General features: G+C 50.4%; 7 protein-coding genes and 1 non-coding gene across 17 annotated transcripts; 3 read left to right on the forward strand and 5 right to left on the reverse strand.

Moving 5' to 3' along the window:
• Positions 1-203: 203 nt before the first annotated feature.
• On the forward strand, positions 204-5,282 carry CTSF (cathepsin F). The gene is made up of 14 exons (XM_027045076.2): positions 204-532; positions 749-847; positions 1,142-1,226; positions 1,319-1,380; positions 1,507-1,582; positions 2,182-2,295; positions 2,424-2,569; positions 2,658-2,754; positions 2,834-2,914; positions 3,703-3,822; positions 3,902-3,966; positions 4,077-4,167; positions 4,573-4,631; positions 4,714-5,282. Exons 1-14 carry the CDS (start codon positions 323-325, stop codon positions 4,786-4,788), a joined length of 1,380 nt encoding a protein of 459 aa, XP_026900877.1. The 5' UTR covers positions 204-322; the 3' UTR covers positions 4,789-5,282.
• A 135-nt stretch (positions 5,283-5,417) lies between these two features.
• Positions 5,418-18,649, reverse strand: ACTN3 (actinin alpha 3). The gene is made up of 21 exons (XM_015067966.3): positions 18,463-18,649; positions 14,700-14,814; positions 14,405-14,524; positions 14,003-14,089; positions 13,833-13,920; positions 13,297-13,375; positions 13,132-13,213; positions 12,275-12,360; positions 11,900-11,992; positions 11,217-11,447; positions 10,945-11,092; positions 9,631-9,781; positions 8,915-9,023; positions 8,679-8,819; positions 8,233-8,415; positions 7,654-7,788; positions 7,386-7,565; positions 6,814-6,960; positions 6,656-6,721; positions 5,795-5,953; positions 5,418-5,711 (listed from the first exon to the last, which is right to left on the reverse strand). The coding sequence occupies exons 1-21, from the start codon at positions 18,607-18,609 to the stop codon at positions 5,553-5,555; spliced, it is 2,706 nt and encodes a 901-aa protein (XP_014923452.1). The 5' UTR covers positions 18,610-18,649; the 3' UTR covers positions 5,418-5,552.
• An 802-nt stretch (positions 18,650-19,451) lies between these two features.
• On the forward strand, positions 19,452-26,300 carry ZDHHC24 (zinc finger DHHC-type containing 24). The gene is made up of 3 exons (XM_015067967.3): positions 19,452-19,806; positions 20,903-21,180; positions 24,765-26,300. The coding sequence occupies exons 1-3, from the start codon at positions 19,526-19,528 to the stop codon at positions 25,058-25,060; spliced, it is 855 nt and encodes a 284-aa protein (XP_014923453.2). The 5' UTR covers positions 19,452-19,525; the 3' UTR covers positions 25,061-26,300.
• A 321-nt stretch (positions 26,301-26,621) lies between these two features.
• BBS1 (Bardet-Biedl syndrome 1) lies at positions 26,622-50,791 on the reverse strand. 4 transcript variants are annotated; one of them, XM_027045845.2, is made up of 17 exons: positions 50,653-50,791; positions 50,243-50,319; positions 50,074-50,108; positions 46,491-46,763; positions 46,329-46,375; positions 46,148-46,186; positions 45,956-46,028; positions 42,904-43,035; positions 42,061-42,167; positions 40,587-40,707; positions 40,262-40,420; positions 38,761-38,830; positions 38,117-38,275; positions 35,363-35,496; positions 34,226-34,360; positions 33,518-33,604; positions 26,622-33,289 (listed from the first exon to the last, which is right to left on the reverse strand). In XM_027045845.2, exons 1-17 carry the CDS (start codon positions 50,697-50,699, stop codon positions 33,203-33,205), a joined length of 1,782 nt encoding a protein of 593 aa, XP_026901646.1. In that variant the 5' UTR covers positions 50,700-50,791; the 3' UTR covers positions 26,622-33,202. The 4 variants fall into 4 exon arrangements, with proteins under 4 accessions (XP_026901646.1, XP_053058869.1, XP_026901645.1 ...); XM_053202894.1 differs by having other exon boundaries at positions 50,614-50,733; XM_027045844.2 differs by having other exon boundaries at positions 50,243-50,346; positions 50,653-50,731.
• Positions 50,792-51,634: 843 nt separating this feature from the next.
• DPP3 (dipeptidyl peptidase 3) lies at positions 51,635-88,053 on the reverse strand. 5 transcript variants are annotated; one of them, XM_015067970.3, is made up of 18 exons: positions 86,361-88,053; positions 84,982-85,256; positions 76,143-76,232; positions 75,414-75,551; positions 74,508-74,582; positions 73,785-73,878; positions 70,060-70,190; positions 69,819-69,949; positions 69,685-69,743; positions 66,546-66,740; positions 66,237-66,349; positions 65,811-65,903; positions 64,375-64,437; positions 64,155-64,279; positions 63,912-64,032; positions 62,664-62,843; positions 55,103-55,265; positions 51,635-52,158 (listed from the first exon to the last, which is right to left on the reverse strand). In XM_015067970.3, exons 1-18 carry the CDS (start codon positions 86,410-86,412, stop codon positions 51,986-51,988), a joined length of 2,271 nt encoding a protein of 756 aa, XP_014923456.3. In that variant the 5' UTR covers positions 86,413-88,053; the 3' UTR covers positions 51,635-51,985. The 5 variants fall into 5 exon arrangements, with proteins under 5 accessions (XP_014923456.3, XP_014923454.3, XP_026901680.2 ...); XM_015067968.3 differs by having other exon boundaries at positions 84,982-85,259; XM_027045879.2 differs by lacking the exon at positions 86,361-88,053 and adding an exon at positions 86,112-86,136.
• Positions 77,251-77,357, reverse strand: LOC113595532 (U6 spliceosomal RNA). Its single transcript, XR_003416060.1, has one exon. It is a non-coding gene; the product is annotated as a U6 spliceosomal RNA (small nuclear RNA).
• Positions 88,054-89,945: 1,892 nt separating the features above from the next.
• On the reverse strand, positions 89,946-99,001 carry PELI3 (pellino E3 ubiquitin protein ligase family member 3). 2 transcript variants are annotated; one of them, XM_027045881.2, is made up of 8 exons: positions 98,830-99,001; positions 97,518-97,670; positions 96,915-96,986; positions 94,414-94,543; positions 93,678-93,779; positions 92,690-92,884; positions 92,179-92,367; positions 89,946-90,895 (listed from the first exon to the last, which is right to left on the reverse strand). In XM_027045881.2, the coding sequence occupies exons 2-8, from the start codon at positions 97,667-97,669 to the stop codon at positions 90,326-90,328; spliced, it is 1,410 nt and encodes a 469-aa protein (XP_026901682.1). In that variant the 5' UTR covers position 97,670; positions 98,830-99,001; the 3' UTR covers positions 89,946-90,325. The 2 variants fall into 2 exon arrangements, with proteins under 2 accessions (XP_026901682.1, XP_026901683.1); XM_027045882.2 differs by lacking the exon at positions 96,915-96,986.
• A 9,233-nt stretch (positions 99,002-108,234) lies between these two features.
• On the forward strand, positions 108,235-111,735 carry MRPL11 (mitochondrial ribosomal protein L11). Of its 2 annotated transcripts, none has more exons than XM_015067976.3 (6): positions 108,235-108,345; positions 108,462-108,653; positions 109,027-109,122; positions 109,933-110,026; positions 110,113-110,289; positions 111,440-111,735. In XM_015067976.3, the coding sequence occupies exons 2-6, from the start codon at positions 108,531-108,533 to the stop codon at positions 111,634-111,636; spliced, it is 687 nt and encodes a 228-aa protein (XP_014923462.1). In that variant the 5' UTR covers positions 108,235-108,345; positions 108,462-108,530; the 3' UTR covers positions 111,637-111,735. The 2 variants fall into 2 exon arrangements, with proteins under 2 accessions (XP_014923462.1, XP_014923463.1); XM_015067977.3 differs by having other exon boundaries at positions 108,240-108,345; positions 110,113-110,272.
• Positions 111,736-120,483: the final 8,748 nt, after the last annotated feature.

Here is a 120,483-nt window from a genome sequence, read left to right on the forward strand (position 1 = left end):
CGTACAGAACTGCTGCCAGGCCGCGTTGTACCCCCTCCTCCCGCCCCCCACCCTACGTCTCCCCTCCCCCTCCCCATCTCCTCCCCGTTCCCTTTCCCCTCCCCGCTGTGGCTCCAATCCGCCTTGCGGCCAGCGCGCCCCACGTGCCTCACGTAAATAACCGAGTGCGCAGGCGCCCGGGACCCGCGGCCGTTGGCCGGCTCCCCGCCGCCCCGGGATCAGGGGGAGGGACGCCGGACCCTCTGGCCGCGGGCCGCTCCGCCCCGTCGGTTGGTCCCGGTCTGTCCGTCGGTGCGCCCGGGCCTCCGGCTTCGCCCTCGCCATGGCGCCCTGGCTGCTGCTGCTGTCGCTGCTGGGGTTGCTCCCCGGCGCCTCTCCCGCCCCGCCCCACCGAGCAGCCGACGCTCGGGCCCGGGAGGCGGCGTACCCGGAGCTACTGGGGCCCGCCCGCTTCGCCCTGGAGATGTACAACCGTGGCCGGGCTGCCGGGACGCGGGCGGCGCTGGGGGCCGTGCGCGGTCGCGTCCGCCGGGTGAGGACGCGCCGGGGGCGGGGCCTCCCCAGTGCGGGTGCGCGGGGCCCCGGTCAGTGGGTTGGCAACTTTAGTCTGGACCAGGGGTGTGGGCGCTGGACGCCCGAGAGACGAACCTCTGGTAATCGGGGAAAGGGAAGGGGGTACGGCGGGGTCGTGGGAAGGACGGGCTGAGGAGGGAATGGATGTGCCTACTTCACCCGCCCCTCCATCCAGGCGGGCGAGGGGTCCCTGTACTCCCTGAAGGCGACCCTGGAGGAGCCTCCCTGCAACGACCCCACGGTGTGCCAGCTCCCGGCGTCCAAGAAAACCCTGGTGAGTGACGGGGCTCCTGTAATTCCCCGCCCCCACAGTGCGTCTGGGTCAAGTCAAGGGGAAGGGATGAGAGGCACCAACTATCCAGCGTTGAGTCACTTCACAGGCCCTGAGGGCTAGAGACTGAAATGCTCTAAAAGGGGGTGGTGGTGACAGGGTGCTGGGTGTGCCTCACTCTACACTGTGGGGGTGGTTGCCTTGGAGGCGGTCTTCACCTGAGGACCTTCCAGCTGCATCTTGCCAAGGCCTTGTTCCCATACCAGCCCCCAGACTCGCTTCCTCCTCTCCCTCCAGCTCTGCAGCTTTGAAGTCCTGGATGAGCTGGGAAAACACATGCTGCTGAGGCGGGACTGTGGCCAAGTGGATACCAAGGTTACAGGTGCTGGGATAGCCCAAGGATACTGGCATAGGTCAGATAAGACTTCACTCAGGGTTCAGCCTTGATTTCTCCTCTGTTCCAACCCCATTCAGATGACAGAAATGAGACTTTAAGTTCAGTCCTTCCACTGTTGAACAAGGACCCCCTACCCCAGGTGAGGAACCGATTTCCATGTAGGAAGTTGGCTGCTGCTTTATTTACCCCCCCTTTCCCTCACCCTGGCCTGGGCTCCCTGGTCAACTGAGAAGGACTCCTTGTGAAGACCCCTGTGCCTTTCCAGGATTTTTCTGTGAAGATGGCTTCAGTCTTCAAGGAGTTTGTTACCACCTATAATCGGACATATGGGACACAGGAAGGTGAGGACCCAGCCTTGGCTGTACCTGTCCCAATCAGATCAGGACATTCCCCTCCCCCCACTTGGTATCTTGGTGTTGGGAAGGGGAAGGACACAAGAGGCAGTGCCTCCTTTCAGAGACCCCTAAGTCCCCAAGTTCTTGCCCACCCTTCCAGGACTGGACAGCTACCTCAGGTACCTGGTCCCTTCTCCCATCTAATTTTCCTGGTCAGAAAGCATGGGCCTTTATCATTCTGGATAGAGTGGAATGGGGCAAAGACCAGATTTTCTCTGCTGGTGCCCCCGCTTCCCTGGCATGGTAGCTGTTCCCCATGACCTCCTATCTAAGGATGCCCTTAGGAGACCATTTTGGTTCTGCCTTCACTCCTAAGATGCCACCCGCGTTGCCCCCAAAGTTGATCACACCTCCTGCTCATCGCTTGTGGGTCTGTGCCTCCCCTCACCTCCAGCCCTCCCCAGGGTCTGTCCTTAAAAAGAGCTTCAGGCGTGATCCTGAGCCCACCTCCTCCCAAGGGCGACAAGTGCCAGTTAGTCCTAGTGCCCTCCTTTTATGATCTGCCTGGGGTCTGAGACTTTCCTCTCCTGCTCCTTGGTTCTCAGAAGCCCAGTGGCGCATGTCTGTCTTTTCCAACAACATGGTCCGAGCGCAGAAGATCCAGGCACTGGACCGTGGCACAGCTCAGTATGGGATCACCAAGTTCAGTGACCTTACAGGTAGAAGTGGTGGCCAGAGCTCTCGTGGAGCCTGAAAGAGTCAGGGCCTACTCCCACAGCCCCGGATCAGGGCTGCCTAATACTTTTCCCCGCCATCCCCACCATCCCCTGCCCACCTTTGCCCACAGAGGAGGAGTTCCGCACCATCTATCTGAATCCTCTCCTAAAAGAGAACCACAACAAGATGATGCATCTAGCCAAATCCGTTGGTGACCATGCCCCACCTGAGTGGGACTGGAGGACCAAGGGGGCTGTCACCAACGTCAAGAATCAGGTTGGACCCCTAAGAAGCAATGGTGGGACACGAAGGCTGCCTTGGGGTTAGGAAGGGACGCAGCCCTGACTTTGTCCGTATCTTGCAGGGCATGTGTGGCTCCTGCTGGGCCTTCTCAGTCACCGGCAATGTGGAGGGCCAGTGGTTCCTAAAACAGGGGGACCTGCTCTCCCTCTCTGAGCAGGGTGAGCATCCCACTCTACATTCCTGTCCCCAGCCCAGCCCCTCCAGAGGGCTCCTCAGGACCAGCCTTCTGTCTCCTAGAGCTCTTGGACTGTGACAAGGTGGACAAGGCCTGCCTGGGCGGCTTGCCCTCCAACGCCTACTTGGCCATAAAGAATCTGGGTATGCATTCATGGGATCAGGATGGGCAGTGGGAGCCACTTTTCCCTCCAAAAGAAGTCACTTTGTGAGGGGGAGATATATGAGCATGGAAGTCATGTGAACTGGGTTCAGGTCTTAATGCTGGCCCTTAACAAAGACCTTGAGCAAGTCAGCTCTTTGAGAGCCTCGGTTGCCTCATCTGTGAAATGGGGATGATCTTGTTCACTTCATAGGATTGCCTTGAGTATCAAGTGAGGAAATATACATAAAGTTTCTGGTGCATAGCAGGGGTTCTTGGTGTTTTTGCTGCTTGGAGGTCTGTATTTCCGTAATACCACTAAACCAAGTAGCACACACCTCACTCTTTAGAAGAGGTATTAAACTGGCAATTCAGTTCGGGGGTGGGCTGCAGTGGCACGAGGATGAGGGGCTGAGGGACTGAGGTGGCTGTACAGAGACTGGGGACCTGGCAGGTGTCTGGACCAAATTGGGAACAGACTGTCTGAGCAGGACAAGCAAGCCATGGTGAAGAGTCCCAGGAATGCCAGGATGAATAAAGATCAGAAGTTGGGAATTGAGTTCCATCTTAGCCACATTTCTCGCTGGTTACTCCCCCATCCTGCTTAGTCTCTGTTTTGTCATCTCTAGAGAGAGGCTGTTGTTCAGAGGGCATGGCCTTGGTCTGGGATGGACGAGGACCTTGAGACCTCACATATAAGGGGCTAATTATAGCTCCTGGCCAGAAGACAAGTGTATGGTAAACGGGGGTCCACCTTTTCTCTCCCCTCCCCACCCCCACCATTCCCTAGGAGGGCTGGAGACAGAGGATGACTACAGCTACAGTGGCCACTTGCAGACCTGCAGTTTCTCTGCAAAGAAGGCCAAGGTCTACATCAACGACTCAGTAGAGCTGAGCCAGAATGAGCAGAGTGAGTAAGGGACAGGGTAGGGACAGGCCAGGTGGGGCTGGGGCCTGTGTGTCCCTGATGCTGTCCCTCCCCGTCTCAGAGCTGGCGGCCTGGCTGGCCAAGAAGGGCCCCATCTCCGTTGCCATCAATGCCTTTGGCATGCAGGTAAGGTCCCTGTCTCTTGCCTGTCTCTTGCTGACTCCTTTCCCACTTCTCCTTGGAGTTGGCTCCCTACTCCTTATTCTCACCTACCCCCCCCCCCCCCCCCGCCCCAGTTCTACCGCCGCGGGATCTCCCACCCACTGCGGCCCCTCTGCAGCCCCTGGCTCATCGACCATGCAGTGCTGCTCGTGGGCTACGGCAACCGTGAGTTCCACTGACACCCTCTCTGCCCATCCGCCCCAGCTACAAGCAGAGATTGGACCACAGCAGCTCAGGGCCTTTGGAGGGGGAAATTGAGGAAATGCCTAGGAACCCTGTCCTACTCTTGCTTTGGGCCACGGGCCAGGCAGGAGCCCTCCGTCCCTTCTGTGGATGGCAAAGCTGAGGTAGTGGAAGGTTGAACTGAACGGTTACAGATGAATAATCTGCCAGAGGAAGACGGCCGGGTGCCCTCCCCAAACCCCTGAGCCGTACCAGGAGGGTGGCAGGTGTGGGCCTGTCTTGTTTTCTGCTCTTTTCCTACTGTCTGTCACAGTAGGCTACAGCAGATACTGGGAGAGGGCCAAGTGCTGGGGGCCCTGACTCCTTGCCCTCTGCCCTGCTCCTCAGGCTCTGGCATCCCCTTCTGGGCCATCAAGAACAGTTGGGGCACTGACTGGGGTGAGGAGGTGAGTCTTGTCCCCTTGGCCGTGGCTCTCCAGCTCCCATCCTGCCCTAATGCCCTTACCAGCTCCCCTGCCTCTCTGCCAGGGTTACTACTACTTGTATCGTGGGTCTGGGGCCTGTGGCGTGAACGCCATGGCCAGCTCGGCCGTGGTGAACTGAGGAGCGTCGGCACAGGACCTGGTGCTGACCAGAGCAGCCCCTTCCTCAGCCTGACCTGCGTGTCCAGGCCCCTCCCCAGGAGGCACAGCTGGCTGAGTGACGGCCACCGGGTTACCTCAGGGTGAGAAGGCACTGGCCTAGGGCAAAACCCCTATCCCTCCCACTCCACCCCACTCCTACCCTGAAGTTCCCCAGCTGCACCTTTGTAGACTTGTGGTAGCTAGGAGGCTCTTGAGCTGAAGGATGATGCCGCCGCAGTTGATGCTGGGGCAAGAACCTTGGGCTTGGATAAGGAACAGGTGGGAAGAAAATATTCTGGTCTTAAACCCAGCTCTGTCTTCAGCTGGCTCTGGCTTCCTCTCCTGGCTTTCCTCTGTCTGATGCTATAAATTTTCTGGTTCCCCTGGATTTAGGGACAGTGTTTCCTTCCACATCTAGAGAAACTATTGTAACTACCTTTTTCTAACAGCAATAAAGAGGTGTCCTAGGCCCCAGTGTGGTGTGATTGTTTAGTACCTTTGGGCAAAGAGGGATGGTAGGGATCCCTGGAGGGTTAAGGTTGGGCAGCTGATCCTGCTCAGGAGCATGAGGGCCCAATGTCTGCTTCAGGAACCAAAAGGAGATGGAGAGAGGCTCACGGATGGCTCTTTATTCAGAAATACGTGGCTGGCCGTTCTCTGAGGCCTTTGCTCCAAGAGATGGATGGAATCAGCCAGAGGGAGTCTCCTCTCTCTGACTCATGTAGAGAACTTTAGGGATTGAGGTCAGAGGTCACTCTCCCCATAGAGGGCACTGGAGAAGGCCACATAGTCCAGAGCACCAGCTGGAGCCCCAGAGCCTTTGTAGGGTGCCATACGGCGGATGCAATACTCGGCCTGCTCAGCTGGGAGCTCCCGCCGCAGCTCCTCAGGGGTGATGTAGTTCTGGGGGAGAAAAGGTTATTGAGGACCCCCAGATCCTGTTCCTTGTCCCAGCCCGCCAGCCCTCTCCACCACCCAGGACTCACCTTATCTCCTGCCAGGATCTTGAAGGAGGCCACAACTTGCTCAGCTGTGTCGGTCTCGGCTGTCTCTCGTGTCATGAAGTCAATGAATGCCTGGAAGGTCACAACTCCGGCTGCGTTGGGGTCCACCATGGTCATAATGCGAGCAAACTCCACTTCTCCCTGCAGGGATAGAGGCCAGGCACCATGCGCATGGGTGCTGAAGCCAGAGGACTCCTGATGTCCCTTTCTGGGGACTGTCCAGCTTTGGCTTGATGACCCCAGTTACAAAGTGCTCTCTTCCCTCCATAGACAGTGCCGCAGCTTAGCTCTGGCTTTATGGGAAGTCCTTTCTACTAAGCTAAAAACTGCTTCCTGTTCCTGGCAATGTCCCCTATTGCCCTTTGGTCCTGATCTTTTTTTCTGGAGCTCTCTGTAGTGCTGTTTCTCGGGGGGGAAATGTTGCAAGCTAAGGCGCTTTTGTTTTTTTCTTTTAAAACTTATTTTTATTTTTGAGAGAGAATCTTAAGCAGGCTCCATGCTCAGCACAGAGCCCAACGCAGGGCTCAGTCCCAGGACCCTGGGATCGTGACAGCCAAAATCAAGAGTTAGACACTCAAACAACTGAGGCACCCAGGGGTACCACAAGCTCAGGCTTTTGAGTCACATAGAACCAGATCCAAATGCTAGCTGTGTCCTTGAGCAAGTTAATTCACCTCTCTGAGCCTTTGATGGCCCTGCGTGAAAGGAGGTAATTTTGCCCAGCCCCGGTGGGTGTGATGAGGAAATGAAGTGCACGAGGAGGGGGGAGGGGTGCAGTAGGTGATCGGTATGCAGGAGAGAGGCACTGATGGGGCTCCTGCGATGCGGTCTGGGGGCACTCACCAGGTCATAGCCCATGGAGATGAGGCAAGCTCGGAAGTCATCAGGCTCCATCATCCCATTCCGCTTCTGTAGCGCATGAGTGGATGTCAGACTTGGTCTGCCAACCCCCCGCCCTGGCCCCCAGGTCCACCACCCCACAGGGCTGGGCCCCTGCTGACCCGGTCAAAGTGGTTGAAGGACGCCCGGAACTCGTTGAGCTGCTCCTGGCTCAGGCCCTTGGCGTCTCGGGTCAGTACCTGGTTCTCCACCTCATTGATAGTGCGGGCGATGGAGGTGAGCAGCTGCTCCCAGCCTACGCGGATGTGCTGCAGGGTCGGTGGTGGGCCAAGTCAGTGGGCGGCCAGTGCCTGGCCGCTGGTGCTAGCTTCACTTCCAATCTGCTGTGTGCCCCTGGGAGAGTCTTCCACCTTATTGGGGCTGTGTCCCTATCTGGAGGTTCCACTGAGTGGCCTCCAGCGGCCCTTCCTGCCTTGCAGTCTGGCGACTTGTTACGTATTAAGTGTTGATCAACTGGTCATGGCAAGACCTGGCCTGGCTTTAGACTCCTGTGTGACTCTGGACTGGTCACTTCCCCTCTCCAGATCTCAGTATCCCCATGGATACACTGGGGGACCTGGACAAGCTGAACTGGGGACCCTCCTGGGGCAGACGTGCTATGTCCGGCCACGGCTGCCCCCAGGCTTCCCTGGCCAGTGCCACCTCCCCTCTCTCCTCAGCAAGTGGATCCCACCTCCATGCTGTAGACGGTGTGCTTGTTGTCGAACACCAGGCTCTCCTGCAGAAGCTGGTGGTCGCCCTCCAGGCGGTCAATGTTGCTCTTGTAGTTGATGATGTTCTGCTCCTGTTGCCGCAGCCCGGCCATCTGTTCCTCCAGAGACCCGGCCATCCCTGCTGCTAGGCGCCCCACCTCCTGTAGGGGGACCCAGGCGGGATGTGAGCTCCCTGTGGCCTGGCCCTGGCCCCACTCCCCCAGCTCGACCGCACCATCCAAGCCTTACCTCCACTTTCGCCTGGATCCAGGGCCCAACAGCATTGGCTTGAGCTGCAAACTGTCTCCGGAGCCTCTCATTCACCTGCTGCCGGGCCAGCTCCTCCTGCAGCGTCTGGTCACGGCTGGGCACCAGCTTTCGGACCTAGGAAGGAGGGTGCTTGTGCATGGGTCAGCTCTGGGAGCGAGAATATGGCTTTGAGGGGAGGTGGGCTCCGACCCCTAAAACAGGCCCTGCAGCTCTGAGCCAAGATGTCTGGGCTATATGGACAAGCTCTTGGACAAGTCATTTGACCTCTTGTTTCCTCATCTGTGAAATGGTGCTGATGATATAACTGATAGCTAACCTAGGTTGTTTTATAAAGATGTCCACACCCAGGCTCAATACAGGAAAATGCTGCTGTTACAGCCATTTTACAGATGGGGCCATGACAGGAAGGGTGACTTATCCAGGGCTACATGAAGTCTGAGAGACCCCAGATCCCAAGGCGGACTTGGTTCTCCATATCTTGGGACATCTGAGGTTTCAGGGCAGTTAGAATGCACAGGAGTGGGTGGGAGGCAGGGAGAGGTCACAGGCAGTACTGACCATATCCCACTTAGCGTTGATGTCCTGCGGTGTGAGGTTGATGTAGGGGTTGGTGAGGCTGGGCCGCAGCCCGTACGTTTGGCAGATCTTCTGGATCTCACCCTGGATACCCAGGATGGCCCCTCTTTCTCGGTCAGCCTCGGGCAACGTAGCCTTGAATTGGTCGTGTGCAGTCAGCAGGCTCTGGGAACGACAGGAAGGAAGCATCAGCCAGCACCCTTCACTTCCCACAGGCAACAGGGCAGCAGCGTGCTCCAGGCCACCCAGCAGGTCCCTGGCAGGGCTGGCTCAACCCAGGCCTCTAGTCTCCCAGCCTAACACTTGGGAACTGGGGTTTTTCTCCCACCCCCATTCCCCAGGAACCCAAAAGAATGGCTGACCGTATTCTAGGCCAGCTTCCCCATCATCCCATCCAGCACCCCCGCACCCAGAACCCCCGCGTCCACCTGGGTCTCCTCCACTGAGTGCACCAGCCACACATCCTGCAGGTCCTCCACGGCACCATCCAGCCAGTTGTTGAAGGGTGCCGCTCGCCGGGCAAACTCCAGCTGCAGCTGGTCAATGGTCTCCAGGAGCTTCTCCATCCGCTAGGAGCCATGGGGATGGAGAGTCAGCAGCCTGCCCACAGGCCCCTCACCAGCCTCCGGTCTCCAGCCCCCAGTTCTCTGGCCCCCAAGCCCACCTCCAGCGCGTCCCTCCTCTTCTGGGTCAGTGTGCCCAGGTTGTCCCACTGGTCACAGATGGCCTGGCAACGGCTGTTCACCGAGGCCGCATCATGGTAGTCCAGCTCACTGGGGGCGAGAAAAGGGATGATTGTGGGGTCAGACCACAGCCCAGATTTCCACCTGACTGTCTTCCTGGGACTGGAACCTGTGCCCCCAGATGAAGGCGGGGGTGTCAGGGGAGGTGTGGGGGAAGCAGGGCAGTCCTGGGGGTGGAGATGGGGGTTCCAGTGTGATCTCTGGGTAGGGGCTGCCGGCAGATCCTCAGCTCCAGTCCCTCGGGGAGCTCGGAGCTGGGATGTGGGAGGTGGGTCGTGTTTCAAGGGTGGGATTGCTCGAGAAGGGGCGGGTGTACAGGAGGTGGGGGGCGTGGTCAAGGCTGATGGGGAGGTTTTGGGAGAACCGGCCACGGAGCTGAAGGGGGCTGAAGGGGGCGGCCAGGTTAGGGGTGGCCCAGGAGGGTGAGGCAGGCCAAGCACGGGTAGGAAGTGCGGGTCCCAGGTGGGGACAGGACAGGATTACGGGAGGAGGGGAGGAGCAAGTGGTGACGGGGAGAGACGTGAGCACCAAGGCAGGGCTGCTGACTTGAGGGCAGCGGGGAGCCCGGGTGGGCGGAGGGACGAAGCCAGGTAGGGGCGTTGTCACCGGGGCGAGCCGGGAGGCGGGCCACGCCTACTTGAGCTCCTGGGCCAGAGCGGCGATGTGCTCCACGCGGTCCTGGTGCGCCGCCAGGTCGCTCTCAAAGGCCTCGTGGCGCCGCAGCAACGCCCGCACCTCCTGCAGCGAGGCCGTCTCGTAGTCGCGCTGGCTCAGCATGTCCTCCTTCCCTACTCAGAGAAAGGACCGGCTCGGGTCACCCAGCGGTGGCCACGGCGGGAGAGGGGGTTCGAGCGAGGCTGCGTGACCTTGGAGATTCCTCATCTGTGAAATGCAGGTGATCACACCTGCCCGGCCTATCGGCCTATCGTAGGGGTTTGTTCTGCGGCGCTAGGGTGATAAAGTGAAGTGAAGCTCCTGTTCCAGGGCATGACCTGTAAATCACGTCAGTGTCCCCGGATCCTGCACGTTTCAGGGTGGCCCTTGGTACAGTTCGGGTATTATTGCATATCGAACTACCTCCCAACGACTAATGAGCCCCTGACCTTTGCTCACCAGTTTCCCCAGTGCCTGCCACAGTGCCTGACCCTTGGTAGACCTTCTAGGAATATTTGTTGGATGAATGAATGATGAATATAAAAGTGCTTTCAGAGTGAATTACCATAATTACACAGATAAAACTACAATAATAATAATTGCAGCAGCGACAATTTATTGAGTACCTTCGCATCTTGCAGAGCTGGTAACAGGCTTAAAGATTCAGAAACCCCTTAAGAGTCACAAAATGGCTGTATATTTAGGGAGTTTTTATATCAAAGCATTGTTATTCTTTGTGCCCATAATCCATTATCAGATGTTTGTTCGTTATTTTATTTATTTATTTATTTATTTATTTGTTTGTTTGTTTATGTATTTATTTATTTACTTATTTTGTTCATTATTTTTGACAGAATTCATTTATTTGTAGGATTAAAATCCCTGGTAGAGTACGGAATGAATGTTTTCGTACAGAGTGTTATATTTGACTCATGCGGTATTTTGCCACCAATATGCTTTGAGTATAACGTAATTGCTGTTAGCATTGAGGACTCACCTGCTACATGTACAAATAAAATGCTAAATGACAGATTAATCAGAGCAGACCTACAGAAGGCCAGAGCTGGGAGACAGGGGTTGAAGTTCACAGATGAAGAAACCGTGGCACAAAGAGGAGAAGTCACTTGGTCGCACAGCAAGTCAGGGTAGGACTAGAAAACAGGTCCCCACCCCCACCCCACCTCCCTAGTTCCTGGCAGAACAAGTGCTCCTGACCTGTGCATTTTGCCAGGACCCCCCTCCCCCACATACCAGTTTTCACCCCAGGACAGACCCAAGCCCCATGAGGTGTACCTACCCCGGGTCCAGGTTTCGTGCAAGGAGGCCTTCTGCTGGAATTTCTCAGCCAGGTGCTGGAGCCGCTGCAGGCGACGGATCTCCGAGAGCAGCCAGTCCTCGTAGCCTTTCTCCACCTGCTCCAGCCCACGCCATGCGTTGGCGATGTCCTGTGGGACAGGCAGAGGTGTCTTCCGTCACGGTATGCCCATTGTACAGATGGGGACACAGAGCCCAATGTCGCCCAGAGGATGTGGGCAGAACGGGGGTCACCCCATCCCCGGCCTGGCTCACCGAGACGAGCTTGCCCTCCGAGGGCATGAAGGCGGGCCGGTGGCTCAGCCGCAGCTTGGTCTGCAGCGTATTGAAGTTGATTTCCAGCTGGCACTTCTCCTGCACTCGGGGCGGCTTGTGCAGGCGCCGGTAGTCCCGGAAGTCCTCCAGCTTGCGCTGCATGGCACTCATGCTGGGCTCGCCCACACGGTTCTCCAGCCACGGTATGGTGCGGCGGATCCATTCCAGCAGCTGCCAGGGCCAGGCAGGTGCAGCACAGAGCGCTCTGAGCCAGTCTGCTCACCCCTTCCACCCCTGTCCACCCACACCCCGGGCTGTGGCCGGAAGGAGGGGCCTCCAGCAGAATGGGGGTCCCTGCTAATCAGGGAAGGAGTGGGATGGTAAATGTCTGAGTCCAGGGACCAGCATAGGCTAGCACAGAGCGAAGGGTCATGAGACTGCCTACATATGAGTGAACAGATAAATGAATGAGTAAAGCAATGAATGATGAGGGAATCAGTGAATGACCAGGAGCTTGGACAGGCAGCAGAGGGCAGGAGATGAGTGAAGATGGCAGGAAGAGGCTGGAGGAGGCCAAGGCCAAGGCCCTGGGGTGAGGGAGGCTCTGTGGGCCCGGGCTTGGGCCAGGGTTGGCGGAGCACAGGTAGGGGAAGGGGAAGGGCCCTCTCTGGCCTCAGTCTCACCTCACTGGCAAGCTTCTCGTACTCCTCCATCAGCTTCTCGTTCTCCTGGTTCACAGCCAGCACCTTACAGATCCTGTTGGCAGCCGTCTCTGCCTGTCGCGGGAGGCCGAAAAGGTGGGCACTAGAATGAGCTACTGCTTTCCCTGACACAGCTTTCCTCCATAAAGCCCTTACAATTTGGATCCATGCAGATAGGGGAGCACATCTTTTAGGATGAGGAGGGAGCTCCCAGACCAGATGCCTCTGCTTCTGAGTTCCCCAGAGACTGAGTATATGTGGCTGGGACAGTGGCACTCCCACCCACATGGGGCCCAGCACCTCCAAATGTCGGACCACAAGCCCAGCCCAGGCAGCAGTAGCAGGGGGCCCCCTTACCTGCTCAGCCCCGGCGAAGGCGTGGTAGAAGCAGGAAACATAGGTCATGATGGCCTTCTCATCAGGCTTTGGGGTGTTCACGATGTCTAGGGGACAGCAGTGAGATACAGGTATTTATTGCCCAAAGCCAGGCTTGAGGAATGGGCTCACGCCCCTAACAAGGCAGAGAGCTCCCTCAAGACGGTAAGGGTGGAGACATCTAGTCACAGTTACCAACCGCCAGCTACCCCAAACCTAACGTCTGCCTCTTCCCTGGAGCCCTCCCCAATCACCCCAGTGTCCAGCAACCTGTCCCTCTGTGGGGTGAGAAAAGCGTAAGGGAGCAGGTGAGTGAGCAGACATGCAGCCCTCAAGAAGCACCAGCCCACACTGCCCGGTGTCTCTAACCATCCCATCCCTCTGTGGGTCCACCTGTCTTCTGTCTTTTCCCCAAGTCCTCATCCATTGGTGCCCACAGACCCAGGGCACCAGGCACAGTAGGTGCTCAGAAAATGTTTGCTGCTTCAATTGACTGAAGACTTGACTGGGCACAGGGACAAGAGGCAGGGCTTGCCCTTAAGGAGCTCCATGCTCCCAGGTACCCAGGTAACAGATCTGAGACAGAAGGTGGCACCATGAGGGAAGAAGAGGAGAGGCTGCTTCCACTGGCTGGTGAGGGGTAGGCAGGCATGATAGAGGGCTCCTGGAGAAGGGGGCCTTGGGCAGGAAGGATTCTGATGGAGGCGGGGGGGGGGGGGGAGAGGAGGGGGAGGGGAGAGAATTCCAGGAGGAGGGAAGAGCAGGGGCAAAGGTGAGAGGGTGGGACCACGCCATTGGTCAGTAAGTGGAGTCCTCGCCCAGGCTAGACTTCCTCTCACCTTCGGCATCCAACATCCTGGGGATGTCCAAGTATTTCTCCGCCACCTCAAAGGCAGTGTTTAGGTTGCCAATGGGGTCATCCTAGATGGGCAGGAGCAGAGACAGGTGAAATGGCAGCTGAGGGCAGAGGTGGGGAGTCGGGGCTGGGAGTGACAGAGGCCTACCTTGCGCAGCTTGGCATAGTCGATGAGGTCAGGGCGGTGTCGGTGGATGAGAGCACAGAGAGCCAGGCCATCCTTCCAGCTGGACAGACAGAAGTGGGGGTCAGTCCCGGATTCGAGCCGAGGCTCTGTGCTTCCCTCACTCCAGGAGCATCCCCATCAGGACAGCCTCATCAGTAAAATGGAGTTGTCTAAACTCCTTGGCTTGGCATTTGAAGCCTTTCATTACCAGAGTTGGACCATCTCCTCCAAGCTTATCATGATTCCTTCACATACCCTGTCCTTGGGCCACACCAATATCTAGATGTTTTTGCTTACAAGGTCCCCTCTGGCTGGAATGCGGTTCCAGGGATGCCTCCAATGCACCCTCCCTCACCCTCCTGGATTCCATCGCAACATCGACTGAGTCCTCCTATTTTCAGACACTGTGCCAGGAACTTGGCTGTGACCTCTCCTCTCCTGGGGCTTGTGATAGGGGCCAGCTCTGTGCCCCAGAGCCCAGCAGAGGTCCGTGTGCATGTGCTGATCGGCTGACAGACCTGGTGTGGAAGTTCTGCACGTTGACGTTGCGGTACGGCGCTGTCTTCCGCTGGCACCACAGGAGCAAGCCTTCCTTGGCCGAGGTTTCTGGGTGGGGGTGGGGAGAGCTATTAGCTGGGGAGAGGGGTCTGGGCCAGCCCTCCCACTGTATCGCTTCCCCACCACTCACCCTCCACAGAGATGTCCTGGATGGCGAAGCGAAGGATGATGGTCCAGATCATGCCCAGGGTCATCTTCAGGTTCCCGTCAACAATCTCTGCAGGGTGGGGAGTGGGGACGGATTCCAGCCGACATTCAAGGCCTGTACCACCTCAGCTGCCTTCCCTCCTGCTCCGCTCTCCAGCCCTTGTCCCCCATCCCAGAGCCGGTACCTAGTAAGTGTTCAATCCCGGAACACCTACCAGCGCCAGGTCCTGTGCCAGCACTTTGGGCACGTTTGCCCCTTAACAGCCCCTCCCAAGAGGCCTGGATGGTCGACTCCGTGGGTGAAGAGACTGAGGCTCACAGAAGCGACTTGACGCGGGGACCGCCCTCCAACCCCCTCCCAGGTCTTCTCCTGCCGCCTCCCTACCTTCGGCACCAATGGACACCAGCTTAACCCCCTTGCTGGCAATGAAGTCCAGGGCCTTGTTGACGTTGGCGATCTTGTGGAAGCGCATCTTGCCTTTGTCTGGCCTGGGTAGCCTCTCTCCTGGGTGTAAGAGGAGAGGTCAAGGGTCAGAGGTCACAAGAAAAAGCTGAAGACCCTGTCCTCAAACTTCCCCCTCCCCCACTTCATCCCCTCCAGCACTCTGCTGCCGCGTTCCCCCAGCTCTCCGGATTCTCCTAGGTCCCAGGGTCCCGGTGCATTGATTCGTGCCCCTCACCTGAAATGACCTCCAAGAGTAACATGAGTTTGAGGCCATTGCGGAAATCCTCCTCGATGTTTTCAATCTGGGTGCCGGCCTTGCGCAGGTGTGAGTTGCACCAGGCAGTGAAGGTCTGGGGGGCAGAGGACAGCACTTAGACCCTAGCGCCGGCTCTGGGGGACATCAGGGTAGATCTGAGAGCCCGGGCCCCCGATTCAAGTCCTGGCCCAGCCACTGACTTGCCATGCAAGTCCTTTTCTCTCTCTGAGCTTTAATTCTCCTGGGAAAGGAAAAGTGGGCGCTGGGGCCCACACAGGTCCCAGTTTGGACCTGGGACACACCAGTTCCGGTCAGTCTCAAGCACCTGAGGGCGATTGAGAAAAATTGTAAAGCATACACTCCGAAGTGTGGGGCCCTCCCACACACAAGGGCCAATGCAGGGTGATACCGCCCTTCAAAGGCCTGAAAAATTCTGGACTGAAGCATGTCCGGCTCTGAGGGTTGTGCCTGAGGAACTGTGCACCCGTGTTACTATTATCTCAGCCCCACTGCCCTCCCGGGGCTGTTGTGAATGGGCCTCCAAGTAGAACGTGAGGGTGCGAGAGCTTTGCAGGTCGCAGAGGATCATCTGGGCACAAGCGCAGCCTAACACGGCTCCTGGAGGTGACTGCCCTTCCCCTCTCCCTAGAGTCATCCTCAGCCTCAGCCTCTGTCTGGGATGGGAGGGGGGGGGCTGCTGTGCAGTTGGGTGTATATTGGGGATGGGCGTGACCTGGTGCAGCCTGGTGCACAAGTTTCCACCAACCTATCAAGCCTTCAAGCCCTGGATTCTGCCATTAGCCACAGAGTCCTTGGTAGAATCTATCCTTGGGCTCCAACTCACTCACTGTGGCCCAGGGTGCACCCCTTGCCCTTTCTTGGGCTCAGTCTCCCCATTTGTACAATTAATCGCCCAGACTTCACGATGTCCCAGGTCTTTCTTCCTCCAATCTGGCAGGATTCTAGAATTCAGAGCATTCCCCCACCACAGAGCAATGAATTCTGGGAGGTGGCCCTGGAAGTCAATTGGAATTATTTCCCTCAGATAGCTTCCCTTCCCCAGACCAGCTTTTCAGCTGTCCTTAGCGCTGGACGTGAAAGATGATGCTTTAAATACTTGAAGGACTGTCGTTGCTAAGGAAAGAAAGTGAGCTTCCCGTTACTGGAGGTATACAAGGGAGTCTGAGCACTACTGGTTGGGGCCCCAAGCACAGGAGAAGGCAGTCGGATTCTCTGTAGTTCCCTCCAAACTCAGAGTCTGAGATGCTCTGGGTCTAGATAAGGCAGGGAGGAGAGGCAGGACTGGGTGGGGGTTCCATGGCAGGGGAAGGGGCATTCTTTCCTTTGACAAACATGACTCTTAATGAGATGTGGTCCCTGCCGTAAAGGAGCTCACGGTCAATTAAAGAGTCACGTTGGTCTGAGAAGTGCTGGGAGAGACTAGTGTCAGGGAGAGGAGGGAAAGAACTCTTCTAATCAGATGGGGGGCCTCCTGGAGGAGGCTACTATCTGATCTGAGCTGCAATGGAAGGGCAGGAATTATTCAGACAGAGAAGGGCAGGCAAGGGCACGCCAGGCAGGGCCAGCGCCACAGGCAAATGCTCAGCAGGGAGAAACAGCTGTGAGGTCTGTGGGGCTATAGCTATCTGGGTGCCGCTGGAATGAAGCTGGGGGTGTTGGGGTATAAGTGGTGAGAAGCAGGCCGGAGGGGCGGCAGGGGCCAGGTCATGCACGATCTTGGGTGCTAAGCCAGGGACTTTCAACTCAATCCTGAGGGCAACAGGGAAGAGAGGGAAGCTTTCAGGCAGAGGGAGGTGGGCAGAAAAGTGTCTTAGAAAGCTCTTCCTGGTTACAGAGTGGAGGCAAATGGCTTGGCAGAGCAGAAGGGAGAGGTGAGGAGGTGGTGCCCAGGACCAGGGTGAGAGAGGAAGGGTGTCAGTGAGGCGGCATAGGGCAGAATCAGACAGATGGGGTAGAAACTCTTTTCCTTGCTGAACTGTAAGCTCCCTGAGGCAGAGGCTTTGTTTTGTTTCCTGCTGAATTCCTGACACCTAAAACAGCACCTGGCCCAGAGTAGGATCTCCCTAAGAAATACTGAATGAATGTTTTTGAATGAGGTTGAACGAAGAGGACTCAGGCATCGAGTGCTCCAAGACCCAGAGGAAGTGCAGGGGTGGAGTGGGGCTGAGGATGAGCACAGAGATGCTCAAGTTGGAGGAGAAAGGAGGAATGGCCAACTCCCAGAGATGCTGATTAATTTCCGGAGCGTCTACGTTGTGCAGCTGTTGAATGAATGGATGAGGCGGGTGGCTCTAGGTTGAGTTAGAAGGATATCCCTGATATTTTGTTAAGTGATGAAGGCAAGTTACAGACTAGCACGTGTCTTATGAAGGGCGGGCGGACCCGGACCTGAGAGAAACATGGTGGGTGGGGTAGGGATAGGGGTTGTGGCGGAACAGATGGCAGCTGGAGCCAGGGGCAGGGATGACATCACTGGGAGATGGCCAGACCCAAGGACCGCAGCCTTGCTCGGAGACAGGTGCAGGAGGAGCTTGAGGGGAAACGTGTCACCGGGGGCACCCCAGCCTAGTCAGCTGAGCCTCCCAGACTCTGGGGTCATCTCCTGTCATCTAACCCAGCAGGAGTGCTCTGATTCTAAACCCTAGGATTCTCAGATCCTGCAAATTCCACTGAGCACTCCTGTTCCCTGCCCTTTCCTGGAGTCGCACACTGTTGGCAAATGCTGAGCGGGGTCCGATGACTTCATGGTGTCCTCCCTACCCCTGGCCTGCCACTCCCCAAAGTTTCCTCACTCCAGCCCGGATCATTTTCTCTTTTGGGAACCCAGGTGTTCTGCCCCCTCCACTTGGGAAAGTCTGGGAGTGAAAATAGATCAGGGAGGGGGCCCGAGTGCCCTACAAGGCTGGGCCTGGGCAGCAGCTGCCCGTGTGCCCACTCCAGCTCCCTCAAGGCGCTGCCTCAGCACAAAGTGTCCATCTGGCCGGAGCGTCAGGTTACTGTGTAAGGGGACCCAGGCTCCCCTCCTCCTTGACCCTGTGGCCTTTTCAGCGGACTTAGGGCCTCTGGGGTGGGAAGGGGTATCTTGAGAAGGAGTGGGGGTGGGGCAGACAAGGGGCAAGGACTCTCAGGTTGGGAGGGGGGTCCTGCTTTCTGACAGCATATGATTTGGGTTCTCTCTCTGCCCCTTTCGGGGCTTCAGGTTCCTCATTTGACAATTGGGATGGAGTCGAAATGAACCCCAGGGTGGAGAGAATAGAGAGAAGAGAGTGGGGAGGGGTCTGGGATGGTTCCCTCCTCCCGTACACTCCCAGGTCCACCAGTTGCCCAGCTGCAAGTCCTCTGGGTGGGATCTAGGATATTTAACTAGAGGGTTGGTGGTGTGGGGAGAAAGATTATTCTCCCCACGCTCCCCAAACTTGGATCTCCTGGGCTTCACCCAATCCCTTTTCGCCAACAGAAGTGGGGCAGTGGGCACTGGGTAATGAACCCTGAGGGGTGGGGACCCCAGAAACTCTACTGGTTATCCTAAACCCCTCATGAGCGTTCCCAGCCCTCTCTTCCAGACCTAGGGGACGGCAGAGGACTGATGGGCAGAGCCTGGGCTAGGGAGTGGCTCTCCGGGTTAAGACAGGCCCTGCCCCAGACCTGCTGAGATGCCAAGGACAAACCGCCCGTCTTCTCAGGCCTCAGTTTTGCCATGTGGAAATGGGTGAGCACTCACTTTCCGCTGCTGCTTCTCCCAGGCCGGGTCCAGCAGTAGGTCGCGGTCCCAGTCCTCCTCCTGTTCCATGTACTCGCCGCCCCCGCCGCCGCCCGCGAAGGGCCCCTCCCTGACCCCCAGACCCTCGGGCTGCATAACCATCATCATCTTGCTCGGGCTCCTGGCTCCGCTGCGCTCGGCGCTCTCCAGAACACCGGGGCCGCGTTAAGTAGCTCCCCGCCCAGCCCCGGATCGGATTCGCGCTAAATATGGGGGAGGAGGGAGGGGCCGGATGGGGGCGAGGGCGCTCGGGTCGGGACCTGGCGAGAGGTTGCCCTGGGGCCAGGGGACTGCAGGATTTGGGGGTACTGGGGGGATCCCATGGCGGAGATTCGGGGTTCCCGTCCCGGCTCCGCCTCTTGGGTGCTGTGTGGCCGTAGGAAAGCCACGGCCCTCTCTGTTTCCTCATGTGTACAGTGGAGATGACGATAATAACAGTGACTGTAGACCGCTCTAGAAGCTGCCCCTTAGGCCTCCTCCTGACCCTCTCCCTGCGCGGCGCTGGTGGGAAACATAGAGCCCTATCCCCATTTCACAGTCAGAAACAGCGAGGCGCTGAGCTGTTTGAATGTTTTCTGGGGTGATGGAGACACTCGGGCATGGGAAGGGGTTCCAGGCCAGCTGGATGAGCCGATGCAGGGCTATTAATATCGGGGCGGCTGGGGGTTGAGGGGGAATGAATGTGCTGAGCCGGGAAACCCCGATGCCACCGAGTCTGCAACTCAATCCTTCAAACCAGCCAGTGAGAGCAGAGGGCGTAGCTTCGCTGGAGGGGCGTGGCCTCCGCTGGCGGGCGGAGCTATAACGTGCTGTCCTTCCCTGCTCCAGCGCCAACGGGATTCCAAGCTTCTCGCCGGCTCATTCGCCCGTCCAATCACATGTCTGCATCTTCGGGCCGCTCCCTGTGACTCTAAGCCCCCTTCGAGCTTCTATTGGTCGTAGAGGGCGTCCGTCTGCCACTATCCCCGCCCCAATACGGAAGCGGTGGTGTACTAAGGACCCGATAGCCGGTGGGGTCCAGGCCATGGGGCAGCCCTGGGCGGCGGGGAGCGCGGAGGGGGCGCCCGCGCGGCTGCCCCTCGTGCTCACTGCGCTGTGGGCCACGGCTGTGGGCTTGGAGCTGGCCTATGTGCTAGTTCTGGGTCCCGGGCCACCCCCGCTGGGACCCCTGGCTCGGGCCTTGCAGCTAGTGCTGGCCGCCTTCCAGCTGCTCAACCTGCTGGGCAACGTGGGGCTCTTCCTGCGCTCCGATCCCAGCATCCGGGGCGTGATGCTGGCCGGCCGCGGTCTGGGCCAGGGCTGGGCGTGAGTGGGGCGCGGGATCTGGCGAGGGGGGAAAGCAGGAGGAGCCTTGGACTGGGGGAGGCGCCCTAGGACCTGAAGATGTTAGAACCAGATTATAATAGGATCCGCTTGTTAGAGCCGGAACACTCTTTTAGAACCTGGATGGTAGATCCTGAAGACGTTATCATTCATTCACTTGCAAATATTTAATGAGCACCTGCTATGTGCAAGGTACTGTTCCGGCCACTGGAGGTACCATAAAATAGATTCCTGACACCCTGGAGCTGATTTCAGTGGGGGAGGGGGCAGATGATTAGTTACAGGCATAATAAATTAGCAAATTGTATAGAACGTTAGAAGATGTTGGTGGTATGGAAACAAAAAGAGCAGAGTAAATGGTGTGCCCGTTGCGGTTTGAAATAGGGTAGTCAAGGTAGGTATTTGCACAGACTTGAAGGAGGTGGGGGAGTTAGCCATGTGGGGATCTGGGGGAAGAGCATTCCAGGCAGAGGGAATAGACAGTGGGAAGACTCTGAGGCAGTTATGTGCGTTGCATGTTCCTGGAACAGCAAGAAGGCCATTGTGGCTGGTGTGGAGTGAGAGGGGGAGGAGAGAGGTTAGAGATGGAAAGACCTTGCAGGACACTGAAGGCTTTGCTTTTACTGGCAGTGAGATGGATAGCCACTGAAGGGTTTTGAGCAGAGGAGAAGGGCACGACTTAGACTTCTAAGGATCAGTCTGGGTGCTGGCGTGAGACTAGACTAGGAGGAAACAAAGCTGGAATCAGGGAGAATAATTAAGAGTCTGTTGCAGTAATCCAGTAATCTTTTGGTGACTTGGACCAACGTGGTGAGCACAGAGGAAGTGAGAAGTTTGCTCCTGGGTGTTAGAGGCCTTAGGACTGGATGTCTGAGCTGCAGGAGCCCTCGGACCTGCAGGGCTAGAACTGGAAGGGCCCAGGAAGTGGTGTTCAGCCTGCATTTATGTATGATGAACTTGAGGCTTAGTGAGGACAGGGGCTGTGCCTGCTTCCCCAGGATGGGCTCAGAGGCTGACCGGGCCTGACGAGGTGCTCAGAGCTGCTGGGGGAACTGACTCTGTGGCTCCTTCTCTGCAGTTACTGCTACCAGTGCCAAAGCCAGGTGCCACCACGCAGTGGGCATTGCTCCGCCTGCCGCGTCTGCATCCTTCGTCGGGATCACCACTGTCGCCTGCTGGGCCGCTGCGTGGGATTCCGCAACTACCGGCCCTTCCTGTGCCTGTTGCTTCATGCTGCGGGCGTCCTGCTCCATGTCTCTGTGCTGCTGGGTCCCGCCCTGTCGGCCCTCCTGCGAGCCCATGCACCCCTCCACATCGCGGCCCTCCTCCTGCTGCCCTGGCTCATGCTGCTCACAGGTGGGGAGCTTTGCAGTGGGCCATTCTGGTGGGGGATGGGATTTCTGGCTGGTTCTCCTGGTAGTGCCCTGGGGACCCAGTCCCAGTGTCATTTATGGGGGGTGAGGGCAGCCTGGGATTCAGCTGGGTGTGCGGTACAGTAAAATACAGGGCCTTGACACAGGTACAGAGTTCTGGCTGGGAGAATCGGGGAAGGGTTCTAGGTGTGGGCACAGAAGGAAAGACTAGTGGGGATTCAGGACATAGGTTGGGATGGGGAGGGAGCATTCTAAGTGGGGGTGCATTCTGAGTGAGGGGAGCAGCCTGAGCAAAGGCATAGAGGTTGGACAGGGAGTAGGTTCAGACTGGATGGTGGAGGTCCTGAATGCTGGTGTGAGGAGATAGCCAGCCCTGACTTGACTCGACAGTAGGGACCCAGTGAAAGTTATAGTCAGGGGAAGCTCCAGGCTTTGGAAGTTGGGAGGAGAGGACATGGATCAGGAGGTTGGTTGAGAGGCCATGTTCTGGATGACAGACTTATTCCTCTTTCTTCTGACAACCCCCCGCCTCCCTGAGATAAAATCCACCCCCCCCTATTTTTTTTTATACTATTTGTTGTCTCCCCCTGAAATGCTTTGGGATTTCTCTCCCTTGACTCCTTCCTCCCGACTCCTCCGTGGTCCCCTTTGTAACCTTGTCCTGCGGTTACTAAACTCCATGACCATTCAGTGGTCACTGTGTCTCCTTATCCTCTCCAAACCCCAGTCTGTCCCAAGGGCCCCTCCCTGCAGCCTGGGGGGAGGCCTTGGAAGGCCCAGTGGGGATGGCAGTGTCTTCCTCTGCCCACTGGCTCCCTGAGCAGCCTCCTTGATGACCCCCTGCCTCCGCTGAGACCCAAGCCCTCCAGCTGCACCTCCCTGTGGCCATTGCCCTCTGAGCCCTGGGCCCTGGTGAAATCCTGGGTGTCTGCAAGTCTGGGTGAATGGCCCAATCAGTGTCCCCGTTGCTCAGCCTCTTGCCCTTCTCCTCCATTTGACTCCCTCCCTCTACTCCCACGTCCACCCTAGACCTTGTCAGAGGCCAAACTGTGTCAGAGCCAACACCTCCCAAATCACGCTATGAGCCTGTCACCCCTTTCTCTGCTCCCCACCTCCTCTCCTCGCCAGCTCTCACTCTGACACTCCAGGACACCTGCTTCGTGAGCGCCTGGCCCTCACCTTTCTGTCCATCAACCCTCCCCACGTCACTGCCCCCACATCCAGCTTAGAATCCTCATTCCCACCATTCCTCTGCCAACATCTCCATCCTCTTGCTCTGTCTGCCTCCCGCTGTGCCTTCCTGGCTTCTCTGTGTCTGCCCCTGGCTGCTGCCAGCTTCCAGAGATGCTTGGTACTTCGTGGCAGTCGGTACCATGCCGTGTTCATGGCTGCGGACCCCAGCAGATCCAACCTGACTGCCTCCGGCTTCTCCTGATGTCTGGCCCGTCCTCCCTGCTCAGAAGCCTCGCTGTGGGCCTGCTCTCCTCCTGCCAACCCAGGCTCTCTCTGCATGCTTCCTCTGGGTTTTCCCATCGGTACAAAGCCTCTCTTCACCCCACATCCTCCTCCTCCCTAGCTCTTGCCTCCAGGCTCTTCTCCTGTCAGCAGCCAAGCTGCTGCTACTGCTGCTTTTTTTTTTTCTTCTTTTAATGTTTACTTATTTATTTTTTAGAGAGAAAGGGAGAGAGAGAGAGAGAGAGCAAGCAGGGGAGAGGGCAGAGAGGGAGACAGAGAATCCCAAGCAGTTTTGAGCTGTCAGTGCAGAACCTGACGCGGGGCTCAAACTCAAACCATGAGATCATGACCTGAGCTGAAGTCAAGATTCAGACAGATGCTTAAAAGTCAGACGCTTAACCGACTGAGCCACCCAGGCACCCCTAGCAGCCAAGCTTCTTGAAGGACTTGCCCGGGTACAAGACCTTTCTGCCTCAAGACTGCTGACCTCCAACCTCCTGGATGGCCCGTATCCTGGATTCTCCAACAGCCCTTCCTGCATCCTGTTTCCTTCTTTCTTTCTGGTTTCCCTCTCTCTTCTTTTTTTGTTTTTTTTTTTTTAATTTATTTATTTTGAGAGAGAGAGAGAAAAAGAGGGAGTGGGGGAGGGGCAGAAAGAATCCCAAGCAGGCTGCACACCAGTAGTCGCCGAGCCTGACTCAGGGCTCAGACTCACGAACTGTGAGATCATGACCTGAGCCGAGATCAAGAGTCGGACGCTTAACTGACTGAGCCACCCAGGCGTCTCTTCCCTCTCTCTTCTTGGTTGGGTCCCAGAGGACCTGCCGCTGAGGTCATGGTGTTGACTCCATCTTACTCTACACTCTGGTGGGTCTTGGAACTGCCTGTGCTCCAACCGCCTGCAGATCTGCATGTCCAGCCTGGGCTTCTCTCCTGAGCTTCCAGAACCATCCATGCATGGGTCTCCCAGACGCCCCTCCATCCTGCCTCAGGACCTTCAAACAGAATGTTTTCTCCCCTCTTCACCTAGCAGATACCTCCTTCAGGCACCACCCAAGATGTCACTTTATTAAAACAGATGAAACCTACTTCCTTTAGCCTAATACATCTGCTTGGCATTTCCCCACACAGCCTCTTTTTTATTGAAGTAGAATTCCTATAACATGAAATTCATCCTTTTAACCGCTTTCTAGTATACAATTCAGTGGCATTCAGTACATTCACAATGTTGTGCAACCATCACCATTGTCTAATTCCAGAACATTTTCATCACCCCCAAAGGAAACCCTGTGCCGTTAAACAGTCCCTCCCCATTCCTCCCTTGAATCCCCCAGGCCCTGGTAACCACTAATCTACGGTCTTGTCTCTTTGGATTTGCCCGTTTGGGACGTTTCACGTGAATGGCATCATAGAATATGTGACTTTGGCGTCTGGCTGCTTTCAGTGAGCACAGTGTTTCATGACTTCCTGTAGTTCATTTGTTCAGCGGATAAATTTTTTTTTTCAACGTTTTTTATTTATTTTTGGGACAGAGAGAGACAGAGCATGAACGGGGGAGGGGCAGAGAGAGAGAGGGAGACACAGAATCGGAAACAGGCTCCAGGCTCCGAGCCATCAGCCCAGAGCCCGACGCGGGGCTCGAACTCACGGACCGCGAGATCGTGACCTGGCTGAAGTCGGACGCTTAACCGACTGCGCCACCCAGGCGCCCCGCAGCGGATACTTAGTACCTACCGTGGGCCGGGAGGTGCTGTGCTTTTCCATCGTAACACACATCACTGCTGTGATTAAGTAACTGAGAAGCGATCTCTTAAACGTCTGTCCGTGAACTCCCGGAGGTTAGGGGTCCTGTCTACTGTTCATCTTGGTGCCTGGTACCGTGTCTAGCACCCGGGAGGTGCTCACAAGTTTATGGTGAATGGAAGTCAGATCTTGGGTAAGGAGCTGTGTCTGCCCAGGTCACCAATGGGGGCTGGCTAAGGAATAGCCAGTGAGTGTTTGCTGAGCAGAGGAACGAGCCCCTGCTTCGCAGTGGAGGGTGAGGGCAGGAGCTGGGCTTTGGGGGGACTGGGCCCGCTGCTGCTCCCTGACCCTCTTGCTTTCTCCTTGCAGGCAGAGTGTCTCTGGCGCAGTTTGCCTTGGCCTTTGTGACCGACACGTGTGTGGCAGGTGCACTGTTGTGCGGGGCTGGGCTGCTCTTCCATGGGATGCTGTTGCTGCGGGGCCAGACCACGTGGGAGTGGGCTCGGGGCCAGCACTCTTATGATCTGGGCCCTTGCCACAACCTGCAGGCGGCCCTGGGGCCCCGCTGGGTCCTCGTCTGGCTCTGGCCCTTCCTGGCCTCCCCCTTGCCCGGAGACGGGATCACCTTCCAGACTGCAGCTGATGTGGGCCTCACAGCCTCCTGACTCCAGGAAGAGCCAGAGCTGCTCGGGGAGAGGGGAGCAGGAGAGGGGGCTCCTAACTCATCTCCGGCCCATCCCTAACCTCAGGAGGGGAGGTGCACTGGTGCTTAAAAATGCCTTTCGGCAACTCCAGTCCCATCCTTGGCCTTGCCCCTGCCCGGCTTGGACTCCAGTGTCCAGGGCTTGGGCCCTGCAGCTCTGCCTCATTGGCCCTCTAGCAGAGTGGCAGGTTTGGCAAGGGGCTGCTTGGCCAGCCTAATCACCCCTTTGCCAAGTTAATAAAGCACCCACTTGGTTCTTGGACTCCCTCCATCTTTCTAAGTTTCTGGTTCCTCTCACTGTCAGGCCTGGGACCCACAGAATGCCTGAGGGCATGAGGGGCCAGGGCTCTGCCTCCTGTGGCCTTGGTGGGGGCCAGAGCTGGGGCACAGCAGGCCAGGGCTGCATGTAGGGATCCAGGGAAAGAGAATGCAACATTCTTTCCCTGGTTCAGGACTTTATAATTAGAAGCATCTCCACAACACTCACTGTGCCTCTTGGGCTAATCTGGTACCAGAGGCAGCAATTATGAGAGTTGATGGGATGAGATCATGGGGCAGTGAATGGAGGAGTCAGGATTTGAACCCAGATATTTGTGCTTTCTCCTTCGTCCTTACACGGCTGAGGAAAGTGTGTAGGCAGAACTGAGGCAGAGAAATCAGGTGGAGATGTTAAAGCATCTGAAGGATGATGCTCAGAAGGCCAAGCTCTTCCTCTCTGGACTCTCTGGAGCTACCTGTTAAACATTTTTATTTAAATATAGTAAATAGACTTCCTGTTAAATGTGGCAGGTTTAAACACATGGGTTTACCTCTGTTTCCTCTTAAAATCTAAAATGAGAGTAAAGAAATAAAACAGGTATAAATTTACAAGGAAAGAGAAAGTAGGAGGGAGACAGTACTAGACCAAAGGACCTGATGATGTTTTGAAACATGGGAAATGGATGGAGGCTCATTAACTCTCTTAGCAGAGAATTAGAAATTAAATGTTCCTAGAGGGAGGGGCCAAGAAGCAGCCAAATTGTCCCCCAGAGCCCTGGAGGCTCAGGAACTCTCCTGGCACCATGAAAGGCAAGGTTTGGGACGGACAGTAGGGGGACTGATCCAAAGGGCAGCTGGGTTGCCCTCCTCCCAGGGCACTCCCTACCCCTGGCAGCCAAGCAGCTATCCTTCTAAGGTAGAGATGGGTGCTATTCGAAGAAGCTTTGGGGGAGGGTGGGGGGAGGGGTTGGACCCAAAACGGGGTTAAGTGAAAAAGTCTACAGATGCTGCCAAGGGTGGGGGGTTATCCCGTGACACGGCAGGCTTGTCACCCAGGAACCCTCAGAGAAGTCCATCCTTCTGATAGGTCCTGCCCATACCCACAGAGGTTTGAGCTGCTAGGACTTCGTTTTTTCCAAATGGCATGTTCAAGAACTATTTTGTAACTGTTAGGAATGTGGTGTGCCTGGCACTCTGTGCTACTTTACCCCTCCAGAATACTTTTCTTTTCTTTTTTTTTCTTTCTTTCTTTCTTTCTTTCTTTCTTCCTTTCTTCTTTCTTTCTTTTTCTTCTTTCTTTTTTTTAATTAAATAGTAAGGAGAGGCAAGAAGATATTTATAAAATAAAGAGGAACTCCCTCCCCAGCCCCATTTAAGAAGAGATGGAACCCACTTCTTTGAAGTCCCTGCTGTGCCCTCCCTGGTCGAGAAAACACTGTGCTGTCTTCACCATTCCCTTGCTTTGCCTTGTAATTGCATTACCTAGGTTTGTATCGGTTTTGCATGTTTTTGAATTTTATATAAATGGAATCATGCCGTTTATTCAGTCACTCAATATTATGTTTCTGAGATGTATCCCAATCAATGTGTATAGCTGTGGGGCATTCCTTTTCCTTGCTGGATAGTGAGCCACTGAATCTACCGCAATTTATTTGTCCCATTTTGTCTCACGGGTCATTTTATCTGCCCCTATTGTGTGACTCCCTAAGATCCATCCATGGTCCTTGCTCTTCCACATAAATTTTAGAATCCATTTGATAAGTTCCACCAATAAAAATCCCTTTGAGATTGTGAATGGAACCCAACTGAATTTACAGATCGGTTTGGGGAAAATCAGCATCTATATGAAATTGCATTTTTCAGTCATGAACATGGTGTATCTATTAGATGTTTTCAATAAAATTATATACTTTTTCTCATAAAGATCATGCCTCTTTTGGTTAGATTTCTTCTTTTTTTAATGTTTATTTATTTTTGAGAGAGAGACAGTGTGAGCAGGGGACAGGCAAGAGAGGGAGACACAGAATCCGCAGCAGGCTCCAGGCTCTGTCTGAGCTGGCAGCACACAGACTGACATGGGGCTCGAACCCACGAACTGTGAGATCATGGCCTGAGCTGAGGTCAGACGCTTAACCTACTGAGCCACTTGGGCGCCGCACATTTCTTCCTTTTTTATTCATTTTTGAGAGGCAGCAAGAGCGCATGAGTGGGGGAGGGGCAGAGACAGAGGGAGAGAGAATCCCAAGCTGGCTTTGCACTGTCAGTGCAGAACCTGACTCGGGGCTCGAACTCACATACCGCGAGACCATGCCCTGAGCCGAAACCAAGAGCCAGACGCTTAACCGACTTAGCCACCCAGGCGCCCCATGGTTAGATTTATTCTTAAGTATTTGATAATGTTTTGTTATTGTACATGGTTTATGCAAATAGATTGTGTACAGCAAACCAAAAACTTACCATTACCTTATAAACTCTTCTGAGTTTTCTATGTTTACAATAAAATAATCTGTGAGAAGACAGTTTTGTTTTTCCTTTAAAATTTTTATACCTCTTAATCTTCTTGCCCCTCCTGTATGGGTAGAGGAAAAGTAGTGGGCACCCTGACTTGTTTCTGGCCTTTGAAGAAATCATTTCAATATTTCACTATAAAATATGTTCACGGTGGGTTTCTTTTAAAACAGATGCCCCTTCCTGTTGGGATGAGCACTGGGTGTTGTATGGAAACCAATTTGACAAATTTCATTAAATAAATAAATAATAAAACAGATGCCCCTTAAGTTCCCTTCTAGTCCAAATACATTAAAATAATCTGTATTCTTTTACTTTCAATTGTCTTGTAAAATCAGCCTACAGATGGGGCGCCTGGCTGGCTTAGTCAGTGGAGCGTGTGACTCAATCTCAGGATTGTGGGTTTGAGCCCCAACATTGGGTGTAGAGGTTATTAAAAAAAAAATCTTAGAAAGAAGAGATCAGCCTATAAATGGATTTTTAAATCTAGACAACACTGTCTTCCAGTTGAAACAGTCATTTATATTTATTGTAATTGATGTACCTGGAAAGATTTCTACTTTGTTATTTGTCCCACCTTTTCTTAGCTTTTAGTTTATCACCCTTCTTACTTAAAGTTACTTTTTACTGGGTACAGAATTCTAGGTTAATAGTTATTTCCTCTCATATGTTGAAAATAATATTCTGTCTTTTGGTGTCCATTGTTGCTATTAATAACATCAGCTGTTATCTATTTGTTGTTACCCCTTTGAAGACACTTTTGTCTCCAACACTTTTAAGACTTTTTTGTCTTTGACATTCTGCAATTTACTGTGATGTGCCCAAGTGTTGTTGTCTTTGTATCTACCCTAATGGTATTCCTTGGGTTTCCTGATTCTATGAATTGTCTTTCATCTGTTCTAGAAAATTCTTAGCCACACCTTCACCTATTTTCTCTGCCTCTACTGAAACTCTGATTGGACCTCTCTACTCCATCCTCCTTGTCTCTTAATAACTCATATTTTCTGTTTTTTGCATTCTGGATTATTTCCACACATCTTTAGGTCTTTCTTCAGCTCTGAAACCAATCTATTTAGTTTTTTTTTTTTTCTTTTTTAAGTGGTTGTGCCGACTCTTCCATTGAGTTTTACATGTCAAATATCTTATTTCTCCTTCTAGTTGTTTGCTTTTCAGATTTGCTTGGTCATTTTATATGCTACTTCTATTTTAGGATCTTTTTCTTTAAATATATCAAAAACACACATCTTATATTGTTTGGTAATTCCAGTACTTTTTTTTTTTTAATTTTTAATGTTTATTTTTGAGAGAGAGAGAAAGAGAGAACATGAGCGGGGAAGGGGCAGAGAGAGGGAGACACAGAATCCGAAACAGGCTCCAGGCTCCGAGCCGTCAGCGCAGAGCCCGACGCGGGGCTCGAACTCACAGACCCCGAGATCATGACCTGAACCGAAGTCGGATGCTCAACCGACAGAGCCACCAAGTCACTCCTTAAATTGCCCTTCTTTTTCTTGTTTCCCAGAGTGGAAACTTCTAAATTACTGATTTCAGATCAATGCTACAAGTTTCCCTTTAAGCACTGCTTTTGCTGTATCCCACAAATTTGGTAAGTGTGTTTTCATTTTCATTTAGTTTAAAATATTTTTAAACTTCCCTTGAGATTTCTTTTTGACCCACATGCTATTTAGAAGGGTGTTGTTTCATCTCCATGTATTTGGGGGAAATGATGAAAATTTAGGGGATTTTCCAGTTACCCTTCTGTTAGTGATTTCTAGTTTAATCCCATTTTGACCTGAGAACAGACACTGTATTATTTCCAGTCTTTTAAATTTGTGAAGGCCTACGTTATGGACCAGAATGTGGTCTGTCTTGGTGAATGTTCCACGTGAGCTTGAGAAAAATGTGTATTCTACTGATGTTGAAATAAGTCTATAGAAGTCACTTGTTGATGATGGTTTGGTGACCTCTATATCTTTTCAAAGACATTATAGTTAAAGATTGACCACAGAACAGAAAGAGCTGAGAATTAAAATAGTGGAATTTTAAAAAACAGGTCCAGAGAAGAGCTGAAAGAAAAATTTCTCAGAACATAGGACAGAAAGACAATATGAGAGAAGAGAGAAGAAAAACAGACAATCAATCCTGTTCTCTCTGGAATTCCCATTTATCAGGTGCTCGGTTAATGAGAATTCCAGAGAGAAGAGAGAAAATGGGAGGAAATCGCTTAAGAAACAAAATTTTGTAGAAGTGAGGGATATACATTTCCACCTCACAGCACAACAAATAACGACACACATGTAAGTCATGTCCTGACATTTCAGAACAAGAAGGCCAGGAGCAAAAATGGCACGCAACTTCTCAACAGCATTACCAAAAATCAGAGCACAAGGGAATACCGCCGTAAAAATGATTTTCTTGCATGAAAACTATTTTCAACTTCAAATTTTATGACCTGCTATCACACATGTATGTGAATGGGATAAAGAAATTTTTAGACAGTGTACTAAAATTTTTTAACTCTAGTGACTTTTTAAAGGCAGTACTGTGGATACACTCCACCCAATGAGGGGTAAAAGAACTGTAAGGATGAAGAGAAGGGGCCCAGGAGTCAGAGGCTCTAGTCAGGAGAAACAGTCTGCAGTAGTTCTAGAGAGCAAACAGTCCTCACTGAGGCAGGGGATGATGGAAAGTATCCAGAAAAACAAAGTAACTGTCAGAATGGATGAGGGAAGAATGAACAATTGCTACATACAGAAAACTAACCAAATGAAAAAAAAAAAGGCAATTATTAACTCCATGAAAAATTAAAAGGTAATTTAATTATATCCCAATTTTGGCTCTGCAGGGAACAACTTTCATACAGTAAGATAAACAGCCATCTAAACAGTAAGTATTGATTTACCTAAAAAGTGGGGAGAAAAGGCGCAAAGTACTCCACAAGAGAGCTAAAGCCTCGCCTTTTACAATAGGGACCCAAGAGATAGTGTCTAGAATGATAAATCAAGCAAGAGTAGTATAAGCATATTTTTAAGATAAATAGCTAATGAATACCTGGCTGGCTCAGTCAGTGGAGTATGCGACTCGTGATCTGGGGGGTTGAGTTCAAGCCCCACCACTGGATGCAGAGATTACTTAAAAAAATAGCTAAGAGAACTGAAAATGATTGTAGCAAGGGAGCAGTAGTGGGGAATGGGGAGAATTTTCTCGTTATAAACTAATTCCATAGTACTAAGTAGGTATGTGGTTTTAGATAAATACTTTTTTAAAAGATAATAACTTCCCTCATCCCTAATGTACACAATCTCCTGGAGCTCCAACTAGTGAGTGCACTGGGTACCATGCACTGTTCCTGGTTTCATGTTGCTTTATGTATACTTGTCCACATCAGTGCAGTTCATGTATTTTTAATAATAGATACATAGTATTACATCACACAAACTCTCTTTAGGTGCTGGGCATAGGAAGCTTCTCCACTTCCATCATCATGAATAGCTACAAACTAGACTTGGTGTTCCGAGCTCACACAGTCATCACATGATTGGGGAAGAAGAGATTGTATGGTCATACGGCCCAGTGAAGAGCTAGCCCAGCCCCAGTGACAGAGCTCTAGCGATAAGGGGCTTACTACCTTCTAGAGCAGGCCTTTCCATCTCTGCCAAGCTCTCTTAGGAAGCTCTGCAGGTTAAACCTCCTGCTTCGTCCAACTGTGACTCACTTGGCTTGATCTAGAGACCCTTCACCACCCTGACCCAATTAATCTATGTCTACAAGCGGCCAGGCTCTGCACAGAGGAGGGGGATGGGCTCTTTCTTTGGTCCATACCCCATTCTTTCTTAACCTGGCCCCAGAATGCATTCCTTGGGAGGGTTTGGGGTGAGCTGAGAGCTGTGTCACCCCAATCCCTTGCTGGGGTCCTGGACAAGAGGTTATTGCCTGGCCATGGCAGTTAGTGTGGGGCCCTTGGTCTCAAGGGCAAAAGCCCTGCAGTTACTCCTGTCAAATCCCCCCTTTCTGGAGTGGAGTCCTCATTTCCTCTAGAGCGGCTGCCAAGCTCACAGGATGCTAGAGCTCAATTTGGTCACAAACTGCCTCATTTTATATGTGGGGAAACTACAGCCTAGAAGGATTTGGTTACTTCCCACAAGGCTGAGGTACCATATGCTAGGCTGCACCTGGTCATACAGAGGAAAAGACAGGTGCTCGGAGCAGGGTTCCTGGCTCCTAAGTGGTTCAAGGTGGCCCTGGTAGCACCAGCCTAACACTGGCCAGGGCTCAGGAGGCACTGAGGTCCAGGACTGTGGGTCTAGGGCCCTTGTGGTCTGAACATGTGCTTTCCCTCAGTCTTTAGCCTCACTCAACACCTCTGGTCCATGCCTTTCCAGCTAATGCCACTGCCCAGTAAACTTTCCACTTACGTGATTGATCTGGGCTCCAGGGCACAGAAGAGCAGTTCTGGGCTTCTGCCTCCTGTGCCACCTCCCCAGGGCCCGGAAACGCCTCTCCTGCGCACCCCAGTCCCACTTGTGCTCTAACTGAGCCTTCCTCTCCTGGGACGCTCTTTCTGGACACGAGCGACCAAGTCAGGAGCGGCAGTTGTGTGGTGTTCAGAAGCCCGGTGGGGGCTGGGGCCACTAGCTCCTGGCACGGGCGCCCTATGCTTTCCTGGCACCACCTCCTCCCTTGGCGATCTTCATGGAGCATCACAGGCCTGAGACTTTGGCTGAGCCCAAGATTTCAGGAAAGGCCCCTGTGGGGAGGCAACTACTCCCTAGGCTCCCTTGTTTGGCTCACAAGGAGAAATCAGAGAATGTGTTTTGCCTGTAATCTGACCAGCATCAGACAAGCCTCTGGAACCCCAGGGAGCAACAGGGGGCTCGGTCTCACCCAAGAAAAGCCTCTGATTACCCCAGGCCAGGCCGTGGCCAATTCTGGCCTGGGCCTGCAGCAACCCAGGAGTAACGTGCCTACAGAAAGCAGCAAAGGAGAAGGCTGGGCCCGAGCCCCTCATCTCACCTTGACCACTTCAGAGATCTTCCTTCGGCCCTGGGGGTGATTTCTGGACAAAAGTGGGAGGATGAAGGACAGCAGTAGTCCAGTGGGCAAATGGCTGGGTTTTCCTGAGGGGGAAGGAGCTGAACCTCCTGGGTACTCACTGACCTGCTGCTATCGGTCACCCAGCAGTCAGGGTGGTGAGAACGGGGACACTTAGGAGAGGAGAAGGAAACCGTGGCCCCAACACACTGCTGCTCGGGGACTGGGCCATTGACTCTGCCCAGCTGAGTGGAAGCGGCTGAATCTTCCTGGTCCCGATTCTACAGGGGCTTTAACACCAGTCCAGGGGTCAGGCGGCTGCCAGCCCCTCGCTCACGGGCATGTTGATGTGGGCACTCAGGAGGGGTGCACTCTGGCCTTCACGAAGCACCAGCACCTACGGAGGAAGTGCCGTGGCAGTAGGAGCGTGCCCCCTTTACTTCCTGCTCCCTGCAAAGGCCAAGCCCAGCCTGGTCTGCACTGGTCCCAGTGACAGGCCACCAGGGCTCTGTCAAAGGGGATGGGGAGGCTGCAGACACCCACCCGGACCTGGCAGCCATGTGGGGGCCTTGTCCACCTCACTCTCACTGTCTCCCCGACGTGGTACCAACAGTGGGCGACCTACCTTGATAATGTCCGAGATGCCCTTGTCACTGAGACTCTCCACAAAGGTCTCTAGTGGGTAGCTGAGCCCTGGCACCAGCAAGGGGACCTGGGTTTGGGGACAGACAGGTAAGGAAATCAGCTCTCATGCCTGGACAGTGTTTGGCAGATTCCAAAGCACTCTCACACCTGCTGTAGCAGCTGAATTCAGCATAGGCCTGGCAGGGCGGGTGGGGCTGATGGGCCCATTCACAGGGCATATGGGTTCAGTGAGGGGAGTGGACGCTCGAGGACCACATGTATGTCCAGGATTAAACTCAGACCAATCCCAGAGTCTTTCTCAGCCTCTGGTCCTCCCAACTTAGGATCAAATTGGATCTGGGGGGGAAATTAGGCCCTTCACTCTGTGGAAAATTTTCCTTGGGGCAGAAAGAGGCTCCCATTCCCACTGCAGGCATGGCTGCGAGGCAGGATGAGCTCTGGGTTCTGGCTCTTCTCCTAGAACCTTCCGTGTGGCTCCTTGAGACCTCTCTCAGGCCGGGAGAAAAGCAGCCAAGGCAGGTCTTGGGCATTCTCCCCAGGGGAGGACCCTGCCATACCCCAGCCTGGTCTGTGGCTGTGGCCACCTGCCAGCTCCCTCACCACTGACCTGTTAGGGCTCTGTGGGCACCTAATCAGGCCCCAGCCTGGTCTTACCCTCAATCCATGTCTCAGTGGGGCAGCCCAGTACCTTGAAGAAGGCCCGGGGCAGGGCGTAGAGCACCTCGTTGTACAGGAAGCAGACCAGCAGCCCCAGGATGGGTCGGGCTGCTGAGGTGTTCTGCAGGTGAAGTGTGAGCTTAAAGGTGGGACCCAGGCCCTGAACCTGCGGAGAAGGTGGGGTGGGTGGAGGAAGCCCTTAGGAACAGTGGCCTTGGGCACTGAATCCCATGTGCCCTGGCCCTGTCCTCCTGCTTTGTCATCAATGTTCTCGAGTTACTCTCTTCCAACTGCTCTAATGTATCGTCCTGCCCCTCAAAAGGCCCCTCAGAAGCCCAGAGGCTAGTTCCTGTTTGTACAGGGATCAGCAAAGGCCAAGTGGGGGAAGGGGCTTGATGCAGACTGCACAGGAAGCTGGTCAGAGGCAGAGCTGGCCCAGAGATGAAAGCCCAGCTCCCACCTATGGCCTCACCACTGTCCCTGCTGCTCTCTTCCCAGGATCTGACTTCCTCCCACTCTCACCCTAGGGTAGGCACAGGGATTTCATGTTCCTCCCTTTCATTCTCAGTTGCTTTGTAGCCTCTCCCTCTCTCTATCTACTTCCTTTAGGGAAAGAGAAATTGGAAACCCATTTGGGTCAGACAGCACGCCTCTGGGACCCATTTAGCCCAGATGACCTTGAGCTTTCTTGTGTCTGAGTGCAGGATCTCCTCCTCCCGTGCACGTCTCAGGACTTCCCTTCCCTGTAGCAGGCAGTCCTAGCCCCCAGGCTGCCCACAGTTACTGAAACAAACAGTTTTCTTCCTTGTACCATAGCCGTCAGAGTCCCTCCAGTCCTGGGAAGAAATGTCCCAAGGTGACTACTTGTGTGCCCTGCCCCAAATGCGGGGGCTTGTTTTGAGGCACGGCATGGGCCGAAGGAGCTGGAGAGTGTGGCCTGCTCCACGGCCCGCTGAGGGGAAGAGGCAGCACAGCAGAGGGGAGGAGAGAGAGCACCCTCCTACAGGAAGACAGACACTTGGTCTCTGGGCCTCTGGGAGGGGAGAAGGGGGCACAAGGCCTAGTGGGCTCAGAACTGGCTCTGGGGCTGAGGGATTCCTACCCACCCTTGCCCTCTGCCCCTCTGGCCCTGAGGTGGCCTGACTGCCCCCTAGCCCTGGGTGCTCACCACAGCGTGCAGCTTGAGGGGCTCCCGGGCTGTCACAGACACAGGATTCAGGCTGGACTCCAGGGCCTGCACGTAGGCGCGGGCAGTCCGGAGGCGCAGCAGGTAGAGGTCGGTCTGGAAGGTCCGGTGCATGGCTGAGGAGAGGCGCACAAAGGGCTGGTGCCGGAGGGAAGGAGGGAAGGAGGGGGCAGAGGCAGGGGAGAGAGTGTCTTGCGCGGGCTGCTGTTCAGACAGCACAAGAGGAAGGCAGGGGCCACAGGAGCTGGGAACGTGGGAAAGGGAGGACCAAGGTGCAATAGCCTGGCCTCGGTCCGGTGACACTGGACGCGTGGGCCACACGCTGGCTGCCTCCTGCTTTCTGGTTTCCTACCACCGCACAATCCCACTCTCCGGGATGGCTCCTTCGATTTCGCCCTAAGGGCTAGTGTTCCCTTAAGTCTTGTCCTTGGTCCTCTTCCTCTATGCCCTGCCCCGGCTGTGAGCACTCCACTGAGGAACAGCTTCGAGCTCCTGAGGGTGGGGACTTGTCACTACCGAGGCTGCAGTGCCCCGCTCAGGACCGGGCCCACGTCCACTCTCAGTCCTGCTTCCAGCTGCCTGATGGTCACCACCCGGACGTCCCATCGACATCTCAAACTCAACACCGCGGACACGCACGTCATTCCCCCGACTCCGTCACTGCGTCCCCATCCACCAACGTGCCCAGGCCCACCTCTCACGGTTACTCATTTGCCAAGGTCTGAGGACTCTTCCTCAAAGCCGCCTCCAGAGCCCATGCCCTCTTCGTTCCCCCCGGGACCCTCTTCCAGGCTTAGCACGCTGGCTTGCCAGTTGGTCCTCGCCCTTCCACGCGTGTCAGGCGCCTCCCACCCCCTCAGAGGTCTCATGTCTGGACATTAGCCTGTTAGCCCGTCTATTAGTCTTTCCTTTTTCCACTAGTACTTTTACGACTTATTTTTAATTTACTCAGAATTCATTTTTGTGTCTGGTATGAAGTAGAGTTCTAACTTTTTTTTTCTAGAAGCATGCAGTCCCAATTATGTTTTTTGGACAGGCTTTCCTTTCCCCACTAATTTGAAACAACACCTTTAACATAAACTGACTTTTCCCATACACGAGGGTTTCTGGACTTTCTAAATGTGCCCTGGATCGATACCAATCTCCGTATCACACCACAGCTGCTAATTCCTACAGCTTTCTAGTTCATATAGTTCCTTCTGCTGAGAGGCTATGTCCCCTCATTTTTTTTTTTTTTTTTTAATGTTTATTTATTTGCGGGGGGCGGCGGGGTGGTAGAGGGAGGGGCAGGGAGAGAATCCCAAGCAGGCTCTGCACCATCAGCCCAGAGCCTGATGAGGGGCTCAAACCCACGATGATGAGATCGTGACCTGAGCCAAAATCAAGAGTTGGATGCTTAACTGACAGAACCACCCAGGCACCCCAAAGGTCCCCTCCTTCTTAAATTCCATCCCCCAATTTCTTAGATTTACCGAAAATCAACTGGCAAGTCCTCAAAATAAACCCTATAGGGATTTTCACTGTAACGTTGCTATGTTCCTAGATTAATTTTAGAAGCTGTTAATTACTCAGCATCTTTAAAGCATTAGGTCGTGCTACCCTGAGAGTCTCATCATTGAAATATTCAGATGGTCTTTTACGTTCTTGAGAGCAGTTTTATAACTTTCTTTCTTAGACTGACATTTTCTAGGGATTTTGTTGCCACTGTGAATGGAAACTTTGGATTTTCCAACTTGGTATATACCAAATTATTGAATTTTGCATATTTTACATTTGGTCACTTTAGAGAACTTCCTAATTATTTCTTGAATGTTTCAATTGTTTCTCTTGGATTCTCTCAGCTACAACAGCCTGCTAGCTCTTTTATCCTCTAATTTACCCTTTAAAACTATCAGCAAGGTCCCTTTATAAGACAGAGCTGGTCGAGTCACTGTGTTTTTCGGCTTAACATCTTTCCCAGCCCCCACTACCTAGAATCAACCAAACATCTTAGCTTTGCACTCCAGGCCCTTTCGGAGCCAGCTCTGCCCTGCCTTTCCAGCCCCTGCTCTGGCCCCCCTGGCCTTCCTGCACTACTCCCGCGACCACGTGCAAGATGCCACTTAAATCCAGGTAGGATCCTGTGACTCTACTCACGCCTCTGCCTGAATCTCCCTTCCCTGTCCTTCTCTGGCTGGTGGACTTATAATCATTTTAGGGTGAAGTCCAGTGTCACCTCTCTCTGAAGCCTCTCCCAGGCGCCCAGGCAAACTTCCTCACTCTTGTGAGTCTCAACAGCCCTTTGCAGAGACTTCTTCTACATCTGTCACGCATGTGAAATTAGCAAGGTAGACTGAGTTCCTAAGGTAGGGGTCTAAACCTATTTCAAGGCATTTGGCACAAGGCCTGGCATAATCCTGGGTACCGAATGAAGGGAAGAATGAATGAAAGAGCAAGAAAAACTGAATAGGAAAAGGAAGAACCCTGGTCAAATTCAGCTTCTCTCATGAGAATTCCTGCATCTAGAAGCAACTGTTCTGCCCTCTGCATTCGAAGGGCGTGCGCCCTCACCCACAGGATCTCCCACCTTGAGGCAGTTATTGGAGGTAGGGGACACCTCCTAGGCTGTCTCTGGACTTCCAGAGGCAGGAAAGCTGCCTGGTTGCCCAGTGCTTGGGGCACCCAGGCGGGTTCACCCAGTTCTTGCTGCTTTAGAGCAATGGAGAAGGAAGAGGCAGGACCTGGCCTGAGACTCACCGGTGCCAGCCTCCCGCTCTCGCAGCGTCTGATCCACGTAAAGCCGGGTCTTTCGGGGCACGTTGAGTTTCAAGGCCTGGGCTGGTGGGGGGCCCGCCTCACCTCCCCCTTCCACAAACACTGCCGTACGCTTCAGGATCTTGATAATCAGGCCACCGCCTAGGGAAGTGGACAGACAGAAACAGATCTGTCCTCCCCAGTTCTACCCTACATTCCCATTCCTTCCTCCCCAAACAATCTGCCTCATATAGACCCAATTCTGTCCATGTGTGTCTTCCTGCTGAGATTCTGGGTATCTAGAAGGAATAAAGGATGTTTTAATAATGTCCTACTATCCATCTGTTCATTCAGTAGTTACTTATTAACTATTGTGATGTTAATAGTTAATTAACATAATAAATGTTAATTAAATATTGTGATGTCTCCTCAGACACTGAGGAGACTGGGGTGAACTGGAAACACTGGCGCCTGGGAAGTGAAACCAAACTGCTGATGAGCTGGCCTCAGACAGGACATGTGCCTACAAGCCTTGCTTCCCAAACCCAGGCCTGCCTATGCTTCACATCCACATCTTCTTTCCTAGGATCTAGCCTGTCACCTTTGCGTCTAACTCTAAAACTCTTGCCAGATCTAAGTCTGCTCACCTCGTGTGGTCATGATGAGGGTGTTATCTTCCCGCCCATACCGGCCAAAACAAAGGCTGGTCACTGCATCCTGTGGTGGAGACACCAGGACTTAGTTGGGAAAATACCATGGAGAGGAGAGCAAGACTGAGGTGGAGTGATAAGGCTGGGAGACCCCAGATATGATAGAATAAAGAGATGTGAGGTAAGGCCTGGGGCAATGCTGCCTCTGAAATATTTCCTCTATTTCTCATCTCCCATCCAATCTCACTGCCGCAGTCACAGTTCCAGAGTGAATGTCATTGGGCTTCTGGGGTCACCTTTCTAACAGGTCCCCAGCCTGGTCTTTTTCCTTAATCTGTCCTTCACACTGATGCCTTTCAAAAATATAAACAGGATCGTGTCTATTTTCTGCCAAAAAAATTCCCATGGCTTTTGTCCTCCTGGTTAGAACAACTTAAGGCCTTCCACATCAGACTCCAACCTCCCTTTACTGTCCCTCTCCTCTTTACCCTCCTCCCACCCCTACAGCAGGCCTATAGTTCAAACCAACTGCTCTCAAACTTTACACATACACACACACACACGTTTCACATGTGATATAACCTGAGCTTTCTTTCCTTTTTAATGCTTATTTATTTTCGAGAGAGAGAGAGAGAGAGAGACAGACAGACAGACAGAGTATGAGCAGGCAAGGGGTAGAGAGAGAGGGAGACGCAGAATCCGAAGCAGACTCCAGGCTCAGAGCTGTCAGCACGGAGCGTGATGGGGGGCTCGAACCCACGAACTGTGAGATCATGACCTGAGCTGAAGTTGGACGCTTAACTGACTGAGCTATCCTGGTGCCCCTCTTTTTCTTTTCTTAGGTAGGCTCCACGCCCAATGTGGGGCTTAAATTTCTGACCCTGAGATCAAGTGTCACGTGCTCTACCCAGCCAGCCAGGTGCCCCCTCTGAGCTTTCTTTTTTATGTTGCTGGTTGTGGCCCGTTAAATTAATTTAATGACCCACAACTCCCACAACTTAAGTGTTTGAAAAACTCTAATCCAAATTCCTCAAGCCACCTGTATTCCTTAATCAAGAACATTCATGCCTCTCAGCCTTTGTTCATGCTGTTTTCAGTCTGGAATATTCTTTATGTATTCACTTGGCAAATTGTTTCAAGGCCCAGAGGAACTGTCACTTGCTATGAAATGGCTTGTGAGTTCCACCCCCATTTATCCTTCACCACCCCCACCCCCCCCAGTTGCTAGGCCCCTCTGTGCTTTTTCAGTACTTTGTTCCGCTTTAGACTTGCTTGTATTTGAATTAGTGGTGTCTCTGGCTAGCTGTCATCTTAAATTATAAATTCCCTGAAGGCAGGATTTAGACATTGTTTTATCCCCCACATGGGCTGTGCACATGAGATGCTCAACAAATGTTTCTGAGATACATCAAAAGTCAAGGGCATCAGGTGGGGATCAGGAGAGGCAGCTAAGAAGCCCCAGAGGTGGGACCAGAACAAAGCGGAGTCAGCAGCTCACCGGGGTGCGGATGACATTGAGCAGGGTCTTATCACGGTAAATGCGGACTTCTCCATTGGCCAGCCCAGCCATGACAGCCTGCAGGCCCCGGGAGTGCTGCTCCAGGAGATTCATGGTCAAGATGGCTGCTGGCATTTGCACTGTCCACAGCTTTTTACCCTGGGAGAGAAGAGCTTCTTACCCTGGGAGCGTTCAGGACACAGTGTGGAAAGAAGGGGTGGCTGGAGTTACAGGGAAAGAGACACCAGAAGGAATCGCTTGCTAAGGGGGACCAGAGACACATACATGGAGGGGCTGGGGGGTGATGCTTGCCCAAAGGCCACACCTTGTGGGTGAAGCCATGCAGGCTGTCTTGGGTGCTGCCCACCACCAGGACCTTGTGTACCCGGACAAGCCCCACAGGCTGGGCGCTCAGCTCGATGCAGTACTTGGGGCGCTTGGAGTCTCTGTGGAATAAAGACACACTCTCCAAGCTCCAGAGCCTCTCTAAGCCTCGCCTTCCCTGGCTGACACTCCTCTTTCTAAGCCCCACAGACTATCCCTGAAGGAACCTGGGCCCCAAAGTAGATGACCATAGTATTGTTTCCACGTTTACCACTTAGCAGCTGTGTGACCTTGGATAACATGAAGTGTGTTTTCTTTCCCAGTCTCCCTGCTGCCTTTACTACAGTGATTTGTGTGATGACCTGGCATTTAATGGTTTACAGTGAGTGTACTTAGGCTAGGTGAAGTGCCACTGGACTTAGGCAGTGTAGCAATTTATCAGAAATGCATGAGAAGTCTGCTGTGTGTAGATGCACTGTTTTCAGTTTCCCAGCTTCTAAATCTTAGTTTCTCTTATCAAGAAAGTAGGGGTAATTCCTGCCTACTAATCACAGGCTATGGCTCCCCTTTCTTCATATGATGGCCATCAGATGATCATATCCCATCTGATGACCCATCCGAGAGCCTCCCTCTGGTCTCTGGTCCTCCTTCCAATCTACTCTCCACCCAGCAGAGTAATCTCTTAAAAATATAAATGGCTCATAATATTCTTCTGATTAAACCCCATGAGAGTTTTCAAACTCAAAATCTTTATCATGTCCTAACAGGCCATGCCTGGTCTGCACACATCTCTTTCCACCCTCCCCCCTGACCATCAAGCTTGAGGAGCACATGGCAATGTCTTTTCTATCTTGAATTTGCTTAAGTTTTCTCTGCTTACAACACTTCTTCCCCACTTTTGGAATAACTGGCTCCTTCTTAACCTTCCAAATTATCTCCATAGACAGGTGTTCACTGATCACCTTGGCCCTATTATTTTTGCCCACTGAGCTTGCATTTTTCCTCCAAAGCATGCATCCAATTTGAAATACATCTTGCTTTGTTGACTTTAACATCTGTCTTCCCCTGAGGGCAGGGCCTATGCTTAGTTTATATCATTTAGCAATACATCCTCTATGCTTTACATAATGCTTAAAACATGGTACGTGCTCCAAAATATTTCTTTAATTAGAAAATGATTATCAGCCTAAAACATAAAGAAGTGTCACATACCTATAAAGCAATACAGCAAATGGGAGGCTGCTTTTGTTTCTTCCCATCACTGACTGCACTGCTCACGTGCTACAGCCACCTTACCCAGTCTCTCACTTTGCCTGCTCATCACACAAGCCTGCAGGTGGCCCCCTATGCACGTGAGCTCACCTTCCCAGCCAAGTTCCCAGCTCTTTCCACTCCCAAATACCAGCCCCAAAGCCCCTGAAACCAGCCGGTTTCGGAGATGTTCCTTCTGGCCCCACAGACCACGATGCAGTTACCTTCTCAGGATATAGATGTTCCCATTGCGGCAGGCAGCAGCAAGCCGGAACTCCACATCAAACTGGCCGGAAACATCCAGGAAGACGGGGACGCTGGGTAGGCTCATCTGCAAAGGAGAGGCTCAAACATCCCAATTTTTCTGGTGCCCATCCTTCCCTACCTTGAAATAACGCCTGTGAGTTGGTTCCTTGTCCAAAGTCCCAATCTCCTCATTGTCACCCTGCTGGTCACAGTTTTTGTATACTTTTCCCGGAGGGAAACTCGGCAACAGTTTTGTCTATACCTTTGACAAAACTATGCCACTTCTAGGAATGTACCCTAAAGACGTATTTAGATAAACATGCACAGGGGTTTGGGCAAGGAGGCCTACTGCACTGGTGCTGACAGTAGTGAAAACTGAAAACAATGTAAACATACAGTGAGTGATAAGGTAAATAAATTATGGTCCATTTGTATAATGGATGTTGTATGGCCTTTAAAGAAGCTAATGTCGTTTTATTCAGATATAGAAAGACACTGATGAGTTCCTAGTATGTGAAAAGAGCAGGTTACGTGATCCTTACCACAAAGCCGTTTTTGTAAAAAAAAATTTATTTATGAGTTATATATCTGTGTCTCAATATAAAAATGTCCAGAAAGACATGGCAAAACTTTAATAGTAGATATTGTGGGTGGTGGTATTTTTGGACATATACTTTTTTCTTTATGCTCATCTACATTTTATAATTTTTCTACAATGTGTATCACCAAGAACTAGGGGCAGGAGATGGGGGAGGGAGTAGAAGGAGGGAATGCAGCCTGGGCCTCAGCTGTGCCGAGGGCCTGGCCCCATACTGACTGACCTTGGCCAAAATGATGAAGGCCTCCGGGTCCAACACCAGGAGCTCCTTGTTCTCAGTGCCCAGCACCAGGCAGGAAACAGCATCCTCGTCAGCCAGGTTCTTCTTCAAGGTGGTCATGGTGGTGATGACTGTCTGTAGAAGAACTCCAGGAGTCAGCCAGGGGGTCCCCACCCACCATCCCCACAGATACCCGAAGGACACCACAGGAGGGAAGAAAAGAGAGCAAAGGAGGAGGAAGAGTATCAGAGATGTGATGTAAGTTTTACGTACAAAAGTATTTATGGCAACAAACCTAACTTTTTTTTTTTTTTCAAAAAATTTTTTTTGAGGGGCGCCTGGGTGGCACAGTTGGTTAAGCGTCCGACTTCAGCCAGGTCACGATCTCGCGGTCTGTGAGTTCGAGCCCCGCGTCAGGCTCTGGGCTGATGGCTCAGAGCCTGGAGCCTGTTTCCGATTCTGTGTCTCCCTCTCTCTCTGCCCCTCCCCCGTTCATGCTCTGTCTCTCTCTGTCCCCAAAATAAATAAACGTTGAAAAAAAAAATTAAAAAAAAATAAAAAATAAAATAAAAAAATAAAAATTTTTTTTGATATTTATTTATTTTAGAGACAGAGCACAAGCCGGGGAGGGACGGAGAGAGCCAGAGACAGAATCCGAAGCAGGCTGCAGGCTCTGAGCTGTCAGCACAGAGCCCAATGTGGGGCTTGAACCCACGAACCATGAGCCTGAGCCGAAGGCAGACACTCAACCGACTGAGCCACTCAGGTGCCCCAGCAACAAACTTAACTTTCTAACAACAGAGAACTGTTTAAGTCAATTACAAATTTCCATCTGATCAAAAACCACAGTCATTAAAGAAAAATCACACTTTTAAAAGAAGATTCAATGATAGAGAAAACACTTCTAATGTATTCAGAGAAAAAATGGGTAAAATGTTATGTTAGTATAATCCTCGTTTAAAAACATATGAATAAAAAAGCACATGCTGGCAGGTGAAACTCATATTTACTCAAATTGGTTCTATCTGGACAATGAAATCACAGGTAATGTTTAATTTCTTCATTGTGCTTTTGTAGAATTTCTACAGTGGGCACATGTTCCTTTTATAATTGTGATTGGAGAGAAAACTTTTATTTTTTATTTATTTTTAATGTTTATTTATTTTTGAGAGAGAGACAGAGTGTGAGCGGGGGAGGAGCAGAGAGAGAGGGAGACACAGAATCTGAAGCAGGCTCTGGGCTCTGAGCTGTCAGCACAGAGCTTACACTGACATGGGGCTCGAACTCATGAACTACAAGACCATGACCTGAGGACGCTTAACCGACTGGGCCACCCAGGCTCCCCTAGAGAGAAAACTTTTAAAAGAGAAGAGGATGATCTCTTTTTTAGAAATTTGTCCTATGAAAATAATTTAGCAGGACCAAAATTTTCTCTGGATAAAACTGCTCATTGTGTCTTTTTTTTTAATGTTTATTTTTATTTATTTTGAGAGAGAGAGAGAGTATGCATGAGCAGTGGAGGGGCAGAGAGAGAGGGAGGGAATCCTAAGCAGGCTCTGTGCTGTCAGCACAAAGCCTGACTCAGGGCTTGATCTCACAAACGGTGAGATCATAACCTGAGCCAAAATGAAGAATCAGACACTCAACCAACTGAGCCACCTACGCAACCCATGTGATTATCTTTAAGATTAAAAAGAGGAATCATTCTCAATGCCTAGTGGAAAGAAAAAGGTTACAGAAATGTGGATGTTAATGGTTCCCAATTATATAGCCATGACATATATCTTGGAAAGATTGCCTCACTCCCCTAAACTGCATCTTTGAAGCAATAATTAATTCATTTCATGATTTTATATGTACTCAAAGATACTGACACCAGTGGATTTAAGCTGCTGATCAGCAGGAGACAACAATATTTCCTACAGAATTGGTCTAAGGCTAGCCAAAAGCTGAGGCATGCGTTGGCCAATGTGTTGGCTCAAGTGGCTTCTACAGGAAGTGGAAGGTTCCCATGAGGCTTTCAAAAATGCAGAGAACAGCTCTGGGATGGGACTGAAGGTCAGCCCCTAGGTCAGGAATCACTAGAGTTTACTGAACAGGTTCATCAATAAAACCATTAAAATGATAATTAAGAAAAATATGAAGTGAACAAAAGGGATACATTTCTTAGCTAATGACCTGCATGTGAACAGTTACATAAACTAAGAATGAAATAATTGACAATTAAGGAAATAATCAAGGGGCCATTAAGAATGGAGTTCTTTTCTTTAAATTTAAACCTTTTTTAAAAATTTATTTGAGAGAGAGAGAGAGAGAACAAATGGGGGTGAGGGGCAAAGGGAGAGAGGGGGAGAGGGGGAGAAGGGAAGAAGGGGAGAGGGGGAGAGGGGGAGAGGGGGAGAAAGGGAGAGAGGGACAGGGGGAGGGAGAGAGGGGGGGGAGAGAGAGAGAGAGAGAGAGAGAGAGAGAGAGAGAGAGAGAGAGAATGAATCTCAAGCAGGCTCCACACTCAGTGCAGAGCCCAACATGGGGCTTGATCCCACAACCCTGGGATCGTGACCAGAGCTGAAATCAAGAGTCAGATGCTCAACTGACTAAGCCACCCAGGTGCCCCAAGAATGGAGTTCTTAAATACTGTTTAAATGCTCAAGATATAATGTTACATACTCAAGGAAAACAAATTATAAAGCATATTTGTAAGAAAATGTACCAAAATGGTAAGAATGAGTACCACTGGGTAGTAAGATTATAGTCATTTCTCCTTTATACTTCTCTTTATTCTCTAATGAAAATATGTTATCTTTACTCTTAAGAGAAGAAAAGGTATGTAAAGTTCTATAACTACATGTGTTAATTCAAAGCTGCCACTGTTGACTGGAAACGTAAGGCCCTGCAGCTTTGTGACCATTACGTGTGGCAGGGGCTGGAAAGGAAACTATAAAGTGACACTAGTGGGGGTTGGTTGTAGAATTTACCACTGATCTTTAAAAAAATGAGGTCTTTAAAAAAATTGCCGACCTTTTTTATAGGGAAATAAAGAGCGAAGGGGCATTACCTGCCGCTTGATGGACTTGGATTTGTGCTGGCTCACAAATGCCTCCATTTCTCTCAGCTCCAGCTGTAGAAACCTGCACACACAGAGAACTGGCACCTGCATGCCCTGGGCTTACTTCCCTCCACAGGCCATTCCACAGCCACTCCCTCCCCCTGGAGCTTCTGGAGCCCCGGTCCTCCACAGGCCCCTTACCTGAGTGACTGTACCGACAAAGGCACCTCTGCCTTCTCCCTGAAAGGAGAGGGGCAATCGTGGCAGATTCAGTTGAGGAACAGGGCCCTGGGGTTCAGACCAAGCACGGGAGGGATGAAGGAGAAGGGATGGGGGTTAAGGGAGGGGTGGGAGGCATATGAAGGGGAAAGTGGGCTCTCACCGGATGCCTTCCAGCATCTCCTTCAGCGTCAAGGGGTCAATCCGGTCCTGTGACAGCAAGGGAATAAGGTTAAGTCTGTGAGCTCCAGAGGCAGGCAGGGAATGAGGATGACTCAGTGGCGGCCATCTTTGCCTTCTCATTCCCATTCCCGACATCACTTACCTCCTTGGCCTGGTTCCAAAGATCTTGTTCCAGGGGGTTTGGTGGCAACTGGGGCAGGCTGAACTTGAAGTAGGGCCTAAGATTTTTATACACATACACACAAGGGCCTGAAGCGAGTGCCAGAGCTGGTGTCCGGGGTTCATGTTGCTCCATAAGGAAGGTGGCGGCCGCAGCTGGCAGTGCAGGTAATGGGCTTTCAGTCAGCACTGTGGGTCCTTTGAGCACCTTCAGGCGGGGATGCTGCCCACCTGGGCCAAGATCCCCCACCACCAGCTGTAGAAAGAGGCTGGCTTATTCCAGGCTCAGGGTCTAAAGACCTCTCCACTGACCCCCTTCTTGGGCTTAGCCTTTTTGCCAGTGCACATTCATTCACTCCTATATCAATGCACCAAAGGTGTGGGGCAAGGAGACTCTGCAAAAAGGCTTGCAAGTTGTATGACCTTGGGAGAGTTGATTAAACTTCCTGAGCCTCAGTTTTCCTACCCACAAAATGGGAATATCTATCTCATGACACTTGTAGTGAAAATCAAATGAGGTAATGAATTAAGCAACCTGGTGAAGGCTAGTGAGGAGTAGGTGGCAGATGATGTTTTCGTTACTCATTTGGGAATCACTTCTTCAGAGCCTGCTCCATGCCAGGCACTATTCTAGACAGTGGACAGTGGCTAAAGTCAGTGAGGTGCTGGAAACTCATTATCTGGGCCTCTGAAGCCTGGCTTCCAAGTGGGAAGAGAGCACAAGCATGCATGCAGACAGGATGTGCTCTGTGGACAGAGAGAAGAACCAAGCTCCCCAGTCTCTCTTTTCCACCGTCCAAACTATCCTCCAAGCTACTGTGTCTGCCAAGCAAGCCCATTCTCCCAAGTGAGGCCTTCAAGGCCTCTCTGATCTGGTTTCCAACCTGTTTTCCATCACCTTCCAATCCATGCTATTCTCCAGCCAGGATGGGGGCTGCCACAGAGCGTCTGGATTCTGAGAATGTACGGTGTGCCAGGAGCCACAGCAGGCACTACATGCATCCTTGCATTTAGTCCTTTCAACAACTCCTGGGATAGGTACTATTTATTAGCCCCATTGCACAGATGGGGAAGCTGTGACTTAGAGATGTTAGGTAAGAGTCACTCAAGCAAGTGGCGGAGCTCGGACTGGAATCTAGGTCTGTCTGAGTCTAAACCAGTGGTATTGACTACTATTTTACTTACTTACTTACTTATTTATAGAGTTTGAGTGTGCGTGAGCAGGGGAGGGGCAGAGAGAGATGGAAAGAGAAAGGATCCCAAGCAGACAGCACTGAGCCCGACTCGGGGCTTGAACTCACAAACTATGAGATCCTGACCTTAGCCGAAATCAAGAGTTGGACACTTAACCTAATGAACCACCCAGGTGCCCAACTACTACTTTTATTGACTTTCCCTTTCTAACTTCAAATTTACTCTTTCAAAATGTGCTATAAACTTCCAAGTCTCTGTGCCTCTACTTGTGCTGTTCCCTCTGACTGGAATGCTTCCCCCCTCCCCTCTTCCATACCTTCTTGATACATTTCTTTCATCCTTCAACACCCAGTTCACATGTTACTGCCTCCTGGTGCCTCCACATAGATTTCACTATTCTCTCCCTGCTGCTCCCATAATACTTTCCATATATTCAGTTTTAACATCCTTTTGTTTACTCCATAAAAATTTACTGAGTACCCAATTTGGGCCAGGCACTGGGCTAGATTCTGGGAATCAACAAACTAGCTCTTAAAAGTTATTTCACAAAAGCATCGAATATTTCATATTAGTTATTGGAGCTGTGATTTCTATACCTTTCACTGCTATAAATCCAATGCCAAGCACACACTAGGTATTCAGTCCATATCGATGGATAAATTAAGGGCAGTGTCTGTATCTCTTCCCGACTGTATACTGATTCATTTCTTTTTTTTTTTAAGCATAGTTTGTTTTTTTTTTTAATTTTTTAAGTCTTTATTTATTTTTGAGAGAGAGAGACCAAGTGTGAACAGGGGAAGGGCAAGGAGAGGGAGACACAGAATCTGAAGCAGGCTCCAGGCTCTGAGCTGTCAACACAGAGCCCAATGTGGGGCCTGAACTCACAAACTGTGAGACCATGACCTGAGCCGCTCAGATGCCGAACCGACTGAGCTACCCAGGCCCCCCGATTCATTTCTGACTTTAGTGTCTGCATAATGCCTGACACACAGTAGAGGTTCACTGCACACTTGCCAAATTGCAGAATGCTTTAAGGACAGGAATTGGGGGCATATGTCCACCGAATTCTCCTGTACTCTCCATGAAGGGTAGGGTTCCAGACCTATCTTTTAACTGCCCAAATAACATGCCCACTGCGGGTTCAGTGCCCATGGTTGAGCCATAGTGGAACAAACACATGACTGGGAATGCAACCAGACCCAGGTCTGCCACTTTTTACAAACTCACTAAGCTTATTCAGTCTGAATCTATTTTCCCATTAACAAATTGGGAATAAATATGTATGTATGTATGTATGTGAAAATGCTCAAAGAGGGTCTACTCCAGAAATGGACACTCAATATATGTTAACCCACTTTAAGCCCCAAATATTTCTCAATCTTTTAAAAACCTGTACCTTTAATTTTAAAATTTATTTATTTATATTTTATTTATCTTTATGTTTTTATTAAATTTATAATTTAACCTTTTTATTATTTAAAGTTTTCAGTCATATACAAAAGCAGAGAGATTAATATAATGAACCCCCAAATACCATCCAGTTTCAATAATTAGTAACTCATGGCTAATCTTAAAATCTACGCTCATTATTTATTTTTAATTTTTAATGTTTACTTATTTTTGAGAGACAGAGACAGAGCATGAGTAGGGAAGGGGCAGACAGAGAGGGAGACACAGAATCCAAACCAAAGCAGGCTCTAGGCTCTGAGGTGTTAGCACAGAGCCTGACGTGAGGCTCAAACCCATGAACTATGAGATCATGACCTGAGCTGAAGTCGGATGTTTAACCAACTGAGCCACCCAGGCGCCCCTATTTATTTATTATTTTAGAGAGAGGGAGAGCATGCAAGCAGTGGAGGGAGCAGAAAAAGAGAGAGCCAGAATCCCAAGTAGGCTAGACTCCGTGCAGAGCCCTAGGTGGGACTCCATCCCATGACCCTGGGATCACTACCTGAGCCAAAAACAACAGTCGGACATCAACGACTGAGCCAATCAGATGCCCCTTGCCCTTTTAGTAAACATAAAGCTCTCTCTTCCTTCCCTTCTACTTGCTCTCCAGATTCCAATGCCCCACTCCCAACCAACGGATGTGCCCTTCCAGCAAGGAATTATGTCAAGTTAACAAAATTAAGAGGCTTTGTCTTGGTAGAATCCCCAGCAGCATTTTGTTCTGCTTTGCTTTCTGCAGTCTGTATTCTGAAATCAACAAGTTCTCTTCACTATCCACATAAAAATAAAAATTAACACTAAATGTACTTTTTCAGGGTACATGAGCTCCAGATTATGCTGAACTCCTTTGGAGCCATCAGGAGACCTCATTTCTGATATCTCCCCACCCCCCAATTCTCTTTCAGCTGAGGGGATATGCTTACCTTGTACTCCCCATCCCCATGCAAATCTGCCAGCGCTGGAAAACACAAAAGGGCCATAAACCGGGGTTTCAGAAGCTTTGAGGCTCCACTACAGAACCATTATTTGACCCCTCCACCCCACCCCACTCCCCCCACCCAGAAGCAGGGGTTCCTGGTCCCAGAGACTCACCCAGGCAGCTGGAAAAGGTGTGGATGTTGGCCACGGGGTCGTAGTGTGCGTCCAGCCATTTCGAACTGGCCTCGTTGCTGGGAGAGGAGGGAAAGAGTTGGGCGCTGAGTCCCAAGGGAGAGTAAGAAAACTTTGAGGGGGCTAGTCTCAGAGTGAAGTGTGTAGGGCGCTCTGAAATGGGGATACAGAACCTCTGGGTCCAAGTCCAGGCTCCACCACAGGCTCCCTGAGTGACCCCGAGTCACACACACGCATATTCACTCCTTGGGCCTCAGTTTCCCTACTTGATCCCTAAAATCCGTTCAAGGACACCCGGTGCCTTCCGAGAACCGCAGGTGCCCAGATCCCAGGGCCCAAGACCCCCTCTTTACATTTATAGGAAAGGAGGCCTCGAAGACCCCGGCCTTCACCTCTCAGCTCGGCCGCAGTCGGAATCAGACGAAGACGCAGCAGCCATGTTCGCAGACGTCGCCTTGGCAACCGGCTTCGGCCAGCCGCCGCGCAACGCCCAATAACGCCCGGGCTCGGGGAAGCGCGCGTACAAAGGTTCCGGGCACTCAGCTTTCCGGCCCAGGGCAGGGAGGTCACCGTGCAGCAGACGCTGCACTCGGTTGAGCTTCTGCCTGCTGAGGCGGTCTCTCGTCCCAGTTCATAGGTTTTACCTTTGCTCCTTCCCAGCCTGAACTTGGGGGCCCTGGAATCTCTGGGTTATTGACAGGACCCTCTGGCCTCAAGGCCTGGAGGGAAGCCCTTCTAGTGTTTATGAGCAGTGAGAGTAACTGCTTACCCTCTTCATCCTCATGGTTAACCGGGCTGGAAAGGTTCTATGTCCTTTCTTCCCATCTTGCTCTAGCGGTCTGGGCTCGGAGAAACAAAACACGGGGTTAAGAGATTAAATCCTAGGATTGACTGACGTTGAGAGTTTCTGTAGTTTTTAGTCTCCTGTAATATTTTATTTTTAATTTTTTTAACGTTTATTTATTTTGAGAGAGAGACAGAGCATAAACGGGGGGAGGGTCAGAGAGAGAGGGAGACACAGAATCGGAAACAGGCTCCAGGCACTGAACCATCAGCACAGAGCCCGACGCGGGGCTCGAACTCACGGATGGCGAGATCATGACCCGAGCTGAAGTCAGATGCTTAACCGACTGAGCCACCCAGGCGCCCCTCCTGTAATATTTTAAAATACAGGAAATGCCACAAAGGAGGACTGCAAAAATGGCTCTATGTTCCTTTTTGTGTTTGTCTTGTACCATCTAGAGGTGATATCAAAATCCTATTGTAGAGGGGAGCCTAAAACTGACCTCCCTTCCCTTCCCCAGGGCTCCCGTTACCCTCCTGGGAACAAGTGAGAAGTGAGGCAAACGCAAGGATTCACACAGATCACAAAGATGGTGGTTGTTTCTAATATTTATTTTTCTGGTTATAAAAGTAATACATGAAGAGCACTGGATTGGGAGAGGTTTTGAGTCCTGCAGGATCTAGACAGGTCACTTCTCACAACTTCCATTCCCTCACTTGGCAAGCAGAATAAGGAGCCTGGCCTTGCCCACTCTACCAAGGGCAGTGCAGATCAAATGAGATAACACAGGAGAAGCACTTGGTAAACTGGAAAGTGCTGACAAATGGAAGAGGTTAGTGTCACCACCCTCGGCTGAGGTAGCACCAAGGTCTGAGCTCCTGCTCCTCCCCTAGCATACACGTGGTTTGATGGAGTTGAGGGAGGAGCTGCATAAATCGGTCTCAAGCCTGGCCAGATGGGGCCTCACTGGGGCACTTCCAGAACCGGGCATCAGCTGTGGCCAGTTGGGTGAGGGTCTCCTCCAACTCGGGCCCGTCCTCTGGGAAGCGCTCAGAGAAGGATTGGATGAGACCAGCAGCCGAGGCCTCATACTCAAGGAGCTGCACTTCTGAGCCTGGGGAGGAGGATAAAAAAAAAAAAAAAACAGCAACAGGGAAAGGTCTTAATAGGGAAGCAGATAATCATAATCACAGAAGCAGGTAGTTACCAGGTGCCAAGAATCGTGCTCGGTGTTTTATTATCTAATTTAATCCTTATAATAACTCTATGAAGAAGGAAGTGTTAAAGGGGGAGTAGTCAATAAATTGCTGCACTCATTCACTCATTCATTCATTCATTCATTCATTCACTTAATGAGTATATACTCTAGTGCCATGTTAGGTTAAACAGATAGTCCTTGACCTCCAAAAGCTTACAGTCCAGCAACTGCTTCATCTCTGACTACTGTGGGACCTTGGGAAAATTTCACAAGCTCTCTAAGCCTCACTTTCCTCATCTATAAAATGGGAATGAGCATAGTACCTCCTCTCTCAAGAAGCTATGGTGACTAAATACAGCAATGCACAGGAGTACCTGGGTGGCTCAGTCGGTTGAGCATCTGACTCTGCTCAGGTCATGATCCCAGGGTCATGGGATTGCGCCCCATGTCAGGCTCCATGCTAAGCATGGAGCCTGCTTAAGATTCTCTCTCTCTCCCTCTGCCCCTCTCCCCCACTTGTGCACTCTCTCTCTAAAATGAAAAGATAAATATGATAATGCATGGAGTAAATGCCCAAAAAGTGCAAGGTATCACTAGCATCGTTATCTCTGAACCCATCAGAGTTAAAAGGGCACCCATTTAACTCACGGGCTGTTCTGGGGGTCCCCTGAGTACTCATGGGAAGAATGTCCCTCCAACATACTTCCAATGCTTTACCACTCATAGAACCTTGTTGTGCTCTTGTGGCATTGCGGGGTGTATGTAGCTAATACCACAGGCTTTGGGTTCAGACAGCCCATGTTCAAATCCTGGTTCTGCCACCCACTAACTGTTGACCTCAGACAAATACACAGCTCCTCTGTGTCTCAATAGGGGTAATAACTTCCTCAGTGGGTTGCTGGGAGTTAATCACAGGAAGTTTTTACCCAGTGACTACCACATAAAAGTCCTCAAAAGTTAGTCACCACCACCACCACCACCACCACATCTTTGAAAATCCAACCTGCTCTTCAGGCTTAGTTTAACCACTTCCTCCCCAGAAGCTTCACTGATTCCCCTGAAGGTGAATGTGACCTTCTCTAAGTGTTCAGATCACCGTTTGGGCCTCTTGGGTGCTTATTAACACTCCCTGGGTGTGATCATTTCTCTCTAGGCCTTATTCCTAATGGACTGTGAACTCTTGAGGCAAGGGCCTGGGTCTGATTCATTGCTCCATCCCCAAGGGCCCACATAGGGCTGGACAAGCAGAGCAATGCTGTTGTAATGAGCATTTATTATGTGTCTGGCACGATTACTCATTTGACATGCATTGAGCAGCTCCTGTGTGCCAGGCCCTATACTAGCTACTTGCGGGGGATGTGCCATTTTCGCTGACATGGAGGCAAGGCATGCAAGGAAAATAGCAAAGAGTGACAGTGCATGAAGGAATCACTTTAGGTTGAGGGGTCAAGGACAGCCTCTCCCAGGAGGTGCCATTTTAACAGAGACCAAAATGACAAGAAGGACCAACCAAAGATCGGGGGAGGACTGTACCCAGCAGAGGAAACATTGAGTGCAAAGGCTATGGCAGCCTCAGGGGGCAAGCTCAGGGGGCTGGAGAAATGGAAAGGCCATGAACCTGAAGGCCAGTGAGTCAGGGAAGAGGGGTCCCAGAGGCCTGCTAGGGGTCCGGGCCAAATCCCCTGGAGCCTCTGGAGTGCAGCGTGAAGAGTTGGAAATAAGCCTCTTAAATGTGTTTTCCTTGCCAGTCGGAGGTAATTATTTCATTTAGCCTTCACGACTGCCCATGACTCTGGTAGTGAGGAGCACTCTTAATTCAGCTCTTGGTTCTTCCAGTAAAGAGCTGTAAGCCTTGAACAACTTAGTCTCTGTGCTTGTTTTCTTAACTGTAAAGTGGGGATAATACCTACCTCATTGGGTTATGGTGTGAGGATTTATTTTTATTTTATTTTTTAAGTAAGCGCTATGCCCAAAGTGGGACTTGAACTCATGACCTCAAGAGCCAGCCAGGCACTGCTATGGTGAGGATTTAAAGGGTTAATCCAAGGAAAGCACTAAGAGCTTGAAGAGAGTACTTAATTTAGGTTTACTACAGTGTCAGCACACAACCAACACTGGCTCTATGACTGAAGACACCCAAGCCAAGAGAGGTTAAATGATTAGGCCAAGGTCACAGAACAGCTCTGAAGCCCATGTGGTAACCACTGTATGGCACTAACTCATGTGACAGGAGTCAGGAACGATGGGTCAGGAGGGGAGCGGAAAGTGAATGCAGCAGCAGGCTGGGACCCCAGGGGCCTCTAATACAACAGGTACAAGTGCAGTGCAGACAGGGTAAGGCTTCTGGAAACGGGATTATCATTTGAGGAGGGAGAGGGACCATGAGGCTGCTGATCTCTCTGCTGGGCTCTACAGAGTCACATTGTCCCCAGAGTTCCACCGGCCTGCAGGGTTCCAACTCACTGCCTGCCCTGACCTCTCCTCATTCCCAGGCCCCGAGAGACCTGATTCTCCAGGACTATTCCTGGCCTCCCATAAGCTTGAAGTCTGTCTGTTCCACTAGCCCCTGCTCTGCTGGCCTTCCTCAAACCTCCAGTCACTGTCTTATAAGCAGCACAACCGTGTGTGTAGCAGGGAGGTGGTAGATGCTGAGGTTTTGGCCTGGGGTTTGGTCTGGGGTTTGGCCTGGGGTTTTGGCCTGGGGTTTTGGCCTGAGGTTTGGCCTGGGGTTTGACTGTGGCAGGGAGGGAGAGAGGCAGGAGTCACTTCAGGTAGCCTGAGCCCAGGGATTGGTTCCAGGCCTCGTCTCTCATGGGGCCCTGAATGGCCCCCCATCAAAGGAGGCTCAGCAGTCTGTTACCTTCAAGACGAGTGTTGGGCTGAACGATGAGCTTCCGAGATTCCTTGCGGAGCAGCACGGTATCCCTGAGGGTGAGGAAGCACTCAGGGGGTGCATCAGTGACCGCTGCGTACCCCTCATACAGGGCCCGGCCTCCGGCCACATCTCCCGTGGACTTCAACACCTGTGGGAAGGCAGGAAGAGTCAGTGCCTATGACAGGCACCTCCCCTGCATCCATGGGGCTTTGCCAGGGGCTGCAGCCAACTGTGCCCAGCCCTGGACAGTATCTGCTCTCTCGTGGTGTTACTGTGCTGAATATGTGAGAAATGTAGATCAAGGGCTTAGCTCATAGTAAGTGCCCAGTAAAGTGAAGCGAGTATTTCTCATTTGGTTGTCTCATTTGAGCTATGGACAGAGAAAGCATTACCATCGCTTTTTTTTTTTTTATTTCACATACACAAAATATATAGTATATATATTAGGTTATAACATATGGGTCATAAACAATGTAATACATAGGTTATAAAAAATAATAAGACACCCATGCAACCAGCACCCAGCTTGACTTAGCTCCTTCCTTTTTTTAAAAAATTAAATTTTTAAAAAAGTATTTATTTATTTTTGAGAGAGAGAGAGAGAGAGAGAGAGAGAGAGAGAGAGCATGCACATGAGCAGGGGAGGGACAGAGAGAGAGAGAGAGAAAGAGAGAATCCCAAGCAGGCTCTGCACCATCAGCATGGAACCTGATGTGAGGCTCAAACCCATGAACCATAAGATCATGACCTGAGCTGAAATCAAGAGTCAGACGTTTAACTGACGCAGGTGCCCCCACACCAAGAAAAAAAATTTTTTTATGTTTATTTATTTTGAGAGAGAGAAGAGACAGGGCATGAGCAGGGGAGGGTCAGAGAAAGAGGGAGACACAGAATCTGAAGCAGGCTCCAGGCTCTAAGCTGTCAGCATGGAGCCTGATGCAGGGCTCGAACCCATAAACCACAAGATCATGACCTAAGCTGAAGTTGGACACCCAACTGACTAAGCCACTCAGATGCCCCCAATTTTTAAAAATTAAGTAGGCTCTATGCCCAACATGGGGCTAACTTATGCCATCCAGAGTCACATGCTCTACCTGACTGAGCCAGCCAGGCACCCCAAGTTAGCTCCCTTCTTGACTGCATCCTGGGGCTTCCTGTCTGAGGATATAGTCCCCGATTCTGTGCTTTCCCTGTGTTCCCTAAATTCTGCTCTCAACCCTGTTATTTTAACTTTGGCTTATGTCCTATGATTTGCTTTTTCTGCTCAATTTATGTCTGAGATTCATCTGTAGCTATAGTTCACCCATCTCGCTGCTGTCCAGTATTCCACTTATAAACACAAACAATTTAATCTCTTCCCATGCTGATGGGCAGCTTGTGCTGTTTGCCATTTGGCACCGCTGTTGACACTCTTTGTATCTCCTGCTGAACAGAATGAACAGATGCAGGTTTCTCTAGGGGAATCATTTGTCTAGAGGTCAGGGGAATGCTCAATCTTAGATGAGCCCACCTTGTTCTCCAAAGTTGTTGGACCAGGCGATGCTCCCAGAAACAGTGGCTGGCAGTCCTGACCACCTGGTATACCCGGCTGGTGTTGGCAGTTCTTCATTTTTGCCAAGCTAGTGGTATAAACCTCATGTGGTTTAAGCTGTGCTTTCCTGATTGCTCAAGAGGTTGATCGTCGTCCCATAAGTTGATGTATCATTCATTTTCCTCTCCAGTTCATGAGTTTTGCTTATTTTTGTGTTGGGTTGTCCTTTCCTCACCTTTTTTTTTTTTTTTTAAGTTCTTTATTTATTTAAATACTAACCTTTTGTTAATACATATGTGGTAAATACCCTATCTTAGTTTAAGATTCATCTTCTCACAGTATTTATGGTAACTTTTGATGAGTAAAAGCTATTTTTGTTTTTTTTTTTTTAAATTTTTTAATGTTTATTTATTTTTGAGAGAGAGAGATAGAATGTGAGCAGGGAAGAGGCAGAGAGAGAGAGGGAGACACAGAATCCAAAGCAGGCTCCAAGCCCTGTGCTGTTGGAACAGAGCCCGACACAGGGTTTGAACCCACAAATTGCGAGATTGACCTGAGCCAAAATTGGACACTCAACCGGCTAAGCCATCCAGGTGTCCCTTTTATTTGTATTTTTAGTTTAATCTTAAAGATTTAATTTTAATTTATCTTATTTTTTAACTTTTAAATGTTTATTCATTTATTTTGAGAGAGAGACAGAGCGCATGCATGCAGTGGAAGGGCATAGAGAGGGAGACAGAGAATCCTAAGCAGGCTCTGTGTAGACAGTGGGACTTGACCCCATGAACTGTGAGATCATGACCTGAGCTGAAATCAAAAGTCAGATTTTTAACATACTGAGCCACCCAGGAGCCCCTAGAGGTTTTATTTTTTAAAATAATCTCTACACCCAACATGGTGCTTGAATTTACAATACTGAGATCAACAGCCTCACCCTCCACTGACTTAGCCAGCCAGGTTCTCCAATGAAAGCCAATTACTTTTTAAAGTTTTTATTTATTTATTTTCAGGTGGGGAGGGGCAGAGAGAGAGGGAGAGAGAGAATCCCAAGCAGGCTCTGCACTATCTGTGTGGAGCCTGACCCACTAACTGTGAGATCACGACTTGAGCCGAAACCAAGAGTCAGATGCTTAACCAACTGAGCCACCCAGGCATCCCAAAGCTATTTTGAATGTAGTTAAAGGGACTGATCTTTTCCCTGATAGCTGGTGCTTCTTGTGCTTAGAGAAATTCTCCTTCACTATGAGGTCATAAAGATATTCTTCTCCCAGTTTAAAATTTTGCCTTTCCTATGTAAGACTTTAATCTCGTGGTGTTGACTATGTATTACACAAGGTAGAAATCCAGTTTGGCTCTCCATAAGGAGAACCTGTCGTCTCAGCATGACTTATTAAATGATCCCTCCCTTCTCCAGTGGCCTACCATGTCCCTTCTATCATATACGAGAGTCAATGCCTGGTTCTTGGTTCATTCCACTGGTCAGTTTGTCTATTCCTGCCCCAGGGCTATACTGACCTTAATAATCTTAGAATAAATTTTGGTATCTGATGGAATGAGTCCCCCAACCGGTTTTGCTTCAGGACTGCCTTGGCTCTTCATCATGATCATTTATGCTTCCATCTAAGTTTTGCAATCAGCTTGTCAAGTTCCATGAAAAACCCTCTTGGGACTTTATTCAACCCTGTGAAACTCTTTATTAATTTCAACAATTTGTAGATTTGTTTGCCTTGCCTAGTCATATCATTTGCAACACGAAGAGTTTTGTTTCTTCCTTTTGAATGCCTAAACTTTACATTTTTCTTCTCGTTTCCTTCCAAAACCTAAGACCTTCAGTAAATTGTTGATCAGAGGTGGAAATAGGGAGCATTTTTGTCTTCTTTCTAATTTTTATTTTATTTTATTTTGGTCTTCTTTCTGATTTTAAAAGGAGTATTGTAGTGTTTCAACGGTTGACAGCTATTTTCATTTTTTGAAATATTCTTTATCAGTTAAGAAAATTCTTTTCAACTCTTGAGTTTTTGGGTTTTTAAATTTTTTTTTCTTAAATGTTTATTCATTTTTGAGAGACAGAGAGAGACAGAGCATGAGCGGGGAAGGGGCAGAGAGAGGGAGACATGGAATCTGAAGCAGGCTCCAGGCTCTGAGCTGTCAGCACAGAGCCCAATGCGGGGCTTGAACTCACAAACTGTGAGATCATGACCTGAGCCAAAGTCGGACACTCAACCGAGCCATCCAGACGCCCCTAAACTCTTGAGTTTTTAAAGAGTTTTTTTTTTATCATAAATGGATATAAAGGGTCTTTAAGAGCTTTTTCTAAATTTATTGAGATGATTGTGGTTTTTCTCTTTTAATCTGTTAATATGCAATTTTCATAAATGTATTTTCTAATGCTAAATAAACCTTGCATTTCTGGGATAAATCCAAGTTGGTATTTTCTAGATTTGGTATGCTAGGATCTTGTTTAGAATTTTGGTATTTACATTTTCCTTTTTGGAACTATCTTTGACTTTGGTATCCAGGTCAAACTAGCATTATAAAATGAGGTGGAGAACATTCTCTCTTTTTCCATTATCCGGAAGAGTTTATCTAAGATTGATACCACCTGTTACTTGAATATTCTGAAGGATTCACCTATAAAACTCTTAGTATTTTTTGTATGAAGACTTTAGATCACTGATTTAATTTTTATAATGGCTGAAGGACCATTCGAGTCATCTACTCATGAGCGGACTTCAGTATGTTTTATTTGTCTAAGAATTTGTCCACTTCAACAAAGTTGTGAATTTTATTGACGTAAGTTTCTGATATATTTGTACTTATGTGCCCTTTAAGTTTCTACTTTTATTTGTGTCTTCGCTCTTTTTCTTGACAAACCTTGTCAAATGTTTGTCGATTTTATTATCTTTTCAAATAATCAACTTTGGACTTGTTGGTCTTCTCCATAGTTGTATTTCAGCTCCTTTGTGTCTGCTCTTATATTTGTGATTTTTCCCCTTCTATTTTCTATGTATTTCCTTCTCCTCCCTGAATTCTAAAACTTGATGGACTTATGAATTGGGTCTTTACTCAGTTCTAGGAAATTCTCAGCCAGTATCTCTTCTAATATGTCTTCCCCCTCCCTCTCTCTCTCCTTTCCTCTTAAAGTTTCAGTTTACTTCCTTAGACCTTTTCACATTGTCTCCCACAAAGTTTTTTTCCTTTTTAAGTTTTGTGTGTGTGTGTGTGTGTGTGTGTGTGTGTGTGTGTGTGTGTTTAGAAAGAGAGCAGAGCAGGAGAGAGAGACAGGGGGGAAGAGAGAGAGAATCTCAAGCAGGCGCCATGCTCAGTGCAGAGCCCAAAAACGAACTGTGAGATGACCTGAACTGAAGCCAAGAGCTGGATGCTCAACTAGTTGAGCCACCAAGACGCCCCTCTTTTAAAATTTCTATCTTTGTCTCTGTGCTACCTGCTGTATATTTTCTTTTATCTTTAGCTGAATCTAAAACTTGTTTAACCTGCCTATTTTTAGTTTCATTGGCTGGATAGTTTATTTCTGGGAGTTCCATGTGACTTTTTTCCAAGTATCTGATATATTGTGGGTCTGATCCTTACTTCTGCCGATCTGCAGGTGGCAAAGTAGGACTCCTGCTAGGGCTCCCACCAGGTAAGCCTCTTCCTCTTAGACCCAGAGTTACAAGGTTATTAGCTCTAGTAAAGAAAACCACGGGGACCTCTGAGGGATCAGTTAAAGAGAACATCTTGTCTTTCTGTCTTCCCAACAGTACTGAGCACACGGAAATACTGAACACACATTCACCGAGCTGACATGTCAGACCCCATGAGCTTAAACCAGAGAGCTGGTAACACGGATGCCAGTGGGAGGCAGATGGTTTCATAAACCTAAGGCAGGTATAGGTAGTAGGGAGTAGACCTGGCAAACTGGAGAGTCCTGCCATGCCCAGATGTCCAAATATGGTGGCTCCTGCTTAGTTTCAGCCTCTTGTTCACATGGGACTTGAGCCTATTGATGCCAGTCCTTCCAAGAAGACAGAAATACAGATTTATACCCAACCTTGCCAATTTTCACAATACACGGTGGGCCCAAATGGACTGTGTGTGTGACCCCGGCTGAAGCCTCTCCTTACGGAAATGCCTTCATCTTCCCTGCTTGCGGTCTCCTTGCTGTGTTCTTGGCTTTTACTAAGGGGCTAATAAAACAAAGAGCCACACCAGAAATGCTTCCATATTCTGTTTCTTCTGTAAAACTATTGCTGAGGTCACTGTCCATCCTGCTGAATGATTCCTCTTATACAGAGACTGAACTGGTTCAGTCCCTAGAACGGAACACTTTGTGCTTGTTCAATACTCAGTCACAGTTCAATATTGGCCTAGGATTTGGGAGATTTGACTCCTTCACCTAGTGACTTGTTGTTGTTATTACTATTAACAAACTATTTTGGAATAATTCAGATATGCAGAAAAGCTGCAAAGATAAAACAAAGAGTTCTCATATGACCCATGCCCAGCGTCTCCTGTTGTTAACATTGTACAAAATTGGTACATTACTAACAACTAAACTCTAGACCTAATTTAGATTTCACTAGTTGTCCCATTAATGGCCTTCTTCTATTCCAGAATCTAAGACATCATATTGCATTTTGCATCTACTGACGTTTAATTTCTAATTTTACTTTAACGGCCAAATATCTTTTATTTAAAAAAATGCCTTTCTTGGGGCGCTTGGGTGGCTCAGTTGGTTGGGCGGCCGACTTCGGCTCAGGTCATGATCTCGCGGTCCGTGAGTTCGAGCCCCGCGTCGGGCTCTGTGCTGACAGCTCAGAGCCTGGAGCCTGTTTCGGATTCTGTGTCTCCCTCACTCTGACCCTCCCCCGTTCATGCTCTGTCTGTCTCAAAAATAAATAAACGTTAAAAAAAAAAAATTAAAAAAAAAATAATACATCATTGTTCTTTAAAAAAAAAAAAGAAAAAAAAGTGCCTTTCTGGAAATAGGCAGGAGTATAAACACAGAGGTATTTGCTGAATTGAAAAGCTGGGCCTTCTACTGGTTGAAAAAGCTGGCAGGACCCCGCTCCAATGGAAGTCGCTGCACCATGAAGAGCGAGCCTTCAGTGGCTCTTAAACTTTGCTGAGTGTCAGACTCACCTAGCAGGCAGGTAAACATGCATATTCCTGGACCCTGCTCTCACAACTTCTGAATCAGGTCTGGGGTGGTGCCCAAGAATCTGCATTTGTAGCCTGCTCCTGGGTGATGCTGATGCTGGTGATCCATGGACCACACCTAACGTCACGCTGGCTTGGAGAACACGACATTTTATCTCAGTATGTCGTTTCATGTGATTCCTGCCAGGTGAGGCAGGGAATGTATCCCATTTAACACATGAGAAAAGTGGTGCCCAGCAAGGCAGAGTATGTTGCCCCAATCACACAGCTGGTTAATACTGACACCAGAACCCCTAAAGGTCCCGGCTCTAAGCATCCCGACATGGGAGAGCAGCCAGGGCCACGTTGACCACTGTCCTTTACCTACTAAGCTCCAGGCCTCCTCCTGTCCCTCAACCCACGAAGCTCATTCCAATCCCAAAACCAGACGTTGTGCTTCCTGTTTCTTCTGCTCTCACATCTTCTCGCAGCCAAGGTTCCTCCTTGCCACTCAAGTTCCAGCTTAAATACCATCTCCTCCAAGAAGCCTTCTTTGACCACCCAGGCTAAGGGGGCTCTGCATCCCTTTCCCCTCCAATCTCGCTTGCTATCACATCACCAAGTTTTACTGCCTGTACAGGTCTTTTCGTGATTTGAAATGATCTCATTCACTAATTGTTCACATGTTTATTGTTTCCCTTCTCGGTAGTAAGCCTTCCCTTCATCTCAGTGCCTGGCACGTGGTAACACTCGGTATACAGACTTGTCGAATGACTGAATAAATAAATAAAAATAAATTAATAAATAAACGGATGATCAGAAGGCTACAAGGTGGTGCTGGAGAGCAAGTCTGGAGGGCAAGAGGCCCCTGCTTACCTGAAGTCTCCTGAGGAACCGCTCCAGGGCAGGCTTGCCCACAGACCGGATCTTGTTGCGGTCAAGGCGGACCCGGGCATCTGGCCGCCCATCAGTGCCTGTGGTGGGAGTGACAGTAACGAGTCCCTCGCCAGCCTCCAGCAAGACCCTCAGGATCACAAACCGGGCCTGCATGTGGGCCTGCCAGAGCCAAGAAGAAAGGAATCATTTGCAACCCTGATGGAAGACATATCAAGAGCTTGGGCCTAACATACAGTATGTGCTCATTAACTGTCAATTAATTCTTACCATTGTATTCTCCCTCATTCCGTGGGCCTTTTTCTGCCTTAAGTGCTTCCTCCCTTCTCTGCTCACAAGGGAAGACAGGCTTTCCTGGGAAATAGGAAGGCCATTCCCAGGCAGAACCGTGAGCCCTGTGCTCCCCTTTACCAACCCCTATGCCTTTCTCTGCTCCAAACCCCACCCTGATGATAGGAGACGGCTCCGGGGGTCCCGCGCAGTCCAGGTCACCAAGCACCTTCTCCTCCACATCTTGTTTGCATTCAACAGTGGGACCAAGTGAGCATCAGGATCCCCAGTTTACAGATGACAAAACAGAGGCCCAGAGAGGTGAACTGACTTGCTGAGGATCACACAGCTGTTACAGAGAGCAAGGACTAAGTTTCCTGACTCTAAAACGTGTGCTCTTTTGATGACATAAGATCGCCTGCTTAGAACATACTTGTATAACTTTCAAAAACATCCCTACTGCTTACCTTATTTCCGAAACACATCTCATAACTGACCAGTCTAGCCTAAAGCTCTGGAGGCAGACCGCTTGGATTTGAATCCTGGCTCTGCTACTTACCAACAAGTTACTTAATCTCTTTGTGCCTCCACTGCCTCATGTCTACAATGAGAGTAATAACACACCTACCTCCTGGGGTTGACACTGGGAACAAATAAGTCAATTCAGGTAAAGTGCTTAGAAACGTGTGTGGCACGGAGTAAGTCCTACACAAGTCAACTATTAGCAGTCATAGCAAAATCACCTCATCTGATTTGCCATCAGAAGGGGGCAGGGGGATTATTACTCCCATTGCACAGACAGGGACACTGAGGCTCACAGCAGTGTGACTTACCCTCCCCACCCCCCTCCCCACCCCCGACCATAGGCAGTAGAGTCTGGGATTAAACCCAGTTCATGTACCTTGTAGGTAGATATGGTTGTCCAATCCCTACACCTAGAATCCTGACCTTGGTCCTTACCTGTCTCCAGCTAGACACCTCAGGGGTATAGAACTCCAGAGCGAGCAGCCCGGCCCGAACCATGTTGAGCCAGTTCACATAGATCACATCTTCCGCATCAGCCCCCTCAAAGCCAAAGATCCTGGTGGAGGGACAGGGTGGTGGCAGGGCCAGTCAGAGGCTGCCTGGGTTTTGACCCACCCCTCGGCCAGCACACCCTCCGTCTACACAGCAGGCCCACCCCCCCATGCCTGGTGCTCATACTCTAGCACTTGGGGGTTGAGGCAGAGGTAGAGGCCCACGCTTTCAGCCCGGCATTCTTCATAGCTAGAGGCGATGGTGCTGAACTTGCTGTCCCAGGTCTCCCCGCTCCGGTACCAGCTCTGAATCTGGGAGAGGAGGCCCAGGAAGCAGGCTTAGGGGCAGCTGCTCCCCCAGCCATGCCCAGCCCAGCACCCTGGGGCTCCACCGAGGCCGCCCTCACCTGCTCCCCCGTCTCTGGGTTGATCACTGTTTCCTGGTCAAAGTTAAATGCTCCTTTTTCATCCTGCAGAAGGGTCATGACAGGAGGCAATGAGGGAAAGCTGCCTCTGCCCCAGCCCAGGACTTCAGCCCGGGGATTCAAGGGCCATCCGCACGCTGCTGCCTCCAAACCTGAGTCCTGTGACACTGGCTGCCCTCTCAGAACCCCCAGTCACTTGAAAACCCAGACCCAGGATCTCCAGACCCCAGATATGTATCAGTGGGTGGGCCAGAAAGCTTGGCTGCTGCCCCCGTATGTGTTTCCCAGCCCCTTGCCACGCTGGAAGAGCCCACAGCCTGTGATTCTCTGCCTCAAATAAGCTATCCACTCCGTGTGCCAAGTGTCTTTTATGCACCTGCCGTTTATTCCTCATAACTGCCACCCCCCCCCCGAGGGAGGTCCTATCACCCTCATCCACAGAGGAGGAAACTGAGGCTCAGAGACTCTCAGCCCCAAAGTGGAATCAGAGCACATAACCTTCGTGCACACTATCTCAACAATAACACCTATTTTCAGAGGGCCTACTGCATCAGGCAAGCCCGAGGGCTTTGCTTTTATTCCTCACAATAGCCCATGTGGTAGGAGTCAGGGTCCCTGTTTTGCAGATGGGCCAAATGAGGCTCACTAAGGAGAACTGACTTATCCAAGGACATAGTGTGGCCACATGTATCCACATCTCCCTGTGACTTCAAAGCCTGGACAGGGCCCAATGCCAGGCTGCTGTCCCCACTAGCCGCTCTCTGGATCCTCCTGACCCCCAGCCCCTCCCCACTCAGTGAGGTGCCCCAACTCACAGGGCACAGGCCCAACCCAGAACCCCGCTCCCTCCAATGTCCTGGCCCCAGCCGCCTCTGGTCATCTCATTTGTGCGTTCCACGCTAGCAGTCCAGGATGGGCTCTTCTCAGCCTGGCATAAAGGCTGTCTGTCTTCTCCATACTCCCTGAGTGGTTGTCAAAGGGGCTCCAGCCATTCTGGCCGGCTGGCAGGAAGGGGCTGCCCTGGGGAGAAGTGACCCCCTGTAATACCTGGAGAGGTACAGGCTCCAGGGAACAGTAAGTACAACAGACAGACCATGCTGCAGCCTCAGGACTGGGCGCATCCAGAGACTGCCCCTCGGAGCCTCCCTGTCCCTGGGGCTATCTGAGTCACACCCCCAGGGCAGGCTTCCCTGGCCTGAGCCTCGCAAGTCTTCCTGTTCAGACCGCAGCTGGACTGTCCTGCAGGCCCTGCACCCTTGAGGCTCCTGGGACGTCTTAGGGGAGAGAGAGATAGGAACTCCCCTCATTAAGGGGCCATTTTCCCCAGCTAACCCAGAACCTCTGAGCGCAAAGACTGAAGCAGACTCATCCAGGGTGGAGTTGATCCCGGGGGAGGGGAGCTGCAGGCGCGCTGTCACCTGCACAAAGAGCTTGCCGCTGCCGTGTCCCAGCAGCTCGTGCAGTCCCACCTGCACATCAAAGGAGGGCCCCTTCCAGCGGATGTACAGGTCCTGCCAAGACAAGTAGAGACCCACGCTGTCTGCCGCCCCACCACAGCCGCAAAGCCACTAATGCCCCTGCTGCCAGGCAGAGGGCCCGCCGTCTACTTTATGCCAGGCTCTGCGCAGGGCACCGCATGGCCCACCTCACCCTTGCAACAACCCAGGAGGAAGGAATTGCCTCCACTGTTTGACAGGTGAGCAAACAGGCCAAGTCACGGGGCCACCAGGCTGGGAAGTGGTTGGCCCTGCTCTTTCCTCTCCCTGCCCAGGACCCCTCTGCCTTCCCGTGTCAGCTGAGGTCAGGCCAGGCCCAACCCAGACCCTCGGGCTGCCAGTGCCCACCTTGTCATCCTCCTCCAGGAAGGTAAGCTTCTCCCGCTGTGTAGCGTAGGCCACAGCCAGCACGTTCCCCAGTGACACGTTCTTAAAGCCTTCCGTCTGCCTTAGGTCGTCATCTGGAGAAGGCGGGGAGGGAACCGGGAGAGGGGCAAAAATCAAGGCCACAGACAAGGAGTCGAGACAAGGGGACCAGGCTGCGATGGAGAACTGATTAGGGCAGCATGTGACCAGGGTGAGTGTGTGAGGGGGAGGGGTGACCCTGGAGGCTCAGGGGGGATATCGTGATGGCTTCAGGGGCCTGAGGAAGCTCACAGTTGGGGATGTTGATGCCAGCAGGGATGCCAGAGCCAGAGAAGGTGAGAACATCCAGGGAGGTGAAGTCGGGGCTGAGGAACTTGTCCTTCTCGAAGGCCGGGGGCCAGGGCAGCTCCTTCAGCAGCTGTTCTGCGCTTGCCACCAGACACTCAAACTTGGCACTCATGGCCTTGTTCACCATGGCCACAAAGCCTGCAGGGAAGGAGGGGGGCTGTGGGCTGGCAGGGCTTGGGAGGGATCCTATACCCCACTTCCAGCCATCACGCATGTATTGAATGCCTGCTGTGTGCAATACCCTTTGCCGGCCAGTGGGGAGAACAGTGACCCAGGCCTGGCCCTGCCTTCGTGGAGGTCACTGGGGTGGGTGGGCTGTAAGGAGAAGGCTTCAGTGGGTAACACCTGAGATGGATCTTAAAGGAGATCGCGGGGAGCACATAGGGGGCGGTGGGTAAAGGATCGGATTCCCAGTGGAAGGGACTGCATGAACAAAAAGATGCTCTTCTTTTTGGAGAAACTGAGCTGTCCTGCATGGCTACAGCATCTGACTTGCACAGTGAGGCTGCTATGCAGGAGGGCTGGGGCTGATCCTTTTAGATTTAAAAAGGAGTTTTTAAGCTAGGAGTTCCCAGCTTAAAGCACAGTTTCTAAAGTTGTACTCCATAAAATGCTGTTTCTATAAAGGCCTTCATAAAGAAAGAGCTTCCTGGTTAAATAAGTTTGGATACCACTATGTGCTCTATCACTAACTTCTTAGAGATTCCTAATGTACGTTTGCATATTAGAGGTCCTGAAGAGTCCTGTAGGCAAGACCCCTTGCTGCTTAGCACTGAACCCTTCATGGTGTAATTCGTGTTAACCCTGCATGACCTATACCTTGGAAAGGACTGGCCTAGACTACTGCCTGGTCAGGCTCTTGCAAAGAATGGATTAACTTGGCCAAGGGTTAGACTGGACGAAGCCTCCCTGTCTGGAGCCACTCTGTCAGGTGGAACTGACACCAGGCCAGAAAGCTGGGATGATTAAAATAACAAAGAGGGGCACCTGGGTGGCTCAGTCAGTGAGGCGTCTGACTTCAGCTTGGGTCATGATCTCACGGGTTCGTGGGTTCAAGCCCCGCATCGGGGTCTGTGCTGACAGCTCAGAGCCTGGAGCCTGCTTCGGATTCTGTGTCTCCTTCTCTCTCTGCTCCTCCCCCATTCATGCTCTGTCTCTCAAAAATAAATAAAAGCTAAAAAAAATTTAAAAAAATATAATAAAATAGCAAAGAAGAAAAAGCAATCTCAGGGACTGGTTAAATAAATTAGGGGGCGGCTATATGATGGCACACCATGTAACTGTTAGACGTGTAGCACAATATTGAATGTCATGGGAAATTATAATATTATGCAGCTACTGAAAAGAACATGGGGGGAGCCTGGCTGGCTCAGTTGGTAGAGCATGTGACTCTTGATCTTTGGGTCGTGAGTTCAAGATCCACGTTGGGTGTGGAGCCTACTTAAAAAAATAAATAAGTAAAAGTGAAAAGAATATTGGGGCGCCTGAGTGGCTCAGTCAGTTGAGCATCCGACTTTGGCTCAGGTCATGACATCACGGTTCGTGAGTTTGAGCCCCGAGTCAGGCTCTGCGCTGACAGCTTGGAGCCTGGAGCCTGCTTTGGATTCTGTGTCTCCCTCTCTCTCTCTGTCTCTCTCTCTCTGCCCCTCCCCTGCTTGCACTCTGTCTTTCTCTCTCTCAAAAAGAAATAAACATTAAAAAAATGTTTTTAATAATAAAAAATAAAAATAAAAAAGATAAAAAGAACATGGTAGGTCGATACATACTGATTTGAAAAGATATCCAAAACATTCAGTAAAAAAAGCAAGTGGCAGAACAATATATACAGCATGACCTCATTTACCTGGACGAATTAAAAGTTGCGTGTGTGTGTGTGTGTGTGTGTGTGTGTGTGTGTGTGTGTGCGCGCTTAAACAAAGCTCTGGAAAGACCTATAGTGAACTGTGAACAGTGGTGACCTCTGGAGAGGAGTGTCACAGGGGGGAAATTTCACATTGTATCCTACATACTTAGGTATTGTTCCAATTACTTACAACAAACATGGATTTTTAAATCCCCCCCCACACATTTTGAAACATTTACAGCTCTATATAAAAATGAAAATCACAATGTACATTCCCAATTTTAACCTTGAGGTGGGTGTAATCACAGATGATTTCTTTTCCTCTGCTTTCAAAATTTGTGACCACGAACATGGACTAGTTTTCTAATAATCACAATGAACTGGGGTAAAAAGGGGAGCCTCTGAGATCAAGGCTGCTTAGGAGATTCTGGGGTCTTGACCCTGAGAGAGGCCTGGAGAATCAGGACCCAGGCACAGAAGCTGCAGGTGCACACACCTGTCCTCCCCTCTGGTACCTGCATCACCTGCCCCCTCGGCCTGCATCTATGAGCTCAGATCTAAGCTGCCCCCAGGGGCTGTTGGGGCTTTTCTCTCTCCTCCCAGGCTAATCTCTCTGGCTTCTAGCAGCTGGATGCTTCAGACTCTATCTCCAGGGGCTGGGGAGGATAAGGCTTGGCACAGAAGTCTAAATCCTCAGGCTGGATGCCTGGGGATATGGGCATAAACATGGAGGCTAAGGCAGCTTCCCACCTGCCCTGGGATGACAGCAGCCAAGTCAAGTTCACAATCATGATGTTAATTATGCTCCCACTCACCCAGCACCTTTCATGTGCCTGGCATTGCGTTGACAGCCTACATAGAATACCTCACTTCCCACGACACCTGAAAGGGAGTGAGGGATGCTCATCTCTGGGTTTACACAGCTGGGGAGGTCACACAGCCGGTGAGTGGCAAAGCTGGGCTCTGGACCAGACAGCAAAGGCAGAACAGCAAAGTGGCTCAGAGCCGAGGTTCCAGGCTTAGCCACTCACCAACCTCTGTAACCACCTCTGTACAGTGAGGATAGCAATTCTCATGGGACGATGATGTCCAAAGGAGCTAATACAGTTAAGGGCTACGTGGTAAATCATCAACACTGGTTCTGATTATTGTTGTTATTACTGCCAAGGGGGGAGGGGAGAACTCTCAGGAGACATGGGATAAGGGTTTGTAAGCTGACCCCCTTCTCCCAGAAGTTACCTTCAAACTCTCCACGGGAACCAAAGGGGTCTCGGTAGCTCTCGATGAACCCGATGTAACTGGGGGAGAAAAGGGCAGAGATAGAAAAGGGGCAGGCAGGAGGGGGGCAGCCGGGGTGAAGGCTCGTGCCTCACCTCTCTACGATGGGGCCTTTGTCCTGTATCCAGAAGCGGGAGCCCCTCTTGTGGGCCTCGATGGAGCCCTGGGTGAAACTCTCTATGTACTGAGCCAGCATCTGTTCCTGCCGGCTGTTGGCTGCATATGCCTGGGGGGGAGCAAGGGTCGGTCAGTCTCAGGCCACCCACTTGTCCTGACTTGTCTCTGATGCCCAGAGGGATCTGGAGCTGGCACGCCTCAGCCCCCAGCCAGCCCTACCTTGGCTCTCTCCAGGTGCTCCACCACCTTCTGGAGGATAGGTGCATAGTCCCCCCGCGTCACCTGAAAATGGTTCCCACGGAATTCGTAGCTCTTCAGCCTAGACGTCATTTCAGAATGCAGAGCAGACTCTGAGGGAAGAAGGATTGCTAGTGTAAAACACCCCAGCAGGCTTCGCACCGTGACACTCTTTTATTCTAAGATCTTCCACAACTCCCCACTGCCTACGGAAACTAGTATAAACTTTCATTTTCAAATATACATATATTACCTAATATGAAATGTTCTTTTTCTCTTTTTAGAGAGAGAGAGAGTGCATGAGCGCGGGAGAGGTGCAGAGGGTGGGGGAAGAGAGACAGAGAGAGAGAGAGAGAGAGAGAGAGAGAGAGAGAGAATGAATCCTAAGCAGACTTCACACTCAGCGAGGAGCCCGACACAGGACTTGATCCCACAACCCTACGATCATGACCTGAGCCGAAATCCAGAATCAAACACTCAACCAACTGAGCCACCCAGGCACCCCCATAATATGAAATGTTCTTGGGGCGCCTGGGTGGCTCAGTCAGTTGAGCGTCCAACTTCAGCTCAGGTCATGATCTCATGGTCTCTGAGTTCAAGCCCTGCATCGGGCTCTGTGCTGACAGCTCAGAGCCTGGAGCCTGCTTCGGATTCTGTGTCTCCCTCTCTCTCTGCCCCTCCCCTGCTCACGCTCTGTCTCTCCCTCTCAAAAATAAATAAACATTAAAAAAATTTTTTTGAAATGTTCTAAGTATTGCACACATGTTAACTCATTTAAGCCTCACGTCAGCTCTAGGGGGAGTGATCTCCATTTTACAGGTGGGGAAACAAAGGCACCGAGAGGTAAAGTAAGTTTCCGAAGGTCACACGGGCAGCAAATGGCAGAGCAGGATTCAAACCTAGGGTGGCAAACTGTATTTGAAAAGACAGCTATCCCCTAAATGTAATCACAGCGGGTCTTACAAGGAGACAAGAGGGTGAACAGGAAGTAGGAGACGTGATGAGAGAAGGAGGTTGGAGAGAGGGGAGGAAGGGGACATGAGCCAACGAGAGCAGGCAGCCTCTAGAAGGTGAAGCTGAAACAGTATTTCCCTGGAGGCTCCAGTTCCTTCTGGAACTTGTTTTTGACTTTGGACCTCCAAACAGCGGCCAAATAAATGTGTGTTGTTTTATGCCACCGAATTTGTGATTTGTTGTGTTTTGCTTGTTGTTCCTGAGCAGTACGATGTACTTCTAGATTATGTTTAAGAAAAAAAGATAACCATGGTGCTTCCCATGACCCAATGTGACATTTCCCATGTCCCAAATGTGACATCCCCCATTAGGATGCGGGGGCTCTTTTCCGTCCTCTTGACGCTGGGCAGACTTGCGACTATAGCAAAAGTGATGCTGAGACCAGGTCCTAGATGGTGACACAGCTCCTGCCCGGCTCTCTGGGAACCCTAGCCACCATGACTGATGCAAAGAAACCACATGGGGTGCTTTGGCCCCTGCTGAGGTCCCGGCCAGTAGCTAGCATCTTCCACCAGATGTGTGAGTGACAGCCTGCGGGTGATTCCAAACCCCTGGCTATTGATGACCCCCCCAGCCTCTGAGTTTTCGCAGCTGAGGCCTCGGACATCGTCACCAGGGACCAGCTGTTCCTACCGTGCCGCAGCCAAATTACCGACCCAGAGACTCTGTGAGCATGAAAAGGTGGGTTTCCATCACTAAATTTGGGGGGCATCTGTACAGAGCAATAGATAACACCACAGGTACACCCAGGCAGCCTGGCTCCGAGCGGTGTTCTCAGGCACTGTCCTGTACGCAGTAGAGTATATGTAAGTACAGGTCCAGCTTCTCCTCCCCCGAACCCAATATCCCTTTCCTTAGTCAAATCAAACTACTCGCCAATCCTTAAACTCCCCTTCCACTGTGCTCTGGGGCTCACGCTGTTCGCTCCACCAGCAGCGTGGGTCTCCAGCCATCTTCACCTCTTCACACAACCAATATCTGAGTTTCTGCCATGTGCTGGCCAGTGGGGAGACACTGGTGAATGAAACCTACAATTCCTCCCCTTGAGGAGCCTGTAGTCAACAGCAACTGCAAGAAACCTGGGGAATTACTGGGTGTTGCTGGTGGGAAAAGAGAAGGAAAGTCATCGAAAGGCAGGGAAAGGTCCTGGAGGTGATGTTCAAGCGCAGTCTTAAGGATGAGTAGATATTCATCACATGAGCCAAGGGAGGGAAGCATTTGAGGTGGGAAAGGGATCAGATTGTGCCAAGTCCTGGACAGCATACATGAGAACAAGGGGTTTTCAGAGAACTGGAAGCTGCTGAGTGTGGCTGGGGCAGAGTCTAAGTGGGAGGCTTGCAGGAATATGAGGCTGGGGGCTGGGAGGAGGCAAGTGAGTGGAAAAGGGAGGGCCAGGTTGCAAAGGCCCTCACAGGGGCCTGGATATTTCTGTCCATACCGAATACATTTCCTTCTCACCTGGGAACAGACCCCAACTTTCCTCTGAGAATCCTCCACCAGGACCACCTCCGGTTCAGGTGAGTGGGAGGGGCTGACCTCATCACCTGGCTCTGAGGTAGGCTTGGGATCAGGGTCTAGACAATGAGATATCTGTCCCTGACCACAGGGATTGGTTCACAGATAAATATGGTATGCAGGATAGGGAAACTGGAGCCACTCCCAGACCTTATGAAGAAACTTCTGGGAGAAGAGGGCTCTCTTTCTGCTGGACTGGCCAGGCTGGTCCACTATCAGGCCCCGTGTGGGAGGAACATGCCATGGATGAAGTCAGAGAGCTGAGCCAAGACACGGAGAGAGAAATTTCTCAGGATACTGTCTGAGCAGCTGGATCCAGCTGTGCTTGAAGCCATCCTACTCCAGGCTTCTTAATTACCCAAGCCTGTTAAGTACTTGGGTTCCGGTTCAGGCAAATTTGAAATAGACTCTTCATTTGCAAAGAGTTCTGAATGACAGGGGTGCCTGGGTGGCTCAGTTGGTTAAGTGTCCGACTCTTGGTTTCAGCTCAGGTCATGATCTCTTGGTTTGTGGGATCAAGCCCCATGTAGGACTCTGCACTGACAGTGTAGAACGTGCTTGGGATTCTCTATCTCTCTCTCTCTCAAAATAAACAAACATTAAAAAAAAAAAAAAAAAGAGTTTTGAATGATACAGCCCTTAGGGGTGGATTTGGGCTTTACCCTGAGGGTACCTGATAGTTAGGAAGCAGACTTTAGTACGTTAGCCATCTCAAACTTTCTAGATTCCCCCCAGCCTCCAAGACATATATGGTCTTCACTGATGTATAGTCTGGATTTCTCTTCTAGGCTGTCAAGGGGCATATGGCCCAGCCTCTCTTCCCATTATTTACGTGGGTTGTTATTTTTTGTGATGGGGATCATGCCCAACACGGCTCCCGTTAGAGGCTTGCAGCAGTAACACCTGCCAAGTGGAACGGAACCCCTTTCCCTGTCGTCATGTTTCCCCCATTTCTTTACTGTCACAGCCAGCACTGGGGCAAGCATTCCCTCACAGGTACCCCTGTACACAGAGCACGGCACCCGGTGAGTCTGCAATCCACATGCGCCGTGACTATTATGACCGTTCTTCCCTGCAGCTCCCGCATAACCCACCAGCCCCTGTCCTCAGTCCAGCCCCCTCTGCCCTGGTCCAGGAGCACTGAGGCAGGAGTAGTAGGGGTATGTGAAGCAGCTCACCCGTGCCAAGCACAGAAGCCAGCCGCACCTCATAGCGGGGCTTCCCATCCTGGTCGACATCCTTGAAGAGCCGCGTGTTGTAGGCACTGAGGTTCTGGAAAAGACCAGGGCATGGGTCTGGGGAAGGGTAAAGTCCAGAGGGGGCTGCAAGGTGGGAGCAGGGAAAGGGTCACACCAGGGAGAGAAGATACAGAAGCAAAGCAGGCCGGGGCCGCTGGGGGAAGCTGCCCGAGGCAGCTGGACTGGGGTGGGGGAAACAGGTGGGCAGGCGGGCCAGGCTCTCCAGTTCTGCTCTACATGCTGAGCACTAACGTTTACTAAGTGCTGACCCGACTGTGCCCAGCACTGCATGCCCTCAGCTAACCCAGGGCTCTGCGAGGCAGCAGACGTGAAACTGGTCACACAGCTTCTGGGAGGTTCATGTTGGCTTCATGTGGAAGCCAGGGCCCAACGGGAAGCGGCTCTGATGCTCTGTGTCGTCCTGCCCTGAGGCTGTCATTAAGGCCTTCAGTCTGGGGCGGGCGGGGGCAGCTCTGTCACAGCCATGCGTGGGAATGTCATCTTCACTGGGGCCAGGCCAACTCTTGGACAAGGATTCCCAAGTCTTGTCCGCCTCAAACACCCAAGATGCCAGTGTCTCTGGTCCCAAGCTGAGACCCAGAGTGGGTGCTGGCGATGAGTGGGTCCCATCAAACCACTGTCCTGAGTCCCTGGTCCTCAAACCTGTGAGTCCAGAAAGTCTTGGGCCAGTTTGGCATCTTCCATGGTGCAATTCCCGGAGAAATAGGTGGTGATTCCCTGTTGAGGAAGGGGATGGACAGGAAGAAGGAATTGCTGAGGTGGGGAGACTCCCTTCCCAGCACACTTCCCCCCACAGCCCCAGGTTTCCTGTACCTCCTCCCAGCAGCCTCCACCCTGCCCCCTCCATCTCTTTCCTGGGGGAAAAACTGTAACACAAATAACAAAGAGAGGTCCGTCTCTAGCTTTCCTGCAGCTCCGCTCCAGTCTTTCACAGGCTGGCCCCTCGCACAGGCTTGTCACATCCCTCACACCACGCAGCTGCTGCGTGGCCTCCAGGGGCGGGAAGCCTAGGCTCCCTCCTCTCCCTTCTTCCCTTCCTCAGCTCCCTCTCACTCTTGGCTCCTCTCCTTCCCTTCTGCACACACCACCCCAGACTTCAGAACTGGAAGGGCTTTCAGAAAGCTCTCCATCCAGGGGCGCCTGGGTGGCTCAGTCGGTTAAGCAGCTGACTTCGGGTCAGGTCATGATCTCACAGCTTGTGAGTTCGATCCCTGTGTCAGGCTCTGTGCTGACAGCTCAGAGCCTGGAGCCTGCTTCAGATTCTGTGTCTCCCTCTCTCTCCATACCTCCCCTGCTCATGCTCTGTCTCTCTCTCAAAAATACACAACAAGCATTTAAAAAAAATTTTTTTAAGTATTAAAAAAAGGAAAGAAAGCATTCCATCCAGCTTGCTTCCTAGTTTACAAATGACAAAACTGAAGCCCACAGTCGTGTGAGCAGCTCGGCCTTAAGACTGTGAGGCAAAGCCCACTGCCTATCAGGTACCCTTCCCTCCATGCCAGGTAGCCTCAAAGGATTCCTCTCTCCTGTATGGTTGGGGGGCCTCACCTCCTTCCCCAGCCCGAGGTGTCGAAGCCGCGGCTCCAGAGAGAACATGAGCTCCCCGCAGGTCTGCCAGAGGCTCCTGACTTCTGCCGGGTTCTGCTGAGCAGCCTTACTTCCCAGGATCACACGTTCCAGCTTCTCCTGCAGGAGAGGAGAGGCCATTGGCTCGGCCACACCACCCAAAGCTATCTTCTGTACCCTCCACACCCACCCCGCAGCCTAAGACCTTCCGGCTCAAAGTGCGGTCGATGGACCAGCGGTGTTGGTGTTGCTGGAGAAATGTCGATGCTCAGGCCCCGCTGCAGACCTGTTCAGCCAGAAGCTGCATTTCAACAAGACGGCCACGCAATTTATGTATGCAGTTAGAGCTCAGAGCCCTGGTGTAAGAACTGCATCTGTCGGATGTGCTTGGTCTCCACAGTGCCAGTGAGGGACGCCCATGCCCAGGCCTCTCTACCATCCCCAGCAATGACCAGGCCCGAATTTTACAAGCACTTCACAGTTCACAGAACATTTCCACATCCTTCCCCCGTGTGACGCTCAGGTGAGCACGGTCAGGAAGAAACGCTGCTTTCCCTTTATATGTGAGGAGGCTACAATGCCCAGCAAGGCTGGCTGGCTTACCCAGAGTCATGCAGCATGGCAGGGACATGGTCAAGGCTCCGCGTAGGCTCCCACTACCATCCCACTGGCCCCCAATTCCTCACCTTCTCCAGCCTTCCCTCAACTCACCTTGGGCAGGTTGGGAACAAACTTGGTGTCACCAAAGGACTTGTAGTTGCCCATGTTGGAGTAGATACCTGCAGCATAGACCAGGAACGCCTAGGGGAAGGTGGGCATCAGAGACCTGGAAACACAGCCTCCCCCACCCCAGGGAGGTTCCCTCCTGAGATATTAACACCCAGAGGAACCAGTATAGGCGAGGCTGGGAAATCTGGGGGCAGGATCCAGATCCCAGCAGGACCCAGTCTGGCCACAAAATACTTTCACAGACCAGTCTTCACACACCCATTGTCCAGCCAAACCAGTCTTTTCGGCAGCCCCCAAACACATCCACCTTTGTTCCCACTCTGCCCAGCACCTTCTCAGCTACCTGCAGCCATCTCACCTGACCTCAAAAGCCCAGTTTAAACACTGGCTCCTTCCAGGAAGCCTGGGTGGCTCAGTCAGTTGAGCGTCTGACTTCAGCTCAGGTCATGATCTCATGATTCGTGGGTTTGAGCCCCACATCAGGCTCTGTGCTGACAGCTCAGAGCCTGGAGCCTGCTTCAGATTCTGTGTCTACCACTCTCTGTCCTTCCCCACTAACGCTCTGTCTCTAATATAAACAAAAAAATTAATAAAAAAACAAACAAAAAAACCACACTGCCTCCCTCTGCAGAAAGCCTGTCCTCTGCCTCCAACCTGCCAGGAAGCTGTCATTGGAAACATCAAATGTTACAGCTGGAGAGGCCATGATCATCTGCCCTATGGCTTTCACAGGCCAAAAACTTAGGTCTCCCTTCCTCTGGCAACAAGACCTCAGTCTTCCTCTTGAGAAGGGAGGGACTCTCCCTTCCCTAACTCTGGGGGTAGGCATAGGCTCAGGCTAGACCGTAAAAGCCCTACCTGGGCAATTTTCAAGTGGTAAAGAGCCTCTATTTTTATACTAGGGATCAAGTCTGGAGCCCCTGGAGCTCCACTACTGGAGGAAAGAAAGCAAAGCTGAGAGATGAAGATTGCATCACAATGGCATCACTGAGCCCCTGAATCTAGCCATGCCTGAAGCCTGCCCTAGCCCTGGACTTTTCAGTTGCGTGAACCAATAACTCTTTTTTTTATTATTTATTTACTTAATTTTAAAAAATTGGAATGCTTCATGAATTTGTGTGTCATCCTTGTGCAGGGGCCATGCTAATCTTCTCTGCATCGTCCCAATCTTAGTATATGTGCTGCTGCAGTGAATACACTATCTCTTTTTAAAAATATCTTATTTTTTAGAGCATTTTAGGTTCACGGCAAAACTGAGCAGAAAGTATACAGATTCCCTATGTACCATCTGCCCCCACACATGAACAGCCTTCCCTGTTATCAACGTCTTCCACTAGAGTGGTATATTTGTTACAACTGGTGAACCTACATGGACACATCATCACCCAAAGACCATAGTCTACATTAGGATTCACTCTTGGCCTTGTGCACTCTATGGGTTTAGACAAATATTTGACATATATCTACCATTATGTAGATTACTCTGTACTATAGAATAGTTTCATTGCCCTAAATATCCCTCCCCTCACTGCCTGGCAACCACTGATTTTTACTCTCTCCATGTCCAGAATATCATATAGTTGAAATCAAATGCATGTAGGCTTTTCAGATTGGCTTTTTAAAGTTTGTTTGTTTGTTTGTTTGTTTGTTTACTTAGAGAGCAAGTAGAGGAGGGGAGAGGGAGAGGGAGAGAGAGAATCCCAAGCAGGCTCCATGCTGTCAGCACAGAGTCCGACATGGGGCTTGAACCCATGAACCCTGAGACCATAACCTGAGCCGAAGTTGGGTGCTTAATTGACTGAGATACCCAGGCGCCCCTCTTATTGTTGAGTTTTAAGAGTTCTTTATATATTCTGGCTAATGGTCCTTTATCCTATATCCTATATCTCAGTCCTATATCTCTTGCAACTGGTTTTTCCCAGTCTGTGGCTTGACTTTCCATTTGCTTGACAGTGTCTCTGACAAAGCAGAAATTTTTAATTATACTGAAGCTCCACTTATCAATTATTTCTTTACAGATAATACTTGACATTGTACCTAAAAAGTCATTTCCCTACCCAAGGTCATCTAGATTTTCTGTTCTCTTCTGGGAGTTTTTTAGTTTTGCATTTGTGACCCACTTTGCATTAACTTTTGTTAAAGATGTAAGGTCCACATCTCGTCTACATTCTTTTTCTTTTCTTTTTTCTTTCGTCATGTTTCTTTTTTTTTTTGTTTTGTTTTAAGGCTTATTTATTTTGAGAGAGAAAGTGCTTGTGCATACATGCACACAGGGGAGGGGCACAGAGAGAGGGACAGAGAATACCAAGCAGGTTCTGTGCCATCAGCACAGAGCCTGACATGGGGCTAAAACCCACAAACCATGAGATCATGATCCAAGCTGAAACCAAGAGCTGGTGGCTTAACCGACTGAGCCACCCAGGTGCCCCCCTTTTATTTTGCACGTAGATGTTTCAGAACTATTTGCTGAAAATTTCAGACTATTTTTACCCCATTGTGTTGCCTTTGCTCCTTTGTCAAAGATCAGTTGACTATAATTATCGGGGTCCATTTCTTGGCTCTTTATTCTATTCTGTTGATCTATTTGTCCTTTTGCCAACACCACACTGTCTTGATTACTGTAGCTTTATAGTAAGTCTTGAAGTTGAGTGGTACTGGTCCTCTAACTTTGTTCTTTTTCACTACTGTGTTGGCTATTCTGGGTCTTTACCCTCTTTCCTCAGTATTGTGTTGAAAATAAAATCACTTGCTGGGATTTTTATTTGGGTTGCACTGAATCTATAAAGTTGGGAAGAACTGACATCTTTTTATTTTTATGTTTATTTATTTTGGGAAAGAGACAGAGGGAGCACATGAGTTGGGGAGGGGCAGAGAAAGAGGGAGAGAGAAAATCCCAAGCAGGCTCTGCTCTGTCAGTGCAGAGCCTGACTCAGGGCTCGATCTCACGAACCATGAGATCATGACCTGAGCTGAAATCAAGAGTTGGACGCTTAACTGACTGAGCCACCCAGGTGCATCAACTGGTGTCTTGACAATGCTGAATCTTCCTGTTCATGAACATGGAACATCTCTCCATTTATTTAGTTCTTTGATATCTTTCATCAGGTTTGTAGTTTTCCACCTATAGGCCTTGTACATTGTTGTATTTTTAACTTATGTATTTCACTTTCTTGTGTGCTACTGTAAATAGTATTATGTTTTTAAGGTCAAATTTTGTTCATTGCTGCTGTATTGAAAGCAATAGACTTTTGTATATTAACTTTATATCCTGCAACGTTGCTTTAATTGCTTATGAGTTCTAGGAGGTGTTTTTTGTCAATTATTTTGGATTATGTAGATGATCATGTTTTCTGTGAACAAAGACAGTTTTGTGTCTTCCGTCTCAATCTGCATACTTTTAATTTCCTGTTCTTGCCTTATTGCATTAGCTAGGACTTCTGGAACAATGTTGAAAAGCAGTGGTGAGGGGACTTCCATGCCTTGTTCCTGATCTTAGTGAGAAAACTCGAGTTTTTCACCCTTAAATATGATGTTAGCTGTAGGGTTTTTGTAGATAGGCTTTAACTTTATCAAGATGAGGAGGCTCTTCTCTATTCCTAGTTTACTTAGTTTTTATGATGAATCGTGCCAGATTTTGTCAAATGCTTTTTCTGCATCTATTGATACGGTTGTGTGGTTTTCTTCTTCAGCTTGTTGATGTGATGCATTATTTACTTTCAAATACTGAGCCAGATTTGCACTCCCAGGATAAATCCTACTTGGTCATGGTATATAATTTTTTATACATTGTTGGATTTGATTTGCTAATATTTTGTTGAGGATTTTTGCATCTATGTAAATGAGAGATATTTGTCTGTAGTTTTCTTTTAATGTCTTTGTCTGGTTTGGGTATTAGGATGATGTTGGCTTCATAGAATTAATTAGGAAGGATTCCCTGTCTCTCTCTCTTTTGAAAGAGATTATAGGGAACTGGTATAATGTTATCCCTAAATGTTTGGTATAATTCACCAGTGAACCCATGTCAACCTGGTATTTTCTGTTTGGAAAGGTTATTAATTATTGATTGAATTTCTCTAATGTCCATGGGATCTATAGTGATGTCCCATCTTTCATGTCTGATATTAATAGTTTATGACTTCTCTCTTTTTCCCTTAGACTGGCTAGAGACTTTTTACTCATTATGGTCTGAATGTTGGTGTCTCCCATCCAATTCATATGTTGAACTCTAACCCCCAAAGTGATGGGATTAGAATATGGGGCCTTTGGGAGGCAGTTAGGTCATGAAGGCAAGAGCCCTCACCATTGGGATTAGTGCCCTTATAAGAGACACCAGAAAGCTCGTCCACCCATTCCACCATGATAGGACACAGTGGGAAGTCAGTATTGTGCAAACTTGAAGAGGGTTTTCACCAGAACTTGACTGTGCTGGTGCCCTGAATTTGGACATTCAGCCTCCAGAACTCTGAAAAATAAACTTGTTTATAAGCCACTCAGTGGTATTTTGTTATAGCAGTCCAAATAGACTAAAATATGTTTTGCTGATCTTTTCAAAGAACTACCTTGTGGTTTCATTAATTTTCTCTACTAATTTCCTGTTTTCAATTTTATTGATTTCTGCTCTAAAGTCAGACACTTAACCGACTAAGCCATCCAGGAGCCCCCTACTTATTTTTAATAAAGTTTTAAAAATTTTATTTGAGACAGCACACAAGCCGGGAAGAGGAGCAGAAGGAGAGAGAGAACCTCTCCACACTGAGTGTGGAGCCTGACACAGGGCTCGATCTCACAACCCTGGGATCAAGACTTGAGCCAACATCAAGAAGTGGACTCTCAGCTGACTGAGAGGGCACCCAGGTGCCCCTAGATCTGTCTATTTCTGATGCAAGAGTATTAAAGTCTCCAACTATAGTACTGGATTCATCTAATTCTCCTCACGGTTCTATCAGTTCTTGCCTCAAGTATCTTGATGCTCTGTTAGACACATACACATTAAAGACCATTGTCTTCTTGTAGAAATGACTCTTTTATCATTATGCAACACCCTCTTTATCCCTGGTAACTCTTCAGACTCTGAAGTTCACAACATTAATATTGCTGCTCCCACTTTCTTTTGATTAATGTTGGTATGGTATATCTTTCTCCATCCATTTACTTTTAATTTATATGTATCTTTAGGTTTAAGTGTGTTCTTGTAGACAACATATATCTGGGCCTTGTTTTCTGATCCATTCTGACAATCTCTGTCTTTTAATTGGTACAATTAGACCACTGACATTCAAAGTGATTATTGATACGGTTGGACTAATATCTACCATATTTGTTACTGTTTTCGATATGTTGTCCTTGTTTATTCCTATTTTTGTCTTCCATTATTTTTCTGCCTTTTTAGTAGTAACTGAGACTTTTCACATGAGTCTATTTTCTCTCTCTTCTTAGCTCATTAGTTATACCTTTTCACTTTTTAGTGACTGCCCGAAATTTTGCAATATACATTTATAACTAATCCAAGTCCACTTTCATAGAACACTATACTGCTTCATGGATAGTGAGTACCCTATGATAACAAAATAATTTTAATTCCTGTCTCCTTTCCCATGTATCATTGCTGTCCTTTATTGCACCTACATACAAGGAGACAGAAATATATGTATGTATAAATATGCATAAGAATAAGATAAACATAAGCACATATAATTGAATACACTGTTGCTATCATTATTTTGAACAAATGGCTATCTCTTAGATCAATTAAGAATCAACAAAAATAGAGGCAGCTATCAGTCAGAAGAGCATGTAACTCTTGATCTCGGAACTGTGAGTTCAAGCCCTACGTTGGGTGTAGAGAATATTTAAAATAAATATTCTTAAAAAATTTTTAAGTGTTTTATTTTACCTTCACTTACTCCTTTAATGCACTCGCTTTCTTAATGCAGATTTGAGTTTTGGACCTGTATCTCTTTTCTTTTCCCTGAAGAACTTTTGACATCTCTTGCAAAGCAGGTCTACTGGCAATACATTACCTCAATTTGTGTTTGAGAAAGTCTGTTTTTCCTTCACTTTTTTTTTTTTTGAAGTTTATTTATTTTGAGAAAGAGAGAGAGAGAGAGTGGCACAAGAGGAGGAGGAGCAGAAAGAGAAGGAGAGAGAGAATCCCAAGCATGTTCTGTGCTGTCAGCACACGGAACCCGACGTGGGGCCCGATCTCACGAACTACGAGATCATGCCCTGGGCCAAAATCAAGAGTCGGACATTCAACCGACTGAGCCACCCAGGCGCCCCTTCTTTCATTACTGAAGGATAATTTCACGAGGTACAGAATCCTAGGTTGGTGGCTTTTTCTCTCCACACTTCAAATAATCCAACCCACTTTCTTCTTGTCCATGTGGTTTCTGAGAAATTGGATGCAATTCTTATCTTTGCTCCTCTAAAGCTAAGGTCTACTTTTCCTCCAGCTTCTTCCAGGACTTTTTCTTTGATTTTCTGTACTTTGAAAATATGCCTAAGTGTAGTTTTTTATGACATTTAATATTCTGCTTAGTGTTCACTGAGCTTTGTGGATCTGTGGTTTAGTATCTGACATTAATGTGAGGAAATTCTTGGTCATAATTGTTTCAGATATTTCTTCTGTTTTTCTTCCTCTTCTGGTATTCCCATTACATACACGGTTCCCACAGTTGCTCTACGGTTCTCAGATACTCTGTGCTGCTTTTTTCAGTCTTTTTTTTCTCTTTGCTTGTCAGTTTTGAAGGTTTCTATTGGGATATACTCAAGCTCAGCGAGTCCTTCCTCAGCTGGGTCAAGTCTACTAATAAGGCCAGCAAAGACATTCTTCATTTCTGTGTTTTTAAACTTCTAGCACTTTTGGTTCTTTCTTAGGATTTCCATCTCTCTGCCCATCTGTTTTTGCATGTGGTCTCCTTTATCCATTAGGGCCCTTAGCCCTAATCATAGGGCTATTAATCATAGCTGTTTCAATTCCTTATCAGTCCACCATACCTGCTATATCTGAATCTGGTTCTGATGCTTTCTCTGTCTCTCCACACTGCGTTCTTTGCTTTTTTATTATGTTCTGTTATTTTTTGATAGCCAGACATGATGTACTGCATAAAAAGAACTGCTGTAAATAGGTAAATGTGATAGCCAGGTGTGGGAGTCCCAGAAGTATTCTACGGTCCCATGATTAGGTCTCATTAGTCTGTTAGTGAGCCTTTACCTCTGGACTGTGGACTCCACATGGGCTTCTCGGTCCTGTGTCCCCACCCCCCTTAGGTGGGACAGGATGACTTAGAACTGTCTGGAGTGGGATATTTCCCTCTGCCCAGGTCAGTTAGGTTCTGATAAAGCCCTAGAAGGTTAGGTTCTGGTGAAATAGTTTCTCCTGAGAGCAAACTGTTACAAACAGAATGTTCTGGCATTTTTCAAAAGCAGTTCCCTTTCCCTTACCCCTGTCAGAAGCACAAGGGGCTTTTTCTCTGAAACTCACTGTGAGGACCCGGTCAAGATCCTGGAGGTAAAACTCCCAAATGTGTGGGGGCCTCTCCTGTGACTGGGTTCCCCTGGAGTTTTTAACTCTCAGAGCTGTCCACACTGGAGCCTCCAGCAGTTTTTCAGGTACAGTTTAGGTTTTCCTACCCTAGTGCTGGTTGTGGGGAAGGCTTCTGCTCATGCATTTCTGCTGTTCAGTTGTGATCCTCTGTACCCACCTGTCTGTCTCTCCAATTTGGGAGCGGCAGCCCTGTGGCCTCATTTCTTTTAAGGACGTAAGAAAAGCTGTCGATTTTCTGGTTTGTCCTGCCTTTTACTTGTTAGGACAGATCGGTGACTTTTAAGTTCCTCACATGCTGGACTGGAAACTGGAAGTCATGAATTTCATTTTCACTGAAGCCAGTTTGAGGTGGCCTTCTGCTCTTTGCAAACAAAAATATCCCACTGGAAACAGTAGCACATGCAGGAATTTTCTATTTCCAAGCACTTGTCTCGCTGTTAACTCTTTTCATGGATAAATCAAGGCCTAGAGATGGGATGCTGATTACTAGAAGTTAAAACAAGGTAGAAGAAACAGCCTGGGCCTCAGCTCAGAGAGAAGCAATCCAATCCCTTTATTTTACATATAGAAAAACAGGCCACATTCTCATACATTCTGGGTGAAACCTTTGTAGAAGATGATTCAACAACATCAATCGATTATAAACGTACAGAGCCTTTGACCCAGCAATGCGACTTCTAGAAATAGATCCTACTCACACATGGCATGATCTCATTTATGTAAAGGACAAAATGAGGAACTGATACACATGTGCATGTACACATGTAGGTATGCAATACACAGAGGAATTAAAAGGCTGCACACCGCACCATCCAATGAGTGATCTTTGTATTTTGTGTCCTTCTGCATTGCAACAATGCACTACAAATGTATTCACATATTTGGCCAACAGACCCACGAACAAACAAAAACCAGAGGACAGGCAGGAACGCACAACATGGTGGATGAAGATCTGGTCCAGAACTCAGACCTCCCGATTCCTACCCTGGACTCATTCCTCTACTGCCTCTGAATCTCCACAGCTGTTGCCTTTACTCACAGCCCCTGTTAAATCACAGCAGCCACTATTTATCTTGGAGTCAGGTCACTGCAGCCCTAGAAGGTACAGACTACCCTCATGCATGTTTTACAGATAAGACTGAGACTCTAGGAGAGGAGGTTCCTGTATATGCAACCTTTGGTCTAATCTAAAGAGAAAGACCTTTGTACCCCTGCTTGTGGTCCCTCATACCCAGAAGCCCCTCAGGAAATGCAGGATGACCTAAAAGAACTGACCTGATACTCCTCCTCGGTAAGGCCCTCAGCCAGGGCATGCTGGCGCAGCTGGTCTGGGTCCTGGGCACGGAAGAGGCGGCTGAACAGGGCATAGATGTAGGGGGCCTCAGGGGAGGTCTGCAGCAGCACAGCCAGGCCTCCGTACCAGGCGGCCCGTGACAGATGGTGGGCATACAGGCGCTCTGTGGGTGACAGCAGGCGGAAGGCCTCGCGGCAGTCCAGGCTAGACACACCGATGTCATTGGGCAGGATGTACTGGGCGTCCGCCATGGGCCCTGCTGAGAACCATCACCATCATCACAGCCATCATTTACCACACACCTAGCTCTGCACTCTCATGCTCTCATTTAATCCTCCCCCAAACCCATTCACCAGATATGTTAACTGAGACTCAGAGGTTAGGTGACTCACCCAAGGATATTACAAAATACATTGGTGGGTCACATTTGGCCTGGGGCCCCTAAACCTTAAAGAATGAATTCAACTACCAGTATTACAGATGGGGAAACTGAGGCCCAGAGAGGCTAGGAGCTTTGCCTAATAACACAAGTAATAACACAGGGGAGAGATCAGAAGCAGAGACCTGCATCTCTAGACTCCCAGCAGGGGTGAGGGAGGGGGCACTCAGCCTCCCCTCCTCCTTCTCTGACTTCCTAAACTCCTCTTCAGAATTCTCCTGAATTGTGAATTCAGAATTCTTCAATTCCACCCACCACTGTGTTCAAAAGGACAGAGTTCCATGCTATCAGCTGGAAGACCCAGGTTCCAAACTTGGTTCAGCTCTAGACTTCTAAAATCAAGTCAGTTTTCACTTTTCCGTGCCTCCGTTTTCACCTCTGTAAAACGGGGGTGATAATAACGCCAACACCAGAACAGTGTGCAATCTGTCTCACTCTCATCCTTCTAACTGCCTTTTCCTTGGCCCTCCATCCTCCTACCCTCTCCCCCGTGCTCGGCCAGGGGAGCCTCGGAGCCGCAGAAGTTCGGAGCTGGAAGAAAACTCATTTTACAGACAGAGAGACTGAGGCTTAGAGAGGCCACGAAACTTACCGAATTCTCACAGCCCCGTTGGGACCCGGGACCTCCCAACCCAGTGCATTTTCCACACCGCACCCCCCCCCCCCGCTTACCCGGAATGAGTGTCCAGCCTCCCCCACCACTCCGGATGCTCCGCCCCAATAGCACTAACCCCACCTCCCGCCCCCGCCCCGGGTTAACTCTTTGCTGCCCGGAGGGTTCCTTGGCATAGGGGCCACAATGAATGTGGAAGGGGTACTGGATGGAAGGCAGAAAAAGAATGATCTTGCGTTCGGTCCAGACTCGCCCTGTCCCCCGAGGATGACGCACCGTGACCCCAAAACCCGGGCGCCGCGCCTCACCTGCAGCAGCTGCTCGGATCGCAAACTCACTTCCTGCTTCCGGCTCCCCCATTCATTGGGGCTCCGCGAACTCCGCCCCCCGCGGCCAATTGTCGGGCCTCGGGGCCCGGATGGGCGTCAGCTCCAGCCAATAGGCGCGCCTCGGCGCAGTCCTCCGGCCCGCCTCTCCCCGCCCCCGGGCCCTACAGGGTCGCACGGGGATGGCCCCTGCGGCCTTGGCCTTTGTCAGCGAGGGTGCTCTCGCGGGCCACTGGAACCTGAGTGGCTGGCCTGGCCGCGGCGTGGTCCCGGCAGACTGGGCTGACCAGGTCCCTCCGAGTCCGGACGGGGCGGCATGGGTGTCTGTACGGAGCACAGGGACTCCCCATCAGAGTCCCAACCCGACTCTGCTTTGGGTCCCCCACCTCAGTTTTGCAGGTGGAAACCTGCACAATGGAAGTCATGTGGCTCCTTCTTCCTCACTGGATTCGCGGGTCAGGCCGTGGAGATACTTAGGAGACTGCGACCCTACAGGGCGAGCTGCTGGGCTTAGGCTGTGATCACACCCTTGCAGAGACACGGAGAAATGCCCTCAAGTGCATCACTGCCCTGCCGTTGACTCGCCAGGGTCTTGAGATGCAGCTGCTAAACATCTCTGAGCCTTTGTTTCCTCGGCACAAAGGGGCGAGAGGCCTAGCAGTCTGTTGGTGCTTGGCCGATAACTTGATGGATCGGAAAGCTGCCTGTGACCCCAAAAGGCAGAACTGGGCCTGAGACTTTTGCACGTCTGGGTGGACTCACAAGAGGATATCCTGGGTGGAGCATGGCATGTAGAAGTGCCGGCACCAGGCCTGGGCTGAGTGGGGAGCACTGTGAAGGTCCTGGGTCAGTGTGGGAGGAGCCAGGCCATCTGAGGTCGAATCCAGCCTCCATTGCCTACTGGCTGTGTGGACTTGGGTGGGACACTTCACCTCTCAGAGTCTTTGGCTCCCTCAGCCAGAAAACCCGGGCTGGGCTAACACTTGTCTCCACTCCAGGGAGCGAAGTGATGAGTGGACAGTCTGCCCCCTAGTGTTGTGCCCAGAGGAACTGGAGAAAGGGAATACCTGAAATCCACATACTCTCCTCGCCATACCTTTGCCACACCTGTGTCTAGGCCCACAGCAGCATTTGCCCAGCATTGACGCCAGTTTCTCATTTACGAAAGTGCCTAAGGCCCTGCTTGACACAACAGTGCTACTTACTGTTGGCTCTGATGATGATTATCATTACAAGGAGCTCAATAAATTGATCTATGTCCTTAGGAAAGTCACCCTCTTCTTCCCTGTGCTTCAGTTTTGTCTTTAAAATGGGTACACTTCCTTGATTTGAGTGAATTTGAAATGTGCACCAGTAAAGGAGGTAGTGTTCTCCAGCCACCAGTAGGCAGCTCAGGCTAGCAAAAGATTCCAGCCCACTTGGGACCCTTAACCAAACTATGTTTTTATGATCACAGTTAATTTGAGCACACGAGGTCCTGTGTTAGCAGCTTGACATGGAGGATATTCCATTCTCGCAAAAACCCTGGTAGGATATCATTTTACCCATTGCAGGAGATGGGGAAACTGAGGCTAATAGGTTCATTGACTTCCCTAAGGCCACCCAGCCTATCCTCAGGTGTCCCCGAACAGGAGTCTAGCCTTCCCGACACCTTCCACCACACTGTCCCCTCCACTTGTCCCAACACACACACACACACACACACACACACAATCATATGGAGCAGTCCACTCACTGGAGTCATGACCATCCCCAGCCTTGGTTCTTCCCCATGGGAATGCAGAAGGGGTATGTAAGGAAGTAACATTAAGTACCTACTGTGTTACAGGTGCTCTCTATACAGTCACAACCATCTGGTGATGTAGTAACTGCTATTCCATTTAACAGGTGACTGAGGCTCCAAGAGCTGGGAAGGGGCAAAGCTGGGCCAAATTCAGGGCTGTATTACCCCCCACCACTACCTCTGAGTTCTCCCTGGGATGGTTCCATGCTCTTTGCTTGTCTCTTCTCCCAGAGACTAAGGTTCTCTGCTGGAATGGGACTGGAACATTCCCCTGACTGATTCCCAACAGGGTGAGAAGAAAGAACAACTGGGAAGAGCCGGATTCCTAGTGGGGTGTGTGTGTGTGTGTGTGTGTGTGTGTGTGTGTGTGTGTGTGTGTGTGTGTGACAGTACTCCCACATCCACCTGAGCATCCCATCTGGGCTCCCCCACTGTGGCAGTGTGATGCACTGAAGCTCATCACATCCCCTTTTCACCACCCCCCGGTGCCCTCTGTCCTCTCAAGAGCCCTACGTCTGATCTCTGTGGCCCCCACCAGCTGTGTGGCCCAGGGCAGATCCCTCCCCTTGGAATCTGTACTCCCTAAGGCTCTAACAGCTGTCTTCAACTGGGGATGATGCCCGGGTCAGGCCTGTACTTAGAGCCTCTTTTTCAGGTTTTTGGATCTCCAGAACTTCCACCTACCTGTCTCCCGAGGTTGCTGCCCCCAGGAATGGTCTGGAAGCAACCCCAGCAGCACACTGAGGCTGCCCTGGCTCTCAGGAAGAAGTGACACTTAGGATGAGTGGGGGTCCAGTTTAGACTTGGTCTTCATGGCAACCAAGGGCCACCAGGCCCCAGCCCAACATCCACACCCCTCATTCCTCATCCCTCCAGACCTGGCTCCTCTGTCACCAAGCACTTTTCCTGCCACACCTTTGCAATGCTGTTCCAGTTACCTGAGCGGCCCTCCCAACTTCTCCCACCCCTGTTCAAGGAAAGCAGCACAGTGTGATGGAGAGGAGGGCGGGCTAAGGCCAGGATTTGAATCTTTTCTAGCTGTATGACTTGGCACATGTGCCTTAATCTCAGAATCTTAGATAGAAATGGTAACACCTTCCTCCCTGGGTTGCTATGAGGATCAAATAGCAAAACCTCCTAGTTAATGCTCCATTAACAAAGTTATTATCAGCAGCAGCACAGCAAGGGGCATGGTGGGCACTTGGCAATACCAGCCCTTCTGTCAGCCAGCGCACTGTGAGAGTCCCCTCTCTTCCCCCTGCTCCTGACTGTCCACAAATGAGGTCCCAAAGCCTCCATCCGGCATCTTCCCCATCAGCACAGCCCCAACCTCTTGCTCCGGCCTCCTTTCTGCCCCCTGTTGCCACTGCCCCAGACACTCAACCGCTCGCTCAGTTCTCTGCTTCCTCCTACCTGAGCCTGTGCTCAGCCTCCCTCCTGCCCACAGCACACTCCCCTTCCTGTGGGGAGTTCCCACCCGAGCCCCCCTCACCCTCCCGCCTTCTAGTGAGACCTGCTCCACAGCCTTTGGCCATTCTCTGATCCTGGCACACAGGAAACTGTGCTGTCATTCAGTAATTTGGTCTGTCGTCCACTAGACTGTGAATTCCACCGGGCAGCGAACCAAGTCTGATTGTGTCTGTCCCCAGAGCCCACTTGGCATAGTGGTCCAGCCCACAGTGGGTATCAGCAGATGCCAGTCCCAGCCTGCTGCCCACCCATCACTCACGCAGGGGCTGGCGGCACTGCACTCATGCTGGACACGCGGGATTTGCGAGGGCAGCTGAGCAGCAAGGTTTATAGAGGAACCCAGGGCGGCAGCAGGGTGAGTATATCTGGAGCTGGGTCGGCAGGCTCGGGGCACAGCCAGCCTAAGCTGGGGGTCAGGGGCCCACGGCCCCTTCACTCCCCCAGGGACACAGTGTAGGCGGCATGATGTAGGAAAGCCCGGGACAGAGCTGGTGCTGAGGGCCCCATCATTATGACTGGGGTAGGGGTTTGGGGGACCAGAGATAAGAGGGAGGAGCACAGCCCATCCAACACGTCCATCCGGTGTGGCTATGTGCCAGCAGGTAGAGTCCCACATGCAGAGCTCCCTCTGGGCTGCAGAAGGTGGGGGACCTAGGTGGGCAGGTGGGCACGGCATCCAGGGCCCTGGAAGAGCCTAGTCCAGTGGCCCCTGGAAAATGAGGCGGACGCAGCCATGCTCGCCGGTGAGCCAGGCCCCACAAAAGGGGCAGGCAGCATGGAAAGCATGGGTGCCATGGGGCAGTGGTGTCTGGGCCCAGTAGCGGGCAGTCTTCTCAGAGCAGACATGGCCGCAGGGTGCAAAGGCATGGCTGGGTGGTCCAGGGTCCAGACAGAGGCCGGCCTCCTGGCCGAGCCATAGGGGGACATAGGGTCCCACGAGGCGACAGAGAGGACACTCGCGCTCCTGGGGGCCCCGCTCTCTCCTGCAGCCCCAGCCATGGTAGCCGTGGACGTGGCCACAACGGACGTAGACCCAGGGCTGCTGCTTGTCGGGTGCTGTGCGGCCACGGGCCGGACTGGGGAAGGCCAGGGTGCTGAGGCCCACGGGGCACTGGGGCCGTGCTGCGTTCGCTTCCTGCCGCTGGGCCTCTAGCTGCTTCAGCGTGGGTGCCCTCAGCAGCCCTGCTGGCGTGCGCCATAGCAGCGTGGCCCCACACAGGTCAATGAGGGAGCCGTCCTGCAGCACATTAGACTCGTTTTCCACCTGCCAGAGACAGCAGAAGGGCCTTACTGCTCAAGAGGCCCCCGAACTCCTGGCCATTGGGCAGCCGTCACCCCAGCCAAGCCACCTATCCATCCCACTGAACCTCCCTGGAGAGAACACCCTGGGCCAGTGGGGTGGGCTGGGGCAGAGGAGCCAGGAGGCCTGAGAACCCATGTGGGAGAGCAAGTCAGTGCTCCCAGGCATGCACTGTCCCTCACAGTGTGACATGGGCCTCGGTCACTTTATCTGTCAAATCAGGAGAGCTTGACCAAAACAAGGTTGTTCCCAGGGTCTCCCCTAAGGGCAGAAGTGGGAAAACCCTTCTATCTGAGAAACACTGGGGGGCTTAGCCCAAGGCAGCTGTCCCAGTGGCTGTGGTTAAAAGCAATGATTCTAGAACTAGCGTGCCTGGGTGTGATTCCTGGCTTCACTGTTTACTGACTTTGCATCCCCGGTCAAGTAACTCATCCTCTCTGTGTCTTAATTTCCTTATCCTCGAGATGGAGTCTGCGTCCCATTATCTCAAGTGGTTCCCATGAATCAATCAATGTAAACATCTGGAACAGTGCCTGGAACACAGTAGGTACTCAACAAGTGTGTGCCAGTGAAATATTCACACGCACCGATTTTAAAGATAATGTTTCTCCAAATCTCCCCGTAGAATTGGTACTCTGGAAAGAGAAGCCATGCTCTTCCCTGAGATTGTGCATCTGTTTGCTGGGTGTGCTCGAGCCCTGGAAGAGCTCGGAAAGGCCTATTTAAGGAGATTAGCCATGTGACCATGGGCAGGCCCCTGCCTCTCTCTAGGACTCTGTCCCAGCTCCTAATGTTAGTTCTCTGATCTGTGCCACGTGGAGCATTCACTGTCACCTCCGTGAGAACTACTCCAAGGGCCCTTTCCCGCTAGTAGAGGATAATAAAGCTAAATCCATCCGAACGTGAGAGACACGTTGCAAACTGCCAACACTTTCGGTATAAACTGCTCACACATGGGCCAAGTGTCATCCTCACAGGAGGCTGGGATGTTTTAAGCTGTCGGCATCCCTAAGGCCACTTTCTACTGCACAGTGCATTTATGTGTGCTCTATCGCGCCTCACCCCATAGACCTCCAGCAGTATGTGGGCTACATTTTGGAGCCACTGGTCTGGTCCTCTCTGTGGGGCAAGTGGGGCATGATCCCCAAATGGAACCTGTTGGAGCTCCCTTGTGTAGGAGGGCTGGAGATCAGGGGGAAGGGCCTGGGAAGGAGTCGGGGGCGGGGAGGATGGAGCAGGCCACCTACCAGCTTCCCTCGCTGCTGTGCCGAGCGGCTGTCCCTCAGAGTGTACACATTCCCACAGACTGATATCTCCCTCCAGACACCCGGGGCCGAGTCCTCAGAGAAGCCGCCTGCTGGGTGCATCACCAGGACCCCATTGGTGGTTAAGCCGTCCATCAGGCCGTCGGGGGTCCGCCACTTGGCTGCCCGCTCCTGGGACCACATGTGGGATCAGATCATATCCCCGAGTGGCCCCCAGCAGGCCGCGATCCCGGGATGCTGCCCCAATACCCTCGCAGTCAGAGGGAGCCCAGAGAGGACTGGAATGGGCGCTGCATGGCCGGGGGCATCACCTGAAGTCCTGGAGTCTCACTGTGCTCATGTTTTAAGTGACATTGCCACTGCCAGCATAGGTCACGGTTATGATGACTGCCCACTGGTCCATCACCCCAGGACACTGACCCTCCCCACCCTACTCCTCTGCTCACTCTCAGATAAAGTGCCGGTCCCTGCCTAGGCGGGGGGGCTCACTCACTCCAAGGAAGATGTTGCTGGAGGCATCAAAGCCAGCAGCATAGATGCGGGCAGTATAGGGCGGCCGGCGGTCACAGAGGATGCGGCAGGCATAGCGGGAGATGGTGCTCTGGGCAGAGGGGCCCTCGGCGGCCCCTCCTCCAGGCGATGTGTCCGTTACCACAAAGTCGATCATGTTCTCGGTGGAACGGCCGATCTGTGAGGAAGAGGAGGGCGAGCACAGGGATACTGTGCACGGCTCAATCCCACAGGCTTCCTACCCCAGGGTTCCGCCTGTGGGGTCACCAAACAACGAGGAGGGGGGAGTACCACCCCGACTCCCTAAGCACTCTGGGCTCTCAGCTGGGGTCTCCAAATCCAATGGCTAGGATCTGGGGCTTCTCTGTCTCCCCCACTCAGTAAAAATGAGTTTATTTTTTTTTAATTGACCAGTGAAAACGTGACAGCCACGGTCTGGGAGTGCTCAAACATTAGCAGCACATAGTGAATTTTTTAAATTTACTAGATACCGTGCTAAGCCCTTCATGTGCCATATCTCAGCTAATCTTCCCAATAATTCCATGGGGTGGGTATACTGTGGGCCCCACTGTACAGATGAGGAAACAGAGGCCCAGAGAGTCTAAGCGACTCGTGCCCAAAGTTACCCAGCTAGTAAGTGATGGAGCTGAGATCTGACCCAGGTAGTATGACTGTCGCACCTCACTCTGAACTCTTAAGCTGTATGGCCTCCCGTGGCCTGGGAGTCTGGTCTTGAGTTTTAAATTTTGATACAGCCACTGATTTGCTGTGTGACTCCAGGAAGTCAAAGGCCTCATAGGACATCCTGCTTCCTCATCTGAAGAGTAGTTGATTACACTGAGTTCCCCCCCCCCAAAACACCCTCACCACGGCCTTCAGTCCTCCGGGGTCACCCTGGAATGCCTGCAGTGCTGGATGTTGAAGCCCGGTGGCTCCGTGGCCAAGAGGCTTACAGAGGGGCCTGAGCATACCTGGAACATGTCTGTGTCACTGTCATGTGTGTATTCAACTATGACCGAGTGGCTCCGGGACAGTGTGTACGAGATGCTGTGCTGGCCACGGTTACTCAGTGCCTGGTGGGGAAAAAGGAGAAGTCACTTCCCAGGGCATGTGGCCAAGAGAAGTGCGAGCCTCTGAGCCACAAGTTGGAACCCAACGCCCACTGGCCAATCCCAGGGAAGGGGCAGTCCTACCCTCGCAGAGGATGTCCTGTGCGACTGGCACTATACTCAGGTTGCCTTATCTGATCCCTACAGCCACCCCAAGAGGGAGGCCTGGTTATTATTCCCATCTTATGGCTGAGGGAACCGCAGCTCAGGGAGAGAAGAAACTGGCCAAAAGTCACACAGATGGAAACAGGAGAGCTTGTATCTTAACCCAAATCCTCTGAAGCCAAAGGCTTTCCTTTGCCATTGCTGTGTGACTGTCACATCCCTTCTCTGAGCCTTGGCTGCCTCTAAATGATGCTGATCATTTCCATTCAATGGCTGGGATCTGGTCATCAAAGAAACATTCTGCAAACTGTAAAGTGCGGTACACTGCAGGGGATCCCCTCTCGGCACCACTTCCCTGGTAGCCCCAGAAGACACAGAGGGCTCCCCTGCTCCAGCAGGCCTGTGGGCAGGCAGCACTGGGAAGGCTGAGGACCTGGGATCTGGGCAGGGAGCACAGGACTTTTGTCCAGGTCTACTGGGACAGGCTGCTTGCCTTGGAGACGAGCGGTGTCGAGATGTGGTGCATGACGTCTGGCTTCACTCCGTTGGCATGGGGCCGGCGGCTCAGTGCCAGGCGGCTTCTCCGGCGGCCCTTGTCCCCACTTGCCAGACACCCATTGTAGCTGTGGATGTGGAGGGTTAAAAAGAAGGAATTGAAGGGAGAGAGAGAGAGAAAAAAAAAAAGAAAGTGAGCCCTTGAGAGGTTTGGAAGAACTGCTAACTTCTGGGCAGATTCTACAGTAACAAACACACACTAGAAGCATCTGAGACTAGAAGACCCTCCCTACTATATGAAATCAGTGCCTTTGGGAAGTAGGGTGAGGGGCAGAGTAGCTACAAAAGACTTTGCATTCAATTAACCAGTGCTTCCTGGATGCCTGAGCCATGTGTGGCCAGATGCTGGGCGGTGGGGTGGCATCGGGGGCACACCGCAGGTCAGTTCTGTGTCCTCAGTGGCAGGGGAGTGGGGGTCCTGAGCTTTTCAAGGAACCTGAGTACCAACCGTGCCATAGGCCCAGAGGCAGGAGAAGGGAATTCTGGCCTCAGATCAGGTTTCTAGAAGAGGAAGCTGGGCTTTGAAGAACTAGAAAGGATTCACCTCTATAGCAAGCTGTCACTTGTTACACCACAAGTATGACTGGAAACCAGAATGAAAGAAAAAACAGAGGGGCACCTGGGTGGCTCAGTTGGTTAAGCATCTGACTCTTGGTTTCAGCTCAGGTCATGATCTCACTGTTCATGAGTTCGAGCCCTGTGTTGGGCTCTGTGCTGACAGTGCAGGGCCTGCTTGGGATTCTCTCTCTCTCTCTCTCTCTCTCTCTCTCTCTATCTCTCTTTCTCCTTTTCTCTCTGCCCCTCCCCTGCTCATGCTCTCTGTATATATCTCTCAAAATAAATAAACCAACTTTAAGAAAAGAAGGAAGGAAGGAAGGAAGGAAGGAAGGAAGGAAGGAAGGAAGGAAGGAAGAAAGAAAGAAAAGACAGACCCACAATGCCACCACCTCCATATATCCATAACATGTCAAATTTCTACCTTCCTTCCAGCTCTTATCCAGAGGGGGTGATTGTGGAAGGCAAAGATGGGGTGAGTCACAGTCTTGGTCACTGCCATGTACTGGAGCCTCCCGTGTTCCCGGTGCTTCACGTTATTAATTACCTAATGGAATCTGTGCAATGTCCTGCCAGGCAAGTACCTTTCTTCCCATTTTACAAATGAGAAAAATTGAGGCTCAGGGAGGTAAAATGACCTGCCTGAGGTCCCAGGCTAGTAAGTGAAAAAGTCAGAGATTTGAACTTGGGTCGTCTGACTCCGGCCTTTCTTGCAGAGGCCCTTCCCGAGGGAAGGCTCACCCCAAGCAAAGGTCATGAGACTGGCAGGGTTTGGTGAGATCAGGGAGTGGCGATTTGGGTGATAAACTGCAGTAGAGGAAGATGAAGCTGCTGGAAGGGCCCTGAACACCAAGCTTAAGAGCCTGGACTTTTTTCTGGAAGACTAGGGAGCCATGGAAGGATTTAGAGCAGGCCGTCCTAGGATGAAGAGCTGCCAAATACAGATAAGGCCCACTTAAATCAGAGTCTTCTCATGAGCTCGTTAAACTACAGATTTCCTGGCTCTACCCATGGAGATTCTGATTCTGTAGGTTTCGGACAGGCCTGTCAATGAGTATTTTCAATGTGCTCTCCGAGTGGCTCTATAACCAGTGTGGGGCTTCACTGCTCTACAGAGAACAAACAGCTGTCAAGAGGGCCTATACCCTTAGGTCTGCACTCTCCCCCCATCAGTGGCCTCACCCTCAACTGGAAAGCCTGCCCTTCCTTTGGGACACCAAGCAGCTGCTCCTATCATGCAAGCATCCCTGAGAGGGGGATCACTTTTGCCCTTGTAAAATCTTCCCACCTATGGGGTGTGGGCCAGTTCAGGACATGGGCTTGAGGCTCAGGTGGGCCTCGCTTAAATTCTGGCTCTTCCACTTATCACATGACCTCTGTAAAATGGTGCTAATTAATCAGGACCTACCTCACAGGTTCATTGCGAGAACTAAATGACATCAAGCATTTAAAAAATGTCCGGCACAGAGTGTGACAGATCTACAGCAGGCCCTTGATAAACGTTAACTATGATTATTAGGGGAAAAGCACATGGCGTGTACATGTATAACAGCCCCTATTATTTCTAAGTAATCATAATGACAGCATAGCTTCTCAAATATTTTCTTCGGGGCAGATGGCAGAGAGAGAGGCCAAAAGGTGTGGATGGAGGAGGCAGAAGAGGGATTTGTGCCTGGGGGTGGAGTTAAGCGGGTGGTGCAGGGATCCCGGTCAGGCAGAGACCAGGAAGGGATGAAGTTTACCCACGGACCACCAACTCACATCGCTTCCTCTCTCCTGGCCTCGGTTCTCATCTGTAGCGTGAGGGTCAGCTGTGGCTTAGTGAATGTGCACTAGACCTGGAGTAAGAAAGACCTGGGTCCGAATCCCAGCCCTGCCACTTACCAGCTGTGTGCCCTTGGACCAGTCACTTCCCCTCTCTGAGCCTCGGTTTCCTCACCTCCTTCCTCACAGCATCTTTGTGAAGATTGAAATGAAATAATGTCCATGAAAGGGCTTGGCACAAGCCTGCCTCCCAGAACACTTGATATGTGCCAGGCACCGTTCTACGTGCTTTACAGAAATCACCTCATTCATTCCTCCAAAAACCCTCTGAGGTATTATTATCATCCCTATTTGTAAGGTGGGAAAATGGAGGCACAGGGAAGTTAAGCTACTTGCAGAGGCAGGATTTGAACCAAGTATTTTTGCTGGAGAACCAAAGTTCTTCACCCCAGACTACATATGCTAGGTGCTTTATGAAAGGCAGATGGTGCTACTTTATTTCTGATCAGAAACTTAGGTGGGCAGTCGGAGTTTTCTCAGTAATTTATTAAAAATGGGAAGATAAAATAAAAGGAATTGAGGTGGATTTGGTCAACTCTCTCAGTTGGGGAGGTGAGGAGGGACAAACAGCAGAAGGTCATATGTGGGGAGAGCTGGGGCCCTTGATCTGGTTGCCCTGGGGGATGCCTGGTGCCCTGCCCCACCTGGGCCAGGGTCGCTCACCCCAGGACGATGAGTTCGCCATACTTGATGGGCTCCTCGCCTGGCTGCGCATCTTCACCAGGAGAAGAGAGGACACAAGAGTCCTGGCTCCCTGGGTGCCCGAGGTCTGAGGTTCGGGGAGACCCCACTTCAGGGTTTCCTTCTAGCACCATTCTGGGCAGAGTGGGAGAGGAGAAAAAGAATTTTGCAACCTCTCATCCCAACCCCTTCAATGCCAGCTCAGGCCTGCTGCCAGGACCACCTAGGCAAAGGCCAGAGTGACCTTTCACCACCTCTGTTGCTATGGCAACCACTCCACCTCTGTCTCCTTTAAACTGCCCCGGGGTTGCTGGGATACCAGGGAAGGGAAATGGGTGGGATGGAAACAAGAGGAAAGGGCCCCACAATCAGAGGGTCGGGATATCTGGTAGGGCCAGAGGGGTAGACCAACTTGGGGTGGCCAGAGGCTTCTTTTTGGCTAGGACCCCAGAGTCTGGGATGTGCTTGGAAGAGAGACACCTCAAGAGTTAGAGGGCCCTTATTCCTCATCTTAGACTCAGTTCCTGGGTTTGGCTCTTGGCTCCGGGGCGTCAGAGTAACCCTTCCGTTGGGCTCTTGGAATCTATCTATCTTAATCATTTAGTCCCTTGCAGGTCTAGGCCTCTGTCTGTCTTTTTCCTCAATGACTCTCTGTCCTCCCGGGGCTGTCCTTTTCGCCCGTCTCTCTTCCCACCCTCCTCCTCATGTCATCCTGTCTGGCCACCTTCTCCTCCCCATCCATCTGCCTCAGTCTCCCCATCTTGGCTTCGCCGGGCGGGCGGGCCTCTGGACCCCTCCCGGGTGCGCGCCCCCTCCCTCCCTCAGGTGTCTGTCTGCAGTCCCAGGGCCGCCCGGGTCTCTGGAGGCCTGTGGGGGCGGCGCTCCCCCCTCCGGCTGGGGCTGCAGCAGAGCCAGTCTCCGCAGGAAGCCTGTTTGGAAAACATCCCCGCGCAGGAGGGACTGCGCCGGGGCAGGCCCGCGCCCCGAGCCCCGAGCCCCGCGCCCCGCGCCCGGGGCAGGCACAATTACGGCCCAGCGCATACGCAGATACACACCCGGCGGCCCCTCGCCACAAACACGCGCGCGCACGCACACAGTCCCGCACACCCCGAACCCCGCGGGCAGTGCCCGGACGGGCGCAGAGCCCACTCGGGACCCGCGAGCGCGCAAACAACCCCCTGCGCCAGCCCTCGGACCCACTCCCCCTGCCACCCTCAGACACGCAAACACGCCCCCCGCGCCCGCCGGGGCCCGCCCGGCGCAGCCCCCGCCCCCTCCGCCCCGGCGGTCTCACCTGGCCGCGCTCCCGGCCCCACTCGGCGCCGCTCCCTCCGCGCCTCGCCCCTGCTCGGCCCCGGGGCCGCTGCGGCGGGATGGGCCCGGCCCGCGGCGGCTCCGCGCTGCCTCGTCACGGGGACACCCGGGGCCGGGGGAGGGGGCGAGCGCGAAGCTCCACACTCCGCCCCTTGTCCCGATGCCCCGCCCCCTTAAAGCCCCGCCCCACCTGAAGCTCCGCCTCTTGCGGCGAAGCTTAGCCCTAGTCAACAGAGCTCCGCCCCTTCGTGGGAGACCACGCCCCTCCATAGCCCCGCCCCCAGGCCCTGGGAAGCTCCGCCCACACTCCGTCTCAGGAACTCCCTAGCGCATCTTCACTGGTTCGGGGACTCCCCGGTATCTGTGAGACCCATCCCCCAGTTCAGGCTCCCTCAGACCCCGCCCTCATTTCTGGGGACTTCCGGGTTCTCCTAGCGACACGGGCGCCCCCTCCCCCACCGCAAGCCGGAGCCTTTGTACTGCGCGGGAGGCGCCTTTCCCCATCTTGGGCCGGGACTATCCACCTGCTCCCCCACCCCCACGCCCGTCACCCCGAGACCCGTCTTCCCACCTGGTAGCTGCAGAATTAGAAGCGGGGGCGGGAAGGAGAGAAGGAAAATACTAGAGAGTCGGAGGAGGGGGTGTACGTTAGCAGGGAGGCTGAGGGAAAATGCTACAATTGACTAGATTCGAAGACCTTGTCTTTAGCTTCGCTCCTCCACTCTCGCTGGGTTGCCTCTAGGCCCCGGGGTGTCCGGGAACACTTCCCTCCTTCCAGCTAGCACGCACATCATACCCAAGAAGCCACAAGGGGGGCTTTGGGTTGGGTGCAGTTCCTTCTGGGCCTGGGCTTGCAAGAGATTTGTCAATCTATGCCAGGTATTATACTCTGTGCTTTGAGCAAGATAAGCCCTTTAATTTCTAGGAGGCAGGCACGATAATCACCCATTTTACAGATGACGAAACAGTTGTGCAAACCTAACTTGGTCATGGTTATCTTGCTAGAAAGGAGCCAAGAGTAGGTCTCAGCTGTGTGACTCCAAAATCTGGACTCCTAACTTCTATTCTATACCCTGTTGTTATGATGAGAAATGGCAGGATGGGACTCAGAGGTGCAGAGCAGGAGAGACCCAGAGATGCATCAGATAAGAACCCTACGGCACATTATTTCTCAGTATGTTTGGAACCATAACCAAGAGCTGGGGGAAGACCAGAGGGTAGCCCTTAACCTGAGTCTTTGGTGCATTTATTGAAGAAATCAAGGAAGGCTGTACAGAGGAGGTGGTCTTTGGCCCCAGTCATGAAGGAGATGTGAAAATTTGCCCACACATTCCTGAGAGAGAGCATCCTTCCTGTTCTCCCCTCATCTTGTTGCTTGTGATGCTCCCTGTCTCCTGGACTCCCCCTGGGCCCCACCACATCCACACACCCCACTAACTCCCCCACCTAAAAATAGTCCATGATACCAACTGCTTTGCCAACTGTTTGGGGGCCTTAGCAGCCAGATGAAACATGAAGGCAGCCAGCAGCTCGTCCTTTAGGGACAAAGGCACTCATTAATCAAAGAGAGGCTCCCTGAGAGGCCACCACAGAGGAGGCTGGACTGCTGGGCTGTCAGCAGCAAATCATGCAAATCCTGCACCACAGGAGAGCTCCCTTCCTTGAATGCCTGCAATATGTCCACCTCCATGCCAGGTAGGCAAGCCACTGTGGGACACAGGGACACTGGGACAGTCTCACTCCCCTTTGCATTCCCAGCTTCCAGCACATTGCCTGCCAGAGCAGGCTCTCAATGAACACATGCTCAATAACCACCAGAATCCCCAGGTCACAGATGGGGAAACTGAAGCTCAGGGGATGGGGGAAGAGATACTTGCCCCAGGTCACACAGCCAGACAACTACATAGCTGAGGATTGATCAGAGCCCCAGCGCTACCATCTGACACCAGACTGCAGGGAGGAAGGGCTGAGAGAGATTGCAGAGTACTGCAGGATGCAGAGATTTCTCCTGTGGTTTAGTGTGCTGGCACCGGAGCTGCATGATGAGCATGGCCAGACCACAAGGGGCCTCCCAAAGCCGGGGAGGGCCTGGCCCCAGCATTGTCTAGGTGGGGAAGAGGAAGGGAGCGTTGGGACACCGCCAACAGACACAAGTGCCCAGCTTCCAGCCTTGACTTCTGGCTCTGGCTCTGTCTCAAAAACTCCAGCTTCTCAATCTCTCTAGATCTCATCTTCCTTATTTATAAAATGGGAACAATAATAGCACTTACCTATGGTGGGATAAAAATTTGCAGTACTCTTCTGAAATCAATCCCTCCTTTCTCTTCAATCTACATCTTGACCCTATTGGGGGAAAAAAAGTAACAGAGGAACAAGATACAATCTTTATTTCTTCAATTCTTGGGTTCAGGTGTCTGAAGACAAGGGACTAGCGTAAGCAGTTTGGAAGAATATTTGTGTATCTATTTCAGAAAAGATGCTGAAAACAACAACAGCAACAACAAGGAACTCTCTGGACTGAAAGATTTGGAGAGAGGAAGGAAGGGCCTATGATGCTGAGCTCTGCCTTTGAGGCCCTGTTGTAAGTGGGAATGAGGGCCGAGAAAAGATTGAACCCTCAGGTAGATTCAGGGATACAAATCCTATTCCTTCAAAGAATCCAAATTTGATTGGATCAGTTTATGGAGCAATTTAGGTCCCAGGACATTCATTGTTGAAAACAAAAGAGGGGGCGCCTGGGTGGCTCAGTCGGTTAAGAGCCTGACTTTGCTCAAGTCATGATCTCACAGTTCATAGGTTTGAGCCCTGCGTCAGGCTCTGTGCTGACAGCTTGGAACCTGGAGCCTGCTTCAGATTCTGTGTCTCCCTCTCTGTCTGCCCCTCACCCGCTCATGCTTTGTGTGTGTCTCTCTCTCAAAAATAAATAAACATTACAAAAAAATTTTAAAGAAAACAACAGAGGACTCAGCTGGCATTGAATGGAGCTTAACAGCTGGGTGTAGCCAGGGAAAGAGTCAGTCAAAGAGAGCCTTGCCCAAACCACTGTCATCCCAGGGTGACTGTAGGAATACCCAAGGCTGCACTTCCTGAGGACCAGTGACAGAGGCTTTGTATTTAGACTGTGGGGAGGAGGGTAAAGACTTCACTAAAATAATCCAGCCAGTCACTAAACAGACAAATAACAATAACAAGCCCTGGAGGCAGTGGACTAGTACCGAGTTGCTACAACATATTAATTAAAATCTTGTTTCCAACAAAAAAATATATAATTCATACAAAGAAACAGGAAAGGATGACCCATAGAGTGGAACAAAAGCAGGCATCATCATCCAGATGTGGGGAATTCAGCACCTTCACACCCTGCTCCCGGGAATGTAAAATGGTGCAGCTGCTTAGGAACAGTCCAGCAGCACCTCAAGCAGTTAAACATAGAGTTACACATGAGCCAGCAACTTCACTCCTAGGTATATATCAAGAGAAATGAAATGTTAGAAATAAAAATAAAGAAAGTCAAGGAAGTCAATAGCACAAAAATCAGAAGGGTCGATTGTAATTGGGAAGGGGCACAACGAGAAGCATTAGGGTGCTGTCCAGGGTGCTGTTCAGGTTCTTGATGCAGTGATATCACCTGGGTACTTGTTTTGTAATAGTTTGGTAAACTGTATATTTATGTTGTATAAGCTATTTGTTTATGATATTTTATAATAAAAATGTTTAAAATAAGATGAGCTGGTTCAACCAAACCCTTACAGTCTGCAATTTGAACCGGCAGGGACTTGTTCCAGCTGAAACTACAGTGGCTTTTTCTTTTCTTTTCTTTTCTCTTTTCTTTTCTTTTCTTTTCTTTTCTTTTCTTTTCTTTTCTTTTCTTTTCTTTTCTTTTCTTTCTTTCTTTCTTTCTTTCTTTCTTTCTTTCTTTCTTTCTTTCTTTCTTGATGGGTGTTAGTAAGGAAGACTTTTTTATTGTGATTCAATATACACACACAGGCACACAAGGAAAACACAAGTGTTATGGACAATACATATCTTTACTCCATGCAGTGTATTCGGCTATGTTTTCTCCTCTATTCTATTTCATTAAAAATGTTGGCTGAACTCGCAAAATCAATTTAATAACCCACTGATAGGCCACAATGCTAGCCTTTAAAAAGTCTTGTCTAAGATCAAGATGTTAGCAACGCTGGTTTCTCCTGAGGCCTCTCTTCTTAGCTTACAGGTGGCCACCTTCTTGCTGTGTCCTCACATGGTCTTTCCTCTGTGTATGCCTGTGCCCTGGTCTCCTCTTACGAGGACATCATTCAGATTGGGTGAGAGCCCACACTAAAAGCCTCATTTTAACTTACTTACCTCTTTAAAGGCCTTATCTCCAAACACAGTCCCATTCTGAGGTACTGGCAGTTAGATCTCCAAGATACTACTTTGGAAGGAAGATAATTCAGCACATAACAGGCATGACTTCCTGAGGTATAGGGAGGTAGAAGGAGTCAGGAGGAGAGGGGAGAAGGAGTGTCCAAGCCTGCACATCTAAAAATGGGGATGGACAGGCAAATGCAGGGCAGCAGGGAACTCTACACTCTCTGGTTGGTCAGAGGGTGAGGTAGGGAGTATCAGGTTGGAGGAGGTGTCAGGGGAGAGGTCCAGGGCCTTGGATCCCATACCAAGCTTTGGTTTGTAGAGCGATGAGTCTCAGCAAGATCTCCTGGGACACTGGAGGAGGATCCCAGAAAGTTAAACTTTAAGGAATGTCTCAGATGGACCAAGACCCACACTCTGGGCAAAGAAGCTGTAACTTGACAAGTTTTAGACAGGGGCCTGACCCTGACTGAGTTGGAGAGGAAAGATTAGACAGGCAAGAATGGAGGCAGAGAGGCCATAGTGGGGGCTGCCCTGAGTGTCCAGCCAGGAAAAGATGATGTCTGAACTGACAATACTAAAAGTTGGCTTTCATAGAGTGCTTATTATATCCCTCGAGCCAGGCCTGAGCTAAGTACCCTGCCCAGATAATCATGTTAAATTCTCTCAACAGTCCTGTGTGGTAGGTACCTTATTATTCTTATTTCACAGTGAAGAAAACTGAGGCCAGACAGGTGAAGAGACTTGCCTCAAGTCACACAGCCAAGGAGAAATGTGTGTGTCGGTAGAGGATGTCAGCCCTGCTCTCTGGCAGTCACTGAGGAGATGGCAGGATTGGTGGGAGCTGTGGGGACATAAGTGGGCGGGATTAGGGACAGATTGAGCATGGGGGCTAAGGGAGAGGGGTGAGCTGTGTGTGGGTACTTCTAGGTCCCTAACTCCCTGTATCTGCAATCAAAAAGCTGAAGGGAGCTCAGCCTGCTCCTTCTCCCTCTGCCTCCCCCTTCTCTGCCTTTCCTTCTCAGCATCTCCAGGGGGCTCCCAGGATGCCAGGAATAGGGCTGAGCATTGTTTGTGTGACAGGTACAGATCCCCGTTCATATTTTCCTGCATGTAAGATACAGAGCTTTATGGGGCGCCTGGGTGGCTCAGTCAGTTGAGCGTCCAGCTTCGGCTCAGGTCATGATCTTATAGTTTGTGAGTTCGAGCCCCGGTTCGGGCTCTGTGCTGACAGCTCAAACCCTGGAGCCTGCTTCGGATTCTGTGTCTCCCTCTCTCTCTGCCCCTCCCCCCACTCACACTTTGTGTTTCTCTCCTGCAAAAATAAATAAACGTTAAAATTTTTTTTAAAAAAAGATACAGAACTTTACTTTTCTCTGACTCAACTTCATCTCTGTTTCTACTGGTGGAAATTCAAGAGTTCCTTCCCCTTATCCCAGCAGGACACAACCGGCACCCAATGCTGTCTGTTCACACGGGTCCCCAGTGAGATGGCCCACCTGGACCTCCACCCTAAGAAGGCCTTGCCTGGTCAGCCTTTGCCTCTAGGGCTGGTGGCTTCTCTGCTCTCTCCCCTTCACACTTGAAAGCACAGGAGCCTTTTTGCTGCACAAGGGCACAGGCATTTCTGCCAAGCATGCCTTGGTCACTGCACAGCTGTTCCCTCTCTAAGGTCTTGCTGCCTCCTTGGGGAAAGGGATTAACTACCCACGAACCCCTGGCCTTAACTGCTTTTCTGGGGCCCATTAGTCACCTGGAGGGCTGGCTGCAGGCTTTGCAGCTGGGACCTCCTAAGTCTCTCTCCCTGTCACTCCACATCCCTCTTTTCTCCTTCTCCTCGCAGCCCAGTGAATCTTTCTAGACCATGTACTTGGGGGGTCACAGTATAAAGCCCCCTACTTGTAACAGATTGTCCAGGCTTTTTCATTTCCTGCTGGGCACAGGCTCAGTTTGAGCTTGGCTTCCACTTCTTCACTTCTTTTTCTCCAACTTTTCTCCTGAAGGTTCAGGTGCCTTATCTCCTGGCCTTCTCCTAACTCTGTGGCGGCTCCTTCTTGGTTCCCTTTGCTCACTCTCTCTTCTCTTCTTTCCCCTCTTTAAATGCTGACTTCTCTTCTCTCCTCCTTGGGCGATCTCACTCCCAGCCCTGGCCCCAAGGACTATCAGTCTGTATGCTCAGGCTTCCCTCCCAGACCAGGCTCTGTAGCTGGATGGCCCGCAGGCACCTCTGCTGTGTGCTGGTCTCAGCTACTTGACAACCAATGTTGTGGCTGGTCTGGCCCTTCTGGTTTTTATTACGAATGCAAGATGCCCTCAGCAATAACCATCAGGGAACTTTGAGGGGAGAAAAGGTTTATTACTCACAGGTCCTGGAAATTACATGCCACACCTGGGACCACACAGTCAGTACCCGGAGGGAGAGAAGTGGGGAGCACCTTGGGTTCCGCTTTTACTGGGGTCCAGGGTGGGGCCTAGAGTTTTACAGGCTCACTATTTACTGGTGAATTTAAAATGAAAAGAGTTGGAATTGAAAGCACACAAAGAGTGAAATCAAACAGCCCAAATGCCCGGTTACCAAGATCTGATCTCTGAAACAGGAGCCTCAGGGGGAGATGGGGCCTCGACCTGGCTCTTTATATCTAGGCATGTGGCTGGCAACGTGGCTGGCATCCATCTGAAAGATGGTTATCTCCTTGAAGTGGATACCTCTGCAATCAAAGCTTAAGTCAGGCACTGACATTACAAAAAAGACAAACCAGCTGTCAGGGCTTATACTACACCCCCTAACGCAACTCACAGTCATCCGTCTGCACCTACGGCACCTGTGTGCCAACACTAAGCGTGAACCTTATCATTCATTTACCCAAACTCTCTATGCCACAATCTTGAGTATCACCCTGGATGCCTCTCTCCCTCTCCCCCGACAATTTACCCCTCAGGCACAAAGTTCTGTTAATTGACAAGGCAGCCTAGGGAGTGTCAAGTGCAGGGATACTAGAGCCAAAGGTCTGGGTTCAAATTCTGACTCTGCCACTTTCTAGTAGCATAAGTTTGTGCAAGTGACTTCACCTGTCTGGGTTTCGGTTTCCTAGTCTGTAAAGTGGGGATGATAATAGCACCTATATACCTCACAGGATTGTAATGAAGTTTACATGAGTTACTATTCATAAAAATGGACACAGTACAGGCTGCACAAGCATTTATTGACTAAAATAGATTTCTAGCTTCTAAGGATCTCTTGAATTGGTCTCAAGCCACCAACGGCTTTCCACTGTCTTCCTGCCCTGGCCTAATGGGTCTTCCTGCATCTACCCTTGCCCTCCTCCAATCCCTCTACATACCCAAGCCAAGGTCACCTTTCAAAACGCAACCACTTAACACTCTTCAATGACCTCTACTCACAGCCAGACACCTTAACAGGATTGACAAGGCTTGCATGATGTGACCCCCATTCACCTGTCGCACCTCACTTTCACCACTGAACGCTCTGACCTCGCACATTTCCAAAGCTAGACTAGGGAATTGCTTCTTTATAATCTGTAAGAGCTGGAATAGTCAAAGCTATCCTTTCATTGACAAGAAGTAGAAACTGACAATGAAGCCCAGTTTATGCCAGGCTGCATTCTTGGCTCCCTGAGCACCTGCTGTGCCCAACTGTTTTCTGATTCCTTCATTTAGAAAGGATCCATACCTTTATTTGTAAATAAAGGCTGGGCAGTGTGTGGCACCCAGAGATAAATCATACCTACCCTGGCTTGTTCTGGGCCAGGCTCTCTTCTAGGTACTTTACCTAAATTAACTAATTTTCTGTGAGGTTGGTACTATTATTAGCCCCATGTTATTAGTGAGTAAATTATTTTGCCCAAGGTGCTTAAGGCACTTGGGGGGCTGAACCTCTGACTTCCGCTCAGGTCATGATCTCACGGTTGGTGAGTTTGAGCTCCTCATCGGGCTCGCTGCTGTCAGCACAGAGCTGGCCTCAGATCCTCTGTCCCACTCCTCGACCCCCGCTCCTCCCCCAGGGGCACCCTTGATCTCAAAAATAAAAAAATAAAAAACAAGAGCCAGTGTGATTCCAGAGTCTTGCTAAGGTTAATGAGGTTGAGTGTTAATAAAGAACTTGATAGACTCCAGAGGCAGGAACAATCACATTTAAGTAGTGGAAGTCCAAACAAACTTCATAATAAAACATCTCACAATTCACAATGTGGTTTAACTAAATTATTTCCTTTTACCAGATGAGGCAATATAGTCATGGTAAATGGCACAAGGTCTAGAGTCAGGTGATACCAATATTCATTTCCCAGCCCTGTCACATTCAGAGTAGGTGTTCTTGACCTCATTTTTGTGCCTCAGTGTTCTCGTTTGTAAAAGGGGTATAATAAAATAATATACCTCATGCCATTGTGAGGATTAAATGAGATAATAATGCCTTTAAAGTGCTTAGCACCCTGCCTGGAACGTAGCAAGTGCTCAAAAAAAAAAAAAAAAAAAGATGAAATAAGATGCTGGCTTGTTTTATTTTATTGGGCACAGATGATGTATCAAACATGTTCTGGGCCTGTTAAGCCTCACAACAACTCCGTGAAGGTTTTGTCCTCATTGTACTGCTAATAGCACATGCTCACCAGGTGCCGGGCATTGCTCTAACATACTTCGCTAACTCAACCCTCACGACAATCCCTAGAACTGCGTCTACATATCATAACCCCCGTTGTACAGGGGGAGGAAACTGAACCTAAGTAACTCGAACAAGTCCACGGCCAGTATGGGGAGCAACCGGGCAGTATGCTTCCAGGGTCTGTACTCTTAACCATGGTGCCTTTCAACAACTGGTAAGGAACCGACCGGGCTCAGAAAATAGAGATTCCCACGTCTGAGAAGCTCTCAGTTCCTTTCAAACCCACGGATTATAATCGTGTCCAGCAGATGGCGCCTCAGAGCCTAGCAACGTGCGAGATCGGCATTAGCGGTCAAAACCACCATGCCCACAATGCTGTGCGGGCATTAAGGTCCTCCTCCTCCTCCTCCTCCTCCTCTTCCGGTTTAGCTGTCCGAGGCACCGCCTATGTGCTCTGCAGGCGGAATGTCTGTATCTGAGCCATTCGGGTCCTTCCCCTATCTTCAGATGGCAAGTTAAAAGGTGTTTTCCCTCATATTACTCTCCTTGCTTTACTAGTTGGAGGGTAGAAGGGCCGAAACAACGCTGTTTTTTTTGTTGGCTTCACCTGACGCGAGGACCCTTGACCTCTGACCCAGGATGGCGGCGCCCAAAGCCGTCGCTCTTGCTGTTGCCCTGAGGTGAACTGAAGCCGGGAGTCCCGCGTCATGTCGAAGCTGAACCGGGCCACTCGGGCTCTCAGGAAGCCCGAGGCTGGTGGCGTCATCCGGACCATCGTGCGGGCAGGCCAGGCCATGTCTGGGCCCCCTCTAGGCCCCATCCTGGGTCAGGTGCAGCGGTGGCTGGAACGCGGAGCGGGAGGCGCCGTGGGGTGGGAGCTAGTACCCGGGTGGAGGGTGCGGGGTCTGGAGCCAGGGAGGCCTCGGTGCAGAGCGCGGCTCTGCTACCTACACGCTTAATGTCTTTGCGTTCGTTACATGGGTCCTTCGAGGCTCATCTTCCTCCGTCCTTCCTCACCGGCTGTGGTGAGGATGGAGGGATGATGCATACAGATCATCTGGCGCGGAAAGTGTTAGTTGAATCCGGGCGGCAAAAAGAGGATGGAAACCGTAATGAAGCGAAGACGAGGGAAGGGACGGACAGAACCTCCTGGGTGGTAGGAGGCCGCCCCTTCCCACAGTAACGCCTGTGCTCCCCTCCCAGAGAGGCGTTTCCATCAACCAGTTCTGCAAAGAGTTCAACGAGAAGACAAAGGACATCAAAGAAGGCATTCCTTTGCCCACCAAGATTTATGTGAAGGTGCACAGTTGGGACTCTGATCCTGTTTGGTTTTAAGTTTTTATTTTAATTCCAGTTAGCACACAGTGTTACATTAGTTTCGGGTGTACAATAACAGTGATTCAACAACTCCCCACATCACCCGGTGCTTATTGTGACAAGTGCTGGCCTTAATCCCCATCACCTCTTGATCCTGTTTGCTTTTCTTCCTCCTTATTCTCCCTAGTTCCTGGGGCTGGTCACTTGGGGTTGGTGCTCAGCTCCTAACTTTGGGCGAGTCTCTTGCTTTTACGGAGTCCCACCTTCCCCATTAACACAGTGGAGACTAGACCGTATCTTTTCTGAGCCTGTCCTACCATATTGCAGTTCCTTCCTTTGCCTCTCCATTCCGCTGGGCTTTTTTTTTTTTTTTTTTAACATTTATTTATTTTTGAGAGACAGACAAAGCATGAGTGGGGTAGGGGCAGAGAGAGGGAAACACAGAATCCGAAGCAGGCTCCAGGCTCTGAGCGGTCAGCACAGAGCCTGACTTGGGGCTTGAACCCTTGAACTGTGAGATCACGACCTGAGCTGAAGTCGGACCCTTAACAAACTAAGCCACCCAGGCGCCCCTCACTGGGGCTTTTAGAGCAGAGTTGGGCCTGGACCAGAAGTGACAAAGCTGTTTGCTACAGATATATTTTCCCTGTGGTTTTGTGGTCTGTTAGATGGACACCATCAGGAGGTGAATCAAGGGAAGCGACGGATAGAAGTTAGAAGTACTCTGGGCCAGGGCAGTAGGGGTTAGGGGAGGCAGGAGACATATTCTCATATATGTCTTTTTCCATTAAGCCTGACAGGACATTTGAGATCAAGATCGGACAACCCACTGTTTCCTACTTCCTGAAAGCAGCTGCTGGGATTGAGAAGGGGGCCCGGCAGACAGGTAAGGGTCAGGGTGGGCTCCCGGGAGTCTGGGGGCTCTGGAAGGAAGCAGGGGCACCTGAAGGTCTACTTGTTTCTTCCTCCCAGGGAAGGAGGTGGCAGGCCTGGTGACCTTGAGGCATGTGTATGAGATTGCCCGAGTTAAAGCTCAGGACGACGCCTTCGCCCTGCAGGATGTGCCCCTGTCCTCTGTTGTTCGCTCCATCATTGGCTCTGCCCGTTCCCTGGGCATTCGTGTGGTGAAGGAGTGCGTGTCCTGGGAAGGTGCAATGGGAGGGGAGGGCTTGGAAAATTCTGGACTCTGGGGCAAAGCTGAGAGGGCCCATTACAGTGGGAGGGTCAGCTTCTGAGTCAAGGACCTTAGACTTCTTAGGAGTGGGGAGCCTTATTCATCTATTTGGAACATGAATATTAAATGCCTGTTACGTGTTAGATATCGTTCTGGACATTAAATACAGCTAGGAACGCGACAGCCATGCTTGGTCCCGCTCCTGAGTTCAGTTCAGAGCTGGAGGCAGATGCATAAATGGAACATTAGGCTGCTGAACAGTCACTGTTGACAAAAGTAACTACAGGTGTCTTGAGAACAGAGAGTAGAGCTCCTGATTTTGCCTGGAGTGTCAACGAGGACTTCATAGAGGAGGTGACATCTAAGCAGAGACTTGGAAAAAGAGGTCACGGATGGGGGAAAGATCCCTGTGAAGGACAGAAGGTGAAAAAGTGAAGCAAAGAAGTGCAATGTGATCTGGTATACGATGCTAGAAGCAAAGTGGGGAATAGGAAGAGAGGTGAGGCAGATGGACCTGCTGGGAAGGCCGAAGGCTGTCTATAGCTGTCTCTAGTTCAGACTTGATCCAGAGGCCAGAGGGGGCCTCCTCCTAGGGCTTGGGATGACCTCAAGAATTGTTTCTTTGAGTGAGATGTTGAATGGAAGGGCATCTGGCTCAGGCAACAGCAGGGTCAGTACTTGGTCCTTTATGGGCCTCTTGCTGGTTTGCGTCCCATGCTGAGGCTGATGGTTGTTTCCTAAGAGAAGTGAGGTTAAGCATGGTACAGGGATGGGCTTGACTTTTCTCAAATCTTTACTTTTACTAGGAGTACAGAGACGAGTCAATCTGACCCCTGCTTGCGGGGAGGCATGTGTACACAGCCAGCTGACTTCTTTGTACAAAGTGTTCATGGGCACAGAGGAAGGGGCAGTTGATCTGGACTGGGGGATGGCCGTGACCTCAAAGGACTAGTGGGGCTTTAAGGAGGGAATAAAAGGCAGAGGTGGGGGGTGGGAGTGGGGTGGCAAAGGTGTGGAGGCTGGGGAGTCCAGGAAGGGAGAAAGTGTGCTGAGACAGTGCCATGGGCCCTGGTAAGCTCCCCAAAGGTGACTGGCCACTCACCATCTGTTTTTCTGCACCTGCAGCCTCAGTTCAGAAGAGTTGGCAGCTTTCCAGAAGGAGCGAGCCGCATTCCTGGCTGCCCAGAAAGAGGCAGATTTGGCAGCCCAGGCGGAAGCTGCCAAGAAGTGACCCCTGTCTCCTACCCTCCAGGATTTTGAAGGGAACAGCTGGAATGGAGGCCAGTTGGAAAAGCTGTGCCATAGGGGAGGCAGGGAGGTGACACCAATCTGATTGTTATTTCCCTGACTTTAAATTATATATTTTTTTATGTATGACAGTATCAAGGGCTCAAGCCTAAATAAACATCCTGTGTCACCCACTCTCAATTTCTGTCTTGGGACCCTAGGGGACAGGGACCAATGCTGACAGTCGCCAACATGGACAGACCTCATCTACCCTAAGGAAGGAGGGTCTTCCTACATGCCGTGGAATCCGATGCTCAGCCAAGCAGAGCACCTTGCCCAGGTTTTGAATCGGTGGCAAAGGGAGGAGTTAGAGCTCCTGGCTTCCGATTCGAAATCTGTGTTTTCTCCTCCCCGGGGCCATGGAAGCCGAGACTTGGGTGTACGGACGCAGCAGAGGTATCTCGTGCCGCCGTCAGAAATCTCTCTTCTCTCCTTGGAGACTTGCCACCTGAACAGAAACGGCCTGCTGTGGGGACTCGGCGCCGAGCAGAGTCACTGCAAAGAGCACCTCAGGTCCCAGGCACTGCTTCGGGCCCCTCTCCTAAGCTGACCCCTGGCCTGGGTCCGGTGTTAGCTGAAAGTGAACCACGGTGGAGTTAAGGGCTGCAGACCTACAGAAGAAGCAGAGCTTCAGTGGGTACCCGCCCAGGTTGAGGGAGGTCTTTGGGAAGCCCCTGGCCTTTTGCTTTCCTCGCTATCCAGAACGCCGAGGATTCCTGTCCTGTCAGCGAGAGGAGGAGTCAGGGCAGGAACGGGATTCACGTTTACTAAGCATGTTAGGCGCTAGGCACCCCCTTTTACCCTGAGATTTGGAAAGCATGGGAAAACAGGACTGAAACCCTCATGTAATCCCACCGCCCCGATGAGACTCCTGCCGGTATTTTGGTGTTTATCTTTTCCACTGTTTTCTTTGTGTATGTATTTATATATAAGACTACTTAAGAAATTGGAGGGGCACCTGGTGGCTCAGTCGGTTAAGCGTCCAACTCTTAATTTCGGCTCAGGTCGTGATCTCACAGTTGGCGAGCTTGAGCCCCGTCTCAGGCTCTATGCTGACAGTGCAGGGCCTGCTTGGGATTCTCTGTCTCACTCTCTCTGCCCCTCCCCAGGTCTGTCTCTCTCTCTCTCTCTCTCAAAATAAACTTTAAAAAAATAAAAAAAAAAGTTGGGGTCATACCCTGGATACTGTTTGATTCTACTTTTACTTCTAACTTGGCAACTAAGAATATTTTCTGGGGTCGCCTGGGTAGCTCAGCTGGTGAAGTGTCCAACTCTTGATTTCAGCTCAGGTCATGATCTCGTGGTTTGTGATATCAAGCCTGCATCGGGCTCTGCGCTGACAGCACAAAGCCTGCTTGAGATTCTCTCTCTCTAGGGCGCCTGGGTGGCTCAGTTGGTTAAGAGATTCTCTCTCTCTGCCCCTCCTCCACTCTCTCTCACTCAAAATAATAAATAGACATTTATAAAAAAACATTTTCTGTTGTTAATTCTTTTCCTCAAGTGATTTTTAATGACTCCCTAGTATACAGGGGTGCCTAGGTGGCTCAGTCAGTTAAGCATCTGACTTTTGATTTCAGCTCAGGTCATGATCTCACAGTTCATCAGATTGAGCCCTGCATCGGGCTCCGTGCTGACAGTATGGAGCCTGTTTGGGATTCTTTCTCTCCTCTCTCTGCCTCTCCCCTGCTCACGTATATGTGTGCTCTCTCTCTTAAAATAAATAAACTTAAAAAAAATATGTATGCATGCAGCCTTGTGATGAACATCACTTGGATAACAGTTTTGAGCGGCTTATGTGTCAGGCACTGCTTTTTTGGCACTCTTGGAACTGAGGACACAAGAATAAATATGACAGACATTTTCTCCCTTCAGAGATGGCATTTAATAATAATTACCCAGAAAAAATTAGTTACAATTACTACCGTGACAAAGGAGAGGTATGACAGGCTGGGAGAGTGTACGAGGGGTACAGCCAAGCCTGGAGATTCAGTGAAGAGTTCTCAGGGGAGGTGATTTTAAGCTAGAGGGGTTGAAGGCAAGACCTGAAGGATGACTGGGACAACTGGGGGTGAGTTCAGCATGGGGTCTCAGGCAGAGCTGTGTCTGTTACCTATCACTGCATGATGATATTATCGCACACCTAGTGGCTTAAAACACTGTCTCCATTTCTGTACATCAGGAGTCGGCATGGCTTAGCTGGGTTCTCTGCTTCAGGGTCTCACAAAGCTGCAATTGAAGTGCTGGCTGGGGCTGTGGTCTCATCTGAGGCCCAACTAGGGAAGGATCCGCTTCTGAAATCATGTGGTTGTTGGCATATTTCCGCTCTTCGTCTCACCTTGGGCATTGCACTAAAGCTGCCTTTTGAAATTAAATGAGGCTGTTTGACTTGCTTTGGCCAGTGAAATGTGAGCAGGAGTCATGTGGGCAGAATTATTTACTAGACCATGAGGCTCTGCAGTGCTGTCTCCCCCTGCTGCAGCAGGCATAAGCCCATGTTGATGTGGATGGGGAGATACGTGCTGAGACACCCGGGGGGCAGCTGCACTGAAGCTTTGCCTGTACCCTGGCAGTCCTTCTGTGAGCAAGAAATGGAAGCTGCTAGTTTAAATCTGGTATTTTGGGGTTTGTTACAGCAGCAAGACTTAGCCCATCCTGACGGTTTGGAGAGAAGCTTGTGATGTTGGAAAAATGGAATGAAACCCAGTGTGGCCCATCTCAGGTTATTTCCCTTCAGGTGAAATCTTCAAAGCGAGGTGGTTGAGTTGCCCTTCAGTTTTCATTTCTTTAGGAATCATATGATATAGGTGCCTGTATCTCCATTTTGTAGGTGAAGAAAATGAAGCTTGGGTGTCAAGTGCTTGCCCAGGGTCACACGTGGCCCCTTACTTCACTTGAGGAAATAAAAGCCACCAGATGGAAAACTCCCACAACTTTGACCAAATCTACAAACCTACCGTCCTTCGCTTCTTCCTGTCTGTAAGAATGGAGTTTTTTCGTTCCATCAGAGACAAATCGCTCCACCTCTGCTGGTGGCCCTCTTTCACTTCCTACACCACCCTCTCTGTCACTAGTTTCTCCCAGATGCAGTAATGTGGAAGGGCTCAGGCTACACAGGAGCTCCGTGCTTCTTCACTGTGTGGTCTTGGGCAAGTCACTTAACTACTCTGTACCTTAGACTCGTCTATACGACAGGGAAAATAGTGCTTACCTGAACAGATTGTTGTAAAGATTAAGTGAATTAATGCACGTAAAGCCCTCAGAACAATGACTAGCATATTGCAAGTTTTCAATAAATGGTAGCTGTTATTATTCCTGGGTTGTTTTCTTGAGCAAATATGCATACTCCAGTATTATTAAAAAAAAAAAAAAAAGCTACTTCTCTGGCTTCACATCTTCCTTTAGCCACTGTCCCATTTCTCTGTTTTCTTTCGCTGTAAAACCTATAAGAATTGTCCAAAAGTAGTGTCTATATTTCATCTTCCACTCACTCTTTAAGTCTTCTAATGCTTTTTGTCTTAAACTCTCCTGTGGCTGTTATTAAATATGCCAACATCAATCTCTCTTTTGGTTAGCATTGGTATGACTACTCTTTTTTTCCATCATTTCAACGTTTTTCTATCCTTATGTTTTAGATGTTCTTGTAATAGCACTAGTTGATATGGTAGCCACCTTCTGAAACTGTCTCCAAAGATTCCCACCTCTTAGTAATTAACACCCACCACACTTTCAGGGTTGGCCTATGTCACCATAGGTTGTTTTTTTTCCCCCTTACTCAGCATAATACCTTTATGATTCGTGCCAGCTGTTGTGTGTACTAGTAATTCATTCTTTTGTATTGCTGAGCAGTATCCCAAGGTGTGGATGTACCACGGTCGGTTAATCATTCATCTGTTGAAGTGTATTTTATTGTTTCCACATTTTTGCTATCACAAATAAAACTGTTATGATCATTCCTGGAAGACCTAATTTTCATTCCTTTGAACAAATGCCCAAGAGTGCAATTGCTAGGTGGTATAGTATGTTTAGTTTTGTGAGACTACAACGTTTGGGTTGCCTGGGTGGCTCAGTTGGTTGAGAGCATCTGACTCTCGATTTCAGCTCAGGTCACAATCTCATGGTGGTGACAATGTCATCGAGCCCTGCATCGGGCTCTGGGCTGAGCATGGAGCATGCTTGAGAATCTCTCTCCCTCTCTCTCTGCCCCTCCCCTGCTTGCACATGCTCTTTTGGAAAGGAGGAAGGAAGGAAGGAAGGAAGGAAGGAAGGAAGGAAGGAAGGAAGGAAGGAAGGAAGGAAGGAAAAGGAAACTGCAAAATTTCTTTCCAGAGTAACTCTATCGTTTTACATTCCAACCAGCAATATGTGAGTGATCTAGTTTCTCTGGATTCTTACCAGCACTTGATATTACCATAATTCTTGTTCTTATGTAGTTGTTCTGACAGGTGGTTAATGATATCTCACTGTGATATTAATTTATGTTTTCCTAATGGTTAGTGTTTTTTAATATCTTTTCACATACTTATTTACTATACATACATGTTCTATGGGAAAATGTCTCTTCATGTCATTTTTTTTCATTTTTTAATGGATTGTTTGGTTTTTTACTGTATGTCTCAAGAGTTTTAGATAGGAGTCCTTTATCAGATATGTGGTTCACAGATATTGTCTCCCACTGGGTAGCTTGTCTTTTTATCCTCTGAACAAGATCCTTCACAAAGCAAACACTTTTAATTTCAACAAAGTTCAATTTAACATTTTTTTTCTTTTATGGATCATATTTTTGGTGTCATGACTAAGAACTCTTCGCCAAGCCCCTGATGCCTAAGATTTTCTTTTGTGTTTTCTTCTACAAGTTTTATATTTTATGTGTTGTGGTTTCGTTTAATTTTGTTTAGCTCTCTGTCCACACCATAAAAACTTTATTTACTATGGCCGTGTCCTCTTAAACCATACCCGGAGTATAATTATGTGTTACATTTAAGTCTGTGACCCATTTCGAGTTAGTTTTTGTATAAGATGGGAGGCTTTGCTTGGGGCTCTCCCTCTCCCCTCTCCCCACCCCCAAGGATACCTAATTCATGCCATTTGTTGAAAATATTATTCTTCCTCCACTGAATTGCCTTTGCAATTTGAAAGACCTACTTTTCTTCAATCCTGAAAGGCTGGGAGAATTTCATTCTGCCCCTCACAGTATTTGAGCTTAGCATTCCTCCCCATGCGGGTTTAGAATCTGGTATATGTCTAGTCTATGGCCATACCACCCTGAACGTGCCCACTATCATCTGATCTCAGAAGCTAAGCAGGGTCGGGCCTGGTTAGCACTTGGATGGGAAATCAGGTATATGTCTTGATGGGTTGACATCATGGGGGTCTTTCCCCTTTAGCACCATGAGACTATGGGGGACTATCTTTGCCTTTTAGCTTTCATCTCAGTCTGGAATTTAGCAACTACTCCATGGGGGGAAAGGCCATGCATTTGGGGGCACATCCAATTTCCAATCCATTACACCAGCCCCTCATGGCCACCCCAAAAATTCACTGCCCAAGGATTCCCTCTTCCCACTAAACAAATCAGCCTGCACTCAGAACAGGAAATTTTTTCCAGGGAAGAAGATGATGTGCTCATCAACTCACACACGAAGGGCTCTTTTCTCTCTGAAAATTGAGTTCATCTACTTTTTGTTGTTTCTATGTTCTCCACACAACTTCCAGAAGGATGGCTTAAACATGTAATCATACCATATCCTTCCCCTGCTCAAGTCTACTCAATGCATTCCTAATGCACATGAAATCAAGTCTGAGTTTCTTAAAATGTTTGAAGTAATCTTTTCCCTCATATTGTTGACCTCGATCCAGCCACGCTGATTTCCTTGTTATTCCTTTTTAAAAAAAAAAAAAGATTTTATTTTCAAGCAATCTCTACAGTCAATGTGGGGCTTGAACTCACAACCCCGAGATCAAGAATTGGATGCTCTGTGGACCGAGCCAGCCAGGCGCTCCAATATTTTCTCCGCATAAAGTTTTTTCTGACACCCCACTCAAGTTAGAAGACTCTAAACTAGAGCTATGACTCTTCTTCACAGCACTCTGGTTCTTTCTCTTACTGTACATATTGTATACTCTTTTTAGGCTGCTTGTTTACTTTTTCTGTTGTCTCCTCGCAACTAGAATGTGAGCTCTGTGGGCCCAGGGACCTTGTCTTTCTTGTGTGCTGCTGCCGTCCCCAGCACACAGAACAGCTTCTGGCACATGCAGGTATTGTAAATATTTATCACATGGAAAAATGAAGCCCTTGAACACAGTCCTTATGATCCCCAAACTTGAGCCCCTTCTCCTACATTCTGCTCTCAGGGAAGAGTTAGTATTGGTGGGGGGAGGGAACTGACTGAGAGTAGAGCTGGCTTCCGCAGTGACTCTGGGAGTGCCATTGGGCGACCTCTTTCCTCTCTCCCAGCCTCAGTTTATCCATTTGTTCTTAGCTGTGGCGCTCTGAGCCACAGGGACCTTGGCAGAGAGGAACAGAAGCAGATCCTTCTCTGTCCAGCAGGCGGAGCAACTCGCTTTCTATTTTTTTTTTTTTCTCTGGGCTGGACGTGCCTGCCTCTCTCTCTGGTTCTGAGTGATCTCTGGTGCCTCCTCGTCAAAATGCACAGTCCACTGTCACCCACCACCACCAGAAACCTCCCGTGAAGTGCTTCTTTTTTGTCATATATTTTAATTTTTTAGATTCTCCTTTATTTGGTTGAACTTTTAAAGAAACGTTTAGTTTCAGAATAGATTTAGATTTATGGAAATGTTAAATATACTCCATGCCTATCATTTCCCCTGTTATTAACGTCTTACACTTACTGGTACACTTGTCACAATTAATGAGGCTATATGGATACATTATTATTAACTAAAGTCCATAATTTATTCAGATTTCTCTCTTTTTTTTAAACCTCTCCTTTTTCTGTTCCAAGATCCCATCCAGAATATCACTGTGTATTTCGTTGTCATTTTTCTTAGGCTCCTTTCAGCTGTTCACAGCTTCTCAGACTTCTCTTTCCTTTTTGATGCCTACTAGGGAGGTTTTTAGATGGAGCTCAAGCGTGTCTTGAGGTTACATATTCCCTTAAGATTCGAAGCTGAGAGCTAGAACCTTTTGCCTTCTGGGGAACTCAGGAACAAGTTTTTGTGGTAGAAACTGGTGACTTTCGACTCAAATCCTTGGGCTGATCTTCAGAAATGGTCCCTCCCAATCTAATATTTCTGGTGTGTCTGTCGTGTGTTCATCCCCGTGTACCGTGCCAGCAGAGGAGTGGAGCTAAGACTGGGTCCTCCCAGGGCTTATGGTTCACTTCTTCTGTCCAAGTTGGAGAACAGAGGCACAGGAAAGAAGAGGGCAATGCTTTATCTGTGTTTCACCCAAGGATCCATCCAAGGTGGAAAAGGGGTGACAGGTCCCTAGAATGTCTTCCTTCTTGTGGGACCCTTTCAAGGGCATGGCCCTGGAGCTGGAGGATTTGGAATGAGACAGAATTTAGGTGACTCTCAGTGTCATGATCTCAGCTACGGGAGTCCAGTCCCATATTTCACTGGGGGAAGATTGGAGTTTCCTTCCTCTTCTTGAGAAACAAACTTCTCTGAGACTCGGTGGTTAACAGTGCCTTCTAATTCACTTTAATAACTTATGTCTGTTCTGTGCTCCTCAGCTTAGAAAGACCCAATCAAATTCTAGTAGCATCTTTGAGGGGTAAGTACCTTTTTTTTTTTTTTTTTTTTGCTTTCAGTCCTATTTTACCTGTGAAGAAACTGAGGCTCAGGTCTGACACAGCAAATCGTGGTTGGACATGGAATTTGAATCCACCTCTTTCTGTCCCCTAATTTTCATTCTCCTACCCCCCACCAAGTTCTTCTCTTGACCCAGTCAGTTTTATTCTGCTCAAAATTTGGGGGTCTTGTCTAGCTTGTAGACCTGGAGGAGGAGAAGAGGCACCTGGTCCAGCCCAAACCTGACTTTCTCAGGTCATCTGGGATGGGACGATTTGAGATGGTGATTCACTGGCTTTGGGAACAGAGGGAACAACCCAGAACTCAGATGTAGATGATGCGAGTATGTTGCCTACCCATGCCTCCCACCAATGGTAGGGGCAAATAATTTTTTACCTGAGATCATCAGTTTCTTCATCTGTGAAATGGTGCTAATATGCCTGCCTAGAGGCTTTATTGCAATGAATAGAGGATGTAAAAGTGTCCACTGAAAGCCCCACGCAGAGATTACGCAGATGGGCATCATCTCCAATGAGAAGATCCAGGGCCCCAAAGGGAAGTCGCTTCCCTGCAGGACAAGGCTGAAGGAAGAGACTCATGTCTGAAATTTCAAATCAATGTGCAGGAAAATGCCAAGCTGAATCCCCTACCCATCCCCGGCCCTTCTCCTCCCTCCCACATTGTGAGCGCTGCAAGCCTAGAGCAGGGAGGAGACTCCAATACCCTCTAATATTTTACACCAAAGCATCTTGAAGGCAAGTGTTTCAGCTCCAAACTCTCCAGCTTCTAGCACGGAGTGGGCCACACACTGTATGCCCATGTCAAGTGAAGGAATGAATGAGTGCATAAGTGAATGAAGAAACACCAGGGCTGTCAGCAGATCCAGACTTTATCTCCTGACCCCCGGGCTCCCAACCTTCTCAGATCCCCACCCTTCCCTTTCCACAACAGTACATGACACCAGCAGTACCAAAAAGGCAAACTGGACTTTATTATAAAGTTGGCTACAAAGTCACCGCAGCACCACGAAGTGGCCACCTGGGCAGGCCCAGGCAGTCTGGCAGCCGGGTGAGTCCCGCACCAGGTACACGCACTCGTGCAAGCACACGTGTGACAGCGGCAGGTCTGCC

This window comes from Acinonyx jubatus, chromosome D1 (genome assembly GCF_027475565.1).
Source record: "Acinonyx jubatus isolate Ajub_Pintada_27869175 chromosome D1, VMU_Ajub_asm_v1.0, whole genome shotgun sequence".
Classification (NCBI taxonomy): Eukaryota; Metazoa; Chordata; class Mammalia; order Carnivora; family Felidae; genus Acinonyx; species Acinonyx jubatus.

Bases quoted from the DNA above. Each gene is read 5' to 3' on its own strand.
- ZDHHC24 (XM_015067967.3), top strand. From the start codon at position 19,526: ATGGGGCAGCCCTGGGCGGCGGGGAGCGCGGAGGGGGCGCCCGCGCGG. The intron at 19,807-20,902 runs GTGAGTGGGGCG...CCTTCTCTGCAG, and splicing joins GGTCTGGGCCAGGGCTGGGC to TTACTGCTACCAGTGCCAAA. The intron at 21,181-24,764 runs GTGGGGAGCTTT...TTCTCCTTGCAG, and splicing joins CTGGCTCATGCTGCTCACAG to GCAGAGTGTCTCTGGCGCAG.
- CTSF (XM_027045076.2), top strand. From the start codon at position 323: ATGGCGCCCTGGCTGCTGCTGCTGTCGCTGCTGGGGTTGCTCCCCGGC. The intron at 2,755-2,833 runs GTGAGCATCCCA...TCTGTCTCCTAG, and splicing joins GCTCTCCCTCTCTGAGCAGG to AGCTCTTGGACTGTGACAAG. The intron at 3,967-4,076 runs GTAAGGTCCCTG...CCCCCGCCCCAG, and splicing joins TCAATGCCTTTGGCATGCAG to TTCTACCGCCGCGGGATCTC.
- BBS1 (XM_027045844.2), bottom strand. From the start codon at position 50,699: ATGGCTGCTGCGTCTTCGTCTGATTCCGACTGCGGCCGAGCTGAGAG. The intron at 50,109-50,242 runs GTGAGTCTCTGG...TGTGTTTTCCAG, and splicing joins CACCTTTTCCAGCTGCCTGG to CGCTGGCAGATTTGCATGGG. The intron at 46,764-50,073 runs GTAAGCATATCC...CTCTTTCTACAG, and splicing joins ATGGGGATGGGGAGTACAAG to CTGGTGGTGGGGGATCTTGG.
- PELI3 (XM_027045881.2), bottom strand. From the start codon at position 97,669: ATGGTGCTAGAAGGAAACCCTGAAGTGGGGTCTCCCCGAACCTCAGAC. The intron at 96,987-97,517 runs GTGAGCGACCCT...ATCTTCACAAAG, and splicing joins GGCGAACTCATCGTCCTGGG to ATGCTGTGAGGAAGGAGGTG. The intron at 94,544-96,914 runs GTAAGTGGCAGG...CCACATCCACAG, and splicing joins GGTCCAAGGGCACACAGCTG to CTACAATGGGTGTCTGGCAA.
- DPP3 (XM_015067968.3), bottom strand. From the start codon at position 86,412: ATGGGGGAGCCGGAAGCAGGAAGTGAGTTTGCGATCCGAGCAGCTGCT. The intron at 75,552-76,142 runs GTGAGTTGAGGG...CCTCTCCTGCAG, and splicing joins TTGTTCCCAACCTGCCCAAG to GAGAAGCTGGAACGTGTGAT. The intron at 64,438-65,810 runs GTGACAGCGCGC...ACCCTTCTGCAG, and splicing joins GCGGCAAGCTCTTTGTGCAG to GATGAAAAAGGAGCATTTAA.
- ACTN3 (XM_015067966.3), bottom strand. From the start codon at position 18,609: ATGATGATGGTTATGCAGCCCGAGGGTCTGGGGGTCAGGGAGGGGCCC. The intron at 6,722-6,813 runs GTCAGCAGGGGC...CATGCGCTACAG, and splicing joins CCTTCAACCACTTTGACCGG to AAGCGGAATGGGATGATGGA. The intron at 5,712-5,794 runs GTGAGTCCTGGG...TTTCTCCCCCAG, and splicing joins AGATCCTGGCAGGAGATAAG to AACTACATCACCCCTGAGGA.
- MRPL11 (XM_015067976.3), top strand. From the start codon at position 108,531: ATGTCGAAGCTGAACCGGGCCACTCGGGCTCTCAGGAAGCCCGAGGCT. The intron at 110,027-110,112 runs GTAAGGGTCAGG...TCTTCCTCCCAG, and splicing joins GAAGGGGGCCCGGCAGACAG to GGAAGGAGGTGGCAGGCCTG. The intron at 110,290-111,439 runs GTGCAATGGGAG...CTGCACCTGCAG, and splicing joins GGAGTGCGTGTCCTGGGAAG to CCTCAGTTCAGAAGAGTTGG.